Consider the following 108,216-nt stretch of genomic DNA (forward strand, 5'->3'; position numbering starts at 1 on the left):
CCCTTAAAAGCACACATATGCCGAAGTGGATAAACAGAGAAATTCTTAAAAGTATGTGCGATAGAGATCATTTCCGCAAAATTAAAGACTGGGACAATTATAAACTTTTACGAAATAAAACTACGGCACTAATTCGCAAAAGCAAGAAGGAATATTACAACAATGCTGTTAAAAGGAGTACTAGTACGGCACATATTTGGAAATATTTGAAAATGATATCTAATAATGACAATGTTCAAAACTGCGGAGTAAATTTGCCAAATAAAATTTTAGTAAACGATGTGTATGTTGAGGACTAAAGTAGGATCCTAATTTCCTTAAATGAGCATTTTACAAACGTATCAAATATTGTTGATAAGATTAAATTTCACGAAGAAAACTTTGCTTATTTGAAGTTATATCGCGACAAACCCTTAAAACAGCATGAATTTTCTATAAATTACATTACCAATCTCGAAGTTAGTAAACTAATTGGTAATTTAAATGTCAACAAGGCTACGGGAATTGACGGGATCGGTGCAAATACAGTCCACTCTCGTTATCTCGACATCGGATATCTCGATATTCTCGATATGTCGAAGTAAGCTCAATGTCCCAACTTTTTTCCTTCTTTATATATATATAAATAAACATCGCATATCTCGATTTTCGTTATGTCGAAAAATTCGATATCTCGATATAAAATTTTGTCATGAGTCCCGATTTTACATGTATTTACTGTGGTTTATCTCGAAGTGCGAATAAATGTCTGTTCCAGTGTCGGCAAAAGGTGAGAATTTTCTTTGATACTTCACCGTCCCGCTTCGCCCGGCTGCTCCCGATACTGTGCGGTAGGAAATTGATCCGTTAATTGCATCAATGATTACACGTGTGTAATGTCGTTAGCCATTAACACTTGAGTAAGGCCTGTCACTTTAACTGTCACTTTAACATCAATTAACTGCAATAAATACACAGCCTGCCGAAAAGCCGAAATACTATTTGTTTTTACAAACAACATTCTAAAATGCATTGAGTTATATTTTTGCGTGTATCAACCGTCGCAAATTTGCAGAATATTGTTCTATCATTGAACTCCGACAGGCTTTATCATTAGCATTTCAACCTACAAAATGTACATGCACAGTTCAGTATTCCGGAACGTGACTTACGCATGCTCAGATGGAAAACCCTCGTCTTGATTGGACATCAATTGCATCATAACTTTAAATAGCAATATAACCGGATGTTTACTCGACAGTTAAGAAAAAATATAACCGCATGTGTTCATGCAGTTCTGTAATATGTAAAACGTCATTTTAAGCATTTAAATAGCAAAATTAATCGTGCCTCGTAAAAAACGCGTATATATCAGGTAGAGAGTATTATGTCACACGGTGACGGCTTTAGTTAGACCACTTGGCAGGTATTTAGATGTTAAAAACAAGGTAAATATTCGTCTCATTTTTTCTTTGAAAACGCCTACTCGGATATCTCGAACTCTCGTTATCTCGATATTTTTTCTTGTTCCCGCCGACTTCGAGATAACGAGAGTGGACTGTATTATAAAATACTGTGGGGAGAATTTTGTTGTTCCAATTACCTCGATAATTAATAATTGTATTCGTACAGGAATTTTCCCCGATTTGTTAAAAGAAGCGTATGTTCTACCAATATATATAAAGGCTCAGACAGAGAGGACTGTAATAACTATCGTCCGATTTCAACTTTGCCAACTTTATTCAAAATATTCGAAAGACATCTTTCAAATGAATTGAAAGAATTCTTTCGAATAACAAATGTGTTGAATAAACATCAGTCAGGGTTTAGAGAAAATCATTCTTGCCAAACAGAACTGATTCGACTCATTGATGAGTGGCTAAAAGATGTAGATAATGGTAATTGTATTGGTTCTGTTTTTATTGACATGAAAAAAGCTTTTGATTTAGTAGATAATGAAATTCTGTTGAACAAACTTAAACTCCATCACTTTTCGAATGTTACCTTGTCCCTTTTTCATTCTTATCTAAGTCAAAGACAACAATTCGTTAAACTAGGGACTAGTTTTTCTACCCCTCTAACTATTAAGAGTGGTGTCCCTCAAGGTTCTATTTTAGGCCCTCTCTTGTTTCTTATTTATATAAATGATATTGGGTTATTACTAAACCAACCAGACATAGACTTGTATGCTGATGACTCGACACTATATGCTACAGGGGCAAATCCATCAGAAATTCAAACTACCTTACAAAATGATATTTATTCCATACAAAAATGGTGCATCCTCAATAACATGATGATAACCCCTAATAAATCAAAGTGCATGCTTATTGGCTCAAAACAAAAAAATAAGAATATCAACCTTGATCTGAAAATAAATAATAATGCTATTGAAAATGTCACTAGCCATAGCATTTTAGGACTTAATGTTGACAAACATCTGCAATGGAAAGTACACATTCATAAAACATGCTCTACAATAAGCAGTAAAATAACTCTACTAAAAAAATTATCAAATTATCTCACTTTTGATATGAAGAAGTTATTTCATAATTCATATATTCTAACCTGTTTCGATTACTGTTGTACGATCTGGGGCAACGCTAATAAAACCAATTTAACAAAAGTGAATATTTTACAAAAACGCGCAGCGAAAGTCATTCTACAAAAGCCAAACAGAACACCATCCAAAGAATTGTTTTTACAGCCTAATTGGCTCTCGTTTAATAATAGATGTAAATACCACTCGGCAATCTTGATATAAAAATGTGTCAACAATCAGACTCCAGTATATTTAAATAATATTATAACTTTTTCTCAAAATCACAAATATAACTTAAGATCTGCCACCCATAACGATATTGTTAATACCAAAGCGAATACAGGTTATCAGAAGCGAGCTTTTTCATACCATAGCATGGATATTTCGAACAGTATACCAATTGGAATAAGAATGGCATGCTCTATCTCTTCTTTTAAAAGGCAATATAAAGCACATTTATTTTCTTATCAATAATATGTCATGTGTTGTTATTGTTGTTTTTTCTTATCAATGATATTTCATGTGTGTCTGTCTAAAATGCAAAATGAGTGTTATGTATTGGTGTAAGAAAATATTGTTTTAATGTCTTACTTAATATAGACCTATTTATGTATGTTATTTTAAGAAGGCCACATTGTAAAAACGTATTGATTCATCTGCATAATATTTATAATGTGTCATGTCTTTATGTGTTGCCTACTGTAAATAAAGCTTTTATTATTATTATAATTATTAATCTTATAGGAAACCTATATAGTTCGTCCTTCGTTGTCGAAGATGACCATGAATTCAACTGTAAGTGTTTCTGTGGTTGGTGTTGTGGGTGCGAAGGTGACCGACTAATCCTATCCTGGCATGGAACGCCCTTCCACATATCGGGCAGGATGGTCCAGATGGGGGTGCTTCAGATGCTTCCCTCTCCTTCCGCTTTGATCTCTTTTGCTCGGCAAGGCAGACACGGTGCTGCTCCTGTTTCTTTGCTCCGACCTTTAGACTCGATCTCCAATTACAACGATTCTGGGCGAGCTTCTCCCATGAGTCTGGTTCAATGCCAAACAGCTTGGTGGATACTTTCAGCGAGTCTTTGAACCGCTTCTTTTGACCGCCTCTGGAGCGTGAGCCATTTACTAGTTCACCATAGAACAGCTGTTTCGGGATGCGTGTGTCGTCCATCCTACAAACGTGACCAGCCCAGCAAAGTTGGCCTTGCCGAAGTAAGGTGTCGATACCGTACATGTTTGCACGGCTCAGGACCTCAGTATCTGGGATCTTGTCTTGCCATCTGATGCCTAGTATTTTTCGACGGCATACTGTATGTGAGTGGTTAAGCTTCTTGATGTGTCTTTGGTACACCGTCCAGGTCTCGCTGGCATAAAGTAATGCTGTGAGTAAAACTGCTCTGTACACAGTAAGTTTTGTCGCTGCTGTGATACCTCGGCGTTTCCATACAGTTTTGTTTAGGCGACCAAAAGCAGAGCTTGCTTTAGCTATGCGGGAGTTGACTTCGTCATCAATATGGACGTTTCTGGATAGAGTGCTTCCAAAATATGTGAACTTCTCCACAGGATTGAGACGCTGAGACTTGATGAAGATGTTTGGCTCGATGTAATGGCTATTTGGTGCTGGTTGGAACATGAACTTAGTCTTTTTAGTGCTGATTGTCAAGCCAAAGCTGTCACAGGCATCTGAGAATCTGTTCAGGCTCTGTTGCATGTCAGCCTCTGTTGAAGCATTAAGGGCACAATCATCTGCAAAGAGAAGGTCTTTTAGCCTTTTGAAATGGACCTTGGTCTTGGCTTTCAAACGCTGCAGGTTAAAGACTCCCCCATCTGTGCGGTACCTGATGTCAATGCCTGGGTCAATTTCAGAGAAGGCATCTGCGAGCATGGAAGTGAACATCATGCTGAATAGTGTCGGGGCTAAAACGCATCCTTGCTTGACACCATTTGAAACCTCAAATGGTGAAGATTGATTACCATCATCGAGAACGTGGGCCTGCATACCGTCATGGAATTGGCGTACCATCGTGATGAATCTTGTTGGACACCCGAATTTCTCCATGATTTTCCATAAACCAGTCATGTTTACAGTATCAAACGCTTTGGTGAGGTCTACAAATGTTGTGTAGAGGCTGACATTCTGTTCTTGGCGTTTCTCTTGCAGTTGTTTAGCAGCAAAGATCATGTCGACTGTACCACGACAGGAGTGGAATCCGCACTGACATTCAGGAAGGAGGCCGTTTTCAAGGTGGATTAGGAGTCTGTTCAATAGTATGCGTGCAAGGATCTTTCCTGCGATGGATAGGAGAGAAATCCCTCGGTGGTTGTCGCACGACTGTATGTTGCCTTTACGCTTGTAGAGGTGAACTATTGATGCATCCTTTAGATCATTAGGAAGCGTTTCCTTTTCCCACATTGACTATAAATATTCTGTCATTTTCTGGATCGTCAGTTTGCCTGCCGCTTTGTAGATCTCAGCTGAAATGGTGTCTGCGCCAGGAGCTTTGCCAGTTGACATCTGCTTAATAGCCTTTTCTGTCTCTGTAGCGGAAGGAGGGTTGTCGAGTGTATTGTCAATCGAGGCCTGAGGTAGGCGATTGATTGCTTCGTCACTGATTGTAGATGGCATGTTTAAGACCGTTTTTGCGTGTTATCTCCCTTGTGTGAGCAAGTGTTTTTTTTTCTTTGGACTTGAAAATATAAAAATGCAATAGGATTTATTAATCTTAGTGTTGGAAAGTTGGTGATAATAAATGAGTGACATCGTTTAATGGATACTGGATGGTGACACACAAGGTATGAACATAAATAACTTGTAATAAATGAAGAAAACAGAGCCTTGTTTAAAAATTTGAAAAATTGTTTATATACTACATACTATTCAACAAAGATATGGCATCACAGACAACTCAGACAATTGAGCAAGGAGAAATTGACTTAGAAAAGTCAGAACTATCTGATAGTAACCAAGATTGTGATAGTCAAGACAAAACCAAACGCAAATACATAGGCAGTGTGAGCGAACATGAACTTAGTATAAGCGAATCAAAAGCTGAAAGCAAAAAGCAAGCAAAGAAAAAGGCAAAACACGAAAAACAGAAAGCAGAAGGAACCAAAGATACAGAAATTATGAACATTGTTGATATCTCAAAACAATTGAGAGAAATAAATGTCAAGCTGTCCAAAGTGATGCTAAAAGATGACAGCTCTCTAGAAAATATGATAGAAACAATTGTAGGAAAAATGAAAAATAGCCTACGTCACAGAATCGAACTGCTTGAACATAAACTTTTCGAAAAAGAAACAGAAAATGATAATCTTAAGAAGGATATAGATAACTTGCAGAAAGAACTTGTTTCTGAAAAGAAAGAAAAGAAACAGATCCTGTTGGAGTTAACAAAAGAAAAAGAGTCAAACAAAGAAAATCTCAATGACCTTGAACAATACAGTCGAATAAACAATGTAGTTTTTCATGGCCTTCCTGATAGAGATAAAGCAGAAACACCAGACGAAACCATTAAATTAGTAGTAGAAACCATCAAAAAGCACACTGGAATTGAACTTGGTGAATCTGAAATCGATTAAGGGCATAGGCTTTGAAGATTTGAAAATGGCAAAAGCAGACCAGCTGTTATGAAATTCATTTCTAGATCTAAGAAAATACAAATTCTTAAAATGAGCAAGCAGCTCAAACAAGTTAAAATTTATGCAAGCGAACACCTAACACAGTTGAACCAAACAGTTTTCAACTCAATCCGCTTGAAGAAAAAAGACACTGTAGAATCAGTATGTTTGTGTGCAAAGTAGGAAATGTGTAAGCATTACTGTATAAGCATTACTGTATATGTTGTATCATACTAACAGTAGCTCATACAAAATGCATGTAAAATTTGGCGTTTATGCCTATGTCTATACATGTACGGTATTTGCATTTTTATACTACATAACACTTTTGGAAATCGCCTAGTTAAATTATAAAGTATGTTTAACTAGCAAGCAAGACAGAGCAGTTATATTCATATTAAATGTTATTATATACTTATCTTGGGAACATCAAATATACATTTAATTCTACTGCTACATTTGAAATGAGCATATGTCTACATATCTCTATGTCTATATATGTACGGTATTTGCAGTTGAATACTTTTTAACGCTTTTGGACATCACCTAATTAAATGATATAGTATATTTTGAATAACAAGCAAGACAGAGCAGTTATACTGATATTGAATATTGTTTTATAGTTATATTAAGAAAACAAAATATACATTTAATGTTGCTGCCATATTTGTATGGGCAGACGAATCTAATCCAAAAAATTGTTTTAAGTACGCAACCTCTCATTTTGAGAATACCCACCTTGAACAAAAAAAATCAACAATGTAACCATGTAACTATTGTAAACTATATACATATCATATATACCTGAGCAAGAAGTGTTTAATTGCCTTTTTGTATAGCTTTTTGTTTGTGTTGTTGTTGTTGTTGTTTTTTTCTTTGTAAATTTGATTGCACATATTTTTATTTACGATACACACTTATTATTTACCATTATTCAAACTCACCTCTCTGTATCTACCTGAAATAAGACTACCTTTCCAACAATTTTCTAACATCTATAAAGCAGGAGCTATTAGTTTATCTCCTTTTTTGTTTTTTCTTCTCACTTTTGTGATATTTCTTTTTACTTCTTCATTTCTATGGAAATTTCTGTTTTTTGAATCCCTAATTTTTGTTTTCTATTTTTTCTTTGTATGTATATACATCTTATGTCTTAAAATAGAAACCAACTGGACACACAAATTATCATGTACATCTCATTCCACCTCTTTAAATGATTAAACTATGTACTTTGAATGCAAAAGGGCTAAACAATAAAGACAAACGCATAAAAATCTTCAAATGGTTAGACGAAAAAAAAAGTATATGCCTATTACAAGAAAGTCACTTGACACATACTTTAGCACAAAAATTAAGAGATTAATGAGACGGAGACATATATCTCAGTGGACAACATACTAATAAACAAGGCATTGCCTTTCTGATAAAAAATAATATAGGGATCACAGTCGATAACTTTAACGAAATAATAATTGGCAGACAAGCAAGTATAGATATCAAAATACACGAAACACAATTAACATTAATCAACGTTTACGGCCCTAACATGGATGATTCCACATTCTACGAAACATTACAATCCTTTATAATTAATAACCAGGATAAAAACATTATCATCGGTGGTGATTTCAATACTGTTCTTAACCCATTATTAGATAAAAAGAATGGAAACCTTTATACTCATCCTAAAAATAGAAACATTTTGAATAACATAATTGAAAACTATAATATGATAGACATCTGGCGTACAGTAAATCCAAACGAAAGCAAATTCACCTGGCACTCAAACAGAAAACCAACAATATTTTGTAGATTAGACTATTTTTTAAATATCTGAGTCACTTTGCAACATTATTGACACATGTAACATAAAACAAGGATTTATGACTGACCACTCTCTAGTTGAACTCAAACTGCACAAAATACAACCTGAAAGAGGTCCAGGGTACTTTAAAATTAATAACAGCATCTTATTAGAAACTCAAAATCAAACGCAAATAAAACAAGAAATATTCAATACAGCTCAAAATAATAAAGATTCGAATCCAAATACCTTATGGGAAGTAATTAAAGGAAATATACGTAACACAACAATTAGATATACATCATTTAAACATAAAGAAACACAAAAACTTGAAACTGAAACCATAAAAATCATTGAAACACTTGAAAAACAATTACATGAAACAAATGCAAACGACACCAAAGCCATTGAAAACGAAATAACATCAAACAAACAAGTATAAGAAGGAATTTATCATACATATCTCAATGGAATAATACTAAGAGCACGTGCACAACATGTTGAACACAATGAAAAAAATACAAAATACTTCGCAAACATCGAAAAACGTAGAAGTGAACAAAAACTTAACAAATTAGTTGTAAATGGCGAAGATATAACAAACAGAACACAAATACTAGAAGAACAACGTTTATTTTTCGAAACCCTCTATAAACGTAAACATGTTGAAAATAACACCTTTTTTTTTAAATACACACCATGCTTTAAATCAAGAGGAAAAACTACTGTGCGACGGATTACTTAATGAATATGAATGAGGATTAGCACTAAAAGAAATGCAAAATAAAACAAGTCCAGGATCTGATGGCATCACAATCGAATTTTATAAAATATTCTGGAATGATATTAAAACACATTTAATAAATTCACTTAACTATTCATTCAACAACGAAAACTTAACTACGCTACAAAAACAAGGTATAATATCACTCATTCCAAAACCTGGAAAAAACTTAGAATCCTTATCAAACTGGCGCCCGATTAGTTTACTGAACAATGATTATAAAATTGCAACTAAAAGTATATCCAACAGAATTAACAAAATCTCAATCTGGTTTCATTAAAGGACGTTACATTGGTGAAAACGTACGTCTGATACAAGAATACATAAATTAGTTCAACCAACCAAACAATTCTGGCCTCATTTTCTTTGCAGACTTCGAAAAGGCTTTCAATTCACTAGACCATTCGTTTATGTTCTCTTGCTTAGAAAATATGAATTTCGGTGGAAGTTTTATAAAATGGGTTAAACTTTTTTATACCGATATAAACAGCATAATTATTAACAATGGCTTTTTCTCAAACAGATTTAAAATCGAACGAGGGGTAAGACACGGATGTCCACTTTCATCCTCGCTATTTATTATATGCATCGAGTATATATCACACTATATCCAATCACATACACATATAAAGGGAATATCGCTAGAACCTGACGAAGAAATTAAACAGTCCTTATTTGCGGACGATGCAACTTACTTTTTAAATGGCAGTAGTGGCTCATTCAATTATCTTATAGAATCGCTTACCCTTTTTGGAATGACATTGGGTCTTAAACTAAACACAAGTAAATGCACTGTGCTACGAGTAGGTAAATTAAAACAAAGTAATATTCATCTTAAAAAAGAAATAAAATTCAACTGGACACCAGATGAAGCAACAACGTTAGGAATAACTTTACAAACAATGAACATGAAACAATTCTAAAAAACATATTGCCTAAATTACAAAAATTTAAAAATTGTTTAAAATCATAGCGTCAGCGTAAACTAACACTAATCGAAAAAAACACCGTGTTGAAAACGTTTGCACTCCCTAAATTAATTTATACACTAACAGTTCTCCCAAACCCACCAAATGATATTATTGAAGATATAAAATTAAAAATATTTAATTTCATATGGGACGGTAAACCTGATAAATTAAGCGAACTCAATTAATTCAATCAGTAGAATATGGAGGTATCAGACTAACGGACATAGATTCATTCCTGAATGCAATCAAATGCAGTTGGGTTAAAAGATATTTAGATAATACCAACACGAGTAAATGGAAATTATTCTACCAGAAAATTCTAAAAACATATGGTGACACCTTACTTTTTGAATGTAATATCTACAATAATATCTTAGATGAAATTTCAAACAAATACATATTTCTATCGAATGTTCTATCGGCATGGTGTAAAGTTACTCATAATTTAGAAACCAAAATAAACTGTAAAATCATTTTATGGAACAACAAAGACATAACAACTAACAATAAAACATTTTTCTATAAGCATTGGGTTGAACGAAACATAAAATATGTAGATCAAGTGTACGACTACAGAATAAACTACTTCTATTCCTTTGATAACTTATGCTACATATTCGGAATACCTACAAGTAATTTCCTGATGTACTACACATTGATCAAAAGTATACCCGTACATATTAAAGCTGCTACCAATACAAATAACACACCATGTACTCAAAAAACATTCGTAGAAAAAATAATTGCAAAACAAAACAAAACGAACAAAATATTTTACGCACTTCAAATTAAAAAAACGCCGAAATCTCAAAAGCTCAAACTAAATGGCAAAAACCTTCTTGGAGAAAATAAATTTAATTGGAAACAGATATTTGCCATGCCATATAAATCAACTACTGATAGCGCACTGAGAAATTTTCAATATAAATACATCCAGAGAATCATAGCTACAAATAAATATCTTTCTAAGTGATTCCTATCCAACACAAATCTATGTAATATGTGTAGTGAACATATTGAAACAATAGAACACCTTTTCTGGGAGTGTAAACATATTCAATCTCTATGGAATCAATTGACAACCTTTCTAGAGAAACAGCAGTTAAATGTTAAACTATCTCTCTTAGACATCAGTTTAGGGGTAAAAACCTTTAAAATACAAGAGGTTAATAACGATGTGAATTACATAATTATATTAATGAAATATTTTATATTCAGCATGAAATACAGAAAACAAATACCAACAATGAACTGTTATATCAATTATTTAAAACTAAAGATTCAAATAGAAAAAGAAATAGCCCTAAACAATGATCCACTTCATATATTTGAACAAAAGTGGAAACACATTAAACTTTCATAAACATGTCCAGTACGCTTTCTACCCACTTCATACAACTCATCCTTATCCATAATTATTCTGTTTTTTTTTTCTTTTTCTTTTCTTTTCTGTCTTTTCTTTCTTTTCTTTAAAAAATATATATTAGCATATCTTGTATAACATGTTTGAACATTATTTTTGCTACATGTTATCAATTTGTTTTATGATCACATACAGGTATACATGGTATGTATTAAATTGAATAAAAAAATGGTGAAATATTTAAAAAGACATCATTAAAAATGTTAACTGGGTCGCGCTTTATTCTCCAAACACAGATCTTAAAAAGTCACATGGTATTGGCACCGTGATAAAGGTATCAATAATAACAGACCCAAGATATAACCATACATCTGTATATCCTGCTTGCTTAAAATATTGCGAACTTTGGAAGACCAATTAACTTTCGGATTTTGTGTATTAATTTCCAAACTTTGCCTATGAATGATAGTATTAAGGTTACACTTTCCTTGTTTGTTTTGATGAAGTTTTAAAACACATTTGACAATGCTGATGTATCTACCAATGTATAACGAATTCGACCAACGTCAGAATATAGTTACAGTGAATATTTTGGCAGTTTCAAATTTTTAAGTCTTTTACAAAACTTTCGGTGAATACGTTCAATATTAGTTGCCGCAATAAATCCCCATACTTCGCAATTATAATTTAGGATTGAAAAGAAATATACATAAAACAGCTTGAACATAACATTTATCGGGACTTCCATATCTTTCGATTAACAAATAAAAGGGAATTCATCGCCCGTGTATCTTTGCCGCATAAAGTATTTGTGGCAGGAATACATGACCCCCCCACTTAACATTACGATACCAAGGTAGTTTAAATTGCTCCCTATCTTAACATCTCTTTTTCTTTGTATTTCTATTTGTAATTTTTGTTAAGCACGCCCCCTTTTTGGGAAACTATTATTTTTGTTTTGTCAGTATTTACAGTTAAATTCCATTTATCATTCGCGAAGACGCAGTGGGACCTTGCCGTTACTGAACTCTAAAATACACACTAACATGCACGCAGCACAGCAGCTGAGGCTATTAATAAGCAACCTTAATAACAGATGATTCCTCATCAGACAGGAGAAATACGAAAAAAGCGAAATATTATTTTACTAAGGCTCGATTGCTCATTGTCGGTTCGGGTACTACTTTAATGTACCCCGGGTACTCTTAGAATACTTAAATGTACCCCGGGTACGGTAAATATACTGAAACGTACCCGGGAATTCTTACGCTTAATTGGTCAATGTCGGCTATTTCATCAAATTACTTATGGTCTTAATTATGTCAATATTATGTAACATTTCGTCTCTTCATTATCGAAACTCCTGCTCAAAAAGCATTTTGAGGAAGTTTTTTTTTCAAATAGAACTGTTCCGTATTCCGTAGCGATTTTACGACATCGGATTTTAGGCGGGAATAAATCTTGGGTACAGTATAAAATGGCCGGGTATGTGTTAGTATATTTACCGCACCCGGGTACATCTTAGTATATTAAGAGTATCCGGGGTACATGTAAATAGTACCCGAGCCGACAATGACCAATCGAGCTTTACTTTAATTAATAGAACAATTATACCATTATGTAACGCAAAAAAAAAATATTTTTATTTTAATATGCATATACATTCCATTTCATTATTGTTTCATATTGATAAGCAATACGCTGTTAATGGAGAAAATTTATCCATATACGCTTAAACTCAACAGAAAAACATTTGTTTTGATCATTTTCGAAATTGTTGTGATTAATATACGTTAAAATAATACTTATATTACTATTAAAACCAGCTTTTCGCATCGAATGGCAATCTTGGCATTTTGACTCGGTACCCAGTCACTAAATCGCTCAGGGAAGACATAATGGACTATCGATTAACGTTGAAAGCACAGTATTGCTTTGAAGATGAGGAAACAAAAACTACCGAAATAGAATAGTCTCATGATGAGATGGAAATGGTTTCATTATCTAACCACAAATGTTTGCCGTACTCGTTCAGTGAGTTGGTATGAAAATCGTTCTTGAAAGACTGAATAAACTATCGAAATGTGCAAGTGTGCTATAAATAACACAGTTCGACATCATTTTTTATCGAAAAGTATTGTGCATGGGTGATCCATTTTAAGAAACAAATATATATGTTAAGAGCTGCGTCATGAGACATTGGCTCTCATACCATATGCGGATATCGTAGCTAGTAACCAGCCTGTGCATCTCGCAGTCTGGTCAGGAGATACCTATATGTGACAACGAAACCTTGCAGCAGACTTGGCTTGAGACCCGCTAGCTGAAACGCCATCAGACCCATTTTTTGTATGACGCGCCTCTCAAAGAGTGATTTGAATGTGTTGAAAGAAACTGCACGCAAGGCAAATATTTAAATACCTTATATTTCGATGGTGAAAAAATAAACTCATTATAAGCCAAGTGAGGACACAATTTATGTGATCTCCCTTAGAATAATTTTATTTACGAACATGTGCGTGTGGTTGGCACTCAATAACACACATTTCATCCGGTTTTATATGGAGGTATTTAGGTAAAAAATACATCCTTCTTTATGACTGTCTTTGATTCTTGCTGGTACTTTCAATTTGTTTGTATACACCTTTTTTATGCTTAATGACAATTACATCGTGCCTGATAAGGGTTGTCTTTTCCATTTGGCTTAATGGTATCGTTAATGTGTACACATCCAACGCTCTTGTTCGTAAATTGCTGGAAATATGTATGTTGGTTTGTTCAGAGAGAGTTATCCAATAGGCGCAGTGAATAATGAAATCAAACATTGATGCGGTGAATAAATTAACGCGATAGCAAGATGTGAGTTTCACCCAAGCATAAAGCAACATACAATCATGCATGATACAATGATGTCAATTGACAGTCGTTACAAAATGCTACAAACGACTCCGGAAATTTACGGCGTATGAGGAAAATTTTAGGGTAGAAGTTTCACCCTTTTGACATATTTAGTTGGTCCTAATTTTGAAAGGTAAAGTAGATAATCTACTTAAGAAGGGAAACATTTCAGCAATATCGTCTGGATATGTATTTTATAACTTACTATATTCTGTATATAATTTTACTTTTAGATTTAACCTATTTCTATTTGTTTCCATCTACATGTATCTATATATTTATTTTAAGAGAGTTTTCCCTGCCGAAGGCGGAGGGATATTGTTTCTTGCGTTGTTCATCCGTCCGCCGTTCGTCCCTCCGTACGGGCTTGTCGGGAGCTGTTTCTCGGTAAATTGCGTGAGCTAGAAGGAAACTTAAAAATAATAGTGTTTTATCAACCCGGCGTGTCGCCCTGGATGCGACTGTATGTTTGCCAGCCGCCCGGCCGACTCACCCAGACATTGGGGAGCTTATGAAAGAGGCGGTCGATTCTTCGCAAACGCTGCGCGAACTCCCTCAAAAGTTTAACTGGTCGCATCCAGGTTTCGGCACGGAAGCCGTGTCCGATTGAGAGTCTAGGGACCGACTAGTTTTAGCTTCGTTCGAACGGCCAAACGGGCCTTTGGTTTCTTCCTGCTAGCCGGGTTTGTGTGCGGCCGTGACCACTGCGAGCCGCTTCGGCTGAGTCTCGATTCCTCAGTTTGGTCGCTTTCTCTAGGAGGGCCCTGGCCGGGGTCACGCTGTACAAGCGCCCGATGTTCCTGCTCTCAAACACTGGCCCGCGAAGATCAGCTACTGCCCAAGAGACAAGACACGTCGCAAGAGAAAAACAATATATATATATATAGGAATGCATTTGTCTCCAGCGTGACCGTCCGAAACGGGGTTTATCCCGCTCATCGGGACTGTCGCCCTTGGCGATACACGGAAATCTCAGCCACCGATAGATTCTGTACAGAGAGCAGGCCTTCCGAATAACATTTTATTTGTTGTTTAATGCAGTTGTAGTGAAGAATTTGTGCATATAATACTTGTTTTTTCGTTATTTTCAGTGGGTACGAAATGGGTACGAAACTTCAGTTTTGTTCCGCACTGGTTCGTACCAAAAGTTAAAAAATCGACAAATCAACATTTTTTAAACGATTTCAAACCATGAATGTCCAAATAAAATAAATACATTAAAAAGAAGAGTATATTAACACTGACCCATATCTGGATTCCTGATGAGTGATTATGAAATCATGAGAACATGTACATGACTTTGTATGTAACTGTAGCTGAAGTCTGGTTTGTTCAGTCACACCCACACCTTGATTGTAATCTTTAATGTAAAGCCATAATAATATTTTATAAGAAAATGACACTGATATTATGCTTGTTTTTAAGTATATATTATAACCTAAATCCAATAGATATACATTTAATAAAACATAGATCAAATGAGATTTTTTTTTCTTTTTGCCTCCAGTACCGTTTTGCGGAAAAGTCCGCGTCTGTTTTGGCTATTATTTTTTAATGACAAAATGATGGCTATTATTTTCTGAAGGCCAGTGTGAGCCCTGCCTTCGGAAGTTACCATTGAGACGAGGCACTCCGGCCGCGTACGCAGGCTCGGCTCGTCGTGTTCGGCAGGGCGTCCGTGGTCCCATGTCGATACAAACGGTCTCCATTGGTCCCGTGCGATGCATAACGGCGATCAGACCTCGCGAGGTCGGTAGCCCGACTAGGCCCGCGAAAGCACCCCTACCATAAGCGAGTCCCGAATTCTTTATTACTGTCTGCGAATCAAAATTTATAATTAAATATATATATATTTGACATTTTATATAAAGCATACAAATGCATGCAAAGGGGGCTTCCTTTTGTTGTCAATCTATGTTATTTTATACTTACTTCTTCAATAATAAATATAATACAAAATGTAGTATTGCCAGTTCATGAGGAATAATAATATGTTATTTGATAAGTGCAATATGAATCACAATTGAAGTTAGTGATCTCTTAGATTTTACTTTTAATATTACGCAATTTCCAGTAGAAGAAAAACAAATATGTGCATTTTCTAAACAATTTCCATTACATAATTGTGTATTTTCAAAAATCTAGTTTCACAGGGATTTTTCCCTTTGTTCCCCATTTTATTACTAATGTTAAAGCTTTCCAATTGTATCAATAATTCTGATAAAAGCTTATTAAATAACTTAACAATTTCACAGCTTTGCGTTGGATCCATGTACACATACATTTTAATAAGGATTTACCTGAACTAATAAAACTGTTATAATGCATCTTACTTGATATCAGATTATTGGTTGTTTTTAACAAGTTTGTCTTTTATAGCTTTTGTCATTGTCTAATTGGTAAAACATTCCATGCCAATCAACAAACATCTTAATGGTGCAATATGTATCACTTCTTAATCAAGATTCCTTTATAATAGTGCTGTTGATTCGATTTGACAACAAATGTTTTCCGTAATGTTTTTTTTTATAACGACCTGGTAATGCCAATTATGCAACAATTCCTATGTTACACCAAACTAGTATAAAAAGGCAATGCAGACCTCCATTTGTACTGCATTTCTTCTTTATACATAAATGGTGTTTCTCTATTTAGCGTTGCAGGTAAGAAACATATTTAACAGTAAGTTATCATTATGTTTGATTAAATTTGTTTAACTTTAAATTTCAAATACTCTACTGTCTTATGGTAATATAATGATTTATTCTGAATATAAGTCGGGTTTGGAATTAAGCATGTATACTTGTGAATTATTGCTTATTCTAAAACAAAGAGTTTTCATCTACATTTTTTTGTATTAATTCCTTGTTTTTCCAGAGTTAAAGTAAACTAAAATTATGTATAATTGATTTAAAATGTATTTGTATTGTATTGTGACTGCATTTCTTCATTATAAATAAATGGTGTTTCTCTATTTGACGTTGCAGTCCGGCTTCCTCGTCTACCTCTCACAACAAGTTTAAGAATTCGTTGCCTCAAAATTAAACCAACACACATAATCTGAAAGAACATATCTCTAAAAAACATTTAATTGACCAAGCACAACACGTAACAATAACCGTTGTTACACTAGTGAATAAACATTACAGATTGTAGCAAACTTATAAAAATTGTGTTATCACTTGCGGTATGATCTTATACAGTTCTTTACATAATTATACATTTTTCTTCTTTTCCTCTGCTTTCTAATTCTCTGGTTTTATTTTCAAGAATTCTGTTTCGTTCTTCTAGACTTCTCATTTTTTCATCCGTTGCAGCTTTTTCAGCTCTTGCTTTAGCATCTGCTATTGCTTTTGCAGACCTTGCTCTTTCTTCCTGCAATAATTTTTCATACTTTGCAGCTTCAGAAGCTCTGGCAGCTTCAACTTTGGCTCTAAACGCTCGTTCATCCATTTCAGCTTTAACGCTTCAGCAGCTGATGCAGCGTCAGCAAGTGTCTGTAACTTAAAAAAAAGATTTCTAAATTGCATCATAATTTAAGATGAACCTTTGAACTGTGTTAACAAAAGTTAACTCTTAAGGTGTTGATCAGGGCAGCTGACTGGTCGACAGTGGTTAACAAAATTTGCATGCAAGTGTATGCGCTTGCAGGCGCTAGTTCTTGCATGCAATTGTGTTCATGCATTTTAAATAACATTGTGGGCTTGATAAGAGTGGTTAATGTATAACAGATATGAATGTGTAACAGAATATCTCATCATGGCCCTCATTTCAGCATCATCTAAAGTGGAGTTGGTTAGGAAATCACTGGCAGAAAGCAAATAGGGTATGTTAAAACCACTATGTCGTATTATCAAAAGTATGTATTTATAAAGTGATATCCCTCATTACAATATGTTTTTTTCCTTTAAATGTTCCATCCATCTTACAAGTTATATGTTTCACACGAAAGTAAATAAATAATAATTTATAAAACTTGTTGTCCCGATGGAGGTATTATGGTTTCCATATACCCCAAACTTAACTCTATTAGTGTCAGGGTCATCGTAACAGATGCCTTTATAACATTTTGAGAATTATACACTGTGAAAAAATGTCATTTTCCCCATTGAGTAAATCTTGATAAAACAGCAAAACAGTTGCATCATTTCTGAATGGAGTTTATTGATTCTTTGAAAAAAAAACTCGGTCATCGGTTTCAATTGATTGAAAAAAAACCTTAGCATTGTAGAAGTCATATTTATAAATCAAGCATTTGATCAGTTGGTCTGTCAAGCTGCACATGTGTACTTTGTATTCTTAACTTTTTACCAGTGAAAGACGTTACTTTCCTGTATGCTGCAACAATTTTGCAGAATTATAAGCCCTTGAAATCAGGCAGATTTCGGATACATTACAGCATTGTACATGTGCACTTTTTGTAACAAAACTAGTCTCTCAGTTTTCTTTGCTAGATTATTTCTACATACATTTTAATGAGGATAAACATAGTTTAGAAGCTTATCGGAGACCCTGCTCCGAGAACGTAAAGGCTCAACAAAGCTAGTATTTGTGAAAACAAGTTTTGAGATGAAGATGTGTTTAATCTCCTTGTCCACTTACCTTGAGTACTCAAGATATTATTTAACGAGAGCGCTGACGGCGTTGACAGTCTTGTGTCAAGGTACAGGAAGTTTCTGCTGAAATGAATGTTAAAAGAACCGTTGACTGGAGGAAACTCTAAAAGGCTATCAATAAGAAAAGTTTTTTTTAGGATAAGTTAATATAAATGAAACACAAAGGGATGAAATACTGCAAACCATGCTTTATCAATCGGAAAATCATTAATATGTATCAAAGGAACGTGGTACTGTTTTTTTTAATAAGCTTATTTTGGCTATTTAGTTATCTTCAACCTGGAAGTAATGAATATTTCTGTAATCTTTTTGCTGGTCCCACACACTTAGAACTGATGAATACCAGGTATATGCCATCTCTCCCATGAGGACCTCTTCATTTATGCTAATGGCTATAAATCTTTTAATTTCTGTAAATTGCCTTAAATCATGGTCACTTCTGCCAATCTCTAGAAATTTGCATACAGTCTAATTTGAATAGTATATAAAGGGAGTTTTGGGGACTAAAAGGAAGAAGGAAAACGGATGAATGCTTTTAATACATATAATTGTATACTATTGAAAACTTGTGCCTGGATATCAACACTTTAATGTTTTGAATATACTTTTCGTTACTACCGGTTATCATATTAGTGTATTTCTTAGTTTACTTTCTTGAATACATGTTTGATTGTGAAATAAAATTTGTAGAAGACATTTGAGTTTGGATTTAATAATTGTTTATAAATTCAACGTGGACTGGTGGCAGCAAATTCACCGCTGTTTGTCCAAACTAATCCATGTTGTTTTGGGCCATGCGCTAAATGACCGTAGGAGAAAACGATAACAGTATTTTTGCGTCATTTCTTGTTGGTTCTTGTTTTTTTTTTGTTACTATTCATTCTACTGTTACGATCGCTTCATTTTCTTTTAGGCAGAAATAAATAATTCGTTGTTTTGTTGTGTTGTTGTTGTTGTTGTTATATTTACTGACTTCGTTACATAAGTAAAATATTACATGCATACTATGCTTTGGATCACAGGTTTTGAAGTTTTTAATCCTTATTCAAATAATTCATAAAAATTCAAATAATATGCACCCTTATTTGCAGATTAATATCAAAATACTGTAATTTGACCCCCTCTTGCAGCCCAAAATAGCAAGGTAAATGTTTGCCGTCACAAAGTTTAACAATATTTTGTACAGCCCTAAAAAACTTGACAATCTTCTGCATGAAACAATTATTTATCCGTTAAAACTATTAAATGTTCCCCATTAATAAATACATTTAAAAAGTATGCTATTCACTTTGTTAAAAACACATAACTGAGTATGCAAAAGTTAGCATAAAAAATGTAAGGCACATATTTATAGGAATGATGGCATATATAAAATAAGTTTAAAAAAACTACGATAATTTAATAAAAATGTAATTCCTATCCACGTTTATAAGGGACTCTGTAACAGATTTTTTGTATTTTTTCAAATGTCATAAGATACAATTGCAATATAATTGCTTACAAATCTTTAATGTTTTAAATAGTCTTAACTAATATTTGGTAAGAAAAAAAGTTGAGCAAAAAAACAGCTAACGTCACCGCGATTCGAATCCGTGTGTTCAGATTCAGTAATGGGATGCGCTACCACTGCGCCATGCAAACTGTTATAGACTGATGCGAAACATGATACGTATGATAAACCTTATCTATATCGTCTGTCAAAATCCTGGTATCCATGTCTTCGAAAAACACGCACCTGACTGCGATATGTGATTATGATTTGCTGTTTACAATAGTCCAGTGGATAAAGCCAATAAATTTCTAATTGGTTCAGCCACTGGAAGGTACCTGTTGATAATAGTGGTGGTTGATGGACATCGAAATATGGTCTTTATGTGCGCCTTGTCTAAAACCTTGAGTTTAATCAGCCACCTATACATATGGGTACCTGTTTTTTGTTGTTGTTTTTTGCAAATGAATATTTACCATTTGAGTTTGTTAGAAGACATAAATACATGTACAATTGTTTTGCTGTCTGGAAGAAATACAAAATAAGGCTCTGGTATTGACCGAAACTGACATGAATATTTGTATAAGTTGCAGAACGAAACACTATGTCTTTATGTTAAATTTAAGTATTTTCAAATAACTTAAATTAAGTGATCTGTGTGATGAGATAGAGTGTTGTGCATTTATAGCAAGTAAATTTGTCAAAGGTATAAAAACATTATTAATAGTGAAATGTAAAATAAAACAGCATATATTTGTGACAATTGCACTCGTATAGCAACATTGTGTTATACTATGATTAATATTGTTATTTTGAGCTGGGCTTTATAATTAATTCTGTGTAAAATGATGTTTTAGCAATCAGGAATCAAAACAAAATAAAAACTCTCAAACCATCATGCCACTATATACAGGATGCATGATCACGTGACTTAAGGGGTTCCCAATTAAACGTTAATGGATTTAAACACACCGGTAAGTGGTGCTTTTTTTAAAATAACTTTTTTAAACAATTTGTCTTAAGAATTTCAACTAGTGCATAAAATACAGATTTGTTTGCTGGTTATGGCAATTTGAAATAATCAGAATTACTTTATTCAATAAGCATATGTTCTTGTTCGAAAATGCTCTGTGTACTGCATTTATTTATACGGTTATGCTTCACGCAACGTGACATGTTTTCACCGATTTCAGACGTATTCAATGATTTATTCTTATACCTTAAGATATCGACACAAACAGCAAGAAAAACTGTCTTTTATGCACTTAAGATTTTTGCAAATGAATTTCAATAACTTGAGCTATTTGCAAAAAAAAGTTCTTAATGGTGTGTTTACATTCTTTCCAGCCCGTGTGTAAACCCCCCAAACCCCTTTGATTCTGCACCCTGATATAGTGTGTATAATAAAATAGTGTATTTAGTTCGAACATGTTAGTTTAATTATTGGTTCTGGGGTCAAAACTGGAGGAGTCAATTTAGATTGTTGCAAATAGCTAAAGTGTAAGACATGCAGTGTCAAAAATATTTTATCACTGCTGTAACAAGCTATAAACATAAAAGAAATGGGGTCTTGCTTGTTAAGCTCTCCATGAATGGAGGAAATAAAGAATCTATTTATCAATTACATGTCATTTTGTCAGTGCTATACGTTAACCTTTATTTCCAATCAAGGCATATAAACAGTATTTATTCTACATTTACTGCATTAAAAACGTATTTCTTTCCATAAAAATATTAATGTGAACAACAAATGTTTGAAATAATTAAGAAGCATACATTTATTAAACCAGTTATGCCCTGTTTTCTCGTATCTGGTGACACTTTGATCATGGCTTTTTACAATCAGATTAAGGTCATAGAACCTAGGAGATGAATGCCTGCGGACAATAAGCCAGTACATTTGCGTTACTTGGTAAATTACCATCTATACCGGTAATAAACAATGGTTTCATCCAACAGGATAATTAATCAAAGCGCTGACGGCACTGAAGTTGTTCGCTAATGCATAATCTTAGACGCAACTAAGTTTTCAAAATTATGTTATAGCTTTTTAAATCGCATGTTTGAAACGTAAAAAGACGTTAAAATTTATGAAGATTGTGTCTTAACGCACAGGCCGAGATGATGTTATAGAATATAGAGATAACTTAGACAAAATAACAACAATCTGTCTCGTTTTTGAAATTCCGAAAGCATTAAAACTATTATGAAAATGGTATAATGCGAAACAGTTCATATAAAATAAAATTTGCAATCACCATCATATTAAATGAATATATTTGGAAAATCGAATCACACTAAGAATATAATTTCATGATGGAAATTCCATTTACACAACTTTTATGACACCATATACAATTCAAAATAAACAACAAGATAATTGATGACAATAAAAAAATAAGTCTGCGAGCAGTACTTTTCGTACTTTCGAAAATCGTTTAATTGTCTAGCCACACGTGTTTGCCGCACTCGCTCAGCAAGTCTGGAAATCGTTCCTGAACGCCTAAATAGGCTATCCTTATTTGCCAGTTTGCTGTATTTGCTTTGTTTAATTCAATTTCATATCGAAATGCATGATACTAAAATATTTATATTTATAACTCGCAATGAGTTTAAAAAAGACATGCGTCATGCGAAAATGGGTCATATGCCATTTGCGCCCATCATAACTATAGCCAACAGAGTCTGCGTATCCCTATGTCAGGTCAGGAGATACATAATGAGACCATAAAACCTCGAGTTTTTGTATAACGTACAGCATCGCCTCTGACCAGACTAAGCAAATTCACAGGCTGGGTTTCAGCTACGCTTGGCAAAACGCCATAAGACACATTTTCGAATGACGCTGCTATGAATATGTGATTTGAATGTTTCGAGAAAAAATATTCGTGTTAAATATTAACATACGATATATTTCGATGGTGGAGAAACAAACTCACAATAAGCTATGTGATGGCACATATGATTTGAACTCCCGTAGAATATTTTTTATCTGCTAACACTAATGTGTGGTGTGACTATGATAACACACACTTCATGAGGTGAATATGCGGCAAACAAGTGAAAACACACACACAATAGTTTAACTGTTGTTTTCAATTGAATGATTGAGAAACGTAAATTTCTAACTTTTGCATCTCATGTTTAACGTTTTATAAATTGAGAACTGTGAATATAAACAAGCTTAACCTTATATTATTGCGATGTTTTCGCCCGTGAAATTGAGAATACATGAGATATCGCCGCTTCCTGTTGAGAACAAAATAACGTTTCCCAGACATATCAACTTGAACCCCGGTGTAGTAGCAAGCGCTATTAACCAGTTTGTGCAACATACGCGTGATAGTGTATTGAACTCTCGATATGTTGATCAGCAGTAGTTTTATTTTACCGCATCCATAAATAGCCTCTGATTATAAATGACCTGTGCTGAGCAAAAATACGACGTGATTGAGACGCAGCAGATAGTAGACTATTGTAATCATTCATAAACTTCAGCAACACGTATAATTCTAACATTGTTTATTGATTCTTTTCTATATATATTCCGTTAAAAAATAAACACGATATTCATATTATGTTTCTATTTGTGAATGAATTTAGTTGAATAACTCAAACCTCTGGCATAAATTTAAAACTCTTTCTCGTCGCGGATGCGGCAGTTATCAGGTATATTGTAGTTAAGAAAAACTGGCCTGAAACAATTGGTATTAACTTTAGTTGTTTGCATGCGAAGAGCTAAAAATGAAGTGGTATTAAGGAAGCAATATGTTAAATGTTTGTCCTTTTTTCGATTTATATCATTTGAGGTAAGAGATAGCAAAGCTGTGAAGTAGTAGTTATTTTAAAGCAGAGAAAGAAGAGTACAGCACAATACAATTATTGCACATTGATTTATTGCTTTTATTTTAATCTTATAATTGACACACAAACACACCAAACCTGTTTTTTACATTTTCCGTCACTTGTATTTAAAAAAATATTTTTTGTCTCTTACTTTGTGGGGGAAAAAATAAATATTTTTAAGTGTCTGAAAATTTCAATACGGTAAGTACAAAATACTCGCTGAAATAGCTGGAAATTGAAGCTTTAATTAAAAAATGGGCCCAACTTTCGTGAGTCTAGTTAGTTAACTAGGTAGTAGTGGGGCACAATCAGGGTCATAAACTTCGAAATACACACACATACACAATGAGCGTCTGTAATTTACACTAAATAAGTGTCTGGATGATTCTTCTTATCTTTTTCTATTCTGTAAATATAGATATCTGATATAAAAAATATCTTAACAAAGCGAAATAAGCCACAAAATCTTTCGCAACACCAAGAAATTGATTTGGGTGTGATGCAGCTAAGGACTGTATGGCAAGCGGTTGGACGCATAATCCGAAGAAACTAGGTTTCTCAGAATGAGAACCTAGGTTCTCATGAGAACCTAGGTTTTCAAATGAGAACCTAGATTCTCATGAAAACATTGGTTCTCATTTGAAAACTTGGGTTCTTGAAGCCATGTGCAATCTTCAAACGAGAGCCTAGGTTCTCATTCTGAGAACCTAGGTTCTCATGAGAAACCTAGTTTCTTGGGCTTATGCGTCGAACCGCAAGAAACTAGGTTTCTCATGAGAACCTAGCTTTTCAAATGAGAACCTAGGTTCTCATGAAAACCTAGGTTCTCATTTGAAAACCTAGGTTCTCATGAGCACCTAGGTTCCTGCTTGAAGATTGCACATGTCTCTCATGAGAAACCTAGTTTCTTGCGGTTCGACGCAAAATCCCAAGAAACTAGGTTTCTCATGAGTATGGCTTTTTCTTCTATATTGATGAATCATTACAATTTCATGGCTTCACCTTGGCTGAAGTTGACAGTACTATCATCTTGAATTTTACTGTCACACTCCCAGTATATAAGTATTGATATATAAAAAAGGCTACTGATAAGCCCACATAGTATTACACTTTTAATAAACCTGGAGAATTTTGTTGCTATTTTTAACTTTTAGTAGATAAACTTCAAGTTGTATTCTAAAATTTTGTTGATGATATGTCTTACAAAACACTCCAGGAAAAAATATACAGCATAAATTTGATCTTTATTGAAGCTGAGAGTAAAAAGAACATGGAACTACCGGTACCTTAAACCATAGAACAGTAACAACTTACTTACAGGGCAAATCTTTGTAGAATGCATCACTAGATTGTTATATTTAGCCTGAGGAATGGTCTGCTTGTAACCAGGTCTGAAAAGTCCTTTCAGGCAAGGCAATTGCAAATATTGTGAGCGGCAATATCCTTAAGTAGTACACGTGTACTTCCACGCTAAGTAAAGAAACAGGGATTTCGAGAAAAGTACTAAGACGGGCCGGGCCAATGCAAAGGGATTGACGGCTGTTCCAAAGAAATACCAAGGTATCAAAATCGTTCTTTTGTCGCATGCGACCTGACTATATACTTATGACAAAGCTGATAACCTGAAATGCATGTCTATGCAACAAACATCAAAATTTCGCTATGAAATTATAAAGTATTTGCTCTTTAGGAATTGATATTTCACCAAAACCCAGAAACGGTTAGAAGAAAGTATCTGAACAGGACATGACATATATACTAACCAATAAAATACAGGATGACACAGAAGTCGAGTTTGAAGAGTTGAAACGCGTAGAAGTAGAGGGAAAGAAGAAAATGAAAATAGTTAAATCCAAGTCCACGAAAGAAGAGAATATCAAACATGCACAACTGCAGTTCCGAGATTTCTTACATAATGTTTCTAGGGTGAAAACGCAATATACTGCCATAAGAAATCTAAAAGCCCACTTGCCAAGAAATGAAATATTGATCCATATGGACTTTGCAGAAAATTTCACATGCAGCAACGCCGACAAAGTTCAAAGCGCTCATTAGAACAGCACAGGAGTTACACTGCACCCGGTAGTTGCTTATTATAAAGAAGAAGAAGAGCTGAAACACAAGAATTCGATTTTTGTTTCTAATGTCACAAAGCATAATTCCACAGTGGTGGGCAGGATCTTGAAAAAAAACTAGTCCCTGACATGAAAGCATCGAGTATGTGTTCTATAATGGAACTGAGTATGAAACCACAGCCAAAGAACTCGAGATGAAAAACCCCAATTCTGTTTCGGGAACCATAAAGTTGCATGCGTTATTTGATGCACACAATCAGTTATATACCTCCGAGGTCTCATGTTACTGTGAAGCCTGTTTAAAAGGCGAATACTGTGGACATTGGAAAATAGACACTTTACCAGAAAAACACACTGTTAGTTACAAAGCCAGCACACGCGAATGTTCACAAAAATGGAAGTTGATAGATCATGAAGGAAATGTCGATGAAAACAGAAACAAAGTACAGAAGCTTAACATACCTGAAATGTGCGCAGACAGAACTGGCTGTTCACAAATCGCAGATGAAAATGTGTTGCCCAAAGTCTCAGATGAAAATGAATCCCCATCGATCAAACCAGTCAAAGACGCATACTATCTTGTAAATTTGGATGAAATATTGTCTACCCAGGGCACAGGTACTTGAAAAAAAAATTGTTGGTCCTTATAAGGACCAAACAAATTTTTTTCAAGTACCTGTGACCCAGGGAAACTTCTCAAGGTTGATGATGATAAACAGGAGGCGACAGTTTTATTCATGGAGGAAACTCAAGGTTAAGGAGATTTGAAACTGTTTAAGTGGCCGTTAAGAGATGACGTACAAGACGTTGAATTCGAACAGTTTGTACGTGAAATCCAAGAGCCAACTGCTTGCAGCAAAAGCAAAAGGCAGTTTAAACTTGAAGATGCCGATTACACGTTGATTTGACACCACCATCAATAGCCAATTGCTTGTAGCAAAAGGCAGTTTAAACTAAGATTCCGATTGCACGTTTTTTTGACACCAATTATGTAGTTTGTTTTGTGATAATTGATTGCTTTGACAAAAAGTGTCAGGTACGTGGACTCGAAAAATAGTTCTAAGAAGTACGTATATAAACTACTGTAGAACTCATAAATGGTTGTGTTTATTAAATGTGAACGTTTTAATCATAATGTTTGTTATTTTAAAATGTAAAAGTATTTGACTTAGTTGTAATTGCATGTTGTCTAAAGGAACGGAATAGACTTGTCAAGTACGCTAAGAGTTTCTTTAAATCTATATTTTTCCGTGTTTTTAAAGATTGTTCAAGTTCAGCCATTAGATAATTATCATTTTCGTATAAAACATGTGTATAAATGAAACGAATTAGGCATGCTTATAAAGATTCTTTGAATTGTACGTATGTACGTTTGATGGTCAGGTACGCTAAAAATACAAAGGTTGTTAACATACTTGATTTTGGCTGAGATATTATTTTTTCCTTGTAAGAAAATATTAATGATGTTTTCGTAAAAGTGTATGTTTGAATTTGATTTTTAAACCAAGGTTGTTTAAATGTCATTTATATAATCCTTTAAATGATCAGCATAATTTAACAAACACCCCTTTTTAAAACTATTTTGTAAGTAATTTTAGAAAAATTCTTATGATTATCAAAAAATGAAATAACAATCAGGAATCTGTTTAGCACACATTACCACATATAATGATAGATAATAATTGAATCTGTGCTAGTTTATTTCAATGTATTGATGTGTTAAAATGAATATAACGTACCTGACATTGGAATATCAGTGTGTCAATGATTATGCAAATATTATGAAAATCGGATATTTCTAGGTGACCCCGTTGTAATTTTATGTACAGTTTGGTGTTCAAGTTGATTTGAATAAAGTTTATGGTTCAATTGCTTTGTTTTAATTTTCCAACATTTCTCTATGTGTTAATGTCCCTTTAACTGGGAGTCAATGCATAGTTTCTAGCTATGATGTCATCATTTGGCCTTGATATATTACACTTATCACTATATTACACCAAATAACTTTGCTGGAAATCAATACTATTTTGGTGCATTAAGTGAACAAGTGCACTTGTGACTTTCTTGCACAATGCAAAGAAGTTTAAATGAAAATAACATTGGTGCAGTAAGTAGACAAGTGCACTTATTTACTTATTGCACCGAACGGAATTATGTGTGTAAATAATACAGTATGACATTTTCTTAAAAAGTACCAATTAAACTGGAATACCATGATTCTGATATTTATTTAGGACATGTATGACATCAATTTAGATCATTTTATGCAAAAAAGTCATTTTTGAAAAAAATGTCACTTATCACTGTTTTGCGCTAAGGTGACGGTATTATTTTTTTTTGTTTCAAAATTAAATTCTAGTATATATGATATTTGTATTTATGGGCAGAAACCTTGATGTGGTAGAGGCCTTGAACAGTGTCCGCCATGAAGAGGACCCTGAAAAACAATCGTTACTCTGTGGACAACTTCCATGGCTGTCTGTATGAGGAGGCTGAGGCTGTAGCCAATGCTGCCGGAGTCTACCCTTCAATCCCATGGGGTTGTGGCAGACAGACAATACAAAACAACATACCCTCAGATGCTCCAGAAACATAATACAAGAGCAGGGTAACAATTCCATTCCTGGACCACCTTCTGCAGAAGTTAAGTGAGCGCTTTACAAATCTTCATGAGAGGGCTTCTTCTGAACTTCTAATTCCCCGACCTAAACAACACCAATCTGGTGTACTTCTTGGATGACCTCCCTTCACCAGGAACACTTCAGGCAAACATTGAGTTCTGGAGATGTAAGTGAGGAAATGATTCATCCCCCCCCCCTTCACCCCCTTCAACTTTAGGAGCTGCATTGAAAGCATGCAATAAACAAATATTCCCAAACATTTATACCATTTAAAAAATTGCAGCAACATTTCCAGTGAAAAACTGTGAATGGGAAAGGAGCATATCGATGTTAGGAAAAAAAAAAGTTTTCGTTTAAGGTAGCTCACCCGTAACGGGCACCTTTCCAAATATAATCTTATGTATTATTTTCTTATCAGCATCATTTCACTGAACTACATGCACATTTTTATGTAGGCTTTTCATGCTTTAAAAAGAATATACTGATTTTTTCAAAAACATGCACCCCCACGCTCGGCTTTTGTCCAGTTTATTTGCACCCCTGGGGTATATTAAAGTTCCATAATTCATCCAGATTTCCAATATGGGCATGCAGTTGGTGTGCACAGATGCAGTAAAGGTGTTTAAAGTTTAAACACGATGAAATAAGTATTCTTTTACAGACATTTATTTTTTATAACTTGTTATCTATGGAAGAGCGCGATGGAATGTAAGTGGTTTCAGCCAAGTAGAAATTGGGTTGGTTAAAAACAAAGTATCATAAAATTCAAAATAGTATCATTTAAGTAATATTTTGAACTAAGTGTTTATAGATACACTATATACAGCACAAATACCAAGACATAGACGGATTTACCGTTTACTTTTTGAAATAAAACTAAAAATGCAACATGCATGATTCGTATTTTCTGCAGTAAATCAACCAATTAAGCCATAACGTTGTTTTGATTTTTAAAAATGAAGAATGTGCATACAAATTGCAACATATTTAACAATAAACATAACTTATATGCTATATTAAATCAAATTACGTTAGAAAAGAAATAAAACGCGTCGCAAAAAGTATGCGTTGTCGGCAGGATTCGAACCTGCGCGGGAAGATCCCAAAAGATTTCTAGTCTATCGCCTTAACCACTCGGCCACGACAACTTCACATTAGTACCTGCTTAAATTAGATATCCATAAGTAAACAGGTAAAAGGCTCTTCAATCTTCGAAGAAATCGCGGGAAATCATTAAGGGTGCGCTACCTTAACTATGGGGGAAGTGATGTGAATGAATCTTAGTGACATTGTCAAACAATTTGCAAGGCAGAATCCAAGAAAAACTAGAAATGGCGCGTCAGAGGCCGACGCGTACCCCCACGCCAAATGTTTGACCCAGGTGCGCCCCAGGGTTGGTAATGGGGCCATGCATAGTTGAGATTGACCGTATTGTCATAAGAGAATTTCAGTATCAATTAGAAGTGAATCGGTGTAGAAATGAAGAAATTATAGTAAAAGGCAATTTTTGGTGGGTGTTGCCTATGTGGGCGGGGCGCCCCAGGGTTGGTAATGGGGCCATGCATAGTTGGGATTGACCGTATTGTCATAAGAGAAGTTCAGTATCAATAAGAAGTAAATCGGTGTAGAAATAATGAAGTTACACCGATATAATATACCGACTATCTCTGGAAGACCCGTAAGATAGATCGAATCGTCAATTCGAAACTTCGGCTTTCGGTTTGATAACGGTTTTTAGTTCTTCGCTTGCGAAGGACTAAGGTTATGAGTGTGTTTTGCAAGTCAGTCTGCTGTTAACTACGCTAGGAACTAACTACGCTTAGAACGATAACCACATCTGCCTGTTTATACTCTACCACTGGTACACTGCAGACAGCAACAGACAACAGTGTGTGTATGTAATGAATAGTGTTTAACAGCTTGTGGGACGACATTGGCCAGTTTGTCATTGAAATCTGCACATATTGGCTGCGTTCAGGGAAAACGGGGCTTAATGCATGTAAATAAGTGGTGTCCCAGATCAGCCTGTGCACACTGATTAGCCAGAGCAATGCACACAAGCTAATCGAGGAGGACATTTTTTGATTCCATTGAATCTCTGGTACTAGGATGACAATAAATGCATATGCATTAAGCCCTGGGTTTTTTTCAAAATGAAGCTATAATTATCTTTTCTATTAATGATTTGAAAAAAAAAATAAAAGTGATAATAACTTCAAAGTAACCCCGCTGACAAGGCAAATCACTTTTAAATCAAATAAACAACCAATGAGTTCGAAATGTTTACCTTTGTGGCATTTTTAGTAAACATCTAAAAGGGACCTTTTCACAGTTTACTAAATGCTTACCGGTGATATTGATGAATGTAAACATTGGATTTTGAAAGCTCCATAAAAAAAGAAACAAATTAAAGAAACAAAAATGTTACCCTCAACTGGGCTCAAAACACTAACTCCTAGAATAAAAGTCTATCGTTTAGACCACTCGGCCATCCGTGCTCATACCATGAGAGATGTATTTTATACTTTATATAAGCAATCCTCGTAGTATGAAACAATATAACGACAACAACAGAATTCTCCAAATTATTTAATTTGTCAATTTACCAAAATGTGAAAAGGTCCCTTCAATGTCTTCAGACTTGCAAATTGATTGAGTTCAATACACTGTCAAATCTTACATCATGAATAACTTGCATGTTATAGTGGTTGCCTGTTAGCCTGGGGCCAATAGATTTCAGCCCATGAAACTCAATTTCAAAAGTTTGTTACAGTTGGGCTAAAAAGCAGGGCAACTTTTCAAAGCTTGAACAACTCAATCCGAACTGGCGACTGTGGATCAATTAGGCCTAGAAAATTATTCAATTCCGACTCACAACAAGACATGATGCATGTCGGCAAAATTGTTGCTCATTAATGTAAAGAAAATAAATAAAGTATTAGATACACATAACACAACGTGTACTTGATTCTATGCTTGTTATTCTCTAGCAAGGCAACCAAAATTCTAAAGATGGTTGCCAGTGCAGCAACCAATTGCGAAAAAAGAAACATAGTGTTGATATTTTGTCTAAGTTACCTCTATAACATAAATATGAGGATAAACAGTGCACACACATATCGACCTGTGCTTTAAGACACACTTTATAAATTGGAATGTGTTGTGTTCATTTCAAACTTGCGATATAAAAAGGCTTTAAAATTATTTTGAAAACTGAGTTGCTTCTAACTCTAAGAATATGCAATAGCGAAGATCAAAATCTATTGCCTTCAGCGCTTTGATTGTATAAAGTTTTTGTTTTGAGTATTTCTCCACAAATCACTCGTAAACTGATGTCAGTAACAGATATTGTGTTTGTTACGATGTATAAGGTTGATTGAACTCGATGTTAAAGACAAACGTGAGACATATTTTTTGACATTAAAAAAAGGTCGCCATTACAAAATTCGAGAACGTTGTTTTCCAAATAGATTCATCACTCAACGAGAAACTGCTCAAAAGTAGTGCGGTGTTAACTCCGCCCACAACGGGAAATAACTTAATTTCTTATAAAAAGGCAATCTCCTACGCAGTGGTCTCCCTTATTCCAGAAGAGAAAAAAGTACGTACATTCAAGTGTAAACAATCATAATAGTGATTTCTACATGTAGATCTAGTAGAAATCAGTGATACAGACAAAACAAAACGTAACAGCAATCTCCCCTTTTGTAACTTCTGTTGAAAGATGATGACTTATAGCGGGGATTTATGTAATTCTACATTCGCCCGCCAAATCCACCATAATTACGCCCTTAAAGGTCATCGGTATGATTGTTTTTGGCATCGCATATATGTTAATGTGAAAATAATAATATTAATATTAATTATTAAGCACTCTTGACATCATAAATTGCCTCTTAGTGGGGATTTCGGTAATTCTAAACAAGAACATAAACCCGCGCCGGTACCAAAATCCCCGCTATAGAAACCTTCAACTGTCAAAAAAATTATTAGAGTGCTTTTTATGGTAGAAATCAGAGTAACGTTCAGTCTCCCATTTGGTTTCGTCTGTTGGAAAATAATGACTTATAGCTGTTATTTCGGGCGTTGCGTGAAGCTATAGATGCGAATTAAATTATACATAATTAAAAGCTGATACTATTCTGTCAGCTTGATTTATAAATCATTTTCCATCGCGCCAATACATGCATTGTATCATGAAATTGTGTACTAATGCAAAACGATTGAAATTATGTCAAATTACAGTTTTTCACATTAAATGACCTCTTTAACATAACGCCAGCAGACCCGAGAGAATACACTTCATTTATTCCAATCAGTTAAATGACTCATATAATAAAAAAAACATCGCGAGTCTACACTGCGTATAACACGTAGAAACCTGCTGTGGTGATCCCTATCTTATGAGTTCAATACAAAGGCACCTGGCTACTGTACTGGAAAACTTCGATTTCCTGCCAATATAACTAATTTCATTTTTGCTCAATTGTTGTGTACATTTAAAATTAACAACCAGAATGGATCAAAATCACTGTTACACATTTTAATATATTCAGTGTAATCTGTTCTTTACGGTGGCATAGAGGTGACATTCACTCCTCTTTTTTTTAATTGCACTCCTCTTTTTACTATCTCGTGGCCACGAGTTAGCTAAGTCGGGATCTCCAGATCTCAAAATAGAAAAAAACAGACAGACGGACGACGGACGGACGACTACTACTACTACTACTACTACTACTACCTACTACTACTACTACTAGCAACAGCAGCAGTAGTAGTAGTAGTAGTAGTAGTAGTAGTAGTAGTAGTAGTAGTAGTAGTAGTAGTAGTAGTAGTAGTAGTAGTAGTAGTAGTAGTAGAAGTAGTAGAAGTAGTAGTAGTAGTAATATTGTGAAGTGCGCGTGCAATTGAACGTTGAGTTAAGCGAGAGGTACGAGTTAAATTACACATTATTAAAAACTGATACTATTCTGTCAGCTTGAATTGTGCTAACATCATTAACTCAATAGTGTCAAATTATATAAGTTGCGCGAGCCATTGCACGTTGAGTAAATACTGCATGAGCAAGAGGTGTGAATTAAAACTCATATTATTACAAACTGATATTATTATTTCAACTTGAATTGTGCTGACATCTCTAACTCTATAGAATCAATTAATATAAATAAGAACAACACGCGCTGACTGGCAGAATATTATTCTACAATGGCTAAAGTAGTATTAAATTGTTCGGTGATAGCTATATCTAACGTTTTGCGATGATAGAAAAGATCAACATGTGCTTTATAATGCACGATGATAGGGAAAAGGCGGATTGAAAACTGACAAAAAGGAAAACAATCTGTACTGTGTGATGCTACAGGAAAAAACGGAAATCTTAGCTGTCGGGAAATATGACATCACAACAACATCAAAAGTAAAAGAGATTGTGGGAGGAATAACATAAATTGTCAATTAAATACATCAAAATGGCTGTAAGCATGTGTACGGAGAAACAGAAGTAAAAATGAAAGTTATTTTTCGCGAACTGTCAGTCAGACTTTTTTCATGAACAGTGTTTTAAATGTTCGTAATTATTATCTTGCTAAGTTTACATGATGCAAATATGTCACCACATCCAAGACCACTATCGCTTTAACTATATAACCGCCGAAATAAACAACAGCATGGGTGGATTATAATGGCATTGTAATAATAAACAATATTTTAAAAAAGACCGTTATTTTTTTAGATCTTTAACCGGCTAAATAAACAAAAAATGGGTGGATTAATGGAATTGTAATAATAGACAATATTTTAGAATTAAGTTACATAGGAATTTGTGTAGATTCGTGTATAAAGTTTTCACCTAATCCACAACAATGTATAAGCTATAAGTCATTATTTTCCTTGAGATGTTACCAAATGGGGGATTGTTGTTAGGTTTGTATACGTATAACTAATTTCTACTATAACAAGAGCACCGCATAACGGGTGCCACGCTCGGCTGCGAAAGCTTGTTGGATTTTTTTAAGAGGTCATAGTGACCTTGACCTTTGACCTAGTGACCCAAAACGGGTGTGGCGTGTAGAAATGAGGAAGGTGAATGTACATATGAAGTTGTAGGTGGAGCACTTTTTTTGTAGAGGCTATGTTAAAGTTTTATATTAGAGGTCACAGCAACCTCGACCTTTGACCTAGTGACCCAAAAATGGATGCGGCGTGTAAAACTCATCAAGGTGCATGTAGATATGAAGTTTCAAAGTTGCAGATGGACGCACTTTGATTTTAGAGCCTATGTTAAAGTTTTATATTAGAGGTCACAGTTCACTTGACCTTTGACCAAGTGACCCAAAAATGGGTGTGGCGTGTAGAACTCATCAAGGTGCATCTACATATGAAGTTGTAAGTGGAAGCACTTTGATTTTAGAGCCAATGTTAAGGTTTTAGCACGACGCCTACGGCGGACGGCGGACGACGAGCTGCCTATGAATAAGCTCGGGTTTTCTCCGAAAACAGCCGAGCTAAAAATCACTATAATGACTTTTTCGACACTTTTGCAAAGAGGGGATTGTATCGTTGCATTCTTTCACACGCCTTAGACTTGGTAACGGATTACACTCACTCGGAAAAATGCAACGTTGAAGTATAATTTATACACATATTTCTATAGCCCTGGTCAATTATTTTCAAAAAGATATTGCAAAATCCGCGGTTTCTGCAAATATATCACAAAATAAACGTGGTACATGCGTTGGTTCTGCCCCGAAGTGCATTGTATAACTCATACAGACCCCTTTAACTTGGCAAGACGACGGTGCACATCTTACAATAATTCATCGCAAGTTCAAATAGATATCGCATACGAGCTGTTAATGCATATAAGTGCATTATATAACTCAGTCGCACGTCTTATGAATAGTCTACACTCATTGGTAATGTAATTCAAATAGATATTGCACATTACGTGGTATCGAAAAATAAATCCTAATAGATATCGTGTATAATGCGCTATCGAAAAAATATTCTCCAAATAAGTATTGCACATATTTGGTTAATGCTCGTTGTGTATCGTTGCATTAATTCGCACGCCTTAAACTTGACAACGCTTGTAAAAAGACAACGCTGTACGTCCGAGTATAATTTATACACACATACACCCTTGTCAATATAGATCCAAATAGATCTTACTTAATCCATGGTTTCTGCAAATATATCTCCATATTACGGAATCCGGATAGTGCAATCTGTAATCTCGACCTTCTTTCACCAAGGGCGACACTAGACACACGAACCGATACACGATACTTTGCGCGACAGTCGCGGCGACGCACGATATTTTGCGCGATTGTCGAGGCGACGCCCGATATTTTGCGCGACTGTCGCGGCTACGCACGATAAATTTAACACGATATATCGCCTTTTGGGCTACCCACACAAGGTTGATATATCGTTTTAAATATATCGTGCGTCGCCGCGACTGTCGCTCAAAATATTGTGTAGTTCCATACACAATGTAACGACAACAACAGAACTTGCCAAATTATTGAATCGTTTTGCGTTGCAACGCTTTATAATTTTCAGGTTTTCAAATCGTCAAAAGTTGCATTTAATGGATGTTTTAGAGCATGGATAATGTGTAGTTTTGCTGTTTCCTCACAAATATCATAACTAAAACGAAAATTTGCGAATTTTAAACAACTTTTTAAAATTTTGTCAATTTACCAAAACGTGAAAAGGCCCCTTTAAACATTCATACCATACTGGTGTTGTAAATAATGTTTTTAATGCATATTCCATTATGAGTGTGGGTGTAAGTTTAATGCTCTGTAGTGTATCTTTGCACACATTCACACGCCTTACACTTGACAAAGGATCATACCCGCCCGGGGAAAGACAACGTTGCACATCTTAGTACAATTTATATACATATATTGCCAAAACATCATTGTCAATTACTTCCAAATAGATATTGCACAATCTCTACTGTTTTCCCAGGCCATTTTAGCGTGGCGAAAAGCCACGCCGCCTTTCTGGATCGCCACGCTGCCCTTTTCAAAGGCAAATTTCGCCACGCGCCCTTTTTTTCAAAGGCAAATTTCGCCACGCGCCGTTATCGATAACATCATTATTGCCTTACGATCTAACTTGGTCCGCAAAATCAGCGTCCTTGATTGTCTGTGACGCTCCGACTGTGCTTGATTTACTCGAGAGACTATATTTAATTGAGCAGATTTTATCTATAACAGTGCTCGATTTATAGGTAGGTCTTACTGACTGCTCCAAAGCTGTGAATTAGTCATGCGTGAATAACCCCGTGTCAGTATTAATCGATAATGCTGGAGGCTATGTTATACCCAATCTCCACGCAGAGTTGTCGTTCCTTGCTCTCACATACAACTCTGCATAAGGCTCAGCACGCCATTTTGTCTACCAAATAGCTAAAACCGAACAAACGCATACAATGTATATTTGAGTGGATATTTAAGATCGCATGCATTTAATTAAGAAAAATGACTTACGAAAAATCGTGCAAAAACTTGTGAGTTTTAATGCAACTCTTTGGAACTATTTTATTGCCCATTTACACAGATGTAATCATTCCACGCATATCACAAATGTAAACAATTGTACATATTTTTTATTGAGTGACGTTAGGCATTGCTTCGAGGTATTTATGTATGTTGGTTTCTTAACATAAAAAAAACATATCAATTTTATAATAATTAATTAAGACTGATATAAGATATCATGGTATGAGATGGTTTTCTTTAATGCAGTTAATGCAATGTAACCGTCGTGCAAGAGATTGTTTAGTATTATGTAACCTCAATGATGAACGCTTGGAATGATCATGACATGAATGAGACGCTTTCAAAACAATAGTCCGTTCTGAGCCCAACACAGAGGTGAATTAAATGTGACCGTCGTGCAAGAGATTGTGTTATACCAAGCGCACTTTTCGCTCGGCAATGTGTACTCCTTCACGATATAATCATTACTTCGGAGACGTTTGATGAAAAACTCGATGTTATTCTCCTGGCTTTGCATGCATTATTCAGTTATATCGAAACATATATTTTTACGCATAATTACATTTAAATTCACAAACAAATTTATTCTTTATTGTTTTCGTCTTTAAGATAATTAGATCTAATTATTGAAATAATTACTGAGACGTATACTAATTTAACAAAATGCGAATCGCGTATACGATTTAACGTTGCTATGCGCACCTGTCGCTTACATCATTTGACATTTAATCAACATGGCGGACTACACAGAATTAAATTGTGACTTGGCAAAAATGGCAAATAACGTCGTAAACGACCGAATTAATGATGGAGATTATACATTAAGAAGGAATTAATGAAATGTCTGTGATAATCAACGATGCATAAAAATGTTTTAGATAGCAACAACATTATTTATTTATTTGTAATCTACTCGGTGGATGTATGTCACGGAAACGAGTGTTTGCATATTGTTAGCGATCAATTTACTCGCAATGTTATTTTAAACATATGTCGAGATTATTGTTAGAAAATGGGATAAGACAAACATGGTTTCATTTATATGTTAGTGGATCTGTCTATGATCAGATTCATATGCATATATTGCTTTATTATGTTTGTCGTGCTGTACAGTTTATTGAAACAGCATGGAACTTAAATGTACATTGCAAGGTAAATATATAAATATAAATCATAGTAAGTTAAATACTTCTATTACCATTAAATGTGCTTGTTTATATGTTATTTTTTTCCACAACTGCTTCTGATGCGATTACATGTTTCCCCGTAATTCAGGTATTCAGGGAACGTTTTTGCCCTTTTTTGCCTAAACTGCGCGCTAAAATGCCCTTTTTGAAAGTAATGCGCCATGCCCCTTTGCCCTCCTGGGAAAAACACTAATCTCCGTATGTGTTGCTTCTGCTCGGAAGTGCATTGTATGACTCTTTCATACGCATCAAACTTGGCAATACAACGTTGCACAATTTAGAAGAATTTATATACATATTCAGCTGGTTTACGTCGTTGTCATGTTATTCCAATAGATATTGCATATTGCGTACTATAGCAAAATGCACGTTTAAATAGATACTGCATATGTGCTATTTATGCTAGTTGTGATTGAAAAAGGAACTATTTAATTCAATCACTCGCCAAATGTATGCGTGTATACGCTGGCCATGTAATTCCAATTCGATTTTGCACATTTCGTGCTGTTGAAAATTATTACTCCAAATAGATAATACACGTGCGTTGTTTTTGCTCCGTGGTGTGTTGTATGAGTTATTAATACGCCCTTAACTTTACAATGGTAAATAATCGCTAAGAGAAAGTCATCATTGCACATCTAAGCAAAATGTGTACACATATAGTCTTTACAACCTGGTCATGTAATTCAAACTAGATATTGCACATTGCGCGCTATCGAAAAATATAACACCAAAAAGATGTCGCACATATTCTGTTAATGTCCCGTAGTGTATTGTTGCACTCATTCACATGCCTCATACTTGACAATGGGTTGAACCCGCTCGGGGACAGACAACGTTTCGCGTTTGAGTATAATTTATACACATGTATTGCCAGATACCCTCGTCAAAGATAGTGCACGATTCATGGTTGGCACATATATATCCAAATAGACATGACACATGTATTGTTTCTGCTCTGAAGTGCATTGTATAGCTCCTTCACACACTTTTAACTTGGCAAAGTTTGATTCTCGCTCAAAGAAAGACAACGTTGCATATGTCAGTAGTATTTATTCAAATATATTTAGCCCGGCCATACATCTTTGTCATGTTATTCAAAATAGATATAGCACATTCTGTACCATCGGAAAAAATCAAGTCCAAACAGATATAGCACATGTGATGTTTATGATCAGAAAGGAAATATTTTACTTAATAACACGCCAAATAAGTCCTATACACCCTGGTCATGAAATTTCTACTAGATTTTGCACATACCGTGCTATCGAAAAATATAACTCCAAATAGATAATACACGTGCGTTGTTTTTGCTCCGAGGTGTGGTGTATGTGTTATTAACACGCCTTTAACTTTACAATGGTAAATAATCGCTATGTGAAAGACATCGTTTCACATCTAAGCAAAATGTTACACATATAGTCTTTACACCCTGGTCATATAATTCCAACTAGATATTGCACATTGCGCGCTATCGAAAAATATAACACCAAAAAGATGTCGCACATACATGTATTCTGTTAATGTCCCGTAGTGTATTTTTGAACTCATTCACATGCTTCATACTTGACAATGGATTGTACCCGCTCTGGGACAGACAACGTTGCGCGTTTGAGTATAATTTATACACATATTGCCATAAACCCTCGTCAATTATTTCCAAAAAGATATTGCACGATTCATGGTTTCGGCACATATATCTCCAAATAGACATGGCGCATATATTGTTTCTGCTCTGAAGTGCATTGTAAAGCTCCTTCACACACTTTAAACTTGGCAAAGTTTGATTCTCGCTCAAAGACAGACAACCTTGCATATCTAAGTAGAATTCATTCATAATGATAGTCCATGCATCATTGTCATGTAATTCAAAATAGATATAGCACATTCTGTATCATCGAAAAAATCAAGTCCAAGCAAATAGAGCCCATGTGATGTTAATGATCCGATAGGAAATCATTTTACTAAATAACACGCCTATTATATGTCCTATACACACTAGTCAGGAAATTACCACTAGATTTTGCACATTCTGTGCTAATGAAAAATATTACTCCAAATATATAATACACGTGCGCTGTTTTTTGCTCCAAGGTGTGTTGTATGAGTTATTAACACGCCTTTAACTTTAAAATGGTAAATACTCGCAGAGAGGAAGACATCGTTGCACATCGAAGCAAAATGTGTACATATATATTGTCTTTACACCATGGTCATGTAATTCCAACTAGATATTGCACAATTGCGCGCTATCGCAAAATAAAGCATCAAAAAGATGTTGCACATATTCTGTTAATGTCCCGTAGTGTATTGTTAAGATGTTGCACATATTCTGTTAATGTCCCGTAGTGTATTGTTGCACTCATTCACATGCCTCAGACTGCACGATGGTTTATACCCGCTCGTGGACAGACAACGTTGCGCGTTTGAGGATAAATATAACTCAAAATAAGATATAGCACTTTCTTTACTATGGAAGAAATCAAGTCCAAAATAATAGAGCACAAGTGATGTTAATGATCAGAAATGAAATATTTTACTGAATCACATGGCTTATATATGTCCGATACACCCTGGTCAGGAAATCCCAACTAGATTATGCACATTCTGTGCTATTCAATCGTGCTATTGAAAAATATAACTCCAAATAGATATTACACGTGCGTTGGTTTTTGCGCCGAGGTGTGTTGTATGAGTTCTTAACACGCCTTTAACTTAACAATGGTAAATAATCGCACAGAGGAAGACATCGCTGCACATCTAAGCAAAATGTGTACATACATATTGTCTTTGCACCAGGGTCATGTAATTCAAACTAGATATTGCACATTGCGCGTTATCGCAAAATATAACACCAACAAGATGTTGTACAAATTATGTTCATGCCCCGTAGCGTTTTGTTGCACTCATTCACATGCCTCATATTTGACGATTGTACCCGCTCGGGGACAGACAACGTTGCGCGTTTGAGTATAATTTATACACATATATTGCCAGAAAACCCTCGACAATTATTTCCAAAAAGATAGTGCACGATTCATGGTTTCGGCATATATATCTCCAAATAGACATGGCGCATGTGTTGTTTTTGCTCTGAAGCACATTGTATAGCTCCTTCTCATACCTTAAACTTGGCAAAGGTTGATTCTCACTCAAACAATGACAACGTTGCATGTCTCAGTAGAATTTATTCACATATATATTGCGCGCTATCGAAAAATATAGCACCACATATGTAGTGTATAGTTGCACTCATCCACACGCCTTATACTTGAAAACGTATGATACTCGCTCGGAAAAAAACTTTTAACGTCTGAGTATAATAAATACACATATATTATACATTTTTACAAATTCGCTAATGGAACTCATATCCTTCTGCTAGCGTTAACCGGTAATTATTCGTTCAAAGACCGTTTGTACCTGTGGCCTTCTCGACTCGTGTTTAAAGCAAACGCAAAATAGTTCCCGTAATAGATTAAAAACTTGAGATTTAATTTTTTAAACGCATACATATGGTAACTGATTGTATCAAAATATCTTTTTTAATAAGAATTCTTCATCCGTATACAATATCTTTGTAAACAATATTTACTGTATCAATCCTCATTTGATTGACGTGTAATATCTATTGGTACCTGTAATTTGTGTCGTATCTATATGGAAAACAATGCCACCCTAAAAATCGGTTAACAAGAAGAACTCGGAGCTTGTATCCTCGAGTCACCTGTTTCGGTCGATGTAACAAATAATCAAAAATATTTTAGATTTAATTGATCAACAATAATACAATAAAGTCGGCAAAATAAAAAAATACGCACAACAAGACTTATTTACAGGGTTTCCAGTCAACTCGTACCTAAGTCAACTCGTACCCTAGTCAACTCGTACCCGATTTAGTCAACTCGTACTTAAGTCATTTTTCAGATTGGTCAACTCGTACCTTTTTAATATTTGTTCTTTATGGAAACAAATTGCGATGGGTGTTTGCATGAATTAGATGTTTTTTATGTTTATTGCAGGTACGAGTTGACCAAGTAAAGTTATATTTTGGCGTAGACTAACATAACTTGTATGTTTTTTACCAGGGTACGATATGACTTATTTAAGTAATTACCTAAGTATATATATATTTTTTTCTTATTAATATGTCCAATATACAAAGATTATATTATCTAAGAAATATATAGAAATCATTTATCTTTCAAAATATATATTTATAAACAACTATCATTATCGATGTTAAAAGAAAAAATCTTACGGTATGAATCAGTATAATATTTATTAACTTCTTCCATTGCATGATTTTTATAAATCGACGAAATAAGGCATCCTGCAGACATATATATATATATATATATATATATCATGTATACATTTAAAGACCTTGATTATAATGCATTTCGTTATACTATTTTATTGAACACAGAATATAAGCACTTGATATTAATTAATATTAAATAACTAAAACAAATACACAAAACGACCCCACAAGTATATACGTACGTACTGACGCTACATATTATAAAGATGTAAATACCATCAGTTATAACAAAAAAAGGTTTGTATTCCTCAGATTACGCTTCTATAGAGGTCCGTTTCTCGAATGAAACTTATTAAAAAATTATAAAGGGATTACTTACCAGATTTACAGTGTCTGTGTTGCCATCTATCACATTCATCGCACATAATGGCCTTACACTCATCGGAAACAATATGTCCACAAACAACACAAACACAGTCACTATCTCCCTCATCCATGATCAAGGAGATTAATTAAACAAAACACTTTTAAATTATAATCCACGACAAACAATAAATGAAATTAAGTCCAAGACTTGAAACACGAAGTCCGTATTTAGTTTCAAGATATTAATGATTAAAGCCAATCTGCAAAGCCTTTAAATAGTAATTTGGGGATTTACTCATATAAAAGTGAGAAAAACATACCCCTTTAACTTCAAAGTGGATCATATCTTTAATTGGTTAAGTCATCACGCGGTGTTTACAATGAAACATTTCATCAAAGAAAATGCCGACAACTACCGCGCGTGTCATTTTAGATGCACGACAAACAAATTGTTTAACAAATCGCCGACGGTCCTGTTGTCAAAAAGGTGTTATTAGTCAACATTTTATCACACAAAACGCCGAAAAACACGTACTTTATAATTATACACGTGTGAAAAATAATGAACTTGTCTACTTTTGGAAAAAATTTTTTTTTTTTTTTTATAACCTTCAAAAACATATTTCACGTCTTTGATATATATAAATAATTTTTAGGAGGGTACGTGTTGACCAATTCGGGTACGAGTTGACTAGTGGGGGTACGAGTTGACCAAAAATCGGGTACGAGTTGACCAAATCGGGTACGAGTTGACTTAGGTACGAGTTGACTAGCTTCGATTTACAGTCCATCAATTCATTTATTGAGATCGTTCAAGTGCTTTATGCTCAGAGCATTCAAGAAGAACTAAGAAACATTATAGAGGTGAGTAAATGCTTGTTTAAATGTGTTATTTCTTGTAAACTTGTGCCACATAATGTAAATTTGCTGCTGTGTTCTTTCACACCAATAAGGCAGTGTTGCATTTAAAAGATAATTCAGAGGCGTATCCAGAAATATTTTAGAGGGGGGGGGGGGGGGGGGCTCAACTGGGGAGGGTTCGGGAGGGGTGTCCTCTCCTGTGGTCGATTTTTTTTTTAAATGGCATCTTGAAATGATGCAATTTCCTGCTATCTAATCACCATTTTGCATGATAAAAGTGCATGTAAAACAAACAAGAACTTGAGTTCAGACATCAAGTGTGACAGACACACAGACAGACAGACACACAGGGGTAAATCAAATGTCTCTCAAACCACTAAAGTGATGGGAGACAAAATCTTTATCCGGAAATTTTTTAACAGTGTTAGATGGGTGGACCTCCTATTTAACCTTGTTAAATATCCTACTAGGTCACCCTGTTGGATGGGTGGATATTTATCAAACTTGGTTGTAATCATATTATGTATACCTTGTTGAGTCTTGTGGTTCAAAAACTGTCAAATATGGCAAATTCATTGATAAACCTTCTTACAAATTATAAAATAACATTTTAAGCAACACTCTTTATTTCAAGTTCTATCAAATGTTATGTCATTTTGTAACAAAAACAATACAAGAAAATCTATGCACAGGTATATTCTTACAACTATTCAACGAATGTTATGATATTTGTACTTTCTCAAAAATGATAACTTAGATAATTCATATATCTCTTTGTACTATCACTGGTTACAATCTACAACTCAGACATGATGTCAGGAAGATCCATCCGCCTGTTTCCGAGCAAACTCACATACAACATTGCAAATGTTTATGTCCAGGTCCCTATGAATGGAAAGCAGGCACAAAGCAGACAACCTGTCCTGACCCATTGATGATCTTAGTTTTGTCTTAACAAGACCTAGGGCACTGATACTCCTTTCACACTCGCATGATGTGACATGGAATACACATGATATGGACAAAACAGTATAAATGTTGGGGTACAGCAGGGAATCACAATGTGCAACAGAGCCCTGAAGGGTAGTAGGTGGGTTGGGTACACCTTTCCACTTAGCCTGCCATAAGTGCAACTCAGCAGGACGGGACTGAGGGGAAGGAAGATCATCATTGAACCATTCAAGGTCAATAACCTGTCAATAATACCCGCAATGGGAGTTAGATAGTATAGATAGATAGATATATAGATAGGTCACTAGCACTTACAGGAGTGGAGCACAAACAAATTAATTGCCATTCATAAAGTGTGCTGTTGAATTTCACTGGCAATAACTTGTTACTCAAAAGGATTATCGCTCTCAATAGCTAATACCAATAAATTCATCAAAGAAACTTACCGAAAAATTAATGATGATTGTCCATTGCACATTCGTCTAAACTCTTTAACTGATACAAATTGAAATAATGTTTTTGCACAAGTCCCATGCGGCAGCCATTTGCACACATTTACCTATTTAAATTCATCAAAGAAACTTAACGAAAAATGAATGATGCTTGTCAATTGCGTTTGTCTAAACTCTTTAATTGCTATAAATTGAACTATTGTTTTCACAAGTCCCATGCGGCTAAATATATAGCTATAGCTAAATGTATCGATGAATTCATTAGTTGAATGTATCTCCTTCAGCCAATCAAAAAGCGCAGTTTATCACTTACAGTCAATGAAGCGTGCGGTTTAGCTGGCGAAGGTTAGATGCCTGGGGGCTAATCACACAAATCGACAGCTGCTTATGGCTTAATTAGGGGCATATGACAGGAAATACACAAGTGGATTAAAACTGTAAGGGGCTCATTTTTATTAATCGTATCTAGCCAGCCAGCTGGGGGGCTTTAGCTCCCTAGCCCCCCACCTAAATACGCCTCTGTAATTACAGATCGCTTTGGCAAAGTTCCACTATTTAAAGTGTGCTACATGTAAATCTGTAGAATGATATTGAATGTAGTTTGTGTTATGCATAAATATTACATTATTCACAGATTTGACAAGAGGCACAGAGGGAAGGTTTGTTTACCATATTGCTAGGTAGTGTGTTCTTTATGGTTTGGGAGAATGCCATAAAATGATGTCAACTCTTAGTTAATTTTGTTTAATACTTATTCAAGTATTAAACATCTACTCCGTTAAAATAAATTGTAATTAAATTGTTCTTTGGATAATTGGGTCAGGTTTACTGCACCAATTTCAAAGGGGTGCATACAGTATATATTTGCCCTTGTCTGTCCGTCTTGTGATGCTTTTGTCACACATAAATATATAAGTATTTAACAAATTGGCATATGTAACTTATTATGTGCCAAATTTACTCTTTATTATAAAATGCCATAAAGTAGATGAAAATAGAACAGATTAGTTAAAACCTTTATTTTAGCTCAATTGAATCGAAAGCCTAAGGCTTATTGAAACACCATCAAGTCTGTTTCCTGGGTAGAACCAGTACTTTGTCTCTATGTGGAAGATCTGTCCCACAGTGGGTATCGAACCTGTGCTCTTCCAATCGCTTGGCAGACACCATATCCACTACGCCACGGCGATCTTTTCGGAGTGTCATTACGGTCTATATAAAAACACGTCTCAAAGAATTATACAAAAACAGATATATACAACACACATTAAAAATGTTTACAAAAGGAAAACCAAAGATGTGTTTTAACAATAAAATATAATGAAAATGCTATTTAAGTAATACAGAAAGTACACAAATCAACCCTATTGCAGACAAGGGTTGGAATTGGGTGTTAATTTTGACCCTAATAAATGGTACCAGAAAAGCCTTTATAAGCATCCACGCTACAATGGCCAAGATCGAATTTGATGGGACAAAAGAGCATGTGACCCTTTACAAAGGTTAATCACAACTTATTAAATGTAAGAGTTTAACAAGTATTATTGTAAAAAAAAAAATAATTGAGAAGGCGTACAATAACATTAAAAACATTATGTATGCATAAAATATAATTTAGCTTTATACTGAAACAGCTAAAAGGTAAAGGCTATGGTTATAAACCCACTCAAAATCTCACTTAACCTGACTTCATAAAAAAAATCTCACTTTTGGCTTGCTTTTGCGACAAAGTCTATTACTAACCTACGAATAAGTAGATTTAAAGTGAGTTTTGGGTGAGTATTTACTGGACAAGACCAGGAAGCTGGTAATGATAACACACACCAACAGATGTTGGGGTTATAAGAAATTGCAATATAAATATAACAGTAGCCTTGTTTTATAGTTGTTGGCAAGCGAACAACTAAGGTTTAAATACCACGCATGTCTAGCCAGTTTTTTTAGCTAGGATAAACCTGATAATTAACCGCCAAATCTGCCGCTTTCGCTCCAAGAAAGACTTTATAATTTAATGTATAATTTATGCCAGAGATTTGAGTTCTTCAACTTCATTCATTCACAAATGGAAACATAATGTGTTAAATGAAATATTTTTTGATGGAGCGTATATAAAAAAGTATCAATAAACAATGATTGAATTATGTGTTGCAGAAGAGAATGTTTATGAATGATTAAAATAGTCAACTATCTGCTGCGTCTTAATGACATGGTATTTTTGCTCAGCACAGGTCATTCATAATCTGAGGCTATTAATAGATGCGGGAAAATAAAACTACTTCGGATAAATAAGTATAGTGGGCTTTCGAGAGTCCAATACACTATCACACGTCTGTTGCGTAACGTCGTTGATAGTGCTTGCTACAGAAGCGCAGGGCGGTTAAATTTGATAATGTCTTGGAAACGTTCTTTTTTTCTCAACAGGTAACGTATCTCATGTATTTTCAATTGCATGGGTGATAACAATGCAATAGTATGGTTAAGCTTTTTTATATTCACAGTTCTCAATTTATGAAACGTTGAACATGAGTTCACCAATAACTACATGTATTCTATAGACAACAACAAAAATGCTTTATAGATATAATCGCTAAAACCGATTATAAAAAATAACTAAATATAACAGTTTAAGGTTAAGCTTGTTTATATTCACAGTTCTCAATTTATAAAACATTGAGCATGAGTTCACCAATAACTAATGGTTTTCTTTAGACAACATCAAAAATGCTTCATATCGCTAAAACCAAATATAAAACAATAACTAAATATAACACGAAATATCTTTAAAAAGGTAGACGGCGTAAATGCTGACTTTGAAATAAAGTTTGTAATTTACGTTTCTAAATAATTAAATTGAAAACAAAAGTTTAACTATTGTGTTTTTTTTACTTGATAGTCGCAAATTCACCGCATGAAATGTGTGTTATTTTATAGTCAAACCACACTTTAGTGTGAGTAAATAAAAATTATACTACAGGAGTGCACATCATATGTGTCCTCACATAGCCTATTGTCAGTTTATTTCTTCACCATCGAAATATATTGTATGTTAGTATTTGATTAACACGCAGTTTTCTTTTGACACATTTAAATCGCACTTTCATAGCCGCGTCATGCGAAAATGGGTCTTATGGTGTTTCGGCCAGCATAGCTCAAGCCCAACCTGTGCATTTGCACAGTCTGGTCAGTGGCGATGATGTTCGCTATAAAATCACTCTTGGTGTTATGGTCTCATTATGTACCTCCTGACCAGACTGAGAGATGCGCAGGCTAAGTGGGATATATATGTGATGGGAGCATATGCCATAAGATCAATTTTTGCATGACAAGGGTCTTTAAAAATCTAATTGCGAATTGTAAATGGCACATTTTAGCACAATGCTTTTTTGGCGAAGCTGTATACGCCAGCTTTTCACCTTACCTGACCTTTGTAACTGTCCAATAAAATTCAAATAAAATTTCCCGCGGCTAGTTCAGAATGAATACACTTTATTTATCTCATAGGCTGATTTGAGCGTACGTGCAGAACATTGGAAACATGTCCGCATCTTTGTAATGCTGTTTTACTGTGTGTTCAGCATGAAACAATTTTATCTCTAATGAAAAGGCTTAATAGATGGCACAGTTATACACGCAATCTCGACATCAATACAGTTTGTGCGTGCACCTTTTATTTTCAAGGATTCCTAGAGCGAGAATGTTTGTACTTAAAGGCTATGTTTTCATATTGAGTACTAACTTCCATATTCCTGTCAACATGTTAACATGTAAAAGTATAAAGAGCAGTGGAAGCGAGGCCTCACTTTAATGCATTGCATTTCAACCCGCGGGGTATCGGGTCAATTTGCAGCCATGTGTAAGAATGTTAGAATTTATATACAGGTCATCGCTGCATTTTCACAACTACCTTATGTGCTGACCGGAGTTCGCGGCCAGCGTTATATAATAAAGACGCAATAGCGTGAACTAGGTGAACTGGAATTTTCTTTAGACCAGAAAGATGTTAAATGAAGATATCCAGCGATATAATTATGGTATGTCAATAATAGATTCTTAATGTGTTTTCAACAATACCATGATCAATATTATTTTTAATTAATTCAACAAGAATTATTCCACCATATTGACTAATGTATTAAGCATGAGCGGGATGATTCTCGATACTGTTAATAATCGAATCAAATAGCGATGCCCAACAAACCACTGACTTAAACAAGTTTGTTAAAAAACCGCACATATAAATATTTAAATATGTACGGATACTTCGCATGTGACCGGTTGACTCTAATATTTAATTTCACTTCCATTCTTCTTTTGGTTTTCTGTTTTGTATATTTAGTATATTTAGGTTTATGACCAGCAATATGCAATAATGTAAAATAAGCCGCGAAAACTCATGTGAAGGTCAGAGACTGGTTGACACTGTGTGAACTGCTAGGGTAACTAGTTATGCATAAACAAAAAAGCATTGGTCAACAGGGCTGTCTTTATGACTAACTAATTCGTAAGTAAAAATTATTGCTTTATTGCTTGCAGATCTTTTTATTATATATTTTCGTAAATTTTGCAATATCTTATTTTGAAGGTGTATATGGTGTCAAAAATCAAAAGTTTTGTACAGGGAATTCTCATCATGAAATTATAATCTTAATGTGATAGGTTTTCGAAATTCCAACAATATTCATTTAATATGATGGTGATTGTAAATATTCTTTATATTTGGTTCTCATTATACCATTTTGATAATTATTTCTATGCTTTCAGAATGTCACACATAGGACCATGTTGTTTTTATTTTGTCTAAGTTATCTCAATAACATAAATAGGATGATAAAAAAGTGCACACACATCTCGACTGGTGCGTTAAGACACACTCTTTATAGATTTGAACGGCTTGTGTTTATTTCAGACTTGCGATTAATTTTGAAAAATGAGTTGCGTCTAAGATTATGCAATAGCAAACAACTTCAGTGCCTTCAGCCCTTTGATAATATCCATATTATACAATACACCCATATTATATGAACAATTTTATTTGTTGTTATTTTTTTTATAAATAAAATTCAATTAAAATATTTAAAATAAATAATAAAACAGAAATGTTTCTCCGATTTATACTATCAAACTGACAAGAGCCTTCAAATAATATCCATTTTTTATCTAAGAATGTGTGAAATTTAAATAATCGGTTCAATCAACTGTTATATGTTGTAATAAATAAATAGTTTTCTTTGTGAATGAAAGGGGAGGCCTTGGGGCCTTTAATTTTTATTGTCAGCAGCCCTGCAATTATTCCATTTTCCACTTGTTAATCATTAAATGACTTAAAATAAATATTTGTAAATAGTGCAAAGAAATTTCAAAGATAAAAATTGATAAATAAATTGGGGAATTTGACTTTTCTTACCTGTCTTTCAGAATTTTCCAAGCTCAGCACAGATAAATCTTTTAAATATGTATGTGTTTTTGAACCAAGATAATTCCACAAATTGATCTCATTTGTTGCAAACATATGCCTATCAAGGTCAAATATTTTGCAATAATTAGAAATTTGAACCGTCTGTCTGATTTTTTTAGCTCACCTGCAAACCTTTTTGCTTGTTGGGTGTTGTAATGACAATAATGGATCACATATGCTAACAGCCAAGTAATGGCATAAACAGAATTTAATACTGCGAAATCATTCTTATTCTTCCGACATTATTTTTATGCTCCCCTTTGAAGAAAAAGGGGTATATTGTTTTGCACATGTCGGTACTAGTCTGTCTGTCTGTCGGTCGGTCCGTCCACCAAATGGTTTCCGGATGATTTCTCGAGAACGCTTAGGCCTAGGATCATGAAACTTCATAGGTACATTGATCATGACTGGCAGATGACCCCTATTGATTTTCAGGACACTAGGTCACGGTCAAGGCCACGTTTTGGGTTATATGTCTCCGACCGCAGAACACTTGTTATTGATTGCGTGGGTATACAGATCCATGAGTCCAGACACTAAATTAGTCTAAAATTATTTTTTTTTACTGTTTAAGACTAAATTAAGAAAGACATGGAATACATTAAATTAAATAAAATCCTTACACAATCCTGCATTGTTGTGCAATCCAGATAATATATAAATATTACATGTCTGACAGGGTGACAGTAAATTTGTCAACTTGAGGAAATACTGTCTTGGCCTCGGTTGACAGTATTTTTCCGAAAGTTGACAAATTTACTGTCACCCTGTCAGACATGTAATATTTATTTTATTAAACCAAAAAAAACTATTCTAACATTAACAATTTATATGATCCATGAACAATTTTAATATTCAATAAATGAAATGTATTCTAATATTCCCTTAAGTTGTTAATGCACACAGGCTGTCTACGTACTTCGGATGAAAATTACTTAGATAATGTTTTATATATCCTTTGGCTTTGGTTCTCTGTATTTTAAAGTTAATATAGCTGATATGATTAAAGAATTGAAATATGAAGAGTTGCTAGCATTCTAGCTGCTGATACTGTGGTGCTTGTGATGATGCTGGCCAATTGTTTCACATACTTCAGTTTAGCAGTTTATAAACAGGGAACAAAGAATTATTTTTGAATAATTTACTTTAAGTTAAAATGTTACAAAATTGCCTACTTGTCACAAAATACGCCCTTTTAAAGTTCTTGAATTCGTTTAATGATGATATGATATGTTATATTAACCGAACGTCATCCACTTTTCCGCAAAAACATGACGTCACCACAACAATGAAAATCAAATGACGTTTTCTTTATTTATATTCAGTTGGCAGACAATCAAAGTGACTTCATTCTGCACGTGATTGCTAAGGTAGCGGGCAACATTATTTTAAAGACAGTAATTTTTTCCTGCTTTGTCTGACAGTATTTCTATATCACGATGGCCTATGAGAGTTTAGCATTGTGAATAACAGTGAGGTATATTATAATAATACAATATGTACTAAGCTGAAACTTGACATTTCCTTGAAAGAGCTAATTCAGTAAAGTAATATTGATACTGTCAACTTTGTTTAGAGAGAGTAGTATGGATATGCGCTTATTTTTAACATCCTTGATACCCAGTATTTGTATTTTGGTTTACAGGGATGTTATATTTATTATGAGTCAACTTGCAGCAGATCAAACACAATATATGCTTTTATAAAATGATTATTTATGATCAATATCCTATTGAAAAATTGTCAGTTCATTTAAATAAATGTTTATTTATATCTCAGGAAAATAATTTGCCTGCATCACTTACAAACAATAACATTTTCTCCTTCTCTAGATGGCTCTGATTAAGGTCAGATTGTTGTAAGTTTGGCCATGATTCTAATTCAATAGGACCGTTTAAAATTTGCGTTGTCGCTTCAAACACCTAGCAAAAGTCTATATATAGTTCAGCTAATCTTTTTACTATCACTTTATAACATGGACAAGTTTATTAGCATGTAAGAAACAAGGCTGGTTACTATCTGTATAATAACAATGGACTAGTTTATTGGCATGTGATAAACAGGGCCCACCTCCTGTGTCTTCCTTTCCTAGCGATATAGAGGTTTAGTATAAACTTGTTAGTATCATTTTTTAGTCCACTATAACATTTTGTCAAATCATGCCCCTAGGGTTTAAATTGGCTATGCCCCAGGGGAGATATTATTTATAAATACTTGAAAACTGACTAAATATTCTTGGCTGAAACCTAAGCAAACCATATGGCTTGTAAATTTGTAACTATATGTTTACAAAGTGTTTAAACTTATAAACTGCAAAACATTTTCTTTGACCTCTGTATGTAATAATCATCCTAACTTTGTCCGATGATGTCTATTTACTTAAAAATATTTGAAAAATAGTGAATAGTTGAGCAAGCTGTCTTCTGACATCTCTTGAAAGTAAACATTGGAAAAATGCCATATCGTGATCAATATGGCAATTGTAAGGTAAATTGAAAAAGCTTTTCAAATGTCTTTTGTATAAGTAATTGTGTGCAAGCTATTAAAAGATCTCTAGGTGCTACAAAGAAAATAAAGTCAATAATATTTAAGCCCAGATTTAAGAAATGCATTGAGAATAAAGCATTATAATATTTTCAATCGTAATTAATTTAATAGAAAGAAAACATTTTTGTCCCCTACCAGTGAAATCGGAGGGGACTTATGCTTTGCACTCCGTATGTCTGTCAGTCTTTCTGTCTGTCTGTCAGTCTGTCAGTCCGTCACACTTTTCTGGATCCTGGGAGACCTTTAAAAGTTCTTGATATTTTTACATGAAACTTGAAACATGGATAGATGGCAATATGGAGATTATGCACATCATTTCATTTTGTTCCTACGTCAAAAATTATGGTTGCTATGGCAACAAATCTTTATAAAAAAAAACTGACTTTTTTACTGACAATGGTGGAGTTTCACCGGTAGGGGACCATATTGCTTGGCAATCTCTTGTTATTTCATATTATTGTTTTCATTTTGTGTATAAGTTTTCCATAAAAAATCACAGACATATTGTTTGCATGTAGAAATCTTGGTCTTGGTGTCGAAATTCATTTAAGTAATGATTATTTCACAATTCATTCAGCTACCTCTTTAGTTGTACCTTAAAATAAAGATAATGTGTAAAGATATCCTGTGAGAAAATGTGCTTTCTTATATTGTATATTAACAGGATTGCTTAAAGCGAGATTATACGATTTTTTATATGTGTTAATTGTAATATATTGATAAAATATGTTACAATAACACAAAATAGGCAAGAAAAGTTATATATTAAATACGAATTTCATAAAATTCAGCAAAGACAAATTAGCGCCCCGAGCCGATTGTGACGAACATATTTTCCTACAATAACCGAAGCATTCGTTTTTTTTTTAGGACCAGAGTAAGTGTTTGTGTGTCGTATGAATATATATTGTTGCCAGAATTTAAAATGAACCGTTAAACTAAGTTTAGATTCACATCGTACAAGCATGATATAATGCTGGCGAAATCGACTGTACAGCCGTTTTCTATTTCAGAATTAAATATATGGCTTATTACACATTTTTTGACACATGTTCTTCTGAACTTTTATTTTATAAGCCCCGCCAAAAAAAAATTCGGAGGGGATATAGTAATTGGTCCTGTCCGTCTGTCCGTCCGGCTGAAACTTTGTCCGGAGCATAACTCCAAATCCATTCAATGGATTTACTTTAAACTTAGAATATAAACAGATGGCAACTAGGAGAAGTGCAGTGACCAAGAACCATAACTCTATCTACCTTAGTTTTTGAATTATCTCCCCTTTTATATGACTTTAAAGTAAATTTTTGTTCGGAGCATAACTCTAAATATACTAAAGGGATTTACTTGAAACTTGAAATATAAACAGAAGGCAACTAGGAGAAGTGCAGTGAGCAAGAACCACAACTCTGTCTACCTTGGTTTTTTAATTATCTCCCCTTTTATATGATTTTAAAGTAAATTTTTGTCCGTAGCATAACTCTAAATCTACTGAAGGGATTTACTTGAAACTTGAAATATAAACAGATGGCAACAAGGAGAAGTGCAGTGACCAAGAACAACAACTACATCTACCTTAGTTTTTGAATTGTCTCCCCTTTTATATAATTTTAAAGTACATTTTTGTCCGGAGCATAACTCTAAATCAACTGAAGGGATTGACTTGAAACTTGAAATATAAACAGATGGCAACTAGGATGAGTGCAGTGACCAAGAACCATAACTCTATCTACCTTAATTTTTGAATTGTCTCCCCTTTAGTATAATTTTAAAGTAAATTTTTGTCTGGAGCATAACTCTAAATCTACTGAAGGGATTTACTTGAAACTTGAAATATAAACAGATGGCAAGTAGGAAAAGTGCAGTGACTAAGAACCATAAATCTATCCACCTTAATTTTTGAATTATCTCCCCTTTTATATAACTTTAAAGTAAATTTTGTCCGGAGCATAACTCTAAATCTACTTAAGGGATTTACTTATAATTGAAATATAAACATATGGCAACTAGGAGAAGTGCAGTGACCAAGAACCATAACTCTATCTACCTTAGTTTTTTAATTATCTCCCCTTTTATATAATTTTAAAGTAAATTTTTGACCGGAGCATAACTCTAAATCTACTGAAGGGATTTACTTGAAACTTCAAACTTAAACAGATGGCAAGTAGGAGAAGTGCAGTCACTAAGAACCATAACTCTATCTACCTTAGTGTTTGAATTATATCCCTTTATTTAATTTCAAAGTAAATTTTTGTCCGGAGCATAATGAATTATCTCTCTTTATTTGTTTTTACAAATATTATTCTACTCTCTAAAACAAATGTTGTCATATAAGCAAACACATTTCGGCGGGGATTTGGCACTACTGTGACAAGCTCTTGTTTTCTATTGAAATAAATATATAATCTCGCTTTAAATAAAGAAATTATTAAAGAAGTCTTGCTATTTGATAAATAATTTAATATGGAAATTTTAGTACAGGGATTCATATATAATGAAGTTATTGCAATTCAATACTCTATACATAATCTTAATTAATTCACCAAATGTAACATACATAGAGTATTTAATTGCAATAACTTCATTATATATTTATTGTAAGCAGTTTTTAGTGACTTAATTAAGATTACATATGTACATGTAACCTTAATTAAGTCACCAAAAACTGCTTAAAATAAATAAATCACTACACTCATTTTTAAATCTACAAATTAATTTATTAATGAAAGGTATTTTCAAAGTTGGCTTTGCATTTTAACAAAGGTTTTTAAAAAGAAAACTGCAGACACCAGAAACTGTATTGCTATGTCAATATCAATGACAAATAGGGTGACTTGTCACAGTATATTATCAGGGTATACCTTCCAATTAAAATGCATGGGTTTGGTTTTATAATCTCAGGGTTAGGTCTATTAATACTAACAAAGCCAGCTTGTCATTTTTGGATGTGTCGAATTTCAAAAAAACATGAAGTTTGTTTATTATTAAAGGGTATACATATTCAAACTCAGATCAACCTCAATTAATGACAAATTATGTGCCAATGAAGAAAAAAACTGACTGTGATCTAAGCATTCTGATGAGATTTAAAGCTGTTGATGCACCAGTTCAACTGTATCAATAATAAAACGTAAATATGGTCAGAATTTTTTAATAAAATGATTTTCGGACCCGCCGACTCCAATTTTTGACGAAACCAACAAAAAAAATTAAAAATCTTTTTTTTTTTTAGATGCCAAAAGGTGGCTTTTAAACATGAAACGCTTGCCGGGTTTTAGAAAAAGTTCAAATGAGTTACAAATCATCATAATAAACCTAGGTGCCAGGAACCCCTCACTGCGCCCCACATGCTGCTGCACTGCCAAAACCATAAGGCGCAGAGGGACCACCTCGATGCAGCATTGCACTCCCATGGACTAGTTTTAAACCTTTCCAACGTGCTAGACCCCAAGAGAGAAGCTAGGGGCCCGGTCTTCTCTGCCCTCGCCAAATACCTTCTAGACTGTCAGATAACTGACAAGATCTAGGTCATTGGGGGAGGGAGAGCAGCCAACATCCACCCAATTATTCAGTCATGTGACTGATTTGTTTTAAACAGTGTAATTTTTACTAAAATCTGACGTAGTCATTGTAATTGTGTTGGATTTGTGTCATTTCGACACAACTTTGTTTTAGTTTTTGATGGGATTATTGTTCAACCTTGCCCTTTCTAAATCAGGCCAATGGTATTGACCTGGTATTCCTTATTTTAAAACATTTTTTATAAGAGTATGACGTTAGTCCACCATTTACATTCTTCACATTCTTAATATATTCATATTTTATGGCAGTTCTTATTTAAAAGAAAGGACAGGGCTGTCTAGTCACCCGCGTATGTTGGCTGCATTGCACCCTCTCCCTTCCCCCCTTGACACCCCACCCTTTTCCCCTTCAAACTTGAAGAGCCATGTCGGACTAAAGTGCACGGTGCAGGGCCTTATACATTGCAAAACCCTTATTTAGCCCTATCCAGGGTAATACAAATTCTTTGGTATTATTGTAAATTTTCTTAGTATTGCTATTTTTCCATCATAGCAAATCTGGTACCTTGTATATCATTAATTCTTGTTAAAATTGCTATTTTATATAGCAAATTTCCTTATTTTTGTGTTAAATTGCTATTCTATATAGCAAATTTCCTTATTATGCCCCCCTTCGAAGAAGAGGGGGTATATTGCTTTGCTCATGTCGGTCTTTCGGTCTGTCGGTCCGTCGGTCGGTCTGTCTGTTGGTCCGTCCACCAGGTGGTTGTCAGACGATAACTCAAGAACGCTTGGGCCTAGGATCATGAAACTTCATAGGTACATTGATCATGACTCGCAGATGACCGCTATTGATTTTGTGGTCACTAGGTCAAAGGTCAAGGTCACGGTGACCCGAAATAGTAAAATGGTTTTTGAATGATAACTCAAGAACACATACGCCTAGGATCATGAAACTTCATGGGTAGATTGATCATGACTCGCAGATGACCCCTATTGATTTTGAGGTCACTAGGTCAAAGGTGAAGGTCACGGTGACCCGAAATAGTAAAATGGTTTTTGGATGATATCTCAAGAACGCATATGCCTAGGATCATGAAACTTCATCGGTAGATTGATCATGACTTGCAGATGACCTCTATTGATTTTGAGGTCACCAGGTCAAAGGTCAAGGTCACGATGACCCGAAATAGTAAAATGATTTTCGGATAATAACTCAAGAACGCTTTTGCCTAGGATCATGACACTTCATAGGTACATTGATTGTGACCCGCAGATGACCCCTATTGATTTTCAGGTCACTAGGTCAAAGGTCAAGGTCACAGTAACAAAAAACATATTCACACAATGGCTGTCACTACAACGGAGGGCCCATATGGGGGGCATGCATGTTTTACAAACAGCCCTTGTTTGTATGTTAAATCGCTATTTTATTTAGCAGATAAGGTACTTTTGTACTTTTTTCTCTCTTGTTATCCCCTATATTTAAATAATATTGGTTGTATAAGAGCACTTTGTGGGTTTTCCCCTGCATTGAGGAATTATTTGGCCTTTTTGCCAATTTTATATCACACTGTTTTAATTTTCCTTCAATTGTATTCATACTATTTTTCATCTACCGTGCACTCCCTCTGGTCCATGGGAAGCAACCGTCGTAGACTCCACCTCCACGATTACCTCCCTTAGACCAACCTATTGGTAATGCCCCTGCTGGTTTTTTCCCCACTCACACCAGCCTACACTTCCAAATCTCTCCTTCTTTTAACTCTCCAGGGTGGCAACTTGTATTTTATAAATAAATGCATATAGCACTGTACATAATGTAAATAATCTACTTTTATGTATAAATCTATCTGTTCTGTCTCATTTTTAACTGTAAAGTTCATTGTTTTACTTATAATTTTTATGTGGCCCTTTAAAGGTGACCGTTTGGCAACACGTAAGTCATTACCCTTATTTTATAAGGGTTATTACTAATATCCCTTTTAAATAATGTCTTAACGCCACTCTGGGGGGTCGTCTCTTCTTCATAGCCCAATTCTCATGAGGTTCCAAACAGACAGGGTCTTATGGTAGAGCATTACGGCTATATTCCCCGTCTGCAAGTGTCCAGCATTAAACCACACATACTAATATTTATAAATTACAATACATAATACAAATTAAATTAAATTACAGTACCAAATACCATTGTGAGTTATATTTCTATCTAAATACATTTATACATGCAAATCCCCTTTCACAGAGGAGAGCTAGCAAATCAGGCTCTACCCCTCCAAATAATTAATGAACATAAATCTCATACCTTCCCATTGCTTCTGTTTCCTTGTATATTACATAACCCAAACATGAGATTTACATCTATCTCTTGACCTTATTATGCATCTAAAACATATGGTGGCAATGCTGGACCACTTTGTGATCTGGAAAATCCTAATAATATTAATATTTTTATTTACCTTAAATATATTAAACATCAGTGCAGTTTGTTTATTTCAAACATTTCACACATCTGTGTAATTCTTTTCTTTTCAAATAACATGTAAATTAAAGTAATTCCATTCGATATTAACACCTAATATGCAGATTACAAAGTTAAAAGACTCCAATAAACTCATTGCAGCATTTGCTTAACAATGACTAGTAATGATGATGCCACATATAATAATATGTGTTTTCACCATCACTACTTATATAAATTGGGCTATTCTCTTCCTTCCTCTTTCTTTTTAACATAAATAACACCAAAAGAATAGTAGTATTAGTAATAATAATATAGCATCTTCATAGTACTCCGACAGTATAAAATAATCATACTAAATGCAATTAAATTTAAGTATTAATGGATGTAATTATCATTTCTTGTTCCATATATTTTCTAATGAAATTCTAACTAACTAATGGGGTTGTTTACCCTCAGGACTATGACGTACCATTTGGGTCAAAAGTCAATAAGACCTACTAGATGAAAAGAGAAATGTACGTCGACGTACAATATGTACGTCGACGTACATTATTTTGTACGTCGACGTACAAAATTGTACGTCGACGTACAATTTTTACCGACCCTTGAGTGTTAGCCAATCAGAAGACGCATTCCATCTTATCCGTTTGTTAAACTTTCACTGCGGAATTGTAAACAAATGGCGGTCTCCATAATATAAATAGGTTCTGGAAAAACAACTGTTTGCTAACAATTATAGTCCAATAAACTAATGTCAGTCAAAGAGAACATGAGCAATCATTCTATATATCGGGCTCCTTTACTTAGCGGTAATGTCATAGTGGGTTTCAATTGAAATAATGCTATATTTAACAAAATTCCCCCTTCGTTCAAAAATTCCCTATCCGAAATTGTATACTCGAGTACTGTAAAGTCAGATGTGTAATAGGGACCTTCTATCATGACGAACGTTGCATAATGATCCTACTTTGTAATTATTTTATAATTGTTTTATTATTTTCTGCAAAGGTTATCACAACAATACATTATCAGAACAAAAAAGGTGTGCATATATTGGTTTTGACAAGTATCAGTATCAGCTAGATTTAATTGACAGTAATATATAAATGTACAGCTATATTTAGATATCAGCTATTTTTTATGCCCCCCTTCGAAGAAGAGGGGGTATATTGCTTTGCTCATGTCGGTCGGTCTGTCGGTCCGTCCACCAGGTGGTTGTCAGACGATAACTCAAGAACGCTTAGGCCTAGGATCATGAAACTTCATAGGTACATTGATCATGACTTGCAGATGACCCCTATTGATTTTGAGGTCACTAGGTCAAAGGTCAAGGTCACAGTGACCCGAAATTGTAAAATGGTTTCAGGATGATAATACAAGAACGCTTATGCCTAGGATCATGAAACTTGATAGGTAGATTGATCATGACTAGCAGATGACCCCTATTGATTTTCAGGTCACTAGGTCAAAGGTCAAGGTCACAGTGACCCGAAATAGTAAAATTGTTTCCGGATGATAATTCAAGAATGCTTATGCCTAGGATCATGAAACTTGATAGGTTAGATTGATCATGACTAGCAGATGACCCCTATTGATTTTCAGGTCACTAGGTCAAAGGTCAAGATCACGGTGACCCGAAATAGTAAAATGGTTTCCGGATGATAACTCAAGAACGCTTATGCCTAGGATCATGAAACTTGATTGGTACATTGATCATGACTCACAGATGACCCCTATTGATTTTGAGGTCACACGATCAAAGGTCAAGGTCACAGTGACCCAAAATAGTAAAATGGTTTCCGGATGATAACTCAAGAACGCTTATGCCTAGAATCATGAAACTTGATAGGTACATTGATCATGACTGGCAGATGACCCCTATTGATTTTCAGGTCACTAGGTCAAAGGTCAAGGTCACAGTGACCCGAAATAGTAAAATGGTTTCCTGATGATAACTCAAGAAAGCTTATGGCTAGGATCATGAAACTTCATAGGTACATTGATCATGACTCGCAGATGACCCCTATTGATTTTCAGGTCACTAGGTCAAAGGTCAAGGTCACAGTGACAAAAAACTTATTTACAAAATGGCTGTCACTACAACTGAGAGCCCATATGGGGGGCATGCATGTTTTACAAACAGCCCTTGTTATTTTTTAGATCAACTTATAGATCAAGATCAGCGGCCTCCTGCACGATATTTCTTTAAATAGTATGAAAACTATTAGAATGTTATACTGTGATTTCATTAACTTAGTAGCATGCATATCATATCTAATAACTTAATTTTGCTATATTTTATTTCCATATTGTAGCTGTTTTATACTTGTTACATTTATACACATGTTTATATAGTCGGTTCAAAAGCCTTAATGGCTTATGATGTCTATTTATGTCTTGCCGACTCAAAATAAATCTTATCTTATCTTATCTTAGCTGCTAAATGATGTATACAAGATGCATGAATCAGTCTGCTAAATTAGCACAAGCCCTATCACCTGTAGCAAGTAAAATTACTGCCGGACACATACAAAAATTCACTTTTGTCATCCGCTAGGCACGTAAATAACTGAAGCCAATTGATAGTTGTTAAAAAAATTGTAAGTTTTTCTTTCTATTAGCATAATTATTTATCAATTTTGTGAACGAACTTGCTGGAAGTTGTGAAACAATGAAATTCTGTTTGTTTACCAACATGCATCTTCTTGCGCATGTCATCATTATTTTTCACTGATGCCTTTCAGTCACATTCGGTTGTTATTGACGTTTTCTCTAGAAATTAATCGAGTTGATGCTTTCTGAATCAATTATTTCATTCAAGTAATACACTTCCGTTTTCGTTAATGTCAACATATGTCATATAGGCAGTTTCTAAGGTATGTTGATGGGGCTAAGCCTGGTAAAGCACTTCCAAGAAATTGATTTGCTAAGAAGTTGCTATCTTCAATATTGCAAAAGGTATTGCAAAAGTTTAACCAATGTTACAGTTTTCCTGAGAATTTTTGTCTTTTACCTTGACAGATGACCTAGATCTTTCACCACTCGAAATGTGCCGGTCCATGAGATACACATGCATGCCGAATATCAAGTTGCTATCTTCAATATTGCAACCCAAGATTACAGTTTTCCACAGACAGACAGACAGGCCAAAAGCAATATACCCCGGATCATTGAATCCAGGGGCATAACAAGTTTGTGCTTATAAAAAATATGTTGAGCATGTGAAAATTCTTTAAGTAACTGGCCCAACTGGCATGTATCTTTTCAAAGCAAATTTTGAAGACTGATGAATGATTGAAAATCTTACTTTTGTATTGAAACATAAGAAACTGCAACAAATTAAGACCACATAATTGATGAATTTACGGGTGTCAATCTTATGATGTGTACCAAAAAAATTACACTTCACCAATGTAATTTAAATTGAAATATTATTAGGGAATAGTGAAATCGTTTAAATCAAATAAGCAAATATTTCCTTGGTGAAGTGTACATTTTAATATTTCATTGGTGAAGTGTACATTTTTTGTGACGATCGAAAAGTTGGCATAACTTCATAATATATGTGGACTCAATTTTTTGCAGTTTCTTGTTTTTAAATTAAAATGTAACATTTTCATGCATTCATGCATCATTTAGCAGTTTTATATTGCTGTCACATAGATCCAGATGGGTAAGGGAGAATACGGTCAAAACCCCTCACGGACAAAAACCCTCCCTTTATTTTCATAGGGGGCGGACAAAAACCCTCCCATGAAAAAACTGGGTAGGACAAAAACCCTCCCATTAAAAAACGGGGCGGACAAAAGCCCTCCCGTGAAGTCAATTAAACACAGACAAATGTAATTGTTTCAAACAGTGTGCATTCATTAATCCTAAAAGATTAACTGGTACCCATTGTGTTGTGTGTATTTAGCTGTGTGAAATTTTTTCTTGGGAGGGTTTTTGTCCGGCCCCTATACAACTGATGGGATGGTTTTTTGTCCAGAAGGTGTTTTGTCCGGCATTCGGGTAAGGGGCATGACCTTTTTGAAGTGAACACATATGTAATTTTATATGCATACCATGAGATAAAAGTAGTGTACTAGAACTTGGCACCAAATAAGGAGTCTGACAGTCAAAAGCGGTTATATAAGATATCCAACAGGGGTCATTATCCTCATACACAGCGAGCGGAATCAAAATGCCAAGTTTTTAAACAAAAGTCTAGATAATTATAAAGATGGTGCAGATGAAATTGTGAAAAGAGATTCTGATTGAATATTGTATTGTAGAGGGCAAATCAAATATTGCAGAAGGGGTCCGAGCAATATGTCACAAGCTAGGTTTTGTATTTTAACGGGAGACTCATTCGGCCTCCTCTTTTTCGTATAGGGGGGAGGGGGGGTCTTATTATTTAGGGGAAGGCGATATGTGGTTATCATTCCACATTTCTGAATGGAATTCATCCATGTATTAAAAAGTTCACCTCGATGATCTCAAGGTCAAGTTTGATTCTGGGTTATATGGGGTCAAACACTAGGTCACTAAGTCAAATGATAGAAAAGGCTTGTAAACACTCATATTTCAATGCCAAAACACTCATTGCTGTGACTTTGCATTTAACAAATGCAGTCTTGTTGAATAAAGCACCCAGTCATTACATTTTCGGTTTAATATTGTCTGAAAAATATTAAATTTGACTAACAGACCGTGACCAATTTTATTTTGTAAATAGTTTAGTTGCATGTACATATGATAACTCAGTTTTCTAGCAATAAGTTTTTTTCAGTCTGTGGATCAATAGCTTTCAAGCAATACATTACCTTTTTAATTACAGGATATGATGAGTTGATCGAAAAGAGGTGCCTTGAAATGCTTGCTGTGTCACCAACAGAACAAATGGTTTACCATTACAGTTTGACAATTTTATTATGGGGTAAGTGTGATGGTGTTAGTTAGCTCTTTATAAATGCTGCTGGCAAGCTGAAATCATTTGCATACTCAAGGGCTCATCAAAGTTTCAGCATAGTAACATAATTTTTGTTTTATTACATCATCGTAGTTAGTCTAGGCAAATTTGCTAAACCTTACTTTTATTGCTATGATAATTGTTGGTCGCTGGTATGCAGCCTGACAGCATCGGGTCCTGCTGTTGATTACCTAGACATTCCTTCATGTCAGCAATTGGTGGATTTAAGACCAAAAGAGACTGTGAAAATTAGTGTTACTTTAGCTGATGAAATGTGGGCAAGGTTGTTCCCTGATCATCATGAAAATTTGTCAGAATGTTTATCTCAATTAAATGTAGGTCAAGTTTGAAAGTGGGTCATATTCTGTCAAAAACTAGGTCACCATGTCAAATCATAGAAAAGGCCTGTTAACACTCTGGAGGTTGACGTTCGTCCACCATCTACATTTCTCAGTGTCTTAATATAACCATATTTTATGGCAGTTCTTATTATGAGAAAGGACGAGGCTGTCCAGTAACCTGGAATTGTTGGCTGCATTGCACCCCCTCTCTTCCCCTTTGACACCCCACCCTTCCCCTTCAAACTTGAAGAGCCATGTTGGACTGGAGTGCACGGTGCAGGGCCTTATACCTTGCAAAACCCTTATTTAGCCCTATTATTTTATTAATATTGCTATTTTTCCATCATAGCAATTTGTGTTCCTTGTAATACATTAAATCTTGTTAAAATTGCTATTTTGTATAGCAAATTTCCTTATTTTTGTGTGAAACTGCTATTTTATATAGCAAACTGCATTAACATTTTCTTTATATTGCTATTTCTACATCATAGCAAACTTTGTACCAATTGTATTACATTAATCCTTGTTAAAATTGCTATTTTTTACATAGCAAATTCCTCATTTTATGTTAAATTTCTATTTTGAATAGCAAATTGCCTCGGTTCTGTGTTTAATTGCTATTTTACATAGCAGATAAGGTACTTGACAGTACTATTTCCTCTATTGTTATCTCCAATATATTAATAATATTGGTTGGATAAGAGCTTTTTGTGGGTTTTTTCCTGCATTTAGGTAATATCTGGTCTTTTTACCAATTTTATATCAGGCTTTTTTAAATTTCCTTCAATTGTATTCAAACTATTTTTCATCTACCGTGCACTCCCTCTGGTTCTGGGGAAACAACCGTTGTAGACCCCATCCCCACAATTACCTCCCCTAGTTCAACCTAGGGGCACCGCCCCTGCTGGCTATTCCCCTATTCACTCCAGCCTATACTTCCAAATCTCTTCTTCTTTCAACCCTCCAGGGTGGCATTTTTTATTTTATATATATAAATGCATATAGTAATGTACATATTGTAAATAATGTACTATTGTACAAATTTAGCTGTTTTTGTCTCCTTTTTAACTGTAAAGCACATTGTTTTACTCATGATTTTTATGTGGCCCTATAAAGGTGACTGGTTGGCGACACCTAAGACTCTAGGGGTTGCATTTTCTTCCCGATCTTCATGAAAATTGGTCAAAATGTTCTTCTCAATGAAATCTAGGTAGAGTTTGAAAGAATGTGATAGGTTATCAAAAACTAGGTCTCTAAGTCAAATGATACAAAAGGTCTGTTGACCGTCTAGAAGGTCAACTTGGAACAATGAATTTCAGGTGAGCGATACAGTGTCCTCTTTTTTAGCTCACTTGTCAAGCAGTGACAAGATGAGCTTAAAGGTATCCAGACAATCGTTCCCACAGACAATCGCTCCTATGCTAATTTTGACACGGCGGATGTTCACTCCTATGCTTTTTTGTAAATCTGGACAGTTGCTCCTACATTATTTTTACAAACCCGGCAATCGTTCATACAATATAATATTTTATTATTTTGACTACCCGGACAGTCACTCATACATTATTTTGACAACCTGGACATTCGCTCCCACAGTATTTTAACGCCACGGCAATTGGTTCATACAATTAGATCCAAGTGTTGGGCATCAAATTTGTCTTGGGCACTAGGATGCGTGGGGAATAATCATTATTGACTTGTACACATCTAGCTGTGTGTATAAATAAACATCAGTGTTTCTTTTCATTGTTATGTGTTTTATTTTATTGTGGATAAATGTATATAAATGTAAATATGTGCATATCTCCTTTCTGTACATCAGTGTGCATATTATCGCATACAAGTGTAGGGTTTAACACCGTATAAAAAGAAATATTTCTGTGACTGATCGAAAAAAGGTGGTTCTTGAAAAAAGTGGTGGGGTATACATTTTATATAATATTCATGGCAATAAGTCAATGAGTATGGTCAATGAAAGTGCAATTTCATATAAAATGCTCTATAACTTCCGTCTCTAAATACAGTTAAAAAGTGACCAGTATGCAGGAGTTTACGTTTCATTTTCACAATTGTCTAGGGGTAGGACCTCCAAAGCCCCCGATACCACGAGAAACATCCCCTCCCACACATACCCCCTTCGCCACTACGTTGCTCAATAAATATCGTCGATGGCAAAAATTCGTACCCCCCTTTTCAAAATCCTGGCTACATGCCTGAACTTTAATTTAGGAAAGAATGTCCCTGATAGGAATTACATAGGAACAATTGTCCAGATTGTCAAAATAATGTAGGAGCTACTGTCCGATTGTCAAAATAATGTAGGAGGGAATGTCCATCTTGTTAAAATAATGTTGGAGCTATTGTCCAGGGTATCCGGACAAACGGCACCCGGACAATCGGCACCCAGTGTTTTTTTTGCAGAGGCGGACAAACGGCACCCAGTAAATTTGTTGAGGCGGACAAACGGCACCCGGTAAATTTGTTGAGGCGGACAAACGGCACCCGGTACATTTGTCGACCCGGACAATCGGCACCCAATTAAATTGTAAACCCGGACAAACGGCACCCGATTGTAAGCTAAGAAACATTTAATGTTTGTTTTTGTTACCAATAAAGACAGTTGGCACCTTGTTGGACTTAATCGTACTGATTAGTTAAATAAATTAATACGAGACAGACATACTAAGTAGCACAAAGTAATTAATATAACTTTCCATTGCAAATTTTAGTGTTGATAAATATCTAATTTCTCATGTATTGCTGAATTTTAAAAAGAATAATCACAGCCCAAAAGTACAAAATTAATTGCTAATGTAGTGTTTGGATTAATGGGTCCAAGTGACTTGATTAAAATAAACAGGAGTCTTATGTGTCTTCAACAAAAATATTGAACATAGGGGTAGAAGTGTCAAGGGGTCGAAGGGTCTTCTAAAATGGGTAGGGGTCAAAGTGTCAAGGGGTCGAAGTGTCTTGCTACCTTGTTTATCAACTAAACTGACACCAAAAATAAAATGAAATCATGATTACAATTTATTAATTTCATATTTTTATTTGAAGCTTGTACAATTTTAGATAATCAGAAGCGTTACAATGAATCAATGAACATGTTGGGAGTGTACCTGTTGGTTAATGCTTTATAGGTTTTTGAATAGACATTTCATATGAATGAATCTTTATGATAATTCTGGGTATTTATTTGAAAATGAAAATTTTAAGATTTTAGTGCACATTCATAATCAATTTTATGTCTAGATACTAATTTTCAAAGAAAATCCTCAGAAGAACTTTTACATAACATCTTATTGTAATCTTCAATTTCATGTTTTCAAAATATGTAATCTCACTTTAAAAAATATAGATCTACAATCATGATTTGGCAGTTATAGAGATAACTAACATTGAACATAATTATTATTATTATTTTTACCAAATTATGAGAATATCGACTGCTAACACATAGATATTGTGCATATTTATTGACCTGGCGTGGTGGTATTAACCTCTGGCTTATGCAAATAATAATTATCACGAAATACAACAAAAACTCACCAAATATATGGGCATAAGAAGTTGTATTGATGTCATATGTTTTTTAATAATTATTGTGTTTGAAAAAAGTGATTTTTCAAATTTGGAAAAAATAATATTTTAACATTATACCGGGTATTTTACAGATCATGTCAGAGACTACACAGACTGTTACAGACAACGCCACAGAGCAAGTCCGGGGTGTCCTAACAGATACAGCAGCCGGTAAGTAATCCAAATAATTTGAATTCTTTAGACTTGAGTACGAAAATAGATTATTAACTAACCAGTCTTTATATTCCGCCGCAGCATCTGCGATGCGGTGGCATATAGTGTTTGTCTTGTGTGTCCGTCTGTTTGTTTGTCCGTCCCACATTGTAAAAAATCTTTTTAAAAACCACTATGCCAATGTAAACCAAACTTGACAGGAATTTTCCTTGTGTGGCCCTCTACCAAAATTGTCCAAATAAATCCAATCTGATGACCAAGATGGCAACCAGAGCTAAAAATAAAAAACATTTTAAATACTTCTGTGACCATTTTTTCAATCTTCAGGACATTTGGTCACAATGTTTATTTTGATGATCTTAAGGTCAAGTTAGAATCTTGGTCATGTTGGGTTAAAAACATGGTTGCTAGATCAAATAATAGAAAAACCTTGTTAACACTCTAGTTGCCATATTTTGGCTTAAATCAACATGATCTTTGGCCAACATGTTTATATGGGTGATCTGAAGGTCAACTTTGAATTTGGGTCATTAGGTCAAATAATTGGAAAACCTTGTAAAGACCCTTGTGACCACAGTTTTGCTTCAATCTCCATGATCTCTATGATATTTGGTAAAAAAATAAGATTTTTAAGTGAAGTTCAAACATTGGGTCAATAACTCGGTCAATATGTCAAATAATAGACAAATGTTGCGAACATTATAGTGGCTGTATTTTTGCTTCAATCTTCATGATCTTTGGTTGAATTGTTTATCCCTCACTGAAATAATGCCAAAACAAATGCAGTCTTGTTGAAACTGAAACAAGGTTGGCTATTAAGTGCATTGTATGTTGTCTGTGCATGTGTCAGCATTTTGATGTAAGCTTTCTGCAAGGCAGAATGTTTGTAAAACTAGGTATATAAGTTAAATTGTACAAATACTTTGTAAACACTAAATAGGTAAATATTTTAGCTTATCTAGTTGGAGAATACGAAGGGCTACTGTACTTGTGTGCCGTTGGAGTTACACTCAGATTTAGCGCAACTTTTTCAAGTATTCCTTATATCTTCAATACTGCTTAATATATTGTGGTGAAAATTTTTGTCAATGTTTTTCCTGATTATATGAAAGTTAGTCAGAATGTTTATCTCAGTGAAATGTAGGTTAAATTTGAAAGTGGGTCATGTTCTGTCAAAAAACTTGGCTGTCAAAAAACTTGGTCACCAGGTCATTTTCTCAAATCCTAGAAAAAAGTCTGTTGATGTAGGAGCATAAATTTTCTGAGCATGTCTTCATACTTGGAAGTTTGTTTGGCAGATTTTTAATATCTAAGACATAATTATATTAGTTGTTTTTTTTCAATATTGCTGATTTATCAAAGACACTGTTCGGAAAATTGTGACTTTCCAGGTGTTTTTTTCCTTCTTTGTAACCCGTCGAAAATCAGCCCTTTCACCTCAGATTTTTTTCCCCTCAGCTGGTAAATTTTCTCCTAGATTTCATTTTCCCCTCCCCCCAAAGAAATATTTGTTTAACCTTAAAATATATAAGTTGACCTGATCTAGTGTAGAAAATAGAACAATATTGCATAATGAAATTATCTCAGGGATTTCGATAGATTTTAGAAACCAGGAGTCAATAACCCCTGGATTGAAATTTTGAGGAGTCAAATTGAAAAATGCTGGGGTCAATTTTGAAGCGCGTTTATTGTGTTTTTGTCTGTATTATTCATTTTTTTTAGATAAAAAGATGCTCTAAGAGTTACACAATATCTTAAAAAGTTATACTGCTTTATTGAATAACAATACCATGATACATAACACAACATATTTTAATGAATTGACACGGCAGAAAAAAGGGTTGCATCAAAAGCGAGTCGTTTTTAATTTGCTCGCGTCAAAACGCAGGATTCTGCGTCTATTGAAATCCCTGTATCTGTTGCCTTGATTTTTTTTTAAAAACAGAAAAATATGTTAAATTGACTTTCCTTATTTTCCCATAACTCCGGCGTTTCGCGCAATTTCTTTCCCCAAAATCCGGCATTTCGCACAATTGTTTATCCCTCAAAAAAGGCCAGGCACTTTCACCCAAATTAGATAAAAAACCATACTTTCAGTAAAATTGATTAAAATAGGGTATGTAAATTGTATTTAAAGTGATACTATGGACATTTTTAGCTTGACTATTATATAAGAAATAAATATAGTGGAGCTATCCTACTCACCCCGGCGTCGGCGTTAGCGTGCAAATGTTAAAGTTTGCGTACTACCTCAAAAATGTGTATGTCTATTGACATTTTGCTTTAATATTGTGCATACTTGTTAACCAACATGACCCCAACCTATAAACAAGACTGACAACTGTTTCAAGCATTTTGACAGAATTATTGTCCCTTTTTACTTAGAATATGCATATTATTGATAAATCTATGTTAAAGTTTGCCTACTTACCCAAATATTACCTATGTCTTTTGACATATTGCTTTTATATTTTGCATACTTGTTTTCCAACATGACCACAACCTATAAACTAGAGCAGACAACGTTTTGCTTACATTGCCATAACTTCTTTATTTATGATCAGATTTTATTAATACAAAACAACACTTACCTGAATACCACAATTGATCCCATCCAAACAATACTCCGCGCCCCAACCCAGAGCTCTGCCCTCCCCCCTCCTCCCACCCCTCCTCCCAATTTTTTATTTTTATTGTTATTTTTGATAGATCATCTATTAAATGACCACACCCCACATTATACCCCCGTTTCAACCCCCCCCTACCCCCCCAAAAATAAATTTATCCTTTTTTTTATTTTTAAAAGATCGTCTAATAACTGACCACACCCCACATTATATTCCCTTCATAACCCCCCCTACACCCCATTTTTTTTGCATTTTTTTTAAAGATCGTCTAATAAATTATTGAATATGAACATTTCCCCATGATGACTTACGTTATACTGTCAAGTACTAGAATATTCAAGGGCGCTGTCCTCTGACAGCTCTTGCTCACTTTAGAATTTAGCTGAAAAGAATCGCCCGGTGAAAATAGTTAGTTAAAATGTGCTTACTGACCGATTATCTGCAACTCATCTTGCTACAAGTTGTTTGTAAAAAATATATATAATATTTGATATTTTACATGCCTGGTGAGTCCTCTAAGCCGAAATGATCCGTAAAACAAAAAAGTGTCTTTGTGTTTGTTCATATATTAGTTTAATTAAGGAATTGTTCCTATAATTTCTTGTAATTTATATTTCAGCCGATCTGTTCAGAAGACACCTGAGTACCGCCATGAGTCAGGTGTCTGACTTCAGCCGTCAGACCTTGGTTCAGCATGGACAAGAGCTGATATCTGCGCTTCTCACCTTAGCAAGACCTCAAAGATCTGTGACACCCGAGCCACCAAGGAGGGCCCCGATCCCCCGACAACCCACAGGTGACAGACGAAGATCCACCATTGTAAGGTTCAAGGCCTGTGCGCTCGACCACCCGCTCTACACATCAACAGCAACAGTGAATCAGACAGAGTTGTTAACCAAAGGTCTGGGTAGGCGACCAGACACCACCTTCTCCCTTCCATCTACTGGGACACAGTCTGACCTGAGAAACAAGATCATTGAGTTGTATCCTATTCTCCACACTATACCTTTTGAGTTGATGGTGGGTCAGGCACGATGCAAGTTGGAGTTGATTCCAAGGGAAAAGTCCCTTCAAGAGCTGAAAGCAGATACCAAATCGTGTGGTTTTGTGAGACTCTGGGTCCTACCAGACTACCATATTGGTCCCCAGATAACTGCTCCTACATCATCCGCCTCAATGCCAACCGTCACGCTTACACCAGCCATCCTGTCAACACCAGCAGTCAGGACTACACCAGCCATCCCGTCAACGCCAGCCATCATGACTACGCTAGACATCCCATCAATGCCAGCTGTCACGACTATGCCAGACATTCCGTCAACACCAGCCGACACGACTTCGCAAGCCATCCTGTCAATGCCAGCCATCATGTCAACGCCAGCCATCCTGTCAACGCCAGCCCTCACGACTACACCAGCTGTTGAGATTGACTATGATTTACAGATTGACGTTCCAGAAATTCAGGTTGGTTTGAAGTACAAACAGATCCATATAATGTATGCCAAGCTAAAATCTGGTGTAATAATAATAAATATTACACAAGAGGTCACATTTACTTCCTGATTTTAATGAAAATTGGTTGTTTATCAATAAATTCTAGACTGATTTTGTAAATGGGTCATATTTGATTAAAAAATAAATTAATTAATCACTAGGTCCAATCATATAAGTCACTAGGTCAGATCATAAAAGTCTGTTCGCATTTTGCTCATATCTTCCTTTGATCCTGTTGGATAGTTGTTTTAGGTAAGCGATTCAATGCCTTCATTATCTGTGAATGCTGCTTTGATAATCTCTTGCATTTAGTGTAAAATAGGCCTGATTGTGTATAACAACAACAAAAATATGGCTTACACAACATCAATATGTTCCTTCTTTGCACAATCATATGAATAACAGGGGGCCATAAATCAGCATAGTACCAAGCACTGTTTAAGTAAAGCTGTCGTTGATGGCACTGCACATGTGTTAACAAAAATTGATATCTCCATACAAAATCTGTAAATTTACAAATAAGTTGCACAAAAATAATATGGGGTATAATATTAGAAATATGATACACCACTTCAGACCTAATGACCTTTAAGTGACCTCCCAGTCAGCCACAAACATATAGCAGACCTGAGTGTTTTGGATTGGTCCCCTATAAGTATGGGCAGACTGGTCCGTCACTATAAGGTCATACCACCCTAAGTATAGACTATTCTTAACAAACATATTTCTTTTACAGAATGCACAGAGTGATTCCCTATATGAGCCAGCTGGGACACCCACGGTTCTCTTTCGACGTCAACAGACTGTCTTTGACATAGCCAGGTAAGTGATCAATACTAAAGTGTTTTGAAAAATGGCTCATTTGCTTATAAAGATCCTTTTTTCTTAAGCTACAATTTATCTTAAAGAATGTATGTTCTATATACGTTTATGAAAAAGTAAAATATTGATATTTTTCTATTTTGAAGTGAACATTTTTTTATATTTGACTTGAAGCAAAGAAAGAAGCAAAAGTCATGTGGTATTGCGTCACTGTAACATAAATAATTAATATCTTGATGAGCTTGGCCGAGCAATTACCAGCCTCCTGACAGTGCACTTAACAGTTACTGTTAGTTACACATTGGTCATTAGGTAATAATGTTTAATAACCAACAGTGGTCAGATGGCATGTGATCTTACCCTTTGCTTTTATGTCAAGAATCAGCATCACAAGCTTCCATGTAATACTTTAAGTATTAAAAAATTGACCTTTCCCTCACAGAGACATGGACCAGCCTGATGACCAGACAGCCAATCAGTCATCAGCCGTTCTGAATGAGTTCATCCCTGCTGTTCAAACAGCACAAGCCATTCTGTAAGAGCATATGATTTTTGATGTGCATGATATATTATGCATTATATCTTAAATAATCTTTATGTTTGAAATGAAGTGTTTTGATTAAAGACCTTGTTTTAAAATTCATGATTTTTCTATGGGGCTTCTTCTGCTTTCTTTTCATATCCTTGTTATAGAATAAACACTATTTCAAAAGAAAGCAGATTAATTATATTCATGTTTGAGCTACTACGCAAATGGACAGACCAAGCGAGAATTTAAACTAGAGATGGCAAAATTATTCCATTATTCTAATATTCGATTGAATGGTCAGTATTCTAATAACAGAACTGATATGAGCATATTCTCAATTAGGTCAAACGTTATTGCCCTAATATGTAATGACCTGCGAGCCGCTTACTTATTGGCACCCTAAAAAATTTGGGATTAACGTGTTTGCTGTGAAGTTCTTCGTGTCAAATTGATAACACGGCCCGTATCAGCATTGATTGCACAATGCAATATACACACACTAGGAAAGGCCCCGAACTGTTGTTTGTCAATTGGGTGCCAATTAACGGCTTTAATTGTGTTAATTAAGTGAATAATAATTAAGTTTTTGTGATCACAGTATGAACAGCCATTAAAATGTGTGAGGGTTTCAATTGACCAGCGAATAATAATTTAGTCTCTATGATAACAGTTTGAACAGACATTAAAATATGTCAATTACTCAAATTTCTCAAATGATATAAATTTTTGTTAGAAAACTTCAGAACAATTATTTTGTGATAAGGGTTATAATTTAAGTCTGAAAATTCCACCAGTCGGTTCGGAAGTATGGAAATACTTTACACAGTCTGTTGATAAGAAGACCGCTACTTGTTATGTGTGTAAAGTTAGTTTTACATATCCCCTGTCTACAACACATCTGTGGAACCATGTCACTGTTAATCTTTCTAGTTTTGCCCATTTACAGTATAAATCATAGTCGATAGCGAAACAATTATTTGATAGCAGCGTTAATAAACAGATGGGGGCAGTTTCATAAATGGTCAATCGATTAAATATCTGATTTGTTTTATTTTGAAATTTACCAGATCCTTGTAAAAATAGAAATTGCTATTTTGATCAAAATGTAACGTTATTTGAGATTTTGAATATGATTTAAGTAAAAAGTATGTTTCTGCAGACCTAGCCGTATAACAGATACTGCCAGAGAACGGCTCCAACAACTAGCCAGTACGTGCATCACCGGTCCCATTACAGACCCTATGCTCCTGGAGGTGAGACGAAACCATGTCATGAAAGACGCCCTAGGCACCATACGGTACTCACAAGATGACCTCAGCAGCAAACTCCAGATCAAGTTCATCGGTGAGGCGGGTGTTGATCTCGGTGGTCTCCGTCGCGAATTCTTTTCCCTCCTTGTATACCAGTTCAGCCATTCAGCGCTGACATCAGGTAAAGCTTATCATCTAGATTAGGAACCTTATAATGTCTGCCAAAGGAACAAGTAATTTTTATTGTAGTATTCTTTGTATATATCCTATAGACCAGTTTTGTTGTTGGCATGTAAATAATGCATAAAATATCAAGCTGTCATTGAAAGTCAAAAGTTAAAAATCCATAAAAGTGTAATGCAAGAAATACTGAACTCAAATTCCGTTTACAAATTAAAGTATGTGTCACATTATTAATGAAATTATATTGCTTGGCCTGTTGATTTTGTTGTTTTTTACTGGTCATATGGGATTAAATAATGTACACATTATTGTTAATGTAGAATACCTTGTAAACCGGTGCTTATGGGCGTGAGTGGCATGCATTCTCCATAACCACATATGAACAGACCCTATCAAACTGGGTCTGTTATTAATTCTATTTCTTGGATGCATTTTGTTCTACCAAAGGGGACATTTTCAGAATTATAGACAACTATGATGAGTAAATGCCCTTATTTGTATTCAAATTTATTATTCGTTTTTGGTGTTTCAGGTTCTCCTGGGCGCCTCACATTCAGGAAGAACTATGTGGAGCGTGAGAAAAACACCTTTTTCTACCTTGGCCAGCTGGTGGCTCTGTCCATTCTCCAAGATGGTCCAGGTCTGCCTGTGTTTGCTGACTGCTGTGGTCAAGAAGATCCTCGACATCAGAACCAATGGTGTGAATCCAAATGACCTCAATCCAGAGATGGTAGCAACACTTGCAAGGTAAATATTATAATATGTGTTAAAGACCTATGATTCTTGCATATCTGACTGAGAATTCCACTGCCTTCATTCATGCTGGGAAAACCTGTCTGGCACAGGGGGATGGAGGATGACTCGTAAGCAATTAAAACATTAAAATTACATCAGAACATTGTTCTCGACATTAATGTCATGGTGTTTTGTCACTTTCTCTTAATGAAGTCATAATACCACGCTTCTAAGAATATGTGTCCATAATAAAAACTATTTAAAATATTCCATTTCAGCTGTAAATCATTTCATTTTACTACTTGTTAAATATTTATGCAAGAAAAAATATCATTAGTTGTAGACTCAGACAAGAATTTCCAGGCCTCGTTACACAGTTTACTAACCTCACACACCCTAGCCAAATAGCAAATATTATTTGCATGAGTAATAGCAATATAGCTGAACATAATTTGATAATTAGAGGATAACAATTTGAAGTAGTCAATTCTTGATGAAAATTTATTTGATTGTGCTGAAATGAGTTAAAAGCAGTCCATCTGAGTCAAGATTTTTGTAAAATAGATCATATAATAAAGACGTATAATTTCAGATGACACATGACTCATCAGACAGAGAGTTACAAGAGCTGTATTTCAGCATTTACGACCAGCGAGAGGCAGCAGGCTTCATCCTCCCGTGTAACTCATTTAAAAAAGACCACATCCCTCTCCTGCAGTCCGCCCTTGTGAGCAACATGGTCCTGGATTGCAGAGATGAACTGGACCAGTTCATTGAAGGTAATGAGATATAATTATTATATTGAGTAACAAAGCTCCTCCAAATGTAATGTTTTTGTAAGCTGGCTAGTCAATAGATGATTGATTTTAATTCAAATTAAACACACATTTGTACAAGTGAATTTTAATTAAACATAAAAAATAGTGAAATTGGTGCTGGTCAAAACCTAAAAGCTTTCATGTATTAATCAAACATTTTAAATCAAACATTTTGATTAAACTGCCTTTAGTGCCAATATATAAGATGTGTGGTTGATTTATTTATTAAATTCCATAATATTCATTACTGGTTTTTTTAAAGTACATGCTTTTTATGAATCAACTGCATATGTCTAGACACTGTGTGTTATTAAACATGTAACTGCGTGATTGACAGCTCTATAAAATGACTGTTAGTAGCATTAAATCAATTTGATATTATCATTCCAGGTCTACGAACTCACAATGTGCTGACATTGGTGAGGGAGGAGAAGCTGTGCTGTCTCTTCAGCGGTGGGAAGCCTCCAGTCACCGCTGCTGATGTAAGAGGCCTGCTTAACTTCAAGTACCGTCAGGATATCAACCGGGAGGCTGACCGGGAAACTGGCCAGCAGTTTCTAAGATTTATTCAGGCGACGAAGGGTGATGGGGCCACTGTCAAGGGGATTACCCTGAAGCCACATGATGTCCTCATGTGAATGACGGGATCATCAGAAATCCCGGCTGTGGGTTTTTTCACAAGCTCATTGACATAGAGTTTGGGTTGGAAGAAATGGTTAACACATGTGCACTATGTGTAACTCTCAAGAATCTGACGCCGATGGTTGAGGACCCTGTGTTGTATTTCACTGAGCGTTTAATTAACTAATCAACATTTGGTGCTATGTGACATGTCTATATGTTATGGAGACTGTCAACTGTGTTGTACTTTTAGCTATCCTAAAAAGGAGAGTTCGAAACTGGGTCATGCTGGTTCAAAAACTTGGTCACAAGGTCAAAAAAAAGAAAACCTTGTTAACACTGTAGAAGTCACATTTGATGCCCAATCATTGTGTAACTTTGTCAAATTGTTTGTCTAATAATATGTTGGTTGAATTCAAAAATGGTCCCAGTCCCTTGAAAAATATGGCGGCCAGGGGGCGGGGCAGTATTCCTAATATGGCTCTAGAGAAACCTTGTGAACACTCTTGAAGTCACATTTTTTGCCTATTCATCATGAAACTTGGTCAAAAATTGGTTTCATTGATATTTTGAACGAGATCGAAAAAGCTTTATACGGTGTGAAGACAGCATGGAAAATATTCTGTGTCAATGCCGCATGTGGGGTTATATGTCACGTGTGTGACAACGCTCTCTAGTTATAAATATTTTTTTGAAAACCTGGTTTTGTGACAATTTTGTCCATTGTTTTTTTTTTTTTTTTTTTTTTTTTTACTGGAGCATTTGGGATCCAATGTTTACATTTATCAATATAAACCATTTAATGACAAACTTCAATACATGCCAACATCTGTGAACAGGCCCCAATTCTATTTATTTTGTTAGACAGAAATACAAATATATTTGTGTGCATATTTTTATTTGTTATGCAAATACTTTATATAAACGGGAGGAAATAATATCTACCCTTATTTTTTATTATTTTGTAATAATTATTTAGTTATGTTAACTGGAGCTTTAAAAATCTTCTGTTAAAGCTTAAGACTTCTCAGCCATCATTTATCAATATGTTTTAAAAGTTACTATTTTCCTCAAATGTTTAGTATTTGAAAGTGATGTAATAAATTGTATTGAACTTTTTTAATGGAATATGGTCATACATACATGCATTGCCCAAAAAATGTGCAAGTTATTTTAAGAATTAAAAAAAAATAGATCACATGCCTTAACAAATTGTTTGGTTACTTATTTCAACACTGGGATTTTCGGGTCACCGGCTACAATAGTAGCTGCGACAAAAGTCACAAATATGGATCACTTCTCCATCATCTGTGTGTATGTTTCTGTCCATCAAACTGACCGAAGCATACATTGAGTATAAAGATATCAACTTCATACAAACATATATCATATTGTTTGAAAGAACAATAGTATTAAGTGTGAAATGTTTAACGGACCGACAACATGTTTAAGAAGAGTTTCTTTTAACAATTATATATTTGATTATGTTTTCATTTTAATAGGTTTAACTCTTTCTGTGTTGAACATTTCAGATTAATCGGCCGACTCGCTTGGAAATTAGGAAACTTAAAAGTTGCCTAAACTTGCAAAAAACGCCATTTAAGTGTGACATTTATTTTTTGGTAAATAAGAAGTGCTTGTGAAAAATATTATAGTATCATATTAAATTATGTTTGTATTTATACTGTAGCAAGACTATCTGTCTTTCTCAGAAAGTCATTTTCAAGAAAAAAAACAAGCATTTGCTAATTGTCTTACACAGTCACAACTTGGTAGTGTGTCTCTTCTAATTCTCACTGTTTGATGATATCAGATTTTTATGAAAAAGCTATCTTCACTTATTCTCAAGACCCTAGCACAGGTATACATTTTTCAGTCAAACTTATATGCTGACAAGTAACAACTGTACATTGCATGGAATATGTGTCCCAACATTCACGGGTTTTGTCCCAACAGTCAAGGCTGTTTAAAGTGCCTCTTTGTCTGCTTTAACATTACCCTAAACATGAGTATGCATGTCATTGTGTTCATTGAACATTGAGAGAATAAAACTGGTCTTTGACCTTTCAGGTTTATAAATTCATCATACTAACTTTAGAAACTTTTTGTCGCAACAGTCACGACTGATGTACTATACACAGATCACAAACTTTTAATGGGCCCAAAAATTATGACTTTGTGGTCCAAATAATTCCCAAACTTCTGTTATTTTAATTTTATTACATTGTAGTGTAAAATATGCATAAATACACACAAAATAATGCTCTTAATGCAATTGAACATGTCCCAACAGTCACATTTATGTATTTATTAATTCTTAACAATATCTACAATAAACTGTTAAATATTTCAACTGAAATTATTTTTCTTCCTGCTTTGGTTTTCATTGTGCATAAAATAATGAAAAATATAGATCTACTAGGTACTTTTGAGTAAAAAATACTGAATTATCAAATGGCAATAAATTAAGTAGTAAGTGCAACATAATATTACGTTTTTATACTAAGTCTTAGTTTTCAAAAACTAATGTACAAGATTACTGTCCTTTCCAGGCCTCGACACTAACGGTGGTCCGGGGACCCGAGGCCCCCAGATTTTGGCGAGGACCACCAGTTCTTTCAAGCTGGGTGGTCCTCCGGGGGCAGGTATAAAACCCGGAAATATCCGGAAATCTTTATGGTAAAACCCGGAACCGATATAAATGGTTATAACTTCATTATTATTCGTCCGATATTAATTATAATGGTACCGTTGTAAAGAAGATCCTCTACAGATTCTAACCATATCAAAATATTTTATGGCAGGGTCGTAGTCGGCCTGTAAATCGCGGACAAAGTCGGCCTGTTTTAACGTTTTTTTTTTACACATGCAAATGCCGAAAAGAAAACCCGGAACCGATATAAATGGTTATAACTTCATTATTATTCGTCCGATATTAATTATAATGGTACCGTTGTAAAGAAGATTCTCTACAGATTCTAACCATATCAAAATATTTTATGGCAGGGTCGTAGTCGGCCTGTAAATCGCGGACAAAGTCGGCCTGTTTTAACGTTTTTTTTTACACACGCAAATGCCGAGAAGAAAACCCGGAACCGATATAAATGGTTATAACTTCATTATTATTCGTCCGATATTAATTATAATGGTACCGTTGTAAAGAAGATCCTCTACAGATTCTAACCATATCAAAATATTTTATGGCAGGGTCGTAGTCGGCCTGTAAATTGCGGACAAAGTCGGCCTGTTTTAACTTTTTTTTTTACACACGCAAATGCCGAGAAGAAAACCCGGAACCGATATAAATGGTTATAACTTCATTATTATTCGTCCGATATTAATTATAATGGTACCGTTGTAAAGAAGATCCTCTACAGATTCTAACCATATCAAAATATTTTATGGCAGGGTCGTAGTCGGCCTGTAAATCGCGGACAAAGTCGGCCTGTTTTAACGTTTTTTTTTTACACATGCAAATGCCGAAAAGAAAACCCGGAACCGATATAAATGGTTATAACTTCATTATTATTCGTCCGATATTAATTATAATGGTACCGTTGTAAAGAAGATCCTCTACAGATTCTAACCATATCAAAATATTTTATGGCAGGGTCGTAGTCGGCCTGTAAATCGCGGACAAAGTCGGCCTGTTTTACCTTTTTTTTTTACACACGCAAATGCCGAGAAGAAAACCCGGAACCGATATAAATGGTTATAACTTCATTATTATTCGTCCGATATTAATTATAATGGTACCGTTGTAAAGAAGATCCTCTACAGATTCTAACCATATCAAAATATTTTATGGCAGGGTCGTAGTCGGCCTGTAAATTGCGGACAAAGTCGGCCTGTTTTAACGTTTTTTTTTACACACGCAAATGCCGAGAAGAAAACCCGGAACCGATATAAATGGTTATAACTTCATTATTATTCGTCCGATATTAATTATAATGGTACCGTTGTGAAGAAGATCCTCTACAGATTCTAACCATATCAAAATATTTTATGGCAGGGTCGTAGTCGGCCTGTAAATCGCGGACAAAGTCGGCCTGTTTTAACGTTTTTTTTTACACACGCACATGCCGAGAAGAAAACCCGGAACCGATATAAATAGTTATAACTTCATTATTATTCGTCCGATATTAATTATAATGGTACCGTTGTAAAGAAGATCCTCTACAGATTCTAACCATATCAAAATATTTTATGGCAGAGTCGTAGTCGGCCTGTAAATTGCGGACAAAGTCGGCCTGTTTTAACGTTTTTTTTTACACACGCAAATGCCGAGAAGAAAACCCGGAACCGATATAAATGGTTATAACTTCATTATTATTCGTCCGATATTAATTATAATGGTACCGTTGTAAGGAAGATCCTCTACAGATTCTAACCATATCAAAATATTTTATGGCAGGGTCGTAGTCGGCCTGTAAATTGCGGACAAAGTCGGCCTGTTTTAACGTTTTTTTTTACACACGCAAATGCCGAGAAGAAAACCCGGAACCGATATAAATGGTTATAACTTCATTATTATTCGTCCGATATTAATTATAATGGTACCGTTGTAAAGAAGATCCTCTACAGATTCTAACCATATCAAAATATTTTATGGCAGGGTCGTAGTCGGCCTGTAAATCGCGGACAAAGTCGGCCTGTTTTAACGGTTTTTTTTACACACGCAAATGCCGAGAAGAAAACCCGGAACCGATATAAATGGTTATAACTTCATTATTATTCGTCCGATATTAATTATAATGGTACCGTTGTAAAGAAGATCCTCTACGGATTCTTACCATATCAAAATATTTTATGGCAGGGTCGTAGTCGGCCTGTAAATCGCGGACAAAGTCGGCCTGTTTTAACGGGTTTTTTTACACACGCAAATGCCGTAAAGAAAACCCGGAACCGATATAAATGGTTATAACTTCATTATTATCCGTCCGATATTAATTATAATGGTACCGTTGTAAAGAAGATCCTCTACAGATTCTAACCATATCAAAATATTTTATGGCAGGGTCGTAGTCGGCCTGTAAATCGCGGACAAAGTCGGCCTGTTTTAACGGGTTTTTTACACACGCAAATGCCGTAAAGAAAACCCGGAACCGATATAAATGGTTATAAATGCATTATTATTCGTCCGATATTAATTATAATGGTACCGTTGTAAAGAAGATCCTCTACATTTTCTAACCATATGAAAATATTTTATGGCAGGATCGTAGTCGGCCTGTAAATCGCGGACAAAGTCGGCCTGTTTTAACGGTTTTTTTTACACACGCAAATGCCGTAAAGAAAACCAGGAACCGATATAAATGGTTATAAATGCATTATTATTCGTCCGATATTAATCGTAATGGTACCGTTGTAAAGAAGTTCCTCTACAGTTTCTAATAAAATATAAAATAGTTTATGGCAGGGTCAGAGTCGGCCTGTAAATCGCGGACAAAGTCGGCCTGTTTTAACGGGGGTTTTTTACACACGCAAATGCCGTAAAGAAAACCCTGAAAAGGAAAAAGGGAATTATAAAAACATTATTATTAATTCGATATTAATTATAATGGTATCGTTGCAAAGAAGAACCTCCACAGTTTCTAACCATGTTAAAATATTTTATGGCAGGGTCAGTGCCAACCTGTAAATCGCGGTCAAAATTGACCGAAAAATACCGTTTTGTTTTTGTACACAAAACAATGTCTTGAGGAAAACACGTAAAAGCTAAAAGGGGCTATAAAAGCATCCTTTTTCTAACCGACCATACATTTTTGGTACCGTTGTTATGGTTTTCTTCCACTGTTTCTAAATATGTAAAAAAAATTGTGAGAAAGCATAATATGAAATAAGGCGATGCATCAAAGCGAGCTCAATTAATCTGTAATAGAAGAAACCACGGACTCTAGATGACAATATACAATATACGCACCGTGAAGAAACTAACTCACAACTTATATACAGATAATATTTGAATTAAATCATTAAAGGCACTTCTAGCAGAAGAACCTGGAGTTCGTAAAGACTTTTATTAAAAAGTAAGGAAATGAACTTTCAATTATTACTTTAATCAGCAATTCAACAACAAACGGGCCATATTAAAGGGTTTCATGTGACCTAATGAACTGAACTGTTAGCCCAAAAACCCCGCCCAAAACAGACTGTCATACTATTCGTTGCCATCCTTGCAACCACAATTTACCTACGAAGGTCAGATCGGGATTCGAACCCGAAACCACCCATTAGCCATCTAAATAAGATATGATTCCGGCCTGGGTTGCTCTACCAATTAAGCTATTCTGACCTTTTGAAAAATATATGGGTAAACTGCAATTCTGTTGAATAGCATGATTAACTTGCTTAGAAAAACGTTTCCAAAGATACATGTACATTTCATTGAAATTGTTTTATGATTTAGAACGATATATTGGCAGTTTAAAAGGTCACACGAGGCAATGTTTGAAAAGCCCACAAAAGCTTCCGTTTGTAAAATGGTGATAATTTGCCGACCGTGTAGTTCATATAAACCCTTATTTTGCACAAATCGGGAAGAAACATTTATGGATCGAAAACCAACTGCAGATAAGAGCAACATAACAGTCCTTGTAACTAAGTAACTTTTTTGTTTTAAAATCGCACAAAAGCTGCTGTTTGTAAAATAGATAAAATCACCTTATGTCGGCACACATCTGAAGTATATATGGTTCGAATACCAACTGCGGATAAGAGCAACTAAACAGTCCGGGGCAATTGCACTTTACCGGTACGCACTATAACCCAAGCCCTTATAATTAGTGTTAAGTTGCGCAAATTTCGGAATCCATGATGGCAGCGTACCGGTAAAGTGCAATATAGCCAACATAAATAAGGAGTTAAAGCGGGACTGCACGATTTGTGTCAAATATGTTAATCAGCAATTAAACAACAAACAGGCCATATTAAACGGTTTCATGTGACTAGACGAACTGATGAACTGAACGGTTAGCCCAAAACCCCGCCGAAAACAAATTGTCACACTATCCGTTTCCAGCCTTGCAACCACAAGTTTACCTACGAAGTTCAGATCGGGATTCGAACCCGAACCCACCCATGAGCCATCTAATGATACCGGCCTGGGTTGCTCTACCAATTAAGCTATCTGACCTTTTGAAAAATATGTAGGTAAACTGCAATTCTGTATAATAGCATGAAAGACTTGCTCAGCAAAAGTTTACAGTTATTCGCACATCCCTGCTCATAGCAAAACACAAATGACTAACATAAAATCTTTTTCCGTAAATTTATAAATCTTTAATCGAAACATCTTCATTCATTTTCATAAGATAATGTTTTATTAATTTTGCATTGCCTTGTGGCTTTACATTTAATTTAGGAGATTTGTGACGTATATCGTGTGTGGTCATTTCAGTGACGAAAAAAACTAGTTTTACCTCAAAATATTTAACATACAGTCCACACAGGCTAAACAGGGTCGACACTCTTCGCTGTTATGACATTTTTCGTTTAAATGAAGTCTCTTCTTAGCAAAAATACCATTAAGGCGGAAAGTGTCGTCCCTCATAAGCCTGTGCAAACTGCACAGGCTAATCTGGGACGACACTGTACGCACATGCATTATGCCCAGTTTTCTCAGAATACGACACATAGTTTAAACGCATTTTCGATAGAATTAGCGACGACATATGAACGTGGTTTGTTTTTAACAGTTAATTATTTATTCAAAGCATCATCAAATGCAAAACGTATTTAGGATTGTTTGTTTGTCATGCATTATTGTAAACTTCGATAAGATTAAAAAAAGAGCATACATGTGTATGTGGTTAAAAAAATTTAAGATAAATTGAAAGAGAGCATAATGTGGATGTGCATTTCGTTTGACTCTCTGGATTTTAATGACAAGTCGGACGTGGCATTTTAGTTAACAGTAAAATATTTGTTAAAAATTCGAACGAGCCAAAACGCATTTTGGATCTTGTGTTTGTCATGCATACTAGAAAACTTCCATAGGCATAAAATAACTCGCTTCTACGTGATCGCGGGTTTGTAAAAAAAAATGGTCAGAATGGTTAGCGTTCGAAACAAACGTTATCAATAATGGTGTGGTTTAAATTAAATTTCGAAAAAGTGACGGCAGTACAAAAATGGTTGTGCATATCATTGTAAATATACCTTTAGACTTTTTTTCATTGTATATTCGGAGTCCAATGCAATCAATGACGATTTGTCCAGTATACTTATTGAATTATCTGTCTATTTGTAAATCCAGTATGAAATTTATCAAACCCATTTTGATACTTAAAATACTTTCAAATATATATGCATTTAAATACAAGCAAAGTTCGGATTTCAATACACATATCTATACTTAGATTCTCAAAACCATACCCATATCAGTAATTTTAGTCGAAAAACTCACCCCGTATTTTCGGTACATCCCTATATACCCGTATATAGGAAGTTTCCCCCCCCCCCCTTTTTCCGGGGCTGGATGTCGAAGGCATAAATTGCATTTTATTGGACGAGATAGATTAATTTGTTATAATGGAAATGACACCATAAAAGTAACTGTACTGGAGGATATCATTACATTATATCTAAATAGATATCATATTTATAAACATTAAGATATAATTGTTGTACCATAATCACATACCTTTATCTCAGTGCTTGTTCATCTCAAATTACATTGTGCAGTATGGACACAACCATTTTTCATCTTGGTTTGTCATTGTGTACCCAACACATTTTTTGTGAAACCATCTATTCATTTTGCATCTTTTATTGTCACATTCCACCATATCGCCAACTATATCAGGCAACTTACAAGCGCAAAAAATCTTAATAGAACAACTTTTTGCTACTTTACACGGCATTTTTGGCATTTTTTCTATTTTTGGAAATGTTGTAAAATGTTGTTTAGTAATACATTCTAATAAATGTGCTCTCATTCTTGGTATATCATATCTGATAATTGAAAAATCTACATCATAATTGTTGTGTAACACCTCAGTAAGATTGGCAATAGCAAAAACACCACAATCTGTGTAATTAGGTTGACGTTGTACGTCGGGTATTTGTACTTGTACACTGCGCTCTCCATTTTCATAGATTTGAGCGATTTGAATAGAAATACTACTGTTTAGAGTTCTTGGAGATTTTAAACTGTCCACCACAATAACATGTCGATCTTTCTGTGATTGGTATGATAATACCCAGTGATTACTGGCGTTGTAATGTATTTGGGCGGACGGGGGATTTTGTTTCGTTAAACGTTTATTTATATCCCAGGTACCTAAATCATGATTAAAGTACGGAGCAAGAAGTGTGTTCTGCATCCCACTGTCAAGCGCGAATTGTTCTTTTAGCATTTGCTGACATTTGTTTATTATTGGGTCGTTCAGCCACCCGGTTCCGTGCCCTTGGGAGTAGTTCGGATATAAGGATAGTCGCGCTTGGTGTAGCGTTGTGTACCCCTTCACAGAGTGCCACGATGTCCTCAAAAACTCGAACCGGGGTCTTTGTGCCGATGTCGTTTGCACCGACGACGAAAACAACAACCTGTAAATATGGTTTAATGTACAATGAACGGGATTTGATGTGAAGAAAAAACAATATATTCATGTTCCGTTCATACTAGAGAAATTGAGAAAAATAAGATTCAGGTGAGATGGGGACAAAGAAGGATGAAAATTCTTATCGCGCATGCATACGACCAGTTTCTTATGTTTTACCTTAAATTGGTGGGGTCATCACAGGGGAGGGGCTCAGGCGGGCACAAATATTGACCAAGCGTGACCAAATGACCGTTACTTGGGCATTCATAACGTTGCATATAAGTGACACGAGTGTGGTCCTTTATGAAAATTTCGGTTTAGGGGACTCAGAAAATTTAGTTGAAAATCCTAACAAGTATTATTAAAGTACGGAATCCGGATAGTGCTATTAATAATCTCGTCCTACTTTATATACGATTGTGATAAAACAAGTAATATCAAGAAACATGATAATTATAATGACGATTCTATAGTGTGCGGTCATTTATTCGGCGTAAGCTGCATAAGCCAGCTTTTCACCTTAGCCTGACCTTTGTAAGTGTCCAATAAAATTCCAATAAAATTTCCCGCGGCTAGGTACGAATGAATACACTTCATTTATTCCATTGGCTGATTTGAGTATACCACCAGAACATTGGAAACATATCCGCGTCTTTGTAACACTGTTTTACTGTATGAAACAATTTTATCTCGTATGAAAAGGCTTAATAGATAGAACAGTTTTACACTCAATTCTCGACATCAATACAGTTTGTGCGTACACCTTTTATTTTCAGAGTATTACCAGCGCAAGAGCGTTTATACTTAAAAGGCTATGTTCTCATATTTAGTACTTACTTCCTTATTCCTGTCAACATGTTAACATGTAAAAGTATAAAGAGCAATGGAAGCGAGGCCTCACTTTAAAGCATTGCATTTAAACCCGCGAGGTATATCGGGTCAATTCGCGGACATTCAGAGTTTATATACAGGTCATCACCGGAGTTGGCGGCCAGTAAAATAATCGTTATATAATAAAGACGCTATCCGTGAACTAGGTGACCTGGAATTTTCTTTAGACCAGAAATATGTTAAATGAAGATATTCAGCAATATAATTATGGTATGTAAATAATAGATTCTTAATGTGTTTTCAACAATACAATGATAAATATTATTGTTGATAAATTTAACAATAATTATTCGTCCATATTGCCTAATGTACTAAAGTGATATTATGAGCATGTAACAGTTTATAGGTGTCTATCGCAACCGTTGATTATTTTTGATGTTTCTACTTCATCTACACTTATATTAATTAATGCAGCATCATCATACTAAAACAATATACCAGAAAGAGAAAAATAATGCATTTGACTATCAACCGTACTTTCGTTTGACAACTGATCATGCGTTTACGAGTTGAACCTAAATTTAGTTTTAGTGCAGATTTGTTCATACGACACAAAGACACGAAATTGTTTTACGGATCATTTCAGCTTACAGGACTGGGTGGGTCACGTAAGAATATCGAATATAAAATATATTTTTATAAACAACTGGTAGCAAGGTGAGTTGCAGATAATTAATCAGTAACCACATTTTAACTAACTATTTTGACCTGTTAATTCTTTTCAGCTCAATTCAACAGTGCAAAATGCCCATAATATCACTTTATGCATTAGCACGATGATAATTGATACTGTTAATAATCGAATCAAATAGCATTGCCCGACAAACCACTAAAACAGGTTTGTTCGAAGAACGCGCCTATAAATACGGATACTTCTCGTGTGGCCGGTTGACTCATATGTTTAAATTTCACTTCCATTCTTCTTTTGGTTTTCTGTTTTGTATCTATAGGTTTATGACCAGCAATATGTTATAATGTAAAATAAGCCGCGAAAACTCCCCGTAACATCCCGTACTGCGTGCGATGCAGCTAAGAACTGCACAGAAAAAGACATTCGCTATACTTGATCTCATTCATTAAACTATTTACGCCGTATATCTTTTTTAAAGATATTTCTTGTTTTTCAATTACAAATGTTTCACTATGAGTTGTGTATTAGGCGGCATCGAATTTACTGTGTATCTCATTTCTGGAGAAAATCCTATAATGAATTCACTGATAAGGATCGTGTGTATTCATTTTGGATACAATGTATTCATGGCTCAATTCGCACTATTACAGGTATGGCACACCGTACTGTGTACGAATAAACAATGCATATTAAAAACTTCAAAAACAGAAACACAGTTGAAAGCGAGTTGATACGGATTTAACTGTATTATTCAGTATAATACTTACAAATATACACAATCAATTTTTGCAAAAGATGTTATTGAAATTCCGTAGTATGGTTCTGATATTCTAGATGTGGTCAGAAGATATGACCAAACATTTACAAGGGTGTTTTAATGATATAATAGAATAACACTAACACATACAAGCGTGTTTTTATTTACATTGCCTCGATCAAAATGCTCAACCTTATTCAACATATGAATATTTTTTTTCTTAACCAAGGAAACATACATGCTTTATAAAATGAACACTTTTTCATATACGGAATACTGTATAAATACTGTGTTTGACGGTAATAGCCGTTTTACTGAGACAGTGAATTGTTATCATGAATAACAATTTACACATAAGTATTAACCTTTGTATGGGGGAATTAGGTATTCAGATTCAGGAACAATTGGGGTTAATAGAATCAGATATTCCAATGGCCATAACTTTCTAAATAATAGACAGTATATAACTTTCCGCAATTACGCACAACTGCATGTCGCCCTGAATAATGTCCATGAGTTGAAAGAAAATCAATTGAAATTGCAAGGAGATGCGTTCACACAAAATTATTCTTATACTAAGTATATTGAAGATATAATCATATGGTCATTATTTCAGTTTAATGGCATGCGATGTTTAAATTTCCGAATAAATGAAGTGTAAAAAAAATGAAATTATTGAATACTAACTATTTATTGCATTTAATCTTTAAAAAATCACAATTTGGAAAACTCACGTTTTTTCGCAAATATTGCAAGTTCGCGACTCATTTTCACAATTCTGAAGAATTCGCGACTTCAGAAATTTCACAAATTAGGCATGTTTCTTCAATGGCCATTATATACTTTCTTTAGCGCGTTACATGACTTAACGAGTGTTGGTTTCTATTCAAATCTGCTAAATAATGCGCTCTTAATTAGAATCGCATAAACGGTTTTGGTGGCATTGTTGATGACGTAAATTACTTAGATTATAAGACTTATACTACTAAATGCTGATTGAGCAAATACGACGTAAACAGATCATAATTTCAACAAAGTCATAATCTTGATGCAATTTATATTTTTATGAACGTGTTTACACGAGCATTAATTTGTACCCGCGCTTTCGGTAAATCTAGTAACCGTTTATAGATATATAAATATATTTACGTAAAACAATGACACTGCGATAAGATGCACTAACGCGCATAATATAAAATGGTTTAAGAAATCAAGTATATTATGACCAGGTCGGAAATTAACTCATTAGCAATGGTTACCCACGCTTGATTTATAACTAACAGACCCTAAAAACAACGACAATATTTACATAGCTTACAATTAAAGACTATATCAGTTATAAATTATGTCAACCCTCCTGAACATCAACATACAACGGACAGTGAACGAGTACATGTATTTCATCCTCGATCTTATCTGTACAATGAAAACAAGTTCTGTTACATAGCTCATTATTTTCATTCCGGCCGGTCTCTAGCCTGACTACTGAACATACTAATATTCGCGAATAAACCTGAGTTCACAGAAATGAATGCTATTTACATTATTATTTCATGTTTCAAAATCAGTGTGCACTTAATCAACTAGATCTAATAATTAGCACTTACTCATTCGTACAATAACAAAAAATCTGTATAAATTAAGACTCGTTTCATGAAGACTGAAATCAAAATCATGATGAGAGCTCGAATATACGAATTTGAGTTTTTTAGTGAATTTTACTTTAAACGAGAACATTGCACTATGAATGCATACTAATTCGTTGATTTTGGACCAATTCGTACAAGTTTTTACCCGCAGCCTTGGAGCGTTCAAGTCTCTCTCTCTCTCTCTCTGGTGTTAAATGCAATATACGTTTACAATCTCATATTTTTGTGCAGTTATTTCAGCTTGTGGTCTTGTTTACAGTAGACGTTTAAAACGATTTTACTACTAGCGAAAGGCAAGTCAGTCTTTCGTTGATTTTTTTGTTCTAAAAAGTGCTTTCTGCAATGCGTGCTTATACTTTTGTAAGATACGCTAAAAAGAAGTACAATTCCTTTTACCAAAATATGAATCATTTTCTGCACACGTGAAATGCAAATTATTTCATTGCGAATGAGATGCTAATAGACTGATGTAATGACAGCGATGAATTTAAAGAATCTGTTTGTCTTACATGTACACTATACATGAAAGGAAGGTATCATTAATCTCGTTTATTTTATATATATTATTATGAAAAATTATTTCGTTAAAGGCATAGTCAAACGGAAAAACTTTTCATGGTTATTATAATATATCATTCCTTCACTAAAATGAATGATATATCTTTGGATAGTTGTCAATTTTGTGGTTTAAATTTGAAATGTCATAATATGTAACGTCTCTTACAGAGTATATTATATATACGATTTTGTAGTGACTGTCATGTTTTATACATAGCACACACAATGCACCCATATCCGATTTTTCGTCATTTAAAGTCAAAAGTTTCAATTGGTTGCATCAAAATATCACTCACTACAAGTTGGTTTTTAACTACTTCAAAAAATGAAAATGCCCCTTTAATTGACTATAGAGGATTTGACACCATTGAGTTAATGCTGTTAGTACAGATGACATAATAGTTTCAGATTTTAATTCGCACCGTTCGCTTAACTCAACGTTCAATGGCACGCGAACTTATTATTGTAACTAATGCAAGCTAAAAATAATATGTGAATATTTTCTAAAAAAAACACTATCCTGCGAAAATGGATCTTATTTAATTGTGGTTCCCTCTTATGTTGTCCGTCGACTTTAAGAATAATGTGTCAGTAATAAAAGTATTGTACATATTCACATGCTTTGTAATAAATGAAAGATGCAAATGTGTCCAATTCATCTTTTTCAGTGCGCTTAATGTAGCTTCTTTAATATCCAACTTAATTAGCGCCGTCTTTATTAAGGCTATGTCTATTTTAAGAACAGATTACGGGGCGCCTAGATTACAGTGAAGTTTATACTAATGTGCAACAATGATGTGGGTCCACTCTCGTTGTTTATTTTAAATGTACATAACAATTTGGCAATAAATGACATCAGTTATTTTCAGTAAATCCAATTTGTTCATAACAGTAGCCAGGTGCCTGAGATAGAGCTGATAAATAGGGATAACCACAGCGGGTGGCTAATACACAGTGTAGACTTCCCCTGTTTTATTATTGGAATTGTTTTTTATCTGATTGGCATTTATGAAGTGTATTAATTCGGGTCTGTTGGCGATCATTTTATGTGCAAAACTGTGTTTCTTACATACTTTCAATCGTTATGCTTTTAAACACAATTTCATGAAACCATTTAATTAAATACATTGGCGCGTTGGAACATGAATTATAAATCAAGCTGAGTGGTATCAGTTTTTAAATCGCATAACTCGCTTAAATCAACGTTCAATATCACGCACGCTTAACAAAATTATAAAAACATCACGTGATTCATTATATTGGTTTAAAAAAGTATGTACACATATGATATGTATTGTTATATTTTGTTTTTGTTTTTAATCATCAAGAAAAAATAAAACATTGTCATATATATAGCGCTTTACCTTTGCAAAATTCTACATTACATAAAGAAGTATCGTATTTGTTAAAGTGAACATGCTTGACATATTTATAATGCATTATTACAAGTAATATAGTGCACACGGAATTTGACCTTTAACTTTATGCAATCCACATTTTTAAGCGTCGTATTGTAACAGTAGCAGACAACAGGCATCAGGTTAATAAGAATAACTGATGTATTTATAGAACGTGAATAAAATCACCAAGTAACATGTTTTGAAATTACAAATAATAGTATAACATTATTCATCTATCAATGGTCATTAAAAGCTATGTTTAAAAGCAAATAATATCAAAATGTTTGCCGAAATAAACAATTGTGCTGTGTTTGTGTCACGCTCTATTGGTATTTAAGTCGGTCCATACAATCACCGAAAAGCACCGAAAGGCACTCAATTTCTCTCTCTATATATGCAATATATCGTTTCTAGCGTGTGTTAACGGGTTTAATTAGTTATTAATGGTTATATGAATGTATGTCTATACTACATTTTGCCCAAAATTGGATTAATATCGGCAATATACCGACCGAATAGCAATTCATGTGAAGACCAAAAAGCAATCAATTTCTTGTATATAAATGAAAAATTGCGTTTCTATTGTGTGTAACGGATTAAATGAGTTATAAATGGTTATATTTTATGCATACTTATACTACCTTTTTTTATTATGATGTATTAATGCCCAAAATTGGATAAATATCGGCAATATACCGCCCGAAAAGCACTTCATGTGACGACCGAAAAGCACTCAATTTCTCGCTATATATATATGAAAACTTGCGTTTCTATTGTGTGTAAACGGACTAAATTAGTTATAAATGGTTATATTTCATGCATATTTATACTACCTTGTGTTTATTATGATGTATTAATGCCCAAAATTGGATAAATATCGGCAATATACCGACCGAAAAGCACTTCATGTGAAGACCGAAAAGCACTCGATTTCTCGCAATATATATGCAAAAATGCGTTTCTATTGTGTGTAAATGGACTAAATTAGATAAAAATGGTTATATTTCATGCATATTTATACTACCTTGTGTTTATTATGATGTATTAATGCCCCAAATTGGATAAATATCGGCAATATACCGACCGAAAAGCACTTCATGTGAAGACCGAAAAGCACTCCCGCGACAGCACAGAATCACCGAAAAGCACTCAATTTCTTCATATTTACATGAAAGTAAGCCATAAGTGCCGTTTATAATGGATTGAAAACATGTACGTATTAATTAAGTCATTAATCACTTCGTTAAATATTGATTTAAGTGTAAAGATCACGCACAATAGTATTTTTATTTGCAACCGAAAAGCACTATCGCGCCAGCATAGAATCACCGAAAAGCACTCAATTATTCTATATATACATGAAAGTAAACTATAAGGGCCGATTTTAATGGAGTGAAAAAATGTACATATTTAGTTAGTCAATAATGACTTCGTTAAATGTTGATTTAAGTATAAAAATAAAAAAGGCAGTTCTTCTTTTCATTTGCATCAAATTAAAGGTTAAAGACCGAATGTTTAAAAAAAAACTGCTATTTTATGAATATATATCAAGCACGTACACTTAACCAAAAAATACGATATTTCTTTATTTAATGTAGAATTTTGAAAAAGTAAAGCGCTTTATACATAACAATGCTTCTTTCTGGTACTTCTTGAGTAAATAAACAACAATGTACAGCATATTATATTTGTACATAATTTATAAAAAGAACTATGCGCGTCCCATTGAACGTTGAGTTAAGCGAGAGTTGAGAATTAAATTACACATTCATTGTTTCATTATTTCTTTTTTAAATTGAAATGATTAAAAAATTAAGTCAGAAAACCAGCTTTTCTGCATTAAATGACCTTTAACAAAACGCCATCAGACCCGAATGAATACACGTCATTTATTCCAAGCAGGTAAATAACAAATACTAAAAATTGGATTTACAGTCAAAATAACCAATTTCGTTTAAGTCTACACTGTGTATTAGCAACTTGCTGTGGTGATCTTATCAGCTCAATACACAGGAACATGGCTACTGTACGGAAAAAAAATGGATTTACAGCCAAAATAACTGATTTCATTTATTGCTGAAGTGGTGTGTATTTAAATTAACAACGAGCATTGATCCACCTCACCGTTGCACATTATATTAAATTAATTAATTTAATGAACTAATTAAAGGCGGCGGTAATAAAGTGTGAAGGTGGAAATTAAGAAATAAGATATATTTTCGCATGACACTGAATACACACAATACATGGATAAAATATAAATAAGACACATTTGAATCTTTCATTTCTCCAATAAAATAGCACGTAGTCACATATATAAGATAGCTTAAAGACCAGAAAACAATATAAGTTAGACGCATTTGCATCTTACATATCTTAAAAAAAAAACAAACATGTGAATCTAAAGCAATACATTTATTACTGACACTACCTATTCTATATGTCGGCGGACAGCATAAGTTCAAAGAAGGAACCACAATTAAATAAGATCCATTTTCGAATGATAATGATTGTATAGCAAGAAGTCATATATTAATTCTAGCTAAACTTGCATTAGTTAAAATAATTGTGTTCATTAAGTTCACATCAATCTGTTCTGTAAAAAGAGATAGAACAGATTAAAGACGGCGCTAATAAAGTGTGAAAGTGCGCGTGCCTTTGAACGTTGAGTTAAGCGAGAGGTGCGAATGAAATTACACATAATTAAAAACTGATACTATTGTGTCACCTTGCATTGTGCTAACATCAATAACTAAAAAGTGTCTCGATGCTCGCGCAATAAATGGTTTTAATGGAACCATTAAAATCGCTATTATTAATACAAAGCACATTAACTAAAATTCATGCTGCAATTTCTATTTAAGAGTTTCACGTCAATTAGAAAAACTTAAAACATTTACATCAATTAACGTATAAGATGATAAACAGCATGAAGTGCTTTTCGGTTGGTACATTGCCGATATATTTATAACTTGCTACCAGTTGATTATAACTATATATTTTATTTGATATTTTACATGACTGTCTCAGTCCTCTAAGCCGAAATGATCCGTAAACTAAAAAAGTTTCTTTGTGTCGTATTACTTAAACTAAATTTTGATTCACATCGTGCATCGAATCATTTCTGTCGGTCATGTCGGTTGATATTCATTTTTTTTCTGGGATTGTTTTAGTATGATGCTGCTGCATTTGCAAATATAACAGAACAAAACAGAATAGTTTATTTTTGACTTAAGCATGTGAAGCTCATCGTTATTAACATACATATAAATAACAGCATGCGTTGAAGTACACACAAAAACACACATAATTTTAAAGAATAAATAATCCAAATAAACACGAAATATATTTCGTGAACATATTTCGTGAGAATGGTACATGGATGGGTTTAATACACAGTGGTCACACAATGTTATGCATATAGGTTTACAAAAATATAGATACAGTTACATATTTCTGACCTTATTTTTTGTGAAAAATGTACTTCTATTTATCACTACATATATATGACATTTTCTCTTATTTTAAAGCATGTTAAACAATACATGGCTAGCTTTCTTAATACAGTTTTGTTTGTGCTATTAAGTAGTTTAATAAACATGAACATATTCGGTCGGATTCTATAATATTTCGGAATTAATGCATTCCTAACATCATTATAATAAGGACATTTAAGAACAAAGTGAAATTCATCCTCGATGTCATTTAGGTTACATAATATACATTTGCGTTGATCTCTGTCAATAAGTGTATATTCAGTTATTATCCTTTATAAAAGTGCGGCTCGTGTGAATTTGTGAATAGCAGAAGCATTTGTCTGCTTAATTAAGATCCTTGTTAGTGTTCGTGTGTCGTATGAATAGATATCGTTGCAGGAAATTACAATGATCCGTAAATTTAAGATCTGTACAGTATTTACGAAATCAGAATGAAGTATCTGGCTTATTTGGTATTTTTCCACACATGTTTTTCTTAACTTTTATTTAATTTAAATCCGTTTATAGGAACTATATATATATATATAGCGAGAAATTGAGTGCTTTTCGGTCTTCACAGGAAAAGCATTTCGGTCGGTATATTGCCGATATTTATCCAATTTTGTAGTATAGACTACAATCATATAACCATTAATTAACTAATTAAACCCGTTAACACACACTAGAAACGATATATTGCATATATATAGCGAGAAATTGAGTGTATTTTCGGTGCTTTTCGGTGCTATTCGATGCTTTTCGGTACTTTGCGGTGATTGTATGCACCCGTAAATAACTATGTATACTGGTCATGTACGTAATTCCGGCCTGTACGTAAAAAATCGGCCACCTGTGTAAAATCATTTTCATGATCTTAACGCACATTTTTTGTTTTTATTTAGAAAAATCAACATGAAAACCATCCCTACTCTCAATATTTTGGAAATGTAAGAACCATATCACTGTAAACTTTTGTGTTAAAATGTCACAAATATAGCAGGAAATATTTGGCTCGTGGGGAAAGTGATGTCTTCTTAGTTGCAACAATTATATTCATATAAGAAACATATATATTTGACAAAATTATTTTTATTTTATCTAATAAACTTTAAATAAAGTTTTACCGATTAATTGTACAAAAAAATATATTCAAAACATAAAAATCAGAACATAAATATAATTTTTTAATATATGAATTACCTCCCTTGATAAGAATATTACTAGATTACATGTTTAAAATTATATATAAGCGTTTACTAATAATCAACACTGAAGTAAACTTTTTAAACAAAATGTTTTCACTTTTTTAGCTTTGTTTGAAAAAATTGATTAAACCCATTAAAAACAATTATTTTTTTATGAATTAGCAGTTGCCCATTGTTTATATTTATTAAAATAGGTAGGGGGAGTAACTGGTATAATAATTTCGCATTTATTTTAAATTTCAAGTCAAAAATTTTAATAGTATAGACATTGATTAATACTCAGAAATTGAGGACATTTGTCTAAAGATATTGCTTTGTAATTTTATCTGCAGATCAAACTGAAAAGTGGCCGATTTTTTAGGTACATTTAACCTACGAAAATGGATAGTTTACATGTCATCATTTTCTGTTCATTAAGTAACATTCACTGATCTAATTCTATTTAAATGTTCATGCTAGGTGAGTTTTGAACCCAGGATTATATATGTGAAGTTTAGTTTCAAGCAGTTGCCTAACACTAAAGAGTTTTCTTAAATAGTCCCAAAAGTGGCCGGAATTACGTACATGACCAGTAGACATCGTGAACAATACATAGTGAGCAATCTACCCATATGTACAATATATAATCATATCATAATATATATATATATATATATATATATATATATATATATATATATATATATATATATATATATATATATATATATATATATATATATGTACTATGCACGGTACTTACCGAAAAGAAAGGCGCAACTTCAAAAACGTCCCTCTCGTACATAAACTGGAGCGTTTTATATCCAGAATACGAGAACACTGTACGATCCCTTACACAAATAATCAGACAAGTACTTTGTCTGGCTATGTCCCACTACTAAAGGCATTGTTAGTAAATAAAATCAAACACAACAATTCGAGCACAAGGTCAATTAACACACTTTATATCAACACCGATTCATTAAATGTTTATATGATTTATATCGTGATCAAAGCTAGACTTGTATTGCAGTTATGATTTTTTTCTTAACAAAAAACTTCTTATTTAAGTATTCGGATCGGAACGGTTTGACAACAAGCTGTATATCTACCCATGACCCAAATCTTCGATTGACAGTAAGTAAGAACAACATGCCAAGAGCAGATATACAAGGGTGGCACTAACCTGTGATCGCGACCATTGTATCCTTAATTGGCAGTTGTTGTTACTGTGTCCCCGGAAAATTTCAGGGTATTGCATGAACCATGTCACGAAATTGACATTTAACTGGTAATATCAATGTCAAAAGTAGCAGTAACAGACATAGTTACCGTGACTTAGTGGTCTAAGGTGCCCATCTACCTACCCAGGGGTTGTGGATTGATATGGCATCTTTTCATATTGGTATTAACACGGCCGTAGGAATAGGTCCATTGTTTACATTACAATGGTATCAAATAATGTATGGTCGGTTGGGAAAGTGATGATTTTATCACCTTTTCCGGGTAGTCCTATAGGCATTTGCGCGTGTAAAAAACGTTAAAATAGGCCGACTTTGACCGCGATTTACAGGCTGAATCTGAACCTGCCTTAAAATATTTTTAGATGGTTAGAAACTGTGGAGGTTCTCCTGTACTACAATACCATTATAACTAATATCGAGTCAATAATACTGTTTTATAACCCCGTTTACCTTTTCCGGGTTTTCCTTAAGGCATTTCCGTGTGTAAAAAAACCCGTTAAAACAGGCTGACTTTGACCGGGATTTACAGGCGGACTCTGACCCTGCCATAATTTATTTTGACATGGTTAATAAGTGTGGAGTATCTTCTTTACAACGGTACCATTATAATTAATATCGGACGAATAATAATGCATATATAACCATTTTCGCTTTGATGCTTCGCCTTATTTCATATTATGCTTTCTCACAATATTTTTTACATATTTAGAAACAGTGGAACAATACCGCAACAACGGTACCAAAAATGTATGGTCGGTTGGGAAAAGGATGCTTTTATAACCCCTTTTAGCTTTTCCGTGTTTTCCTCAAGACATTGTTCTGTGTTAAAAAAAACACGGTATTTTTCGGTCAACTTTTACCGCACAGCGATTTACAGGTTAACACTGTCCCTGCCATAAAATATTTTAACATTATTAGAAACTGTAGAGGATCTTCTTTACAACGGTACCATTACAATTAATATCGGACGAATAATAATGCATTTATAACCATTTATATCGGTTCCTGGTTTTCTTTACGGCATTAGCGTGTGTAAAAAAACCCGTTAAAACAGGCCGACTTTGTCCGCGATTTACAGGCCGACTACGATCCTGCCATAAAATATTTTCATATGGTTAGAAAATGTAGAGGATCTTCTTTACAACGGTACCATTATAATTAATATCGGACGAATAATAATGCATTTATAACCATTTATATCGTTTCCGGGTTTTCTTTACGGCATTTGCGTGTGTAAAAAAAACCGTTAAAACAGACCGACTTTGTCCGCGATTTACAGGCCGACTACGACCCTGCCATAAAATATTTTGATATGGTTAGAATCTGTAGAGGATCTTCTTTACAACGGTACCATTATAATTAATATCGGACGAATAATAATGAAGTTATAACCATTTATATCGGTTCCGGGTTTTCTTTACGGCATTTGCGTGTGTAAAAAAACCCGTTAAAACAGGCCGACTTTGTCCGCGATTTACAAGCCGACTACGACCCTGCCATAAAATGTTTTGATATGGTTAGAATCTGTAGAGGATCTTCTTTACAACGGTACCATTATAATTAATTTCGGACGAATAATAATGAAGTTATAACCATTTATATCGGTTCCGGGTTTTCTTCTCGGCATTTGCGTGTGTAAAAAAAAACGTTAAAACAGGCCCACTTTGTCCGCGATTTACAGGCCGACTACGACCCTGCCATAAAATATTTTGATATGGTTAGAATCTGTAGAGGATCTTCTTTACAACGGTACCATTATAATTAATATCGGACGAATAATAATGAAGTTATAACCATTTATATCGGTTCCGGGTTTTCTTCTCGGCATTTGCGTGTGTAAAAAAAAACGTTAAAACAGGCCCACTTTGTCCGCGATTTACAGGCCGACTACGACCCTGCCATAAAATATTTTGATATGGTTAGAATCTGTAGAGGATCTTCTTTACAACGGTACCATTATAATTAATATCGGACGAATAATAATGAAGTTATAACCATTTATATCGGTTCCGGGTTTTCTTCTCGGCATTTGCTTGTGTAAAAAAAAACGTTAAAACAGGCCGACTTTGTCCGCGATTTACAGGCCGACTACGACCCTGCCATAAAATATTTTGATATGGTTAGAATCTGTAGAGGATCTTCTTTACAACGGTACCATTATAATTAATATCGGACGAATAATAATGAAGTTATAACCATTTATATCGGTTCCGGGTTTTCTTTTCGGCATTTGCGTGTGTAAAAAAAAACGTTAAAACAGGCCGACTTTGTCCGCGATTTACAGGCCGACTACGACCCTGCCATAAAATATTTTGATATGGTTAGAATCTGTAGAGGATCTTCTTTACAACGGTACCATTATAATTAATATCGGACGAATAATAATGAAGTTATAACCATTTATATCGGTTCCGGGTTTTCTTCTCGGCATTTGCATGTGTAAAAAAAAACGTTAAAACAGGCCGACTTTGTCCGCGATTTACAGGCCGACTACGACCCTGCCATAAAATATTTTGATATGGTTAGAATCTGTAGAGGATCTTCTTTACAACGGTACCATTATAATTAATATCGGACGAATAATAATGAAGTTATAACCATTTATATCGGTTCCGGGTTTTCTTTTCGGCATTTGCGTGTGTAAAAAAAAACGTTAAAACAGGCCGACTTTGTCCGCGATTTACAGGCCGACTACGACCCTGCCATAAAATATTTTGATATGGTTAGAATCTGTAGAGGATCTTCTTTACAACGGTACCATTATAATTAATATCGGACGAATGATAATGAAGTTATAACCATTTATATCGGTTCCGGGTTTTCTTCTCGGCATTTGCATGTGTAAAAAAAAAACGTTAAAACAGGCCGACTTTGTCCGCGATTAACAGGCCGACTACGACCCTGCCATAAAATATTTTGATATGGTTAGAATCTGTAGAGGATCTTCTTTACAACGGTACCATTATAATTAATATCGGACGAATAATAATGAAGTTATAACCATTTATATCGGTTCCGGGTTTTCTTTTCGGCATTTGCGTGTGTAAAAAAACCCGTTAAAACAGACCGACTTTGTCCGCGATTTACAGGCCGACTACGACCCTGCCATAAAATATTTTGATATGGTTAGAATCTGTAGAGGATCTTCTTTACAACGGTACCATTATAATTAATATCGGACGAATAATAATGAAGTTATAACCATTTATATCGGTTCCGGGTTTTCTTTACGGCATTTGCGTGTGTAAAAAAACCCGTTAAAACAGGCCGACTTTGTCCGCGATTTACAAGCCGACTACGACCCTGCCATAAAATGTTTTGATATGGTTAGAATCTGTAGAGGATCTTCTTTACAACGGTACCATTATAATTAATTTCGGACGAATAATAATGAAGTTATAACCATTTATATCGGTTCCGGGTTTTCTTTTCGGCATTTGCGTGTGTAAAAAAAATCGTTAAAACAGGCCGACTTTGTCCGCGATTTACAGGCCGACTACGACCCTGCCATAAAATATTTTGATATGGTTAGAATCTGTAGAGGATCTTTTTTACAACGGTACCATTATAATTAATATCGGACGAATAATAATGAAGTTATAACCATTTATATCGGTTCCGGGTTTTCTTCTCGGCATTTGCGTGTGTAAAAAAAAACGTTAAAACAGGCCGACTTTGTCCGCGATTTACAGGCCGACTACGACCCTGCCATAAAATATTTTGATATGGTTAGAATCTGTAGAGGATCTTCTTTACAACGGTACCATTATAATTAATATCGGACGAATAATAATGAAGTTATAACCATTTATATCGGTTCCGGGTTTTCTTCTCGGCATTTGCATGTGTAAAAAAAAACGTTAAAACAGGCCGACTTTGTCCGCGATTTACAGGCCGACTACGACCCTGCCATAAAATATTTTGATATGGTTAGAATCTGTAGAGGATCTTCTTTACAACGGTACCATTATAATTAATATCGGACGAATAATAATGAAGTTATAACCATTTATATCGGTTCCGGGTTTTCTTTTCGGCATTTGCGTGTGTAAAAAAAAACGTTAAAACAGGCCGACTTTGTCCGCGATTTACAGGCCGACTACGACCCTGCCATAAAATATTTTGATATGGTTAGAATCTGTAGAGGATCTTCTTTACAACGGTACCATTATAATTAATATCGGACGAATAATAATGAAGTTATAACCATTTATATCGGTTCCGGGTTTTCTTCTCGGCATTTGCATGTGTAAAAAAAAACGTTAAAACAGGCCGACTTTGTCCGCGATTTACAGGCCGACTACGACCCTGCCATAAAATATTTTGATATGGTTAGAATCTGTAGAGGATCTTCTTTACAACGGTACCATTATAATTAATATCGGACGAATAATAATGAAGTTATAACCATTTATATCGGTTCCGGGTTTTCTTTTCGGCATTTGCGTGTGTAAAAAAAACGTTAAAACAGGCCGACTTTGTCCGCGATTTACAGGCCGACTACGACCCTGCCATAAAATATTTTGATATGGTTAGAATCTGTAGAGGATCTTCTTTACAACGGTACCATTATAATTAATATCGGACGAATAATTATGAAGTTATAACCATTTATATCGGTTCCGGGTTTTACCTAAAAGATTTCCGGGTTTTCCGGATATTTCCGGGTTTTATACCTCGCCGTCCTCCGGGAACCCTAAATTTATAGAACCACTTTGTCTTGATTGACCATTTGAATTTTTAAAAGTGCCGCCAATTTTTAAAGAGCGGCGTATAAAAAATAATCGGTAAAATCTTATCCGAAAATGTACTGCGAATCGTAAGCACGCGACTGAGCATTAGCGGCCAGCGTCTGTCAGTTGTAAATATTGATTTTCGACGATGTAAGCGACCTACAGTGCAGAGAGTATATTGAAATCACTGAAGCGTGTAAGTGTTACAAACGGTGTTTTTACTGCTATTGTCAAGTTTTATGGGGGTTATTATCGGATTATCGGATTATTACTGGCTCCTTTATGATATTGAGCCCCCCAAAAAGTAACACTGGGACAAACTGTCGCGACGATCAGTAATTATAATAATTATTAGGGCCGCTATTTCTTTAATCAAAACCATAGGCGATCGGGCTGGCAAAAGCATTTATTTTCTCCACAAAAACACATGCCGGTATACACTTTTTTTCTACAGGTATTTGTGAGCATTTCTGTTTAATAGTTCCATTATTATAATGACCTTGGAAGGATATAATTTGATTAAGATACCAACAATTTCTGAAATAAAAAGTATATCGTTCACTTGGTGTACTATATTTCGGATATGTTAAAATTCGGACATTTGAAGATAGTGACATGCATGTGTTTGTTTGTTGTTGATAGTTTGTAAAAAAATGCTTTATGTTATTTCAGGCAACTAGAATAGATGGTGGTAATTATCTGGGCCTTTCTGTCAGGAAAAGGGCGTGGAAAACTATAATTTAATTTATCCTGGAAATCATCCACCACTAACAGAAAACGTTTTAATGTCATAAATACGTTACCTACTATCTAATAGCTTATAGCTTTCCAAGGGGAATTAACTCATCCGGAATTTTAACTGGGAACCGGCCACCTCATTACCGTAATAAAGGTCAGGTTAAACATTACTGCAACGCAACCTAGGCAAAAACCGGTAACCAATCCTCAATATTCTTTCCGGATCGACCAGGTGTAGACGCGTCTTTTACAAATCTGAATTGAAAATTGTTTTTCGATTTATTTCACTTGGTCGATTGGGGTTTTTCATAGATAAATTGTGTTATTTATCTTTGTACTTCTTATTCGGAATATTTTATGTGGATTTTATGGACTTTTGTTTTTAGTTGTAAAGGTAAGCCATGCTTGCTTTTGTTGAACAATCGTTTATTTCTACCATTCTGGGTGTTTTAGGCGCGAAAGAGCACGTGCAAAACGTTTTTCTAATGCGTGAAACTTGTTTTCAGCTTTGCTGCGTTTTAGGTACATTCTCATGTACATGAGCACGTGTATATCGTGATCTTCGTCAATACGCAGTTGAGGAAATTTGTACAGTGTAAATATTCTTCTAATGTGTTACGAGATCGTGCAAAGCGTGCTCTTCTAATTCTTTGACAGATTGTTTATCATTTGCCATTGTGTGCAAAAATGAGTTTACATTCCATATGACAATATTAATTGATGATCATTATATTTTCATCTGTTTCGAATTAAACTTTTGTTTAATTTATGATCTACGGCAGTGGTATTATACGTACCATTGACTTTCTCTTTTACAACAATAACTTAGAGAATGTTAATTATTTTCATTATGGACAAATAATGATTTTATGTGCCGCATGATAATCTGGTCTGTGACCATTTTATTGTTGAATATGTTTTGCTCTTGTCTTTCATATAATCGACTTAATGATGGTCGCAGATACAAGAAATGATAAAACCCGATGACGTCGCAGATCATGGATGACTTATTTCATGTTCAAATTGTTGAAACTTTATTGTTTCAGCCTTGCCAGGTTTTTGTACGTACTCATGCACTTGAGCACGAGTTTTTCGTTTTTCCTCTTCAATAAATAATTGAGAAGGTAATCCACTAGGACTTCGTGCCTTTTTCATCAAAAGATAATTGAGGCCAATTGTAGAGCGTTTGTTTGTTAACATATTGTGGTTTAACTTTTATTTAATATTTTAACCATTGTTTTGTCTTTTGTAGGTTCTTTCTGTTTCTTTTGTTTCAGAAATGAACTTACAAAAAAGAGGTTCATGTGGTCATGTCAAGATAAGGTGGAATTTCCACAACACTTGCCTTGCATGTACCGGTTGCACTTTGCTTCACAAATGTGCGGTGTGCGTATTGTGGGCTTATGACACAGCTGGTCGCCGTCGGACGTCGATCAGCCACAACGCAACGAACCTACAACAGACGTTGATTGTCCGGTGACTTCACTGGATGATGGTCTTTAAATTGTTTTGAATATACGTACAATTGATGTTATCTTTTACAATAGTAACTAAGATAATATTAGTTAATTGTATTATAGGCTAATAAATTATTAGCCTATAATACAATTAACTAATATTATCTTAGTAATAATTATTGTGCCATATGACAATCTGGTCTAGGACCAGTTAATTGTTGAATATGTTTTAGTCTTATTTTTCATATTCAACTACACGATGTCTGCAGAGAGGACATCTGATGATATAGCTTTCGCTATTCTTTCCATGGCAGGATGAGATCTATTAGTAAATATTTCTTAGAAAGTAGATCTACATCACACCTTATGGCACCTAGATGGGAAGAAGAGCCATACGTCGGTAACTGCCCGTTGGCGGTGACCTCGGAGGGTCATCGCCGGTGACAGTACTGTTCACTTAGTGACGGTCCGTTCACCGGAAACCAATTTCCGGGTACTGTTCCTGTGACACGTTGAAGTAACTGTTCCCGTTAATTGAGGCGAGACGGGCAAGGCGTGGAACACGGAGCTATCGCACCGTCGATCGTCGTCAGACAATGGTGCGTTCGCCATTAACCGGTCTGTGCCCGTAGACGTTGACCACGGAACAACAACGGTACGTCGGTCAATGTCTCATTCGGGTTTGTTAAGGTATGTATGATTATAACATATATACCTAACGTTGACCACGGAGGTTCAATACTAGTGACGTCACAGTTTCAGAGATGTTCCTGTAACACGTTGAGGAAACGGTTCCCATTAACATAGACGGACAAGACGTGGAACACAGAACTATCGCATCGTCGATTGTCTTCAGACCATGGTACTTTCGCCTTCACCGGTCTGTGCCTGTAGACGTTGACCACGGAGCAACAACGGTACGTGGGTCAATGTCTCATTCAGGTTTGTTATGGTATGTATGATTATAGCATAGTATACCTAACGTTGACAACGGAGGTTCAATACTAGTGACGTCACCGTTTCATATTTGTTTTATGAATGGTCCGTTACAGAACACCAGTTACCGGGAACTGATCCTGTCATGAAGAAGAATATCCGTCACGGGTTCTCGGTACCTAAGAAGAACCTTCTTACGTCGGTTTTTGCCTGAGGACATTGACCACGGAGCAACAACTGCACGGTGATTAAAGTCTATTCAGGTATGTAATTTATGAGACATACTGTATCTAACATTGCAGGTGACGTCACCGTTTCATATTTCATGATCGGTCCGTTCACCGAAAACCAGTTACCGGGGACTGATCTTGTCATCGAGAGGAAATTCCAGTCGCCGGTTCCCGGTACCTAAGAAACGGGCAAGACGTGGATTACGGCATTTCACTCTCCGTCGATCGTTGCTAGACCTTATGGCGCACACCATTCATCGGTCTTTGCCCGAACACGTTGACAACGGAGCTATAACAGTACGTCGGTCAATGTTTTAGTCAGGTATATAAGATAAGGAAGGTAGGAATAAGTAAACATCATCTGACTTCTTATTCATCTTATTCGTCCACAGATACAACAACAGTAGACGGACACGCTATTCTTCATCGAGCACTGGCCAGAAGAAGAAGTCGTTCATCATCATCGGATAGGATAGACATCGAAAATACCTCGCTTTCAATGAGCAGTTCTCGTAAGCGTTCACGCAACGCTCACGTAGACACTATTTTGGAGACTTTATTTCCAGCGTAGCCAAACAATATTTCGGCATCGCAGGTATATTGGAATTCGTCATTCATCATGTATGGATTTCCGAATCTACTGGTCATATTGACGTTTTCTATATTATTCCTTTACGGAATATCATATCACCATTACACATGTGTTGGTTTCCTTAGGCATCCACACATGTTGCAGTAACCGAACCTTATTTGTATACGAACATTAGTTCGTTTTAATTTCAGGCTTCGGGATAATAAATTTCAGGCTTCGGGATTAGGTCATATTGCCACCACGACTACATTGGACACTTTGTGCCTATCATACTGATAATCTAACGTTGTTTTCCGATTTACAGTATCAGTTAGATGACTTCTGCACCAGTTATTTTCATCCTGACGCAGTCTTATTAGGACCGATTCGTTCCGATCACAGCGCACCGATCTCCGGACACCAGTCACCGATCAAAACAAGTAGTCGTTCATCATCAGTGGACTTTTCTTCCTCCTCTTCTTCGTCATCGAGGGGGTTCGTTATCATTGCCATCGGAATTGAGTTTTGGCTCGCTCTTCTTTGTCGAGCAATACTCGGAATTAATGTCAGACCATATGGATTCCATCATATTTTGGCATTAAACCGATAACGTTACCGGTCATATTAAGGACCGTTCCGGTTAGGTTAACAGTTACCAATCACCGGTATTAACTTGTGTTTTCATCGGTCATATTTTGTAGCAACGGTTATCTTCTACTTTTCTAGTTGTATAACCCTTGCTATGATTCTATGGAATCCAATATTTTATGGATTGAACAATTTCCATGACATTTTGTATTTTTTAATACTCATGTTCTACTGATGACCGTTATTTGCCAAATCATCTACGCTGATTTGGTTTATGGTTGAATTTCCTTACCAGCTAATCCAAATTGGTGC

General features: G+C 34.8%; 1 protein-coding gene, 1 long non-coding RNA gene and 1 other non-coding gene across 9 annotated transcripts; 1 reads left to right on the plus strand and 2 right to left on the minus strand.

Moving 5' to 3' along the window:
• Positions 1 to 17,037: 17,037 nt before the first annotated feature.
• Positions 17,038 to 50,727, minus strand: LOC127843792 (uncharacterized). 2 transcript variants are annotated; one of them, XR_008032346.1, is made up of 3 exons: positions 50,610 to 50,727; positions 18,567 to 18,643; positions 17,038 to 17,467 (listed from the first exon to the last, which is right to left on the minus strand). It is a non-coding gene; the product is annotated as an uncharacterized LOC127843792 (long non-coding RNA). The 2 variants fall into 2 exon arrangements; XR_008032347.1 differs by having other exon boundaries at positions 18,567 to 18,640; positions 50,610 to 50,701.
• Trnas-aga (transfer RNA serine (anticodon AGA)) lies at positions 29,678 to 29,759 on the minus strand. Its single transcript has one exon. It is a non-coding gene; the product is annotated as a tRNA-Ser (tRNA).
• LOC127843782 (uncharacterized) lies at positions 43,651 to 76,606 on the plus strand. 6 transcript variants are annotated; one of them, XM_052373574.1, is made up of 10 exons: positions 43,651 to 43,805; positions 62,211 to 62,380; positions 64,009 to 64,107; positions 68,156 to 68,234; positions 71,497 to 72,328; positions 73,095 to 73,180; positions 73,623 to 73,715; positions 74,869 to 75,140; positions 75,675 to 75,889; positions 76,470 to 76,606. In XM_052373574.1, the coding sequence occupies exons 2-9, from the start codon at positions 62,260 to 62,262 to the stop codon at positions 75,854 to 75,856; spliced, it is 1,764 nt and encodes a 587-aa protein (XP_052229534.1). In that variant the 5' UTR covers positions 43,651 to 43,805; positions 62,211 to 62,259; the 3' UTR covers positions 75,857 to 75,889; positions 76,470 to 76,606. The 6 variants fall into 6 exon arrangements, with proteins under 6 accessions (XP_052229534.1, XP_052229536.1, XP_052229535.1 ...); XM_052373576.1 differs by having other exon boundaries at positions 74,869 to 75,053; XM_052373575.1 differs by having other exon boundaries at positions 75,675 to 75,872; positions 76,470 to 76,573.
• Positions 76,607 to 108,216: the final 31,610 nt, after the last annotated feature.

The sequence above is a fragment of the Dreissena polymorpha genome, chromosome 9 (assembly GCF_020536995.1).
Source record: "Dreissena polymorpha isolate Duluth1 chromosome 9, UMN_Dpol_1.0, whole genome shotgun sequence".
In the NCBI taxonomy this organism is placed as follows: Eukaryota; Metazoa; Mollusca; class Bivalvia; order Myida; family Dreissenidae; genus Dreissena; species Dreissena polymorpha.

What these genes read in the sequence shown, in the direction of transcription:
- LOC127843782 (XM_052373574.1), top strand. Translation starts at nt 62,260, where the DNA reads ATGCATGCCGAATATCAAGTTGCTATCTTCAATATTGCAACCCAAGAT. An exon ending in TTTGACAATTTTATTATGGG is followed by an intron (nt 64,108 to 68,155) that starts GTAAGTGTGATG and finishes GGTATTTTACAG; the next exon opens with ATCATGTCAGAGACTACACA. An exon ending in CCATTCAGCGCTGACATCAG is followed by an intron (nt 75,141 to 75,674) that starts GTAAAGCTTATC and finishes TTGGTGTTTCAG; the next exon opens with GTTCTCCTGGGCGCCTCACA.